The sequence below is a fragment of the Mesoplodon bidens genome (genome assembly GCF_964165515.1).
Source record: "Mesoplodon bidens genome assembly, chromosome: 15".
Taxonomy (NCBI): Eukaryota; Metazoa; Chordata; class Mammalia; order Artiodactyla; family Ziphiidae; genus Mesoplodon; species Mesoplodon bidens.
The window spans coordinates 23982841-24086961 of NC_138171.1; the positions used below are offsets into that span (position 1 = coordinate 23982841).

Consider the following 104121-nt stretch of genomic DNA (forward strand, 5'->3'; position numbering starts at 1 on the left):
CTCCTCTGCTAATCCCAAGCTAGCCAATGATTTTGAAGAAAAATCACACAGAAATAGACTGATGCCATTAAAATTTTTGCTCTTAAGTGTATAAGAATATTCATGGAAACATTGATCATAAGAACAACAACAAAAAGAAACAAACTATATGCCATATATATCATATGATAGAACAGCTGTTAAAAGGAAATGAACTGGATCTATATAAAGCAGCATATATAGAATTTTAAAAAGAAACTAGTAAAAAGAAGAAAGCTGCAAAATAAAACAAAACTATGCTGTCAATTAAGTTTAAAAAAAAAAGGAAAAAAAAGAAAACCCACACCAACCAGAAAGACATATTTTCTAAGGGAACATGTGTATGTATGTGAAAGCATTAAAAAAGATCTGAACGGAAATTCAATTTTAGAGAGGGTGGAAGGTTGGGATTCAAGGTGATGGTAAAAAGGGACTTTAGCTTTATCTGTAACATGCTAATTTTTAGAAAATACAGTGTAATCATAAATCACTTTTTAATTTAAAATTAATCAATAAATTAAAATTTATAAAGTGGAGAGTTACCAGCTTCAACTAGATTCTCCATATTTCACTGGCCCCTTTTTCTTTCATTCTCTGTTAAACTTTAAACTTTCTCCTTCTTCTAAACTATAATCTCATACCATCTGCCTTCCTCTGAGTAGAAAAACTTTCCTGCCAAGTTAACAGAGAAAATAGAAGCCATCAGAAAGGAAATTAAATATCAATCTTCTCAATCTTTTCTCTTGTCCCCAACATCTTAGTTCATCATTTCTTGTGTGAATTATTTACTTGGTCTTAAATTTGCACAGTTTTTGTATCACATTTGCTTCTTGAATCTGATTAACAAGAATATTGCTCTTATCCCTCCCTTTTTTTTATAGATAGGTAGTTAAAATAAATAAATTTATTTATTTATTTTTGGCTGCATTGGGTCTTCATTGCTGCCCGCGGGCTTTCTCCAGTTGCAGCAAGCGGGGGCTACTCTTCGTTGTGGTGCGCGGCCTTCTTGTTGCTGTGGCTTCTCTTGTTGAGGAGCACGGGCTCTAGGCTCTCAGGCTTCAGTAGTTGCGGCACGCAGGCTCCGTAGTTGTGGCTTGCGGGCTCTAGAGCACAGGCTCAGTAGCTGTAGGAGGGGAAGTGCCCCCCCCTTTTAAAATCAATTTATTTATTTATATTTGGCTGCATTGGGTCTTTGTTGCTGTGCGCGGGCTTTCTCTAGTTGCGGCGAGCGGGGACTACGAGCGGGGACTACTCTTCGTTGCGGTGCGCGGGCTTCTCATTGCAGTGGCTTCTCTTGTTGCAGAGCATGGTCTCTAGGTGCGCAGGCTTCAGTAGTTGTGGCTCACGGGTCCTAGAGCGCAGGCTCAGTACTTGTGGCGCACGGGCTTAGTTGCTCCGTGGCATGTGGGATCTTCCCGGACCAGGGATCGAACCCATGTTCCCTGCATTGGCAGGCGGATTCTTAACCACTGCGCCACCAGGGAAGCCGGGAAATCCTCTTTTTTAATATGTGATGCCACTTGTCCTAACTTATGTGTGGGAGCGCTACACCACTGTTTTCAATACCAAACACATAAGCTGTCCATTTGAATGCAAAGCATCTAAAGGATAGTTTCTAAAGTGTAGTTTCCTTCCCATGTTGTTGTTGTTATTATTATTATTATTTTTTGCGTACGCGGGCCTCTCACCACTGTGGCCTCTCCCGTCGCGGAGCACCGGCTCTGGACGCGCAGGCTCAGCGGCCATGGCTCACGGGCCCATGCTGCTCCGCGGCATGTGGGATCCTCCCGGACTAGGGCGCGAACCCGTGTCCCCCGCATCGGTAGGCGGACTCTCAACCACTGCGCCACCAGGGAAGCCCTATTATTATTATTTTTAATTTGGTTGCGCTGGGTCTTAGTTGCTGCAGGCGGGCTCCTTAGTTGTGGCATGTGAACTCTTAGTTGCGGCATGCATGTGGGATCTAGTTCCCTGACCAGGGATCAAACCTGGGCACCCTGCATTGGGAGGGCAGGGTCCTATCCACTGTGCCACCAGGGAAGTCCCCGCGTGTTATTCTCTAGTTTGGCTCTTTGTTGCTCCCTTCATAGCACTTACCACAACTTTTAACTATTTTATTTTTTTCATCGGCTTACTAGAATTTTGTGACACAGCACCTCCAGCCTCCCCACCCCCCACCCCCAGGTCTATGAGCTCCAGGAAGCCAGTATCCACACCTGTCTTGTGTCCAGCACATAGTGACCATTCAGTGGGACTATGTTGACTGAATGAAAGGGAAGGGAGTCCTTCAGCACCCTGCCCTTCTGCTCCCAGTCACCCCAGGAGCACTGACACCTTCTCTCCTCTACTGTTCTTGGGATATGATGAATGCAAGAGGTCTTCTAGCCAAGGCCATTGTCTCCCAACCTCCTGTGGAAACTCTTTGCGTCCTTGATTCTTTCTTCTGTATCTTCATCTTTATAATAATTTCCTATCAATACTCAAAGATGCTCCCAGTCACAACTCACCAACCAGAAACCCCTAAAGTTCCTTCTTCAGGTCTCAGGTCAGCATGTGACCACCCTCTTCCCCTGAATTTCAGAACTCAGCCATGCCCTGTGTTCCTCCTCCTACTCTTTCTCAGGCTCGTTTTAGAGAGTCCTTTTTTCTTCCAGAAATTGGCTGGGTTGGGTCTTCATTGCTGTGTGCGGGCTTTCTCTAGTTGCGGCGAGCAGGGGCTGCTCTTCATTGCAGTGCATGGGCTTTGCATTGCAGTGGCTTCTCTTGTTGCGGAGCACAGGCTCTAGGTGCGTGGGCTCAGTAGTTATGGCTCGCAGGCTCAGTAGTTGTGGCGCACGGGCTTAGTTGCTTCGCGGCATGTGGGATCTTCCAGGACCAGGGCTTGAACTTGCGTCCCCTGCATTGGCAGGTGGGTTCTTAACCACTGCCACCACCAGGAAAGTCCCTTAGGGAGTCCTGAAGTGCTAGGATTCTCCCAGGATTCTGTTCTTTTCAACCATCGGTGAAAAGGGGGGAATCCTCGTGGGGGCCAGAGTCTGGGAAAGAGGGACTCCGACAAGGTGGTGCTGAAGAGTGAGGCTGGGTGAGGTGGGTTAATGAAAGAGCTATGAAAAGCCCGAGGCAGAGGTCAAAGAGGACAGGTGTTGCGATGACTTGAACCTCTGTGACGTGTCTGGCGGAGACTAGAGAGAGCGGGAGGTGCGCGCGCGTCCCGACCGTCCGGCCGCGCCCCAGGCCCTGCCTCCTCGCGCGCATTGGTGAAAGCGCGCGCTCGTGTGCGCAGAGACCTCTGTGCGCCTGCGCCGCCGTTGCCGGGTATCCGCCCGCGAAAAGACAACCTAGTGGAGGGGTGGTGGCAGCGGGGACGCCGGAAGGCCACCTTTCACCCGGAAATGGTTGTCGAGAAAGATGGCGTTGCTGGTGCGAGTCCTTGTGAGTGAAGGAGTAATTTTGTGCTGTCGCCCACTGGGCCTCCGGGTTGGAGTCGGAGAGGGCGGGGCGGGAGCAACTGGACGGAAGTGCAGGAGCGGAGCCTGTGCGGTAGCGAGGCTGCGCGGCCGCATCTCTGCGGGGAAACTGAGGCAGCTTCCCACCTCCCCCGACCCTCGGTTTGGCTGTGGCTTCCCCCTCTTTGGAGAAGGCGTGAGACTGACGTCAGATATAAATTTGACGAAGCTTGCTTTTCCTTGGTCACCACCTGTGACTCCTTCCCCTCAGGGAGAGAGGCAGCGCGTGGGGCACTGATTGTAGTTTCGGGAGACCCGGCTTCTAGTTCCTGTTCTGTCACTAACGCTCAGGGTGACCTTGGGCAAGTCGCTTTTGGGCTTCAGAGTCCCCATGGACAAAGCGAGGACGTAAATCTGCAGGTCTTTGGGATTCTGAGGTTCTTTGGGTTTGTTTCAGAGATCAGTAGATCAATTATTAACTGTGTAGTTAAGTGGAATACTCTTATAAGCTATTAGAGTGAAAGCTGCACGAGAACTGGGGTCATATCTGTCGTTTTCACTCCGCCTAGCACAGTGTCTCGCACATCATAGGTGTTCAATAAAGATTTGTTGAAGGAATGAAATAAGTGATGAAGAACTACTCGACTAATTAACAGCCATATGGGAAGCTGCTGCACCTCTTGTGATTCAGTCCTGAACTTCTAGCCGACTCTGACTTATAGAAATTAAAGAGAACAAGGGTTATTAGGAGGATACAGAGCTTGGGTCCTAATCATGGAGGGATAGTAGAGTTTATAATTTTTTTTTTTTTTTTTTTTTTTTTTTGCGGTATGCGGGCCTCTCACTGTTGTGGCCTCCCCCGTTGCGGAGCACAGGCTCCGGACGCGCAGGCTCAGCGGCCATGGCTCACGGGCCCAGCCGCTCCGCGGCATGTGGGATCCTCCCGGACCAGGGCACGAACCCGTGTCCCCTGCATCGGCAGGCGGACGCTCAACCACTGCGCCACCAGGGAAGCCCGAGTTTATAATTTTATCAAGTCTTTCAAAAACTGGGTCAAGGAGATTGTTTTTCATAGCAGACACTGTGTATTCCTGCCTCTAGCTTTCTTTTGAGTTCTGATATTAGAAATATTTGTGTCTAATCTTTTTATATGTGGCATACACGGCCTGTGATTTTACTTCTTGTATTCCTTGTCAGCCTAGCAAAGTGCAGTGCCCTCTATTGTTGTGTAGTAAAAGTTTTTTTGAAGAGTAGCTCCTGTAACCTACAGAAAGTCACTTGATGAAGTAATTGTTGATGCCAGGGCAGGAACTGATTCAGATCTGAGGACTGCTGAGGAAATGGCAACTAGGATGTCCTAAGTGGGTTTTTTTGGCCATGGTGCTCGGCTTGTGGGATCTTAGTTCCCTGGCCAGGAATCGAACCCAGGCCCCTGGCAGTGGAAGCGCAGAGTCCTAACCACTGGACCACCAGGGAATTCCATCCTAAGTGTTTCGTTTTTTAAAAAAATATTTATTTATTTTTATTATTATTATTTTTTTTGGCTGTGTTGGGTCTTAGTTGCGGTGCGCAGGCTTCTCTCTAGTTGCGGCTCGCATACTCAGTAGCTGTGGCGCATGGGCTTAGTTGCCCTGCTGCGTGTGGGAACTTAGTTCCTCGACCAGGAATTGAACCTGTGTCCCCTGCATTGGAAGGTAGATTCTTAACCACTGGACCACCAGGGAAGTCCCCCTCCTAGATGTTTTTTTTTTTTAATTTATGTATTTATTTTTGGCTGCGTTGGGTCTTTGTTGCTGCGTGCGGGCTTTCTCTAGTTGTGAGCGGGGGCTACTCTTCGTTGTGATGCACAGGCTTGTTACTACAGTGGCTTCTCTTGTTGCTGAGCACAGGCTCTAGGCGCTCGCGCTTCAGTAGTTGTGGCACGTGGGCTCAGTAGTTGTGGCTCATGGGCTCTAGAGCACAGGCTCTGTAGTTGTGGTGCACAGGCTTAGTTGCTCTGCGGCATGTGGGATCTTCCCAGACCAGGGATCGAACCCATGTCCCCTGCATTGGCAGGCAGATTCTTAACCACTGTGCTACCAGGCAAGTCCCATACTAGGTGTTTTTATGATAGATATTTGCGGGGGGAAAGATGAGAATTTTATTGGGCTGTAGATCTGAAATGAATACCTTGACTTGTCTTGGAAGTTAATGGCTGCCCCAGCTGAGCATGCCGCTGAGCATGTGGATGGTTACAGGATCATTTCTTCTTAGTTGGTAGCATCCAGTGAAACCACCTTTCTAACTGCCTTCTATTAGTTGAATCTTTTTCTACCCCCCATTTATCCCTTTCTATTCATCTTTTTAGGTAAAAAGCAAGATTAGTTGAGGAAAGTCACTTTCACTTAATACTGTATACTGTAATTCTTTGAAGTCTTCTTATCATATGTTGTAATGTGTGACAAAGCAACAGAAACTCCCTTAGGACTAGAGAGTTACAGTAAACATGAAAGTAGCAGATATTTATTGATCACCTATGCTGAAGAGGCATTAGGGTTAGGCACTGTGAGGCATTCACAAATACAGGAAAATGCACCTGTCTAGGTGTCGTAAGAGCCTTGTTTGAAAGCTTGGCCCCATTACTTACTATGGGTATAGCCTTGAGCAAATCACCTAACTTCTCTGAGCCTCAGATTTTCTTAAGGGTAAGTTTGATAGGGTTGATCAGAGAATCAGTTGATACAATTGACATTTTAAATGCTTTTTTTCCCTTCCTTTTAATTCAGCGACTATTTTGAGTGTTTACTGCATTCTAGGAACTCTCCAAGGGACTGAGGATGAAAAACATAGAACTTATTCTCATGCTTATAATCTAATAGCAGAGACAGAAAAGAAAACTACTGATAACAATTCTTGAAATGCTGTGATAGAAGTCTTACCTAGGTGCTATGGTAGCAGAGTAGAAAGGCACCTAACCCAGCCTGAGGACAAACATTTAGATACTTAAACTAAATGAGGGAGCATTAGATGGGGAATAGGGGAAAGGAAATAGAGGAGAAGCATTAGCTTATGCCACTATGCTAGACGACAAAGGCGCTCTAAGTAAATCTCTCTGGCTGGACTCAGGGGCACTTGTGGAGAAGTGGCAGTAGAGGAGACATTGCCTTGCATGTCATAGTTAGGGGCTGGAGATTTATCTTGAGGCAGAGGGCAGCCATTGAAGTATTTTAAACGAAGGGAAGATTTATTTTTAAAGGTTTTTTTGATGCATTTACTCTTGTTTTTTTTCTTATTTAAATTTTTTAAATTGAGGAATAATTGATGTACAGTAAATCACACTTATTTAATTGTATAATTTGATAAGTTTTGACACAAGTATACACCCGAAAAGTCATAATCATAATAAAAATAAGGAACATATCAGTCACTCCCCAAAATTTCTTTGCGCCCTTTTGCAATCCTTGTATTGCTCTCCCTGCTTCCAGCCACCATTGATCAGGGGAACACTTTGTTCCTTCTCTCATTTTTAAATTGAAATTAAAAATTTTTAATTTGAAAGTATAAAAAAGTTAAAAAAAAGTCAACATAGTGAACAAAAAACAGATTTTTGTTTTAATAGATCCCTGTAACAGGAGTGGATGTAACAGATGGATCAGTCAGAGAGGGCTGAGATTAGAGTCCCCAAGGCCAGTCAGAAACTAAAGTAATCCTGGAAGAAGTGATGAAGGCGTGTACTAAGTGGGAGATGGACAGCGTGGTTAAAGAAGAAGGGATGGTTGCAAGAGGTATTGAGGAAATAGTCTACAGAGCTTGATGAGAGATTAGATGTTAAGGATGAGGAAGAAGGAAGAGTCTAACAGCTTGTCCCAGGTCAGCCTAGGATGACTGAGTTAATAGTGTTCTTCAATGAGAAAATCTAGCTGGAGTTTTTGGGGTTTTTTTGTTTGTTTGGTGTTTTGTTGTTGTTGTTGTTGGTTTTTGTTTTTGCAGCTGGATATTTGGTGTTCAGGAGAGAGAGCTGAAATATAAGTTGTAGTTGAAACAAAAATGTTGAGATTTCTCGAGGAATAACATTGATAGGTAACATTTATAGGGCACTTACCTTGTGGTAAGCACTCTTAAATACTTTATATGTGTGAACTTGCTAAATCCTTACGACAGCCCTTTGAAGAGGTAGGCACTATTATTCCCCCATTTTGCAGACAAGAAAATTGAACCACCGAGAAGTAGTATTCCTGAAACATTCTCATTAGTCTCCCCTTACTTTTTCCTCTTTCTGTCTTTTTGACCAGTTTTTACCCTTCTCCAAGGATGGGTTTGGGAAGGAGGAGTAAACTGAAACACTGCTATTGCTGAGTAGATCTAGCAGAGGAACTAGACATTTGAGCAGTGCGCTGGGACTTTTTTATGGTTTTATGAGCTGTTTTGACATTGGTAATAATTTTTACTTTTCTTTGATAGTAGTATAAATTGCAGAAAGCCACACTGGATTTAAAAAAAAAATTGTAGTAGAATACGCGTAACATAATTTACCATTTCAACCAATTTTAAGTGTACAGTTCAGTGGTATTAAGTACATTCACATTGTTGTGCTGCCATCACCACCATCATCCAAAGAACTCTTTTCATCTTCAAAAACTGAAACTCTGTACCTATGAAAAGATGAATCCCTATGCCCCACTCTACCCAGCCCTGGGCAACCACCATTCTTTCTGTCTTTATGATTTTGACTACTCTAGGTACCTCATATAAGTGGAATCATACAGTGTTTGTTCTTTTGTGTCTGGCTTATTTCACTTAACATAATGTCCTCAAAGTTCATCCATGTTGTAGTATGACAGAATTTCCTTTTTTTAAGGCTGAATAATATTCTGTTGTATGCATATACTACATTTCATTTATCCATTCATCTGTTGATGGGCACTTTGGTTGCTTCCACCTTTTGGCTATTGCCAAATAGTGCTGCCATGAACATGGGTGTACAAATATTTGTTCTAGTCCCTATTGTTACTTCTTTTGGGTATGTGCTCAGAAGTAGAATTGTTGGATCATATTGTAATTCTATGTTTAATTTTTTGAGCAATCACCATTCTGTTTTCCATAGCAGGTGCACCATTTTACATTTCTACCAGCAAAGCACAAGGGTTTCAATTTCTCCACATCTTCTCCAACACTTATTTTCTTTCTTTTTTTTTTTTTTATAGTGGCCATCCTAATGGGTGTGAGAGGATAATCTCATTGTAGTTTTTTTTTTTTAAGATTTTTTTGACGTGGACCATTTTTAAAGTCTTTTTTAAAGATTAATTAATTAATTTATTTTTGGCTGCATTGGGTCTACATTGCTGTGCACAGGCTTTTCTCTAGTTGCAGTGAGCAGGGGCTACTCTTTGTTGCGGTGTGTGGGCTTCTCATTTTGGTGGCTTCTCTTGTTGCAGAGCATGGGCTCTAGGCATGTGGGCTTCAGTAGTTGTGGCATGTGGGCTCAGTAGTTGTGGCGCATGGGCTTAGTTGCTCTGTGGCATGTGGGATGTGGGATCTTCCCAGACCAGGGATCAAACCCGTGTCCCCTGCCTTGGCAGACGGATTCTCAACCACTGTGCCCCCAGGGAAGTCCCATCTGCAAGTATTTTTTCACATATTTTTTCTGTTCCTTATTTCTCTCCTCTCTGTCTGAGACTCCCATTATACATATGTTGGTATGTTTGATGGTGTAGATACGTTTGCTGGTAGGCCTCTGAGACTCCATTAAATTTTCTTCATTTTTTTTTTCTTTCTGTTCATTGGGCTGGATAATCTCAGTTGATCTATCTTCAAGGTCACTGATTCTTTCTTTTGCTCAAATCTGCTGTTAAAGTTCTCTAGTGAAATGTTAATTTTATTTATTGTTCTTTTCTTTTAAAAAACATTTTTAAAAAAATATTTATTTATTTGCTTGCACTGGGTCTTAGTTGTGGCAGATGGGCTCCTTAGTTGCAGCTCGCAGGCTCCTTAGTTGTGGCTTACTGGCTCCTTAGTTGCGGCCTGGGGGCTCCTCAGTTGTGGCATGTGTACTCTTGCAGCATGCATGTGGGATCTCGTTCTCTGACCAAGGATCAAACCCAGGCCCCCTGCATTGGGAGTACAGAGTCCTATCCACTGCACCACCAGGGAAGTCCCTTATTGTTCTTTTCAACTCCAGAATTTTTGTTTGGCTTTTTGTAAATTTCTTTCTTTATTGATATTGTTTATTTGGTGAGATACCATTCTCATACTTTGCTTTAGTTCTTTAGTCATGGTTTCCTTTAGATCTTAAAATTTTTAAATAGCTGGTTCAAAGTCTTTGTCTGGTTTGTCTAATGTCTGGGCTTCCTCAGGGACAGTTTCTATTGATTTTTAAATTTTCCCGTGTATTGACCATGCTTTTTTTGTTTTTTTACATGTTTCATAAGTTTTTGTTGAAAACTAAACATTTTAAATAATATAATGTGGCACCTCTGGAAATCAGGACTTTCTTTTCCCAGAGTTTATTGTTATTTTTCTGTTTAGTGACTTTTCTGAATTAATTCTGTAAAGTCTGTATTCTTTGTCCTGTGGTCTCTGCCCAGTTAGCTTAGTGGTCAAGTAATGATTGGATGGAGATTTCCTTAAATGCCTGGAACCAGTGAGTCTCTCAGTATTTGTTGAGGGGCTCTGTGTGCATTTTGGAACATGCCTTCATCCTTCTGCCAGTCTTTTGACAGTTCTGCCTTAACCTTCACTTCCTGCTTGCGAAGCACCTCAAGGTCAACCAGAGATGAGAGCTTAGAGCAGTCTCAGGTCTTTCCTGTTCTGGGCATGTGCACAAACCTGTGCATCTGCATGGCCTTCAGATTCCCAGGAGTATGTCAGAGCTTTTCAAGGTCCCTATGCATATCTCATTCCTCTGATTTTCCTTTTAAACTTTTTGGTTAGCCTATTGTTTTCCCCAAGTATTATCCACTGCCTCAGGCAGCCACAAAGTTAAACAATTGCCTCTATTTGTTTTCCCCTAAGGCTCCTGGGGAGCTCCTGGGGCAAATGGTTTTCATACTGGAGGAGTTCCAAGAAGGATGGAGTCTTCCAAGGAACTGCTAGACAGATCAAATAATTCCAGACCTTTGTGAATAAGGTTTGAGGAGCTTCAACCCCATTCAGGAGTCAACTTTTCTCCAGAGAAGACTAGTTCCTTTCAGTGAATACTACTATTTAGAAACCAAGTTTGGGTGCTACATGTTGTCATTGCAACTGGGGTGTCATTGCTTCCAGGCCCTATCAGTACAGGAGTAGGAAGTATATGTATGTGTATACATATACATAAACACACATATGTTGATTTCTTTATTTATCTCTGTATATTAAAAACTTATACCAGTTACTCTAAATCCATCCCAATAGCACAGGGTTTATTCTATCCTTTTGCCTTTTCATATTTGTTAACTCCTTTCTCTGATAGAAACCTGATCCCTCATCCTTAATATATTTACTGATTTGCTCAAATCCTTCCTGTATTTGTGAATTTACATACTTGCTAAAATTTATTTGTAACCTGAATCAATACTCGTGGTGCTTTTGCAGTCACTTGTGGACATGTGCAGAGGGGTGAAAAATTTGAACTGCAACATGCATATTCCTGGATGAGGTGATACTCTGACTTCTTGTTTCAGCTGTTATTGCTGTAAACAAGTATCCTTCTCATGGTCTATTTAGTGTCATGGTTTTTGCATTTTTGTGCTTTTGTTGGTGAGTTCCCTGTTTAAAATGGCCCCCAGGTGTAGTGCTGAAGTGCTGTCTAGTGCTGCTAAGTGCAAAAAGGCTGTGATGTTTCTTGTGGAGAAAATTTGTGTGTTAGATAAGTTTTGTTCAGGAGTGAGTTAGTGCTATTGGCTGTGAGTTCAGTGTTAATGAATCAACAACATATTAAATACGGTGTCTTTAAACAGAAACACACAAAACAAGGTCATGTATTGTCTGGTTGATGAAAATGTTGTGACCAGAGGCTTGCAGGAACCTAACCCTGTATTTTTCCCCTAGGAGCAATGGTTCAGTGTTTGCTAACTTAGTGTTTGTGGTCACTTTGTAAAACATAACTATGGGGAATAGGAGAATTGACTACCTGTAAAGCCTTTTCCAGCTCATGGGTGAGCAAAGGAAAATACTATGTATCTTAAAAACCACATGAAGAAAGAGTCTGGTCAGTGGACTGATTAAAGTGTAGTCACAAAAAGAGCTGGTCTGTGAGAATATTTTGAAATACGATGTAAAATCACCTGCAAATCACAATAAGCACAGGAAATACAAACATAAAACTTATCTTTAAAATTTTGGTTGAAGTGTTGATGAGGCAAAAGGACGATAAAACCAGTTCCCACTGAGTAATGGTGTTTATACTATCCTAAGTTAAAGCAATGTGGTTTTTTTTGTTTGTTTGTTTGGTTGGTTGGTTTTTTTTTTGCGGTACGCAGGCCTCTCACTGGCCTCTCTCATTGCGGAGCACAGACTCCGGATGCGCAGGCTCAGCGGCCATGGCTCACGGGCCCAGCCGCTCCGCAGCATGTGGGATCCTCCCGGACCGGGGCACGAACCCGTGTCCCCTGCATCGGCAGGCAGATTCTCAAGCACTGTGCCACCAGGGAAGCCCTAAAGCAATGATTTTAACCACTGGAATTTTTTTCTGAACTTGGGAGAACTGAGGTTTGCTAATTGTTATAGACCTAATGTATTAGTACCTGTAAGAGGATGGTAAGTACTTCCACAGATTTATTGATATATATTTATAAATGAAGTATTGGGAGAGGTGGAAAGGAAAAAGGACTTAGTAGAATCAGTAGAACCAGAACCTGGAGTCTAGGTTGCAGCAAATGAGCTCATGCTTTGGGTAGGAGAGAAGAAGAGAGTCCCAGCGGAACTCCAAGGGGATTAGCTTGTGTGGAGATGAGCAGTAATTCTCAAACCAGAGAGTATGAGTCAGGTTTTGGAACTGCTGAGTGGAGAATGCAAGGCAGAGTATGTAAGTATATTGATGGGTCGGAGTCCAGTTGGTAAAGATCAGGTGTTTAAGTTTGACTACAGAGACACTTGGAGGCACTGCAAGCTTTTGAGAAAGGGAATTCCGGGTTCAAAGCAGTATTTTAAGAAAATGGTTCTTGCTGTTGTGACAGTTTGCTGGGGAAAGAGGAGTTTACTTACATAATTCAGTAACAGTTGTTAATAGCAATAGTGAAGCCTTTGTGTGTGTGTTTTACTGTTATTGGAGTGCTTTTACAGGTGGTCCTTGGGACGCTCCTGTGAGGTAGCTTTTATTATCCCCCCTTTTAGGTAAGGGAAAATGGAGGTCCAGAGTTTTGAGTAACTAGTTCAGGGTCACACAGCTATTTAATGGTAGGCTTGCGATTCAGATACCCTTTCTGCTACACCTCAGTTTCCATTAAGGATTTCGACAAAGAATTGTTGTAGGATTGGAGAAGGAAAGAAAACAGCAGCTGATTACTACTTTCTTCTAATAAGAAGTGATTTAAAGTATTGGCATGAGACCAAGTAGAGTCAGATGTTACAGAGAAAATTTTTATTGACATTGGAAAAAATATGATGAAATTCTTCAGAAAATCTTCCAAAAGTTTGCATTGTTCCTACTTGTAATTTCCTCCTACCTTACCCCCACCCCCCGCCCCCCCCCCCGCCACCTCCTGCTTTGGGCCTGAATCTGATGAAGTTTCATCTTAGCACGTATTTACATTTTTAGGAAAGGAACATCTGACATGGAATGATTCTGGTAAATGTGTCAGCTGTTAGTAAACAAGAAGCCAGTAATTGTATCTCATTTGAAAACAATCCCAACAGGTCAAACCTCAGCTGAAATAAAATCCTATTTTTAAGCTTTACTTTTAATTTGAAACATAAGTTGCTGTGAGTAGCCTATTAGAAACAGTTACACAATTTTAGAAAGCATCTCTAGGTTTAAAATTCTAATACCTTTCTCCCCCTTACCCCTGGCCCTTCCTGCCTAGTCATGAGGAAATGGAGATTCAGATTCAACTTAATATTTATTGAGTTGGACACACTGCAAAGGACATTTTTTTTTCCTTAAAATCCTGAGAGGTAGGGATTTTTATTTATTTTATGGAAGAGGCAACAAAGGCTCATAGCTCACTGACAAGGGAGCCAAGAGTCAAATCAGTGCTTTCTGATTCCAAGTACAGGACTCTTCCCATAGTATTATGCTGTATTTTAATTGGTTCAAGACCAGGTCATAGAGTGGTAGAGCTAGAAGGGACTTTGGGGGATATTTCCTCTACCCTTTCATCCCATTAATGAGCATGGATCCATGGATCCATGGATTCTGGATTCAAATCTTAACCCCGCTATTTATTAACCATGTGACCTTGGGAAGTCGCTTATCCATACTTCCATTTCTTTATCCATATACGTGGGATAATGACAATATACCTAAGTCATTGGGTGGCGATTATGAGGTTTAAATGAGTTCATATATGTAAAGTACCTGAAAAATACCTGGCACCTAGTAAGTGCTTATAAGTATTACTAATATTTGTTAAGAGAAAACTGAGTATCATAAAGGTGTAATTACTTCTAAAGATTATATTAAAGTAGCTGAGTTTAAACTAGGATCCGGATCTTTGACTCCTACTATTGTAGTTGATGCTTGGCAAAGTGTTTTCAGACAGTTTGGTATATCCAGTCCTCCTTATGGCCCTATAAGGTCTACAGGCCAAGTGAAAGAAACCCTTCGGTCTCCCAGAGTTGGTTTCTAGAATAGAGATTTCCAGTGCTGTGTACGTGAATGCCATTTATACAGTGGGTTGTATTTCAGGTTCATAAAGTAAAGCAGGCTTCTCATTTAGCAAGGTAGAGCTCTTCCTTTCTCCAGCCTAACCTTTCACTTTAGTCCAGAGAACTTTTTGAGGTCAGTTAATGCCAGAGGGAAAAATTGGACCTCAGTCATAGCTCTAACAGCCACTTAATCTCCCTTTGTCTTGGAAATCAAATTGCCCAAGTGTGTTTTCCCACCCTAAAAATTTCAGCCCTAGTTTCTTCATCCTTTTGGGGTTAATGGTAATCCTGGCACTGTTCACTGTAAAGGGATTTTATGAAGAGCTTATAAATTAGTGTTTATGAAAAGGAATTGCAAACTCTGATTTAAATGATAAGCTAACTGTAAAATGCCTGAAGTAGGTTTATTTTGTTACTTTCCTGAGAGGGAGCTCATGTCCTCCAGTTTGGGTCAGCTATTACCAGAATTCATCTAGTCCGTGGCAGGCAGGGGTACATTTTATCCTTGGAGAGATGAGCATGGGGAGGCTTGGTCCTAGTCCAGTTTTGGAAATTCTCCTTTCATGTGCCTTGTTCTGGCAGGATTTCTAGACTTAGGTACACTCTTTGCCTTCTACACATGGAGTCTGATACAGATTCCTGACAGACTATTTTTTTCTTTCTCTAGAGGAACCGGATTAGCATTTCCCAGTGGGTTCCAGTATGCAGCCGATTGCTTCTTGTGTCTCATACACAGGGACAGTGGGGCAGGGCTCTGTCTGGTACTTCCCAGGTAAGATTTGTTATTCCTTTGCTTGGTATGAAAAAACCTTAGTGTTTATGTGCAAATGTCATGTATTTATAGATTAGCCAACCAAATTGTGTGATGGAAAAACCTCATGAGACCACTTCTGGGTCTCTGTGGTGCCAGCTCAGGACTGATTCCTACTGTATGGTGTCTAGGGCGTTGCTTCCAAATACCCCAGCAGTGGAACTTAGCCTAGGATACCATGCTACAGTCTGATGATTTTTACTGTTGGGAGTGTTTCCAGATATTCATCTCTGAGTTAACTTTTCTTCAGTTTTCTTTTTGTAGCCACTTTGTGCCGCTTATATTTGGGGTAAGAAATGTTTCTTTATTTTTTTCCTTTTTGTGAACATAAAAATCCAAGGAACAATTATTTCAGGCCTTAGTTTACCACAGATCACATGATTCTTTATAATGTAGTTTACTTTGGACCCTCCTTTAGAGTTTTTTCTCCTGATGTTTGTTAATTGTACAAATAATTTAGTGATAAAGGAAATAAAAATCACCCATGACTTCAAACCTGAAAACATCTGCTGGTTCTTTTCCAGTCCTTAAGTATGTATGTGTGTACTAATTTTTTCCCTAAGTACCTTAACAAATATCCACAGAATTTTATGTTCTGGTGCTTTTTCACTTATTAGAGCAGACATTATTCACGTTGTTAGATAGATTTCATAATTCATTTTTTAAATGGCTACATGTTATTTATTTAACCTTTGTTTATATTAAAATTATTTATAGATTTTTTGTAGACTTTAATGTGGTTACCATTTTATTGTTATATAGTATTTCTTATTTTTAATTATTTATTAAAAATAAACTTTTAGGAGGGTGTAACCCTAGGTCAAAGGGTATAAGCAGTTTTCCTCTCCAAAAAGTTGTTTTAATTTTTACTGCCACCAGCAAGTTTATGTAACTAGTTTTTCATCATTACTTCCCCTAGATTGGGTGTTTTTAAAAATTTAAACTAATTGGGTAGAAAATGTTACCTTGTTTTGCATTTCTTTTTTTTTTTTTTTTTGCGCGGTGCACGGGCCTCTCACTGTTGTGGCCTCTTCTGCTGCGGAGCACAGGCTCCGGACGCGCAGGCTCAGCGGCCGTGGCTCACGGGTCTAGCCGCTCCGCGGCATGTGGGATCTTCCCGGACCGCGGCACGAACCCGTGTCCCCCGCATCGGCAGGCGGACTCTCAACCACTGCGCCACCAGGGAAGCCCTTGCCTTACATTTCTTTATCAGGGTTAAACATTTTTCTGTTTATCAGTTATATTCTGGTTTGTAAAAATTACATACTTATATCATTTCTCTGTTTATCTACTGGGAATTTATTTTCATTACCAATTTATATAAATTCCTTTTGTAGCCATTCACTTTCTTTTTCATATTTAATGCAATGAAAAATTATTTTTGATGTATAATTATATATTATATAATTTAAATAAATAAATAAAATATATTAAAATACTTCAAATATAGAGTAATTCCCTCCAGCTAGCGTATAAGCCTTGCCCTTCTGAGGACATGTCTTATTTTTTACCTGTATTTCCTGGGCTTCTCGCTAAGTCTGGCACAGAGAAGGCACTAAATGTATGTTGAATGAATGAAGAATATGCTTGTGCAGAAGAGGCATCTACTTTGGGTAGTCATGTAGCTGTTTCTTTTCAGAGTTGGGCTAGGTTCTATTTTTATTTTTATTTTTGTGTACTGGAAAACTTTAGTAGAATTTATCCTATAGTTCTAAATCATTTGTAAATAATGTGTGCAGAGATGGTGGAAGGAGGAACTCATTATATCAGTCTCTGACTTGTGCCTCATTCTTTGAATCAATAAACCCAATAAAATTTATTGGGTACCTAATATATACCAGCTACTATATTAGGCTCTGGGATGGCATTATAGTGAAGCATCCATGTAAATAACTTAAAATTGTTTATCTCATGCTGACAGGATGTAATTTTAGCCAGGGTAAATAAACTGGACATTTTGTCATATTGACGTTACCTCACAGGTACATTCTCCCATCTTTGAGTTCTCCTGGTTGGAAAACCCTGCCTCAGAATGACATCCTTAGGTACATATCCGACAGGGAGGCAGATTTGGCTTAGAATGAGGAAGAACTTTGTGTTAACTAGAATTGTGGTGTAATGGGATGTGTTGGCTGTATTTTGACAAAGTAAATTTACTTTTACTGGAAGTATTCAAGCAATGATTGGAAGGCTATGTTAGGGGCTTGACGTAAAAGTATCCTCCATTGGATGAGTGGTAGTATCAGATGATCTCTAAAGTAATGTCCAATGCTGTAATCCTATTATCATTTTCAAAAGGTTAGGGACATTGGACTCTAATCTGTCTTTTCTAAGTAACCTCTTGAAGTTCTGTCATACTTTGATGAGTCTACTTAAAAAGTTTTTTTTAACTTTTGAAATAATTTAAACTTACAAAAAAGTTATAAAAATGGTAGTGTTCCCTTATACCCTTCATCTAGCTTCCTCTGATGTTAGCATCTTATATGACCATAGTGCAGTTATTGAAACCAGGAAGTGAACATTGATGTGATACTATTAACTAATCTATACACCTTATTCCAATTTTACTTTTTTACCCCATTAATGTCCTTTTTTTGGTCTCTCAATTGGGGTTCGTCTAATATTTTCTTAAAATTAGATTGAGGCTATGCATTTTTGGCAAAAGTGATATTGTTTCCTTCTCAGTGGGTCATATCAGCGGATACATGATGCCAGTTATTACTGGTGATGTTAACTTTGATGACTTGGTTATTAAATTGGTGTCTGTCAGCTTCCTCTACTATAAAGTACTATTTTCCCCTTTGTAATTAGTAGGTGTCTTGTGAGAAGATACTTTGAGATTATGCAAATATCCTGTTTCTCATCATACTTTCTTTTTTTGAAGTTTTTAAAATAATTTTTATTGAAATATAGTTGATTTACAATGTTGTGGGGTTTTTTTTTTTGTTTTTTTTGGCTGCATTGGGTCTTCGTGGTGCATGGGCTTCTCATTTTGGTGGCTTCTCTTGTTGTGGCTCACAGGCTCTAGAGCCCAGGCTCAGTAGTTGTGGCTCACAGGCTTAGTTGCTCCGCAGCATGTGGGATCTTCCCAGACCAGGGATCGAACCCATGTCCCCTGCATTGGCAGGCGGATTCTTAACCACTGTGCCACTAGGGAAGCCCCAGGAGGTGGAGTTTTGATAAAAACTTTTATTTCAACTATTTTTTCCCTTTTTTGCATAAATCTAAAAATGTTCCAAAACTTCCAAGATCTTATAAGATAGTGACTGAAAGGATCAATCAGTGATGTTCATTTTAAAGGATTAATAAAAGGTCCAAGAACTACAGAAGATGAAGCAGCCTAAGCTGAATGATTTATTACAACAACTTGTAAATGTTTGTGTAAAATGTCTTATAAGGGTTTATTGTTGGGTCCGTGGGCACCCAGGGGTGAGGGGTGGGAGCAGGATTTCTTTCTTTTTTTAAGGCTGTATAATATTCCATTTTATCTATCTATCCATCTATCTATCTGTATCTATCTATCTATATCTATATCTGTGCCACATTTTCTTTATCCATTCTTCTGTCAGTGGGCATTTGGGTTACTGCCATATCTTGGCTATTGTGAATAATGCTGCAGTGAACATAAGTGTGCAAGCATCTCTCCAAGATCCTGCTTTGAATTTTTTTGGATCTATACCCAGAAGTGAGATTGTGGTATCATATGGCAATTCTATTTATGGTTCTTGACTGCAACAGTCATTACTATGGTGTTTGCTTGATGGTCATTTTCTAATTCCATCATTGCCTACTACATTTCTTGATTGGAATTCTACTGTAAGGAAGAGCTGTTACTTCCTCTCCATTTATTTATTTATTCAGTTATTTTGTTTGTATCAGTATGAACTAATGGATATTTATTCTGTGAGTTATAATGCATTATTCTCATTATTTTGTTGATCAGATTGTTCCATGTTTGGCTGTTGAGAGCTCCTTCAAGTTCCTTTCTACGTGCCTTCATTTTTTGAACACTTCCTTGTTTCTTGGCACCACAAGATGTTTCAGGTTCATGTTGTATTTTCTTTGCTCTAGCCCTAGAGTTAACAGTTTCCCCCTGGGAGCCCTGGTTCCTTTTATTGGAGAATGATATTTGGAATATTTAGAAATTAAGATCTGGGTGCTAAGTGTACATGAGCCAGTGTTGTTGAACTCTACACAGGTTTTTGAAATCAGTTAGATACAGGGGAAAGAAGATAGCTCTGAATACATGTTCTACCCGTTAATGAACTTTACTTCTTTGAGCCTTAGGGTTCTTATTTCTAAAACGGGAAAAAATAGTATCAACTTTTCAAGGTTGTTATGAGATAACATAAGTAAAACAGCAAGCGTACAGGTGCTGGGCATATGGGAGATCTTCAGTAAATTGTAACTGCTATTTTTGTTGCTATTTATATTCATGCTACTTGGGTAAATTTTCTCCTCACCTTGTAAATTGAAACTTAAGAAAAAAAATTTTTTTAATCCTAAAACTACCTTAAGCAAGTTGCACCCTCTCCCTGTGTCTTAGTTTCCTCATCTGTGAAAGGAAAAGGTTGGACTTAGAAGATCTCTGAGATTCCTTCCAGCTCAAGTGTTGTTATTCTAAGTTACTCCTTAGTTCTTCAGTTGCTTTTTCTCCAAGCTAAACAGCTTCAATTTATTTTAACCTTTCCACTAGGACCTTTTATTCATCTCTTTGATCATTCCTGTGGTTCTTTTCTGGACCTTCTCCAGATTGTCCTTCTATTTGGAAAAAAAAAAAAAACCCACCTAGTTTTTATTGAGTGCCTACTCCATGCCCAGAATGGTGTTGAGCAATGGGACAGAAAATAGAAGAAGTATAAGATAGACTGTCTCCTGGTGGAGCTTACAGCTTTGTTAAAAAGACCAGATACATATAGTGTTGAAGAATTGCTTGAGTCCTGCCCTCCTTTTTCCTTTCCTTTCCTTTCCCTTTTTCTTTCTTTCTTTCTTTTCTTTCTTTCTTTCTTCCCTTTTCTTTTCCTTCCTTCCTTCCTTCCTTCCTTCCTTCTCTCTCTCTCTGTTTCTCTCTCTCTCTCTCTTTCTGCCTCTCTCTCTCTCCCCCTCTCTCCCTCTCTCTATCAGGGAGGTCTTTTCATTTTTAGAACCTTTTAGGAAGCAAAAAATAAAAGCAAAATCTTAACATGTCTTTTTAAAAAAATAATAAATTTATTTATTTATTTTCGGCTGTGTTGGGTCTTCATTGCTGCTCACGGGCTTTTCTCTAGTTGTGGCGAGCGGGGGCTGCTCTTTGTTGCGGCACGCGGGCTTCTCATTGCAGTGGCTTCTCTTGTTGTGGAGCATGGGCTCTAGGAGCACAGGCTTCAGTAGTTGTGGCATGTGGGCTCAGTGGTTGTGGCTTGTGGACTCTAGAGTGCAGGCTCACTAGTTGTGGCATGTGGGCTTAGTTGCTCTGTGGCATTCGGGATCTTCCCGGACCAGGGCTTGAACCCATGTCACCTGCATTAGCAGGCGGATTCTTAACCACTGCGCCACCAGGGAAGCCCAAGGGAACCTTCTTGTACTGTTGGTGGGAATGTAAATTGATAACAGCCACTATGGAGAACAGTATGGAGGTTCCTTAAAAAACTAAAAATAGAGCTACTGTACAACCCAGCAATCCCACTACTGGGCATATACCCAGAGAAAACCATAATTCCAAAAGACACATGTACCCCAATGTTCATTGCAGCACTATTTACCATAGCCAGGATATGGAAGCAACCTAAATGTCCATCAACAGAGGAATGGATAAAGAAGATGTGCTATATATATACAACAGCATATTAGCCATAAAAAGGAACGAATTTGGGTCATTTGTAGAGACGTGGGTGAACCTAGAGACTGTCATACAGAGTGAAGTAAGAAAGAGAAAAGCAAATATCATATATTAACGCATGTATGTGGAATCTAGAAAAATGGTGTAGATGATCTTATTTGCAAAACAAACAGAGACACAGACGTAGAGAACAAACGTATGGACACCAAGGGGGAAGGGGGGTGGGGTGAATTGGGAGATTGGGACTGACATATATACACTATTGATACTATATATAAAATAGATAACTAATGAGAACCTACTGTGTATCTCAGGGAACTCTACTCAGTGCTCTGTGGTTACCTAAATGGGAAGGAAATCCCAAAATGAGGGGATATATGTACATGTATAGCTGACTCACTTTGCCATAGAGTAGAAACTAACACGACATTGTAAAGCAACTATATGCCAATAAAAATTAATTTAAAAAAAAAGAAAGAAGTACACAGTATTTAAATGGTCAGTACTCATCTTCATTATCATCATTGTATAGTATTCATGAAACTATACAAGTTGAAAGACAACTTTCTAAAAGACTTTCTGTAAGACATTCACTCTAGTGTTCCAAGCTGTTAGAACAGGGCTTTGACATACAGTAGGCACTTAATAAATATCTGTGGCTTGATAGAATGAATAAACCAGTCAATCAACTATATGCAATTTTATAGTGCTATGTATTAGTTAGAACATAATTAAATAAATTTTGCTTTTATTTTTGATTTTTTGTTGTTTTTTTTTGTTTCCATTCTTTTTTTTTTTTTTTGCGGTACGCGGGCCTCTCACTGTTGTGGCCTCTCCCATTGCGGAGCACAGGGTCCGGACGCACAGGCTCAGCGGCCATGGCTCACGGGCCCAGCCGCTCCGCGGCATGTGGGATCTTCCCAGACCGGGCCACGAACCCGTGTCCCCTGCATCGGCAGGCGGACTCTCAACCACTGCACCACCAGGGAAGCCCCCTCCATTCTTTTTTTTAAACAACAAAGATAAACTTATAATTTCATACATAAATGCAGATTGCATACTATACATCATTTATTCACTTAACAAATGTAACTTGGAGGTAGTTTCATATCTGTACATCTAAAACTCATTTAAGAAATGCTACATCATATTCCATTGCATGGACACATCATACATATTGAAACAGATCTCAGTAAATGAACATTTAAGTGGTTTCCAATGATTTGCTGTTATAAACAATGCACTTTTCACATATGTATGATTATACGTGTAAGACTGAGTATCTAGGAGTGCGTACGGTTGCTGGGTTAATGGATACATGAATTTAAAATTTAAAAAAATTTTTATTTTATATTGGAGTATAGCTGGTTAACAATGTTATGTTAGTTTCAGGTATATAGCAAAGTGATTCAGTTATACATATACATGTATCTGTTCTTTTTCAAGTTCTTTTCCCATTCAGGTTATTACAGAATATTAAGCAGAGTACCCTGTGCTATACAGTAGGTCCTTGTTGGTTATCTGTTTTAAATACAGCAGTGTGTATATGTCAATCCCAACCTCTCAATCTATTCCTCCCCGCTCCTGCCCACTTCTTTTTTTTTTTTTTTACATTTCACTGAAAACTTTTTATTAGCCTTTTGGATAGAAACGGGAATTTATTTGCCAGGAAGGATGATCCCATCATACTTCTGCTGGAACCAGTGCATGGCCTCCTTTTGCTGATTCTGTGTTTGGCCCCAATGCAGCCTGTCCTGCGCTTCTTGTCTGCAATGCTGAAACCTGGCCTACCCAGCACCACATAGAAGTCCAGGCCGTAGATACCAATGCTTGGGTCATATTTGATCCCCAGATCGATGTGTTCTTGGATCCCAAAGCCAAAGTTTCCAGTGTCTGAGAAGTTATTTTTTCTTAACTCATACTCTTGCACCTTCAGACCTTTCTCCAGGATTTCTTCTGCCTTGGCCCCACAGACTGTGCAATGGACAGCAAATTTTTCATTTGTTCTGATGCCAAAGGATCTGACGGTGTATCGAGCTTTGGAGAACACAGGGGTCTGGCCTGTGAGCTGCTCCAGCACGTTGGCTGCCCAGGTCAGCCTGTCTCCACTCTCCCCCACGCAGATGTTGAGGCGGAGCTTGCGGATGCGAAGTTCCCGCATGGGGTTCTCCTTCTCCCCTTGGTCCTGCGCCATGACGGGAAACAGGAAGAGCCTGCCCACTTCTTAAGACTTATCCGTGATCTTTTTTCTGATGACTCCAGATCTTTTCTCACTAAATTTCTGTTGTTTATTGAAGTATAATAAAAATATAAAAAAGATATGTCGTTAAGTGTACGGCTCAATGAATTATCCCAAAGTGAACATAACCAGCACCCAGAGCAAGAAATAGAACCCCAGAAGCTCCTTGATCCCCTTTTAGTCACTATCCCTAGCCAAGGTTAAAACCACAGTCTTCACTTCGAACATCAGAGAGTAGTTTTGCCTTTTAAACATACGGCATGTATTCTCTTGTGTTTGTCTGCTTTCATTCAACTTTGTTTTAGAAATTCACCTTTGTTACTCTTTGAAGTAATAGTTTACTCATTCTCATTGTTGTATAGTATTTTATTTTATGACTGTACCACAATTCATGCATCCATTTATTTATTTAAATTTATTTTAATAAAAGTTATTTATTTAACTTTTATTGGAGTATAGTTGCTTTACAATGTTGTGTTAGTTTCTACTGTACAGCAAAGTGAATCAGCTATACGTATACATATATCCCCTCTTTTTTGGATTTCCTTCCTATTTAGGTCACCACAGAGCACTGAGTAGAGTTCCCTGGCTATACAGTAGGTTCTCATTAGTTATCTTTTGTTTGTTTGTTTGTTTTTTTGCTATACGCGGGCCTCTCCCGTTGCGGAGCCCAGGCTCCGGACGCGCAGGCCCAGCGGCCATGGCTCACGGGCCTAGCCGCTCCGCGGCATGTGGGATCTTTCCGGACCGGGGCACGAACCCGTGTCCCCTGCATCGGCAGGCGGACTCTCAACCACTGCACCACCAGGGGAGCCCTAGTTATCTATTTTATGCACAGTATCAGTAGTGTGTATGTGTCAATCTCAATCTCCCAATTCATCCCCCCCCCCGCTTGGTGTCCATACGTTTGTTCTCTACGTCTGTCTCTTATTTCTGTTTTGCATATAAGATCATCTGTATACCATTTTTCTAGATTCCACATATATGCATTAATATCTGATTTGTTTTTCTCTTTATGACCTACTTCACTCTATATGACATTTATTTATTGATGGATATTTAGATTGCTTCCAGTTGGGCTTTTATTGATAGTGCTTTTATGAACATTCTTGTACATGTTTTTTTGTGAATATATGTACACATTTCTGTTGGGATGTATACTTAGGAATGAAATTGTTGAATCTTACAGAATGTGTATACATTCAGCTTCATAGATACTGCCAAATAATTTTCCAAAGCGATTGTACCATTTTACACTCCCATCAGCAGAGTATGAGAGTTCTAGTTGCTCTGTATCCTTTCTAGTGCTTTGTATATGTGTGTGTGTGTGTGTGTGTGTGTGTGTGTGTGTGTTTGGTGGGTGGTCTTTAAACATTTTTTTTTTTAAATGGAGGTTGCCCATTCTTTTTTTTTTTTAATTAATGAATTAATTTATTTTTGGCTGTGTTGGGTCTTCGTTTCTGTGCGAGGGCTTTCTCTAGTTGCAGCGAGCGGGGGCCACTCTTCATCGCGGTGCGCGGGCCTCTCACTATCGCAGCCTCTCTTGTTGAGGAGCACAGGCTCCAGACGCGCAGGCTCAGTAGTTGTGGCGCACGGGTTTAGTTGCTCCGCGGCATGTGGGATCTTCCCAGACCAGAGCTCGAACCCGTGTCTCCTGCATTGGCAGGCAGATTCTCAACCACTGTGCCGCCAGGGAAGCCCTAAACATTTTTAAATGTGATATTTGGTTCTCTTTCTTGTGTAGTGAGTTTTCTTTCTCTTCTCCACAACATTATGAGCTCCATAGGATAGTAATTGTTTTATCTTAAAAAACTGGCACAAGGGCTGGCATATTGTGGGTATTTAATAAAGGTTCGATAAATGAAACATGTATGCATGGCATGTGTATGGATAAGAACTAGAAGGATATAATAAGAAATAACCATACAGGTGGTTGGGTTTGTTCATTCAACAAATGTTTGAGGGTTTCCTGTATATAATACACTGTACTTGATTCTGGTACTACACCTAGTTCCTACCCTCATGGATATTTTTGGTGTTGGTGATAGAAAATAAGTGTGTGTAGTAAATGTATAATTGTACATTGTAATGAGTACTATGAGTAAAGTGAACAGGGTACTGCTATGATAGAGAATAATGGGATGATAAGAAACTATTTTAGATAAAGTGGTCAGAAAAGGCCTCTTTGAAAACGTGACATTTGAGTATTTTGGGGTATTTTTTCTCTTTCACAGAAAGTTACTTGATATCTTTTTGGTTTAAACAGAGGAAAAATTAATGTTTTTAAAGGTCAAGGGAATCTTTTGGGGGGGCAAGGACAAGAATGGGTAATACAAAAAAGTAAATGTGTGTATTTATAGATATGTTTAGGTATGGGGTACCTAGATGTTGTCCTTGGTGCTAGATACCTAGGTACTTTGGTAGTTCAATATCGTGTTCAGTGTTACCCATAAATAGTGGTAGGACAGCAGTTGGTGAGACAGTCACAGAAGGAATCCATTGGTTACTCCTGGAGCTATAGGGGAAGAAAAAGATCATGACATACACCTTGCCCAAAGCACAGCCTGTTGAAACTGCTGTTAGTTGTGTTCTTTGAGCCTGTTTAAGTGCTTCATTTTCTAGTGGACCATTACACTGATATATGTGATGTAATGGGAGGTGTTCTGTGTTTAGTCTCTGTGTTACAGAGCCTGCTTGATACCTGTGAATTAAAGCGTAAGTGTTCTTGGGACTGACCAGAAGAATCCTGACTAATCTTTTAATATCCTTGTTTGGAAAGAAAAGTAAATAGTAACTCTGCACATTTAGAAATTCTATTTTTTTCCTTCATTAGGATTAAAGAAAAAATCATTTTCATTTCATGTGTCCTATCTCTTGGAATAAGCCAGAATTGAACTCTCCTGCTGCTCCTTCCCCACCCCTTTATATTGTAAAGGAAATATAACATTACTGAGAGTTTGGAAACTAGATTCTTAAACTCTTCCATAATTCTACCAGCATAGCAAAATAACTCTTTCATTTCTGTGTGTTCCTTTTTAGACTTGCCCCTGTGCATTCATGTGTTTACCTATAATTTTATACATATTACAAGTGTGTTTTCATGTTGCTAAAAATAATAATCTCTAATGTAAACTGTGGACTTTAGGTGATAATGTGTCAGTGTAGGTTCATCCATTGTAACAAATGTACCACTCTGTTGGGGGATGTTGATAGTGGAGGATGTTGTGGATGTGTGGGAGGGGGTATGTGGGAGCAGTCTGTACTTTCTGCTCATTTTTGGTGTGAACCTAAAACTGCTTTTAAAAATAAAGCCTATTAAAAATCTGATTATCTGATTTCCCATTGAGTGACTGTACCTTAATTTAATTAACCACCTCCTTTCTTATTGGCCTTATTCCCCAGTTTTCACTCTTGTGAACAATGCTACAATGAGGATCTCTTGCATATTGTTTTTTTCCTTAGGAATTTATTTTCAAAACTATGTTTACTCGTCTTGATTATAATAATACCAACCTGGTAGGATTGTGGTGAGGATTACATAAGGTAATATATGTAAGGCAAATACATAGTGCCTGGCATATAATTTTAACTAATGGCTGTTATATTCCCAAAGTGCTTTCAAATGCAGTGTGAACATTGGAGGAAGACAGTTCTGATCTGAACAACAATGATGTTGATAACGATGGTGATGATGAAAACTTTTACTGTTTATTGAGTACCTATTTTGTGAAAGGTACTTTATGTTCTTTTACTTATTCAGATATTCAGCAGATGTTTATTGAGCATGTAGTAGGCAACATTAGGAATTGAGTTAAGCAAGGCTAGAAAGATTCTGTATTTTTTACTTTGAAGCATCTCTGATCACATTAACCCTCTAAGTGAATGCTCAGTGTTGCTTACCTGTGTTTGTTTTTTGTTTTTTGTTTTTTTTAAATCCCCCAGTGGCCCCAGATGAGCCAGGCCCTAGCATGTGGTGGATCAGTAGTAGACATTCAGCTAAGTAGGAAGTATCATACCACAAATAAGGTGAGACTTACAAGTTCTTTCTATGTCTATAGCATGCTTTCACACAAGTGTTCTTACTTGAAGTTCAGCAAAATTGTTAGCTGGATGAGGCAAGAAATTTTATCAAATGCAGAAGGTGAGGCTCAGGGAAGTAAAGTGACTTGCCCAAGGTCACAAGGATGGGAAGAGACAGATCAACTGAATATTGGAACCTAAGGTGTCTGATCCCATGTCCTATATTTCTTCCATTGTACTCTCTTGCTTGGAAAACACTTTAGAGAAAAAGTGTCGTAGATTTTTTTATATGTTAAAAATAAAGTAATATTTAACTTACGGAGAATTTCTTATTGGATGTATAGCCTGCCTTCATTTAGAGAGGCTTAGCATTAGAATAGGTTTTTCTTTGAATTTATTTGCAGATTACAAAACTTATATCTCCTATAGTCATTAATAAAAAATACAAGAGTTTAAAAACATTTATTCAGTGCATGCTTTGATTGATTATGACTTTGAATGACTTTTGACTGCTGTCAGACAGTATTTTTCTTTCCTTTTCCCATAATGTCAATAAACATAGAACATGTTTCTCAGAATTGTTCTTTGGGAGGTGGGGGTCAAGATTTCTTTTTTAAAGTACTCTTTTCCGTAGAACTTTTATTCTGATGCCCCAGATCTATCATTTCCTAGACATGGGTTCTTAGACATATGGTCAGTGAGGTGGGTATGTCTGCTCTGGAATTTAGAGGACACCTATTAGGGTTCCAGATGTGTTTGTACTGAGTGATAAGGTACCCAGAAAAATGAGAATTAAAAATTCTAGGTAAAAAAAAAAATCTAAGCAATAAAAAATGCCCTTAGACCCTAGTGAGAAATAAAAGCATTCTTTTAAAAAAACTTCTTTGCAACTAATTTTGGTTTCCTTCTTTTTGAATAAATAGCTTTCTTCTACCAAGGATTCCCCACAGCCTGTTGAGGAGAAGGTTGGTGCCTTCACAAAGATAATAGAAGCCATGGGATTCACAGGACCTTTGAAATACAGTAAATGGGTAAAGTCTTTTAAGTTTTTTTCATTTTTCTTCTTGAGCTTTGTGCTTTCTGCTCTTCACAGAAGAATTTTTTAAAGCTTCTGCTTTGCTTTTTGTGAAATGCTTATATTATTTTGAGAGCTTCAAAATATGTTGTTGTCCCCTTGCCCCCCGTTCCACGTCAGGTCTATACAGCATGTGGGGCTGAAATGGTCCCTCAACTCCCTTAACCTTGCTTAGAAGTATCTCAGTAGCAGGCAATCCAATAACACTGGTCTTTCCAGGTCTTTGCTACATGTTATGCCATATAGATGAATTCTAAGAAGTTAGATGGGCCAAATGTTCTGATGGGCACTGCTGTTAAGGAAACGCTCTCTGTGATTCATAAGTGATTTCCCCTAGGTCATTGTAGTGACTTCCTTTAAAATTTTACTAATAAGCATTTTTTAAATTAATCAATTCTATGATTTATTGTAATTCATATTATGAGGGCTGTTTGCTAACTGTGTCATTCCTAATCAGGACTTAGCCTAGCATGTTATCTGTTTTTGTTGTTGTTGTTGTTGTTGTTGTTGTGGTACGCGGGCCTCTCACTGTTGTGGCCTCTCCCGTTGCGGAGCACAGGCTCCGGACGCGCAGGCTCAGCGGCCATGGCTCACGGGCCCAGCTGCTCCGCGGCACGTGGGATCTTCCTGGACCAGGGCACGAACCCGTGTCTCCTGCATCGGCAGGCGGACTCTCAACCACTGCGCCACCAGGGAAGCCCATGTTACCTGTTTTATGGTACTTGCTATAAATCAATGAATGTCCTCTCTACATGAGGTGCTACTGCCCCTGGACTTTTATAGCAATGCCTCTAACCAATTAAAATAATAAAACACAAGTCATTGGGTTTTTCTCAGCCCAGTTATCTCTTAGTACTACAGTTTCTCTCTACAGTTATGGCAAAAGTACCTTTTAATACTTTTCAAGGTTGCTAGAATGTTGGATAAGCCTAATCAGCCATAAGTTATATATTAAAGCAAACCAACACAAAGCAGTAGGGAAGACTTTTCTAGAAAACATCATAACTTTGCCCAAAATGACTAAATTATTCCAGTTACACCATTTTAACAAGTTGGAGTAAAATTAGAATTTCAGTTTTATTGTGGACTTTACTTTTAGTTTCTTCTTATAATATCTGGCTCTCTTCCTAACATTTCTCACTGTAGCAAATATAGGCTTCTCTCTATAATCTCCGTTTTACATAAATTGAACGGTGATTCCACAAGCATTTTGTTTGTAAGGGGCTTTGAAAAGTATAGAAGATAATACACACATAACTAGGTTATAATGATGTCCTTGAGACCCTAAGGTTATGAAGTGTCTTCTTAATCATTAATGAAATATTAGTTATGCTCATTAAAGTTATCTTTTTTTACATCATAATTCTTTGACAAATGATAATCACTGGTATATTTGGTAATATTATTAACCAGGATCTTTTTCTGTATGAAAAAAATATTTGCGATAATATATTTGGATTGAAAAACTTAAAATATGTGTTTTGTTTGAAAGTAAGAAATTAAAAGAAAAGGGAAATGAGAGCAGAAAGAAAGAAAGGAAAGAGAAAAAATTTACTGTTTTATTCATTTCTTGATGGTTGAGTTCCACTCGGTTGCTTCCATATGCTTTGTCTCGTCCGTATTTTTATGATTCCAGGGGGAAAGTTGGCTACCATTTGGAGGATTACTAAATCATTAGGAAAATTTCTTCACTGTTTAAGTTAGTCTCTGATTTTTCTTGGTTCCCTTGTGACCTCAACTAAGTCCCTAATATTTGCATTTAAAAACTCTTTTGTGATGTGGCAATGTCTACTTCCTGTAACCTTCATTTTTTAAATTTGTAACATCAAAACATCAAAGTATGACATTCTAGTATATTTTGGGTGGGAAGATGTAGGTATAATTTTTCGTATTGAAAGATTGAGAGCCCTTTTCAGCAAATGTTGACTCAGAAATCTATGGCAGACACGTGTATTGGGTTGCACTGGCAAGAATCTTTGAATTTTGTGTCTTCTCATGTCTTTCATTAGGGAGTAAAATGTCTGCTTGTCTCTGCATCAGCAGTATCAGCCAGCTTTCCTCCATCTTTTTATGTAATGTTTTCATGCATAGTTCCATTTTTCTTCTAGATCCATATTTAGGAATTTAAATGTGGCTTTCCCTTACCTCTTCGATTATCCTGAAATAACCATTCTTTTTCATTATCTTTATGGAGCAATATCAGATAAGATAAGGATAACATTTAACAGATTGAGCCACATGTCATTGAATAGGCAGTTTTCAGATTAGCATTAAGCCAAAAAGTTATTCCTGTTCTGAAGGACACTGACAAACTGGAATGCATTCAGAAGTGGGCAGTGAGCCTTGTGAAGGCTTCAGAAACTGTTGAATGCAGAGTGGTTGAAGGAAATAGGGATACTTTGCCTGGAAAAGAGAAGACATAATGGTTCTTCTCAGGTGTTTGAGGGGCAAATGTAAAAAAAAAAAATGGAGACTTAATCTGAGGTATTCCAGTGTGCAGATAATGTTTACTGAATGTTACATGAAGCAGATTTATGTTCAGTATAACAAAACTTTAGCAAGAATTGTCCTCCAGTGGGATAGGTAGCCTCACAAGATCATTGGACTTGTTTGAACAGGGGCCTGGATAGTTGACCGTGAATCAAGAATGCTGTAGAAGGAATTCCAGTACAGAATAGAAAGTTCAAGTGACTTCAAAGCCCCTTCCAACTCTCACACAGTTGTTTTAGTGTAGGCCTTTTACTAGATTCGTTTTTTATCTTGTAGCTTGGTACAAAATGCATCAGTTAGTGGGAGAGCTGATTCTCATTTCCTAAACCTGTCTTAGGTGCTTGTGTTTTAGTCAAGTAGACTGATGAAGTCTTCCAAAGTTAGAATGAAGTCATCTGAGGACCAGAACAATTTGTATTGACTGGATGGAAATTTAGTCCACCTACTTCTTTAACTTATATTAGTGCATGAATCTTGAAGAGGCTCTTCCCCCGAGTTGTTATTTCCAGTCCCTGTGTGATGGTCTTAAGGGACTTGCTTTAGAGATTTGTCCAGGAAAATGGCTCACCCAAGTATAAAGGTTTGGTCTCGCTGCAGGAAAAGTGAGGAACTATAAAATGCTCCTGATTGCTGCAGTATGAGCACTGTATAAATACACTGGCCAATCTGGTGAGGTCTTCATTATTTGTAATGAATGCTTGCTTCATGAACATGTTGTGGGGAAAAACCTCTTTCTCATGGAACGATTTGGGCCTTGGAGGCAAGTGTGCCTTTCCTTAGGCAGAGTGATTAATTATGAACCAGAAGACTATATATGAGAATCAGAAGGAAACTGCCGAGTTAAAAAAAAAAATCAAGACATAGGCCATTAGGAATTTTACTTAAAATTATAAATGTATTGATAGTTGAACTAGGCCTTAAGTTCCATGAAAAGAGTTTTTAACTGCTTTGTTTACTGCTGTATTCCTAGTGTCCAAATCAGTTTTAGGCACTGAGTTCGGTGCTCAATAACTTATTTGTTGACTGAAACAAAAGTTTATAGATGTCCTAAACTCTCTGTTTCAAGGATAGGAATAGGCCTGTCAAGGCCAAAGCATTAGGATAACGATATCATTAGGATATCATTAGTTTGGTGATGGTACAAACCAGTGCTTTCCAAAATGTGTTCTATGTCAAATACTTCGCAGAACCTCAGGTGTTAAAAAGTTAAACATGCTTCTTTTTTAGACTGCTGATATGGTGAATTGCACTTATTGATTTGTGAATGTTGAATCAACTTGGCATTTCTGGGATAAATCCCAGTTGATCATGATATGATCTCCTTTTAAAATACTGATGTTAGTATTTTGTTAAGGAGTTTTGGATCTATGCTTATGAAGGCTATGGTTTTGTAGTTTTGTTTTCTTCTGATGACTGGTTTTGACACCAGGGTAATGTTGGCTCATAGAATGAGCTGGGAAGTGTTCTTTCCTCTTTTTTTCTGGAAGAGTTTGTGTAGATTTGGTATCATTTCTTTAGATATTCAATAGATTTCTCTAGTGATGCCATTAAGCCTGGAGTTTTCTTTGGGGAAAGGTTTTTAGCCACAAATCCAATTTTTAAAATGGAGATAAGACTATTCATGTTATTTATTTATTCTAGTGAGCTTTGGTAGTTTGCATCTTTCAATGAATTTGTCCATTTCATCTGAGTAATCACATTTATTGGCCTAAAGTTGTTCAAAATATTCCCTTATTATCCTATTAATATCTTTAGGATATGTAGTGATGTTCCTCTCCTCTCTGATTCCTGATGTTGGTAATTTGTATCTTCTCTGTTTTTCCTTCTTTCCCCCCCTAGATCAGTTCTACTAAATTTTTGTCAATTTTACTGATATTTTCAGAGAACCAGCTTTGGCCTCTTTTGATTTTCTGTGTTATTTTTCTGTCTTCAATTTCATTGATTTCTGCTCTTATCTTTATATATAATTCTTTCTGATTGCTTTTAGGTTTAATTTGCTCTTTCTTTTTTAGTGTCTCACCATTTGTTTAAATGTGGACTTCCAATGCTGATTTACTGCCCATATAAGTATATCTGATTTCCATTTGTTATATGTTCTGTTCTGTTTTCCCCCATATGAACTTTAGACTAAAATCATTGAAAACTTAACATTAGCAAATGAAAAAATCTTAATTGCAATCAAAGACATAATACTTTAATTTATTATAGGTATTTCTGCCCATCAGAAACTGAAATATAAATATTATGTAGTATTGGATATAGTATATCCTTGGTGACTTTGAACCTTAATAACAAGACAGCTTTGCTAAAATTCTAGATTGGTTTTTCTTCAGTTGCTATGCAATTCTCTTTGCATATACTTTTTTTGTGTGTGTGTGGTACGCGGGCCTCTCACCGTTGTGGCCTCTCCCGTTGCGGAGCACAGGCTCCGGACGCGCAGGCTCAGCGGCCATGGCTCACGGGCCCAGCCGCTCCGCGGCACGTGGGATCTTCCCAGACCGGGCCACGAACCCGTGTACCCTGCATCGGCAGGCGGACTCTCAACCACTGCGCCACCCGGGAAGACCAGCATATACATATTTTTTAGTCTGTGTATATTTGAGTAATTTTCTCTGTCATTTTAAGGAAAAATAAGCTTCTACGAGCCTTTTGTTGATGGACTAATTTAATTGTATCCTTAAGGAAATATTTTGAAAGCCCTTAGAAATTCTTCTTCTTTTAGCACTGAGTTGGTCTTCAGACCTACAGTTCAACCCTTACAAGAATTTATTTTTCATTTTTAGGTTTTTGTGAAGGCATAATGTACATACAGTAAAATATACAAATCTTAAGTATACAGCTCAGTGAATAAATTAAAATCACCACCCAGATCAAGATTCTAAGAGAATTCTTAGTGCTTTGGGGAATAGTAAAATGTTGATCCTTTTACTATATTTTACATTCATTAGAAACTCTTATTTATAAACATAGTATTCTGTTAATCAGCAAACTATAAAACTAGGGAAAACATAAAAAAAAATGACCCCCTCCCTTCAGGGAAAAAAAAGACTTACAGAATAGTTAATAGGGGGCTTCCCTGGTGGTGCAGTGGTTGAGAATCTGCCTGCTAATGCAGGGGACATGGGTTCGAGCCCTGGTCTGGGAAGATCCCACATGCCGTGGAGCAGCTAGGCCCGTGAGCCACAACTACTGAGCCTGCGTGTCTGGAGCCTGTGCTCCGCAACAAGAGAGTCCGCGATAGTGAGAGGCCCGTGCACCGCGATGAAGAGTGGCCCCCGCTTGCCACAACTAGAGAAAGCCCTCGCACAGAAATGAAGACCCAACACAGCAAAATAAATTAAAAAAAAAAAGGGATGCCTTGTGTTACTTCGGGCACTCAAAAGTAAAAAAAGGGGATAGTCCTAGTTAAAAAAAAAAAAAAAAAGAATAGTTAATAGGGCTTCTGAGGAAAGATCAAAGGATGGAGGGTTTTGTTTGTTTGATTTTGGTCAGGAGAATGGGTAATTTTTTTAATATAAAGGGTTTCAGATTATAAAGAATTAATGTGGATGGTTCTGAATGGTGGTTTAGAGGCTGAAACGTGGTAAAATGGGTTTGAATTAAAGGAGAGAGTTTGTCTAAATATTGGAAAAACCTTTTTGACATTTTGATGCCAAAATCGTAAAATTGTGTGAGGTCTGTGAATGGTTAGAGACAGGTTTGGACCCATCCTTCTAGTTGAAAAAAATATAAGATTCTGGTCATTCACTTGGTCATGTCTTGAGTTTGGTTTTATTTTCTTTGTCTAGAAGATTAAGATTGCGGCCCTGCGCATGTATACTAGCTGTGTGGAGAAAACTGACTTCGAGGAATTCTTTCAAAGTAAGTTACTATTTTTGATAGTTGTGAAAAGGAAATGAATCTACTTTTCATTTTTATGATTGTGTCTTGGTAGGATCGGTTTTTTTTTTTTTAAGTTACTAGTAAGACAGTTTTTCCTGAACAAAATGTATAATAAAAGCTGCTTATTTTTCTCTTTTAATAGAATAAACAAAGGCCAAAAGAACCCTATAAATAAGACATTTTAACAAGTTTGAAAAAAGCCCTAAAAATTTGTCCAGTACTTTGACATCATCATTCCCTCTTGTCCATACATCCATCTTTTTACATAAGAGTACTCAGAGTAAACACATCCTGTTTTATGTTCTGGATGTTTTACTCAGTATTTTTGACATGAACTTCTGCCCAATCATTCCTCTTTTATTTCTAGTTTATAATTGTTTTAGTTAACCCTGGAATATGCCTCATGATTTTTCTTCTTTCTGTAGAAGGACTGTTGAGTCAAAAGGCACATATAATTTTATTTTTATCCCATTGATAAATTCTTTCCAAAAGTGTTTTACTGGTTTAGATCATCATCACTAGCAGTTGATTATATCAATACAGTATTCGTTTTGTTAATGTAAACTGATGTAGTTATAAACAAGTCATTTAAAGCAGATACTTATAAAGTCATTGGGAAAGTTTAAGCTGTTTCCAGTTCCACAGATTTTGGAAGGAAATGTGTTCTGTGCACATCTGTGCACATCTGTGGTAATAGTCATTATCCTCAAAGCAACAAACACTTAACTAAATATACTTGATGTTTTTCATGGACAGCCAATAATTATATATAATTATGTTAACAGCAATGAAGAAAGAGATGAAGTTTTGATTATTTAATAACTTTTGTTTTTTTTTTTTAATTAAATGCAAGTTTTGTCGATTTTACTATTTCAGCAGATTGGTACAATATTTCATTGGAAACTTAAAATACCATGCTGAGTTGTAATCCTAATTTGGTATCCACCTTCCATTTCTTATTTACTCATAGTCAGGAAAGAAAACTTTCCTCCTTCTTTTTTAATCTCTAACAATTTCTTACTTTAGGAGAAATTAGTCTGAAAGGAGAAATATTCTTTCTCTACCTGATGAAGAGACTATTAATATTAGAAGCTGGATTTTTCTTAAGTGGTTTCTTGAATCCATGTGCTCAAGTATTTTTCATCAGATCTTTTTAAAACCTCATCCTACACATCTATTTAATATTAAATAACTCATAAACTTATTATAATTATTTTGAAAGGGTGTTTACTAGCTATCTTTGTTTAGCTAATCCTCATTATTGAAGATTCTTGAATAATGAGACTCTTATTACATATTTATGTAACATATTCATGCTTCAGTTTATAATCTGTTATAAACTACTTATAAAAATAAAAGTTTATTAAAATTATTAACTATTATATTTTAATAATTCACACTTACATGGTATGCGTTTACTTTTGTCTCATTTAGGAATTACAAAACGTTGTGAGACCGGAAGGGCTTGTATTCTTATTTTCATTTTTCTTTTGTTTTCAGAAACAATTGAAACTTATAAAAAGGCTAAGTGATTTGCCCAAGGTTGCTTAGTCAAGCCTTGATCCTGTGTCATCTGGCTTAAAATCCAGGAATTTTTCTACTATAACATATTGCCTGTGAATGAAAATAACTGCAAAATAGAAATTGTAATCCATTTTAATATTTTTGTGTTTTATAATTTTTTGTATTTTACAGTTTTTTTTTTTACCTTTTACTTTTTAAAAATTTTATTTATTTTTATTTTTGGCTGCATTGTGTCTTCGTTGCTGTGCACGGGCTTTCTGTAGCTGCGGCGAGTGGGGGCTTCGTTGCGGCGTGCAGGCTTCTCATTGTGGTGGCTTCTCTTGTTGTGGAGCACGGGCTCTAGGCGTGCGGGCTTCAGTATTTGTGGCACGCAGGCTCAGTAGTTGTGGCACGCAAGCTCTGGAGCGCAGGCTCAGTAGTTGTGGCACACGGGCTTAGTTGCTCCGTGGCATGTGGGATCTTCCCGGACCAGGGCTCGAACCTGTGTCCCCTGCATTGGCAGGCGGATTCTTAACCACTGCGCCGCCAGGGAAGCCCTATTTTATAGTTTTTAAATGAGACCTACCTCTGTGAGATGTTCTGTTAGTACTGTGAACTGATGTTTATGTATGTTAGAGTGTGTACATCTCAGTGAGCTTTGTCTTAGCTTTGCCCTTTGAAGTAGTTATCTGATGTCACATTTTTCAGTGACACCACTCTTAGTTCAGGTTTTCTAAGACTCACTTTGAGAATTACCTTTTAGACCTATATCATGTTCCTTTGTATTATGCTCCATTGTGGTCCATCTTTGTCATTTGTGGTTAGATTAAATTTCAGAATCAAGCCAAAGTGGTTCCAAACTGTGGCCAGTGAATAAAAAAGGGAGCAAATCTGAAAAGTACCATTTAGAGGCAGATAAAGAATATCTATAAAATAATGAGACTGACTTTCTTGCATCTTGGATTCTAAAGAGTAGGTCAGACAGGTTTGGGGTAAAAGAAGAGAATGTGTATAGATATATTGCTTTCTAAGATTACATCTTTAAAGTGGCTATTGCTCCCTTGGATTTTTGGTATTTTAGGGCTTGACTTTTAGAGTCCTGAGAATTCAGTAGCTTTTTAAAAGGATAGAGAGTCCCAGGTAGCTGGTCAGTGTCATTCTCACTCCTCCAACAAAAGTGAGACCAGTTATAGTTCATGAAGATTGAGTTCTTTACTCAGTAAACAATATGCCTATCAGCCTCTTGGACAGGCCCTCACCAAATGCCAAAGTTATAGATACTCTGTCATCTCAGAGCCAAAGTGTTCAGACGTCTTGATCCAGAGACCTAGATATTGGGGATTCTGACTGGTGAGATACCTTAAGAGCCAACTCTTGTTTCCAAGATGTTCTGATGATGTCATTGTGGCATAAATGAGTGTACCCTCTGTGAGCAGGCAGTGTTTGCTAACTGGTCTTTTGGAGATCATTTCAGTTATAAAGAGCACTTAGGGGCAGAGGCGTCCAGCCAGTCAATAAAGCTTGTGTTTAATACCACACTGTTGTCTGCAGACTGCTTTGTTTTTAGCCCTTAAAAGAGTTCATACCTTGGAGAGGAGGCTCCTTAGTGAGTAAATTTTGAGTTAATGAAATTGAGGTTCTACCTTTACCTCTTTCTGCTACTAATACTCAGCTATCAAATATATCAATTTTGTGTAAGTGTATGATAAATATATTTTTTAAAACTTGAAGAAAAAAAAAGATTGAGGTTCATCATTTTATTGATACAGTCTTAAATAGTGAGTTTTTTCAAAGATAATTTAAACCCTAGTGTTTAAACAGTTCACTAAAAAACAATAGTGAATATTTATTGAGTACCTATTAAATACTAACTACTTTGTTAAACGTCCTACAGGCCTTATCTCGTTTAATCCTCACAAGAATCCTGTAAGGTAGGTTCTCTTGTTTTCCCATTTTTACAGAGAAGAAAACTGAGGCACTGAGAGGTAAAGTAACTTTACCCAGAGTCATAATCCAAGTAAGAGGTAGAGTTAAGGTTTTGAATCAGGATATCTGACCCTAGTGTCTGCGTTAAACAAACAACTATGTTAATACTGCTGCCCCATAATAGTAATGAATTATTTAATTTTATCCAACTCGATGTTGAGGAGGAAAGTACCTAGCCTCAGAAAATAGTGCACTGAGTGTGTACTGGAGCAAGAGTGTGATCATGGCAAGACCCTATAGCAGGTTTTAACTTTGAAGTGTTTAAAGACATTTCATGAAGCTAAAGAGTCTGCTGTGTTGTTGAGTTGCTCACAGTCAAACTTTCAGCGGTCTTGTTTTTTAGGGCTTTACCCCGTGGGTTTCTGTTCTGACCCCAGTGGGTACAGGGAGTCAATCATATGCCAGCTCTTTTCCCATCCTCAGCCCTGAGCTGACCCCCAGAGGGAAAATGGTGACCCAAGTCCAGTTGCTGGCCTGTCTGTCTGTCTGTGCTTTCCAGCCGAAGAACTGATTCCCTCTTTGAGAAAATTGGAAAGGCTCCTGGAGGCTGCTGAGAAGCTTTGATGTAGAGGTAGCAACTGAACAGATTGTCCTTTAGAAGCAGCCAAATTTCATTTTCCAGATTGAAAGACAGACTTCCAAGAAAACTTTTCTTTTTAATGTTTTGTTCTAGCATCCAAAAAAGACCCAACTTTAGATCCAGGCTTGAGAGTTTCTCATGGCTATTCTTGTTCTAGGTGGAGGGTGGTTGGCCCACTCTCAGATGGCATGTGTCTTAATAGCTGAATGGCTAGCCAGGCCAGCCTTCACCTCCCTCCTGCTGGGCTCCAAGAGGAAGTCCACTTGACAGCTGCTGGGCACCTCCCAGTAAGCTCACCAGAGTATTTTGGTGTCAGTTTGTGACAGACCTGGACTGAAATCCCAGCCCAGCCACTAGCTTGTTAATATTGTGGCTGCCTGCAAGTTGCTTAGCCTTTTCGATCCCGGTTTCCTTATCTCTAGAATGAGGTTTATAAAGCCTTCCTTCAGGGTTAAAGTGAGGATTAAGTGAGATAATGTATTGACATGACTAACGGTGGACCTGACAGGAAGTATGGACCCTTAGTGAATGTTAGTTTCTGATACTAGTATTAGAGAGGCAGTTAGCGATTAAGCCAACAGTGTATGGAATCAAGAAGATCTGAATTTGATCCCAGATGTCTCATTTCATAGCTGTGTGACCTTGGGCAATTGTCATGATCTCTCTAAGTCAGTTTTCTCACCTGTCAAATGCAGATAATATCAATACCCACCTCTTAGGAATGTTAGGAGGAGTCATTGAGCTAATGCTTGTAAGATACCTATTATTTCTGAAACATAGTAAGCATACAATGAATTACAGCTCTTTATTATTATTGGCGTTGTTAGTGTACCTCACAGGGGTCCTCTCTGTGTTTTCTATCTTAGTGTCCCCTATTTATTATCATTTAGTACATTGTATACTTTGTTTGCTGAAAGGCAGAAGATACTACTTCCTTCTTGAGTCATTACTCCAAAGGACAGATTCTACTCTAAGGGCCCAAGTTTCCCACTGATTCTCTTTTTTATTTATTTATTTATATAAATTTATTTGTTTTATTTATTTATTTTTGGCTGCGTTGGGTTTTCATTGCTGCACGTGGGCTATCTCTAGTTGCGGCGAGCGGGGGCTACTCTTCATTGTGGTGCGTGGGCTTCTCATTGCGGTGGCTTCTCTTGTTGTGGAGCACGGGCTCTAGGCTCGCAGGCTTCAGTAGTTGCGGCACGTGGGCTCAGTAGTTGTGGCTCGCGGGCTCTAAAGTGCAGGCTCAGTAGTTGTGGTGCACGGGCTTAGTTGCTCCGTGGTATGTGGGATCTTCCCGGACCAGGGCTCAAACCCATGTCCCCTGCATTGGCAGGCGGATTCCTAACCACTGCACCACCAGGGAAGCCCTCTCTTTTTTCTTTATCCTCTTGCTCCAGCTTTTCTCCCTGCGTGTAATAAGGAGGGCATGTTCTGTGGGGGCCCCTCATCCAGCCAGAGGCATTTCTTAGAGATCTGAGAATTGGGAGGCTTGGATGTCTAAGCCCTGAGCTGATTTTTGGTTTCTTAAACCAAGGAGAAGCTCTACCAGGTTTGTCATTCCTGGGGGTGATGAACAACCTTTCGTTAGATATTATCAGCTTTCTTATTCAACTGTAGCTCCCTGGAGTCCTGCTCCTTTCTTCTGATCATTTATTTTGGTTGAATCATTTGGCATACCCATTGGGTCACCTTAGAGAAAGAAAACAGGAAAGGGAGATGGACAAGAAGAGCTTATATTTCTCAGCAGGGCTCAAGTGAAAAAAAGGCTCTAGTTAAGTGGGGTAGGTAAGGTGGTGTCTGCCTAGCTTTCCGGAAGAATTGGAGACCGGGGGGGGGGGAAAATAACATTGAATCAGAGTTGGAAGGAATTATAAAGATCGTCCAGGCCACATTATACAAAGTGAGAAAACTGAGGCTCAGAGAAGAGAAGTGACTTTCTCAAGTCCACACAGCAAGGTGGTAACGGGGCTGTAACTAGAAGCCTGTTTGTCTGACTGCATTCCATGCTCTATCAACCCATGGGCTTGCCTTGTGGTTCCATTGGCCTTCTCTATGATAGCATAATCAGAGAGCACTGTGACTACCATATATTTTAGTTGAACAAATTCCTACCGATATTTCAAATATAGTCCATATTCCTCTTCTAAACCTTCACATGTTTATACTTTATTGTTATTTTCTAGGGTGTCAGATGCCTGATACATTCAATTCATGGTTTCTTATAACTCTACTTCATGTCTGGTAAGTGAGCAATTTAAGTGAAGTCACCAAATGTATTTTTTTTTTTTTAAAAACACTGCTGACTTGTTAAGGTATAGCCTTCAGCAGGGCTGATTATATGAAATCGCAGTTGTTCAGGCATTAAAAGCTGTTCCTTTCATTTTAATAACTGGTGTCTTATAGCACATTTTTAAATTAAAGGTCAGAGCATAATCCCAGAAAGAAACTAATATTTGTATTGTAGGATTTTCTCAGAGAACACCTAACCCAGTGAACAATGCTATCAGTATCTGTAAGAGACCCTATGAGCTTGGGTGGAAAGTTCTTTCCCTTTGCTGTTTTAGGAAAGTTCACATTTACGTAAAAGTGGTTTGAATTGTGAGCATCGTGGTCATTTTCATTGCTGGTCATCAGAAACCTATAACAAATTATAGCACTGACATTTACGCCTGTACCTCTAAAATGTGCATACAGGTTAGATTCATGCCAGGTTTGTTGCATGTAAAAATATTTAACACCTTAAACAGTATATTTTTTCTTCAGCTGCAAATTAAGTAGCCAAAAAAATCAATTTTTCATCTAATGTTACACAGTATTAAAGGTCAGAAGGATATAGGAGAGACGCTGAAGTGGGGGCTGGGGACTATTTATTGAACTGCCAGATCTTGGGAAAGTAAATTCTGGAGAACTAAGTTTACTACTTTGACCGTAGTGAGTATCTGAGGAACGTGGGGAATGGTTGCCCTGTTAAAAGGACCCTTGTTTGAGACTGCCTTCAGCTGAGCTTTGCATCACAGGACTGACTACTATATAAAGACTTGTTGGTTTTGATCACCTCTGAAATATTTCTTCTGAACTCATATAGTCAGTGAGATTGGCTAAGGGGCCTAAGGTGGCAGTTCATGTTGTTTTTTCCTAAGCCGGTAGTTTGTTGAGTGTACACTGTGTCCTGGGCAGTCAGTAAGCTATGTCAGGAAGCTCACAGTCTAGTGAGGGAGACAAGACATATATAATAGTCAGTTATAAATTGGACTGGCTAAGTTCTATAATAAATCTGAGTAAGTAGCGCCTGTAGGATCACAGAGGAAGCTGCAACTATCAGAACCCTTGAAATGTGTCATGTCTTTTAGTCAGGCAGCTAAGAAGGCCAACCACCTTCTGTCTGAATGGTGAAGGTTAGGAAAAGGTTCAGGGAGGGCAGCTGGATGTACTGAGAGGAAAACTACTTTTTCAAGAGGAGAGGACTGCAGAGGTGGCCCTGTGGAATTACTGACTGGAAAGGTGGGAGGGTTGAGAGGAGGCTAGGCTGTTCCCAGAGGAGCTCAAAGATAATATTAAGAGTCAGAATGAAAGACTCTTTATTGCCCAATAGCCAGAGGTATCAGAGTGTTAGAGGGAGTGGATGGCAAAATAAAAAATATAATCCTTGTGACCACATCCTAAGGTCAATACCTGACTACTAGCAGCTGGGAGAACCTTGAAACTACTTGTAGTTCTTCCCAGTTAGCCACCATTTCCAAATGTGCCTGCTGAGCCTTCCTTGCTGAGGTTGGTTTAATTTCTCAGAGGAGTAGGGAGTACCACCACCAGTTAAGTAGGGGGAGGGAGGCCTGTCTATGCTTGGTGTCCCCTCCATCCTTCCTCCTTGGTTCTCATGATCTGCGGGTGGGATGAATCAGCAAACTCTTATTGTGTTAAGGACTGGGGGGCACTGGAGAGTAGGATATGACATGGTGTGCACCTTCAAGAAACTTAGTCGAGTGGAAAACAGGCACAGTACAATTGCCTGTAATGGATGACAGTGAAAGCAGTGCTGTGCCCAAGGCATAAGCAGATACTATGGAAGGACAAGGAGGTGTGACTAAATCCAAATTTGGTGGATGAGGGAGTATGTATTGGATAAAGAGTTGCTCTGTGGTAGAGGTGACATTTGAGATGTACCATGAAGGGTGAGTAGAATTTCTGTCAGAGAAAAGGAGGGCATTTGAGTTGAGGGAATTATTAGGAGCAAAACATAGAACATGTACAAGAACATGGAGTATTTGAGGGCAGCCAAGTTGTCTGAAGCACTCAGGGCTGGTTTGTGGAGGAATGTAGTGGAAAGGGTCACCAGAAGGTTACTTTAGTGTCCAGTTGTGCTATGATCCTCCAAGAAGAATTGGGGAAACTCTCTTCTAGGGGATAGGATTCTTAGAGGGAATAAGGGATCCACCCCAAGTCTGCAGAAAAGCTATGCTCTTCTAAGTCCTGTTTTCTTAGCCCGAAGCTCCAGGAGTGTAACTGAGGGATCACCAAATCCAGTATTACAGGGCTCAGTGGACTTGCTAGGGATGCGCAGGGTTGAAATACCTCCTGTGGGTGGTAGTGTGAGGGAGAGGTGGGGAGGCTTAGAAAGCAGTCATAAAAATAGAATCCCCCCACCCCGTGAAACAAAACCCCCCCCCCACAAAACTAGAATACCCTGGCAGTGGACTTTACAGAAAGCTTGCTTAGGTTCCCAAGGGCGATGCCTCCTTGTTGGCTCTCAGAATAGAGACAGGATTTCTCATATCCTGTTAGTTCTCTAGAAGAGGTGTTGATGTTTCCCTTATCCTGTCTGCTTTCTCTGGTTCCCAAGTTTTTATGTGTATTGGGATTTAGGACTGGGACCCCTCCAGTTCCTAGAAGGCCCTTATCAGTTGTGTATTCTTGTGAGCTTGCAGCTTCGGTGACTATGTGTCCTTTGTCTTTGCTGAACAAGATTAGTATTCACCATGGCTACTGAAAAAATGCTGAGAGGTTGCTGAGAGAAAAATGCTGGGGTTTCCAGCATTCCCATGTGGACTTGATAAAAGCCAGCCTCCTCCTTTGTTCCCTGTCTGGGACAGTGGCATTGTGATCCATTCAGGTACCCACACCAGAAACCTGGGAAGCCTCCTTGACTTTTCCCTCACTCCCTTCATCTGGTCAGGCACCAGTTTCACCATCTGAAACTTTTTTGACCATGACCCGTAGTAACAAGTGCATTTTACCTTGCAATCCAGAACACACACATATATCTGACACAAAAGTTTTATAAAACTTATCCTTACAATGTCAGATGATCTCTGATATTTTCTACTCCATTTGAATTCATTTAAGACAGAAATTCAAGATGTCACCCACTAAATTGATTTCACTGGGTTACAAGTAACGGTACCTGAAAACTGGTGTTTGGCCTCCAGCTTCCCTCTTCCTGTGGTGCCATTGGTCTTCTCAATACAAATTGGATTAGTACACACACACACACTCTCTCTCCTTAATATTCTCCATTGTTCTCAGGATAAAGTATGTTTCCTAGCATGGCATTCATATCCCACCAAATATGCCACCTTTACCACTCTCGTCTGGTGCCGTTCTAGGTACCACTACCACCATCACTCCCTCTCCTGCAAGAAAAAATTAAACTATGTAATAGCAATTTCAGGTCTTCTGCACAAAGCTTTCTTCTGCCTAGAAAGTCCTTCTCCTTCCTCTCCATCTGACAAACTCCTATTTTTTGTTCAATATCCAACTCAGATATCTGCTTTGAAGCCTTCCCTTCCCTCTGAAGGCAGAGTTAGTTCCTCTTCCGAGTTCCTTTAATATTTTGGATACCTCTCTTATAGCACTCATCACATAACATTTTTATATTTTATTGTGTATGTATCAATCTTCCTTGTGGATGGTGAATTTATTGAGGCCAAGAATTATATTTATTTTCCTTTTGGAGAGATATGAAAATGAGGTATTTCTTCGGCTCAGTAAATGTTGATTAAATAATTTATGGCCTCAGGTCTGACTTGGCTCCTATGGCAGTTGGAGGGTTCGGGGCCACTGCCTGTTAGTGGCAAAAGCTCTGCGCCTACTTAAGTTTCCGTGGGGGGTGAGATGTATGTAGGTAGAATTTATGTTGGTGTTCTAAGTATTAATAGATTTGCAGAGACCCCCATTTTAAAATTTGTCATGGAACACTAGTACGTTATAGATGCAGAAATTAATTTTAGAAAATGGAATGGAACAAATAAAATTAGAATATGCCTATGATGGAGGTAGAGTGGAGAGGAAAATGCAGTTTATATTTTTAAAAATTATTTTAAAGTCAGGTATATCATAAATATAATAACTACTGGGTCCCTTACAGTACTATTTTAAAAATTATTTACTTATATTATCTCACACATTCTTATAACTGCTTTATTCCTGTTTACATGAGAGATCAAAGACTGAGAGCCGTCAGAGAGCTTGGCCACAGAGCTAGTTAGCGCATGGTAGAGAGGAAATTCCAGTATGGGTCTGGCTAACTTCGAGTTGCTTTAAGTTGCTTTCCTCATTGGTAACTAAAACTACTGAAGTATCGAATTAAATAATTATTTATTAATATGAATAATATTTAATATTAGTAATACTATTTATTACTTAGTTAAGTACCTGCTTATTCGTAAACATAAATCCATAAAATTACAGCATTTGTTTTCTAATTGAACCTACGGTATGCAGCAGATTTGTTCCCTGCCCTCATAAGGCTGAGGGTATTGGAGAGAAACCTGAAAGAAATCATTAATAAAATACAACTGGGATGGGTGCTGTGAGAGTAAGTGACAGGGCTCTGTGGGGGAAGAGGGATATATAACTTAGTTGAGGGGGTGTGGCTCACTCAGGGAGGGTTTCACTGAAGAGATGACATTTAAACTGACCCCTGAATAATGAGTAGAAGTTAGCAAGTCAAAGAGTGGATGAAAAAGCATTGCAGGCAGTGGGACCTCATGGTTTTCCATCTTTTTACCAGCAGAGCCCTTTTTACAGATGAACTTTTATGCTCAGCCACAGTGTATGAATAGATAAAAGGATTGCCAGTTGGGTTGAAGAAGTGGGAATGACCTGCTCACTTTGGGTCTTCCCAACACGCCCACTGGTAAGGGACCCTTACGTAGCTCCCTGGAAACTCAGAGCACAGTTTAAAAACCGCAGATCTAGTCCAGCTCCCTCATTTTACAAACGGGGAGATGATCTTGGCAATTTTAAAGGATTTTTCACAGGCCTCTCTATCAGTAATGGAGGATCCGAGACTCAAATCCAAAACTGACTCTGCGAACTGCTCCTTCTGCAACACTTTGCTTCCTGCGTGTGTGTCCCCTTTCGGTGGTTGTGGGATGGGAGTCTGTGGCCCTGAATTTGAACTGCATACCACCGACCAGCAACTGTATGAAACTGTGTTTCTGAGCACTCACTGTCTGTGTCCCAGGAGAGGCAACAAGTAAACCTGAAAATAGTACAGGGTGCCAAGGGCCGTGTTTGATAAGCAGACATACAGATCTTATGGAGCACAGGGAAGGGAAGCAGCCTGGGGATAGTCAGAGAAAGCAGTTGCATCGGCCCTCTGGGGTCTAGAACTAGAGGACATGGGGTCTTGAGGAGTTATTAGGAGAGGAAGAATTAATTGTAAACTACTTTTTAAGATGTCCCAAGTGAGAAAGAAAGATGAGAGGATGATCACTCGAGGGAGAAACAGGATGGAGGGGGGAAGCATTTTGTTATTTGTTCTTTGTTTTAAGATGGGGAAACACTGGAACATTTTTATAAGCCTAAGGGAAGAAGCCTCTGGGAACGAAGAGAAAGAAGTAAAGTATGGAGGTGGAAGGGGTTGGAAAACAGACTGGGTCCAGTCTCAGTCCAGCCAGAGAACTGCCCTGGCAGACACTCCTGGCCTTTTCAAGAGGGCTCTTTAACACCACCACAGCAGTTCTGATGTAGCTGTAGGGCTTTCGAGCTCATGCTGGATTCCAGCAGCTCCAGACCTGTTGTATATGGTGAGCCCGGGCCATGTGCACATCCTCTCTCTGCCTCCTCCAGCCAGAGTCGCTCTGTTTAAACACACACACACACGTAGCTTTTTTTCCCGAACCAAAGGCCTGTGCAGCATCATTTTACCAACATTGCACAACCTAAGAGCACTGGTACCTGCTCCCCAGGAGCTTGTTCGTTATATTGGATCTGACAGGCAGGCCACAGGCCAGGTGTAGCTCTTGGAGGAGGCTCTCTGTCAGGTGAGATGGCTTAAGGAAGTGCCTTGCCCCACTTGTCCGTCTGCCCACAGACTGTCCTGTGGCCCCCATGCTCCCCACATAAAGGGTAGGCTTGGTGGGGAGGGAGTTTAGGAAACCAGGTGGATATAGCCATGCACACAGCCCCAGGAAAGGGTCAGCGTGCCAGCTCACAAATAAATAAACTCATTCATTAGCACACTGCTGAGACTTGAGTGTGGCCATGTCAGCTCTGCTTTCTTGGCCCCAGCCGGTGGCGGAGTAAGGGAAACAAGCTACGTGAAAGTCCCTTTGGGATTCCTTCATAGCAGCCAGAGTGACAAACCTGCGCAAGTGCCCACTAGTCTTCACTGAATTCAAAATCAGATCCTCTCTGAGTGGCTTATAAACTACCATGAGGGAGAAACAAGGCCAAAACACAACTGGCATTGTCAGAAGGCCCAAGCAGAGCAAGTGAGACAGGATGCTGAGAGCTGCCAGGACATGGCAGGAGGTCAGAGTCAGGAATAACAAGAATTCTTCCCTCCCAGATTTAGGCAGAGAGGAGGAAAGCGTGGCTAGGAAACTCTCCTTCCTTTGAACTCTGCAGGCAGTGCTGTGGTCTTCCTCCGAGTCTGACCTAGCAGGAAGAGGCCCTTGGAGCTGTGCTGTCACGGGATGGGGGAGCAGTCAATACTGACACTGCCCTGGGAGGCACTGTGGCTTGAGGGAGAGAGGGGAGCCCAGGCTTCACTCCAGCTCCCCTCTCCTTCACTGAGCAACCTCTAGGTACTTAACCTCCTCAGAGTGTCCGTTTTCTTTCCTGTGAAATGGGGACAGTTATACTTAGATGGTGATGTACATTGAAAGAGATGGTGAATGAAAATGCATCTTACAGTGACAAGTCTCATATTAGAGGACTTAATAGAGGGTAATAATCATTATTACTATTTGCCATCAGGCAAAATTTAAATCTTAGTTAGCCCTTTAGATTTTGAGACTCCTAGTAAATGAGTCTTTCTTCCCTTTCCCCCTGTCTTTTAGATATTAGAGAACCATCAGACTACGGTTTGAACACTCCGCTTTTTCTTTACTTTGCTAACTGGGTTATTTGCTTTCCTTATATGTAAAAGAGATCAGTATTATTTATGAGGCTCTGGAATCACTGAGAGACAAGGATAGTACTGTGAAGCTCAAAACCTCAATAATAAATTGTGGGTTAAGAACATCATCAAACGCGGGAGGGGCAACTGGAATTGCTCCTAAACAGAGAGCAGTTTATGCATAGATTAAGTCTATACTCGGAGTAGGTACTAAGGAGATACTTGTTAAATGAATGATTAAATTAATTATTTAATACAAGAATTTTAAAATTACTAGATTGTCTCTTTCTAAAAAGACTAAAAAATAGACTTTATTTTTTAGAGCAGTTTTAGCTTTGACTGGAATATTGTCTCTTCTAAAGTTTCTTTTGCATTCTTAAGGGCAATTTTTATTATGTTTTAGCATTGAAGTCTCCCCTCTCCCCCTTCCTCTTCCCCCCCAGAACAGCTCTGAAATTATGAAGTTTAATCAGTAGCAAAATGTAATTTGACCCCTCAACATTTAATTTAAGCATTTATTATGAGGAAGGCATCCATGATGTAAATTGAAGTAAAGCTGTCCTGATCTTTTATTTAAACCTAGTATTCTCAATTGTGGAATAGTTTACTTAATGACTCAAATATTATTGTATGGTCAGAGCCTGTGACACGTGTTGGCTTTATTTTGTAGTGGGTACCAGGACCATCAAATCTTTTTTGTTTACCATTTTGAACTTGTTTTACTCATTTTCTTTTCACCTTCCAACATACTTTAACCTATTCTGGATCATTCAGGAGGTCCTGATAACTCTTTTTCTTAAAAAAAAAAAATTATTTATTTATTTATTTGGCTGTGCTGGGTCTTAGTTGCTGCATGCCGGATCTAGTTCCCTGACCAGGGATCGAACCCAGGCCCCATGCATTCGGAGCACAGAGTCTTAACCACTGGACCACCAGGGAAGTCCCGGTTCTGATAACTCTCAACTGTATTTTGCCAGGCTGCCTTCTTTGAGTTGTACTCGTAGCTGTAGCCTCCATGTTGAACTGCTGTTGTGTTTGTGTTAAATACATTTTTAGGTCCTTTCCTTTTAGTCTGCCAGCAGTAACTTTTTGCTGTTGTAGGTGTGTTTGCCTCAGGTTAGCCAGTCTTTTCCCTTCTGATATTTTATTTCTAATATGATGCTAGTTTTGAAACTTAAATTATTGCCCTTGTGAGGATTACATGAAAAACGAAGTAACTGGATTCTGGAAGGTTCGTTCTAGTCATTAAAGAGGCAGAAAAACAGTCTAACTCTGGGATCAGATTATCAGGGTTCAGATCTCAGCTTTGACACTTAACAAGTTTTGAAACTCTGGGCACGTTACTTCTGTAAGACTCAGTTTCCTCAACTATAAGGTGGGGACAGTAAGAATACCAGCCTCCTATAGTTGTTGTAAGGATTAAATGAAATAATGTATCTGAATCACTTAGCACAGTGCCTGGCACATAGTTGTGTTAGCTGTTAATTACAGCACTTGTCCATTTTTGCTATTAAAGGGTTTTTTTTTGCTTTCTCCCTATTTCTTAGTCTTATTAGAATAGGAAAAAATTGCCAGATAAGCTGAATTCAGCCTGGATCAGATATTACCCTTAACAACTGCTAAATAAATTACTACAACTCTATTATCCTAAAAAGGGTTTCACTGGGTGACTGTAGTATCTGTGGATGAAACACAGAGTTGGAGTTGAGATTTCTTCACCACCATCCTTCTGTAACAGATTGTTTTTTCAACGTAAGAAAAGTGTGTGTAGAATGCTACCATTGTGGAAAATGGGGAGAAAAGGGAAGCTACTATTTATGTAAAAAGAGTACATATACACTAAGCTGGTATATATATAGATTACATGTGGAAGGTTTCCTAAGAAGCTGCTAACTGTGGTTGCCTTAGGGAGAGGAACCTGGTGATTGGGAGATGTGGGTGGGAAGGGGACTTAACATTTTTTTTTAACATGTGCATGTATTATCTATTCAAAATATTTACTAAACAGAGAAAGGAGTAGATTGAACTTGTAGGCTTCAAGGTTAGGTACCCTAAGAATTGACCTTCAGCTTGATCTGGACATTCCAGGCAGCTGACTTTCTAAGATGTGGGCCCCAGCCTTCAGCTGTGCTTTTTCCTTGAAGAGGACAAACACAAAAGTTCTTCACAACAAGATGACTTTTCTGTCCTTAACTACCTAGAGAATTTGATTCACAAATTCAGGACAAAAATAAGTTGAGCCTTTAGTTAGCTGAGTTTGGTGATGATGGATGAACGGACAGCCCTGTGGCTCAGAATCTTATTTTCCCAGTAGAACTCATGGTTATCTTCAGTACACTTCCTGTTGATGAGAAGACTGATTGTTTTGATTTTATAACTTTAACTATGTGAGATGAAATTTACTGTAGAACTTTATATTTGATAGTGTTTTCAAATTGTCATCAATTGTCTACTGAACTAATTAAGTACGGTGCTTTAGGAATAATTAGAATTTGCCCTTCTTTCATTTATCAGGCTTGAATCTATATTTTTTAAACTCTTAGTATCAGCAAAATTAGGTGCAGGTTGCAGCACACTTTGCTGTTGCATTTCTCTCAAAAGGTAGATGCACACTTAATGTAAATTTCTGGATCAGACAATTGTGAATACCATAGATCTACTGAAGTAAATATTCACCAAATTTGTCATTTTTCAGCCTTGGAAAGAAAGGGTTTCCAGCTGGGAAGAAAGAAAGGGTTAACTTCTGAGAGACTTATCTGTTCTTAAAGCCAAGGTCTTATTACACCCCTAATCTTATTACACCCCTTCTTCCTGAAAAACATTCAGTGGCTCTCCTTTGTCTACTGAGTGAAGTCCAGACTTCTCAGCATGACATTTAAAAGCCCTTCATGACCTTTCTGGCATATTTTTCTGTTTCCTATACTTCCCTTCCACAAAATCTAGGTATTGTCCCTGTCCGTGTGCTGAGCTTTCCATGGCCCTGTCTTTGCTCATAATGTTCCATCTGCTGGAAATTCTCTTTATCTTTTACCTGTCCAACTGCAACTCACCTTTCCAAGCCCCAGGTACAATGTTTCGTTTTCCATGAAGCTTTCCCTGATCCCACTCAGCCAAGAGCAATCCTCTCAAACTCCATTGCACTTTGTGTTCCTCTCGGGACACTTACTGCATTCTCTCTTAGAGCTCTTGTCTCCCCTAAGGAGACTAACTGCTCCTTGGAAGCTGGGCTCTTGTTAACCATCACTCTAATCTCCACACAGTAGGAACTCAATTTATGTCCATTGAGTGAATTAAGTGTCAGTCAACATCTTGAAAGTATCTTCAATTCGCTTTACCTTTTCAACCCAGATAACCATTTGACTGTAAGGGCTATAAAACAAACTGCTCTGAAACAAAAAACACTTCACTCCATGTTGATATAGTTAGTAAGTTTATGGTCTGAGAAAATCTGTGCCTTTTAAACCTCAGAGGGCAGGTGTATTAACAAACTACAGAATTTTCATATAAATGAAGAATTCCATTACCTCACTATTGCTGTTGATGAATTGGCCTCTGACGACACTTAAGCATCAAAACACACAGCGTCTTTTCAGGTGGAGAGGCTAACTTTGGTTAACTTTAAGAAAAATGTTATGAAAAAGGACTGTTGAACTTTCCCCAGTTTGTTTCTGCCTTGGAATATGCTCTATATCATATAAAGTGGCCAAGTCTTTTTCCATGACCTGTTTTTATTGTCACAAAGTGTTATTTCTTAGGCACTAACTGGGTTCAGAGGTTACAAATTTAGAATCACAGCATCAGCAAATCCCGAGGTTGGAAGGGACTTTAGAGATCGTGTAGTCAGCCTTCCGTCAGATAGATAGCCGAGCTGCAAATTCTCTACTTTTTGAGGTCATCCATTACATTATTCAAATCTTCAGAAACTCCCCTATTAGAAAGTTTTTACTTTCAGCATTCAATGTTGAGTAGTTTTTCTCCCTCTGTGACCCACCCATTAGTTCTGATTCTACCTTTTGGATAAACAGTCTAATCACCTTTCTGCAATATTTAAGGCAATTGTCCTGTTTTTCTCCAGGTTAAATATCTTCTGATCTTACAACTGTTCCTCTTGTCTCTTAAAATATAATGTTCAAAACTGTCGACAGTATTCCAAGTAGAGTCTGACGTGTGCTGAATAGAACAAAAATCTCACTTTGTACATGAAGATACTATATTTGCATTACTGTTTCTAAAATCACATTAATTTGGGGGGCAACCATATCATCTTCTTGACTCCCCTTCAGTGTATACTGTCAACGTAAGCCTGGAAGGCTTTTTCACACATAGGTGGGCATGACTCACCAATCCTGTACCTCTACAGCTGTTCTTTTAGACCCAAGTGCAGGACCTTAGATTTATCCCTGTTAGATTTAGCCCATTGAAACAGTCTGTTGAAGTATTTTTGGTTCATGGTTGGGTCATCCAACATATTTGTCTTCCTGCCCAGCTTCTTGCAATCTACAAATTTGATAAGTATGTTTTCTTTTCTCCATCTTAGTCATTAACAGAGATGTTGAGGCAGGCCAGGCTGGAGTCATTCCATTAGACCTTACTATTGCTTGTAGATTTAAATGGGCAGGATTAATTGTGTATGGAGATAGAATTGTCGGTTTAGACTGAATACTCCATAATTATAATAGGAGTTGTCTTTTAGGTGAGTAGTCCTATTGTAGCTGCTCAATAACTATTTAACAAGAGATAATAGAAATACGTATGGTCATAAGAATGAGATTAGGAGCTATCTTGGAAAGTTGGTGACCCTGTTTATATTCTTATATTCTTATGTAAGGTCTTAAGCAGAGAGCATTCTGGACTGATTAGAGGCAGTGTGGTATAGGGGAAAGAGCCCTAAACTTGGCCCTGAGATGTTTTATTCATTTATTTATTCAGAAAATATGTATTGAGTGCATACTATACTTAAGCCCTAGATATACAATGATTTAAAAAACCCCAAAAAAACCCAGACTTGATGTCTGCCTTCAATGGAACTTACATTCTAGTGGGGGAAACAATTTGATAATTATACAGATGGAATCATAATACTTTCTGTCATCTATATTCTGGACGGGTTCTATCCAACAGGAATATAATGCAAGTCACACATTTAAAAGTTGCTAGTAGCTCCATTTAAAAAAGTGAAAAGAAAAAAATGAAACTAATTTTAATAATAGGTTTTCTTTAAGTCAATATACCTGATAATATTTCAACATGTAAGCAATGTAAAAAATTTGAGATATTTATATTCTTTTTTCCTGAACTAGATCTTTGACATCTTAAACTTATACCACATCTCAGTCTGAACTAGCCATATTTAAGGTGTTCAGTAGCCACATGTAGCTAGTGGCGTCCATATGGGACAGCTCAGTACTATACCCACCTTTATAGACTGCTCTGTGGTGTTGGGCAAATCATTTTCCTTCTTTAGAACTCCTGTTTTCATCAGTAAAATGAAGGATTCAGACTTACCTTTAAACAACTAAAAGCGGTCCCTTTCATGTTTGAGGGAGCCTTCTGAGGTGCTCTAAATAATCTGTGTCTTGATGTGAGTGGTACTTACATGGGTGTATATTATATGTAAAAATTCATCAAGCTGTACACTTAAGATTTATGTACTTTTCAGTATCTATGTTATAGCTCAATAAAAGATTTTTTTAATCACTTCTAGTTTTTTGATTCTGTGCCCTTTGATAAAGTCACTCAGATGAGCTGACCTTCAGTGGAAATGAGTGATGTGAAAAATGCAAACAGCCATTGACTCTTTATGTCTTCTTCCCACCCAGGATGTGTCTAGTCCGAATGAAGCAGGAAGGCCGGAGTGGGAAATACATGTGTCGTATCATAGTTCATTTTATGTGGGAGGATGTTGAGCAGCGTGGCAGAATCATGGGGGTAAGTGAGTGCTATCAGATTCTGGTCCTGGAAAACTCCAATGAGGGATTGCCTCACTTGAGTTGAAGTTTTATCTGTTCTAGAATGGCCTGATGTCAAGTGGTAATTCACCTAGAGTCACTTCTGCCTCTATGAAGACTGGCATGCTACAGACACTTTATTTATGTACTTGCACACATTATCATGGTTTGTCAGTGTGAGTACATCCTATGTACAGAGATGGGATTATTAAGTCCAAATCATGGTGATAGGAGGGATGGATTTGGTGAACAGATAAAATCAAATAATAATAATCCGGTTTTGGGACACTTTCTTTGCCTTTAATACCAGTTCAGAGTGTCAGTTCACAATTAGTTTGGATGGAAAGACCCTGGCATGGGGCCTGCACTGTGCTCAAGAACTTAAAAACAAGCTTCTTGATCACTGACAACCTAGAATACTTTGGCAAGGTATCTACTGAAAAGGTACATTAGTATATTTAATAACCTGAGAAAGGAGAATATGTAGTATGTGTATAACAATATGATGACAATAGAAAACCAAAACCAAAACATTAGGATACAATTGGTTATATAAATAGTAATCTCTTCCTTTGTGTATATTGTGTATTTTGTGTATCTAGACCGTGTTTTAGTAGATTGTAGTTCCTTGTTTTTTCCCATATCATTGTCTCCTAGCTTGGGAGCATCTAAAGCCAAACCATCAGACAGGGTCACAAAATGGGTTAATTTGGTTTCTTTCATTACAGCACAAAGTTCTGTGGTTTTGTGTGTATATATTTTATCATATATGATATCATCCTCTATACACTTAAATGCAACTTTTTTTTTTAGTCAACAATATATCTTGGAGATCTTTCCATGCTGCATGGGAATTAAGTGGGAGATCTCCCATGTCTTACTTTTATCTACTATAATTATTTTCACACACTTCCTATGTTATTGTCTGATGGTATGTGCTCACTCTATGTGTGAAATTATAGTCTTTGAGACTAAATCATGGAAATGATCGTTGCCTACTGAGAATCTGGATTGAGGGTATTTTCAGATTCTCATGACTTTGGAGGAAATGCGTGTATAGAAAGCACAGTAGACATGGGTTCATCTTTAGATAGCTTCACTGACATTTACGTGCCTTTCTCTGGGACAGCAGACCATTAGCATTTCTGTTCATCCTAAGAAGATGATACCATATTTCAAAGTTTTAGCTGCTGTCATCATCATCTTCGTCATCATAATCATTATAATTATCTGTTTTGGAGTCAATATTCACCTGTCTTTGTAATTACACTCTTTGCTTCCTTCTTCATTTTTCTCACTGTCATACCTTACTGCTGTTTAGCTGCCCAGAGTGGGACCAGCAGCCTTTAAGCTATTCATCCCGCTGAGTGTTCCACATGCCCTCAAGTACTTACTACCCAACTCTGTGGCAGCTCACAGTGGATATACAGTAGTGCTGGCAGTCTCAAATCATCCCATTTAATGATGACCAGTGATACCCCCTGGCCAGCCAAAGCCTCGGCTGACTGCCATGCAGTTACACAGTAGTTCTTCTATGAGTTAGTCTGTTTTCTTATCACTGTTGATTAAACTCTGCTGGAAGTGGGACCACTAGAGCCAGGTGGACCACAGCTGTCCCCAACCTGAATAGCTTAATGAGTCATAGGTTGCCAATTCCTGGAGCACAGGAACCTTTTACTCTACCCCACCTCCACCCCCACCCCCAGATGGATTTCCTTTGGGACCTACATATATATATCTCCATCACAAGGTTCAGCAATTTGAACCTTCTCCCATGTTACTTTATAATGTCCCTTCTACTTGACTGTATGCTTTATAAAGGCAGGAAACCTGTCTTATCCAGTTTTTTGTTTATACAGTAAACATTGGATAAATAAATACTTGTTGAATGAATGAATAAATTGAACTTCAGCTTCTGAAATTCTGTTTTAAAGCCAACTTATTTGTCAGATAGATCATACTCGGTTTATTAGTCTCTGGTCCAGGTGTACGTCAATGCAGTCCTGCAGGAATTAGCCTTTCTTTTTTATTTCTCCCATTTTATCCAACCATTTTTTTCTATCTCAGTTGTTCTACATAAGATGCTGTCCTATGGAGAAGTGTGTTAGACCACCATTTCTCAAACTTTAATGAGCCTACAGTTCACCTGGGGATCTTGTTAAAATACAAATTCTGATTCAGTAGGTTTTCGGTGAGGCCAGAGAGTCTACATTTCTAAAAAGCTTTGGGTGATGCCAAGTCCACTGGTGGGACTGGGTGGGGGAGGGGCAACCACACGTTGAATAGCAGGGTTTCAGATGATCCATAATGCTCCCCAAGTATAGACTCTTAAATTTGTCTTCATGAACAGAAATGCCAAGCCCAAGTTTAGTTACAAAGACTATAAATAAAAGATGATTTAAAGATAATAGAGGGACTTCCCTGGTGGCGCAGTGGTTAAGAATCTGCCTGCCAATGCAGGGGACACGGGTTCAATCCCTGATCTGGGAAGACCCCATATGCCGCGGAGCAACTAAGCTGGTGCGCCACAACTTCTGAGCCCGCGTGCCTAGAGCCTGTGCTCCGCGAGCAACAAGAGAAGCCACCACAGTGAGAAGCCCGTGCACCGCAACGAAGAGTAGCCTCCACTCGCCGCAACTAGAGAAACCCCGCACGCAGCAATGAAGACCCAACACAGCCAATAAATAAATAAATGAATAAATTTATAAAAAATAATAGAGATTTCAAAGAGTTGGGGAATTAATATTATTACGTTTCTGTTATAACTGATTTGCTCCTCCCTTTCCAACCTCATGCTATAAACAGACACCCTTTATATAGGCAAGAAAATTATATATTAGCCACTTCTAAGTTGTGAGTGTGACTGTGTGTGTTTAGAGGGGACCTCAGTCTTTGGCGTTTGTACAACCTAAAGAAATGAGAAGGTTAGGCTGGAGAAGAATGGCATGTGGCTGGAGAAAAGTAGCAGCCAGAGGGAGCCAGTCTGGCCTGGTTCTGACCCTGGCTGGCAAGTCTTTTCTCTTCCCCTTGCTTCAGTTTCTTGGTTAAAAAAAAAAAAAACTTGGGGGGGTGGGTGGCTACACGATTTCCAAGTTGCTTTTCAGCTTTGAAAACCTATGATGTGAAGGTGGTAATTTGCAAATCTATTTCTGTGTTATTTGGCATCTTTAAGAAAACTCATATAAAAAGTAGAATTTATAAGACTGATCAATGTAGTGGTGATTTTTCTTATGCCAAAGAATTCTTAGAGGCCATTACTTTACTTGAGTGGATTTGTGTGGGGAAGATTGAGAATGCGAATTAATGACACATTAGAAATTTGGATCAAGAAATCCTTTGAAATCAGAGTTCCAGTCTTATTTGGTGAGAAGATTTTCACTTTCCAAAAACTTGCTTTTTACCAGCTTTTTAGGAGCCCAACTATTGTGAAAAATATGGCAGCCTCATATATCTTCAGTGAAGCTGGTATAAAAAGTAAGTGTTAAATTTGAGGTTACAAAAACCACATCAATAATTTAGAGTGTTCTGACTTAAAAAGAAAACATTATTTGGGATTTAAACATATAAGTTAGCTGTGGAAATAAAGTTCATTATATCACCTCATCTGGTCTTGTTTTATTTCATTAACTGGTTCTTAAAAACCTTTGTGAGCTGAGTTGCAGCTGAAGAGGTTGGAGACCATTTTTCCTTGGGCCCTTGCCTCACTCCTGAGTGTTGGTAAGAGTAGAGAACTAAGACTTGCCACAGCTGTAAAAACAGACAGCGCCTTTGGCCTCAGCACTTTCTCCTGGTGCAGGCAGATTTCAGATGTAAATTTCACTTTCTACCTCTCCTACTAATGAAGTAAGTTTTCTTTTGCTGGGTTTGCAGCCAGGTGTGTCCAGTCTTGTGGCTAACTGGAGCGCTTTACTTAATTTTTCCATTTGTGACATTTCAACCAAACTTAAAAAACAAACATAAAAATTAGCTCAAGGCAGTGGCTCAAAGTGTTAATGGTAACCTTAGGCTGGCTAAACGACTTCCTTTCAGTTCTGCCCTGCCAGACATCTCCACCTTGTGGCTTACTATAAGCAGGTTTAAGCTTTCCAAACTGTGGAGACAAGGTAGGAGTGGGTGGGGATGGGCTTTAGTTAAGAAATTGCAAGTTTATCTCTGTCAGTGGTCCCTGGCATGACGGTTGGCTTCAGCAGGATGTCAGGTGATTTCTTGCTCGCTGCTTTTCTGAATAAGGATGAACCTCCTGTCAGCTCATGGTCTCCTGCTCTCTCTATAGCAGAGCTGCTTGATGGAATGGTGCAGAGGGCCTGGAAAGAGGTGGAGGAGCTGTGGGCTGAATTGGACTCCTTTGTAAAATTCTACTTTGCTTTTCAGAACTAGCATTTTGCTTTGTGAAGTCCTCTGATCATACTCCAGACTACCTTTCCAAACTCATTTCCCCAACTCTTCTTGAACCTTAGATATGAGAAACCTCTACGCATGTGTCTGGTACATAGGAAGCACTTGGTGAACATCACATTCCATCTTTGCCTCACATACTTTTCACTGCAGCCAAGCTGAATGTCTTGCTCTTCCTGTCTTGTGTCTTTTCTCATGTGGTACATATACCTAGATTGCCCTAACATGCCAGCCCCAATTCCTTCATGTCCCTCCACTTCAAATTGGAAGCCAATCCCGGTTTCCCCTAGCTGTTAGTACCTTAATAATTTATCTTCACCCTTCTTCTGGCTTTTACTGTTTCTATTTTGCATCAGTGTCATTCATGTATTGACTGCCTTCTGGGTGAATTCCTGAGGGGCAGGATCACATGCATCCCTCTTTGTATTCTCCAAAGTGCCAATCATTGCTCCTTGGCTGAATGTGTGCCCAGTAAATATCTGATGAAAGGAGATGGTTCTGGAAGCCCACTATAAGTGGTGGAAAAAGTAGGGTGAGGAGGTATACTTTTTATTCTGAGGATATTTGTTTGCTCATTAGTCTTTTTTTTTTTTGCGGTACGCGGGCCTCTCCCGTTGCGGAGCACAGGCTCCAGACGCGCAGGCTCAGCAGCCATGGCTCACGGGCCCAGCCGCTCCGCGGCATGTGGGATCTTCCCAGACCGGGGCACGAACCCGTGTCCCCTGCATCGGCAGGCAGACTCTCAACCACTGCGCCACCAGGGAAGCCCTGCTCATTAGCCTTAAATATTGGAAGAAAAATGAGAAGTTGTCTCCACTCTCAATTTTTCTTTTTCTTTGTCCATGATTTCTCATCTTCTAGTGGAATTATTTGATTAAAAAGAAACAATTTGTAAATAAGGTACTTTATATTTCTAAACCAGAAAAGCTTTAAATCTATAAAAGGTAGTAGAAATAAGAATTACATGTACTTTAGTTTTTCTGGAAATTTCCTTCCAGACCTCTAATTCCATTCCCATCTCTTCCTTCCCCCCACAAAAATCTTCAATCAAACTCCTTTGTTTTACCATGAGGTAAAAATTTTGCTATACTTTGCATCTCTAGGTCAGAGTTAAAACTCACTGCCAAAGGTATTGTTTTAAAAGGCAAGGACCACTTTAAGGGTATAGTTTTTGTGGCCAGTAATAGGAATGGTGGAGTGTAAATACAGAGCAATCCCATGGGCTCGAAGCTTGTAAAGTAAGAATACATGTTTGTTTTCCAATAGCAATCGTTCTTTTGAACATTTTTTAAATGTCCTAAGCTGTTGGAGTGGATACTTATTTATTAGGGGAGAGAAGACTAAATTCTTAGAAGGCAGAGCAATTCCATTTTGGAATTGGCCCATGAATTTGAGCCAGCTGAAGATGTACCTCTAATAGATGCATTCCTTTCTCTACACAAGTTTCTTACCCTCAGGCCTTAAGAGGTAGCAAGAGTGCATGGAGTGTATGCTTTAGGTGGTTTTCTAACTGACTGCATGCCTGGGTGCATACAACCAGAACGCCAGTCTGATGGCTCAGGTCATGTGACCTTCTGAGTGGCGTACTGGATTCACTCCACTTCAGGGAGTGTCCCTAAAAGAGAAGTTATAAACGTTTCTGTATTTGAAATTAAATAAAGCGTGAAACTGCTGTCTATGCACATGGTCATTTATCTCTCTCATGGCCATTTTTACGTTCAGTTATAGATTGTGAGTTTCCTGAGGTCTAATTCTTACTTGTTTGTCTTTGTATTCCTATGGTGCCTCAGTGGAGCTTTGTGTTTAGTAGGTATTCAGTAAATGTTTCTTGACTGAATAAATAAGTGAATTTCATCCACTTTTTTATCTTCAGTTTACCTCCTGGAATTTCTGTAGGAGAAACAGTGACCTAATTCCATTTTGCAAAGCCCTGGCTGACTCAGTGCATGACACAGTCCTGCCTTACCCTAATACCTTCTTAAGTACTCCTCATGCTAAGTACTCCCAGTTCAGCTCATCACTGCAGAGCTGTTTACCTCTCCAATGCATCACATTTCTTTTGCCTCCAATCTCTCTGGGTGCCCGGTTCCATTTGGTATGTTTTGTATCATAGTTAGAATACTGCTTAGAGCTGTGTGCATCGGGCACAGCTAAAGCCATTTTCCACACCTCTCTTTCAGGGATCTCTAATGCTACTCCTAGATAAATCTCACTCAGGAGATGGGATAAAGAGCTCCACGAACCTGTTCTTCCTGTGTTTCCTGTCTCACATCTAAGGTCATCACCACCAGTCCAGCCCCCCAAGCTAGAATTCTTAGAACGTCCTCAACTCCTGCCTCATCCTCTTCATCCAGTTGTCTCGTCACTTTTCTGCCCAAAATATCTCTGGATTTTATCCTCTCCTCTGTTCCATTGCTTCCTGTCAGTTCCTCATCATCTGTCCTTTATTGGACATGGCCTCCTAACTAGTTCCTGGACTTTCCCCCTCTAGTGAACCTGGCACCATATAAGCTGCCAGAGGTGTTCTTTCTAAATCCCACATCTGATCATATCCCTCCTCTGTCTAGAAATCTCTGAGGGACAGAATTCAAACTTCTTAGCAATGGCATAAAGAACCCTTCGCAGTTATATCGGAGAACCTTCTTGGTTGTAATACAACAACCTTTTGTTGTATTAATCTTACACCTTAAAAAAAAAGTAAGTTTGAAGCTTTTCAAAGTGAAAAATTGGGGGAGAGGCCTTCACATTCTGGCCCCATCCCACCTTTCTAGTCTAATTTCCAGCAAACTTCTCCTACATGCAAATGTTCATGCTTGAGCGTGTGCACACACACACTCTAACACATGTTCCCCTCATGCCTCGTTTTCACTGGTGCTATCATATTCCATGTTCCTTTATGCTTCTGAGCCTTCTTTCATGCAGTTCCCTCTGTGGGAAGTGGTCTTAACCCTGTCTCCTCTGCTCATGGCACTGTAAGACACAGCTGGATAGTACCTCTTCCAAGGAGCCTTTCCCAGCACCCCCCAGTAATATTAGTATATTTGGCCACTCCCTTGTCTGTATTCCTCCAGCACTTTGCACAAACTTCTGAGATAGGACTTACCATGCTGTACTGTAATTACGGGTTTGTGTAGGTCACACCCATTAGATGGGATAAGGATCCTAGGATCCCTAGTGCCTAACACAGAGTGCCTACCCCTCAGATACTTGTTGGGTGTATGTATATGCTTCTATTATTATTATTTTTTACATCTTTATTGGAGTATGATTGCTTTACAATCATGTGTTAGTTGCTGCTTTATAACAAAGTGAATCAGTTATACATATACATATGTTCCCATATCTCTTCCCTCTTGCGTCTCCCTCCCTCCCACCCTCCCTATCCCACCCCTCTAGGTGGTCACAAAGCACCGAGCTGATCTCCCTGTGCTATGCGGCTGCTTCCCACTAGCTATCTATTTTACGTTTGGTAGTGTATTTATGTCTATGCCTCTCTCTCGCTTTGTCACAGCTTACCCTTCCCCCTCCCCATATCCTCAAGTCCATTCTCTAGTAGGTCTGTGTCTTTATTCCTGTCTTACACCTAGGTTCTTCATGACATTTTTTTTCTTAAATTCCATATATATGTGTTAGCATACGGTATTTGTCTTTCTCTTTCTGACTTACTTCACTCTGTAGGACAGACTCTAGGTCTATGCACCTCATTACAAATAGCTCAATTTCGTTTCTTTTTATGGCTGAGTAATATTCCATTGCACATATGTGCCACATCTTTCAAAAAGAGTCATGTACCAGAATGTTCATTGCAGCTCTATTTACAATAGCCCAGAGATGGAAACAACCTAATTGTCCATCATCGGATGAATGGATAAAGATGTGCTTCTATTATTAATGTCTGGCCAGCACTATCTCCCAAATACTGACTTAATGATCTCTTATGGCACCTGGATTCAATTTCTCTGACCCATTCCCCCACCTCCCCCCAAAAGTTTCATTTTTCTCTCTCTGACCTGCCTCATGGATTCCCTGGCTCTCTTATCATTTATACTTTTAATCCACTTTATAGGATAGATGAACCTTAGAACATTAGACTGGGAGCCTCAGAGATTCTCTGGGTCTGAAGGTGCTCAGGTGTGTGTATTTTGAAAAACTTCCCCAGAAGATTTCTGATGCCCATCTCAGGTTAAGGACTATAGATTTTTTCCCACCCTCTCACTTCTGTGGTGAGGAAATGGAGTCCCAGAGAAGTTAATTGATTTGCCCAAGGTCATGCAGCTAGAAAACAGCAAAATGAGGACCAAAAACTAGGGTATGCTGATTCCCAGTCCAGTGTCTGCTTTACTGTACGACGATACCTCTGGGGGTGAGGGGGAAGTGGAAATCAACTTCATGGCAGGTTCCTTCTCCCCTGTCTTGTTACCAAAGACTTCCAAAGACCAAGAGGACAGCTTTTCTTGAATCTAGAGGTGTTCCATTTCTTCAGTGCAGTCCCAAGCCTGAGTCCCCTTTATTCAGAATTTCTAACCCAATGTGGCAGAGGTTTCCTACTCAACAGGACAGATAGAGATTAAGGGGGAAAAAAAGACAGATGAGAATGCTAACAATGTTCTGAATTTGTTTCTTTTTCCAGCATTTAGAGTCTGAATATCTCCACATCATCTGAATTCGCCTTAGTTGATTTTACAATTATTTTTCAGAGACTCCTCGGTTGTGTTTTTTTTAGGAGTAGAGGGACACCGAGACTGAACCCTGTGCTCGGAGAGGCTGGGCTGGGAGGCTAACAAAGGTGGTATTATACTGTGCAAAGCCAATAAATGTATTCAGGAGACACCTAGATGTGTTTCTAGAGGAGGGCATTAGGGGGAGGGGTCTGGTGAAAAGGCAGAAGGGTGGGATTAAGATAAATTAAAATGGGGCCAGCACGTTGGATAAGGGGACAGCCTCCTCCTGTTCCCACCATTGCTTAAGGTTTTTCATTCTGCCTCGTTCAAAAGTTAAAAGCAGTCTTGACCATATAACCTCATACCCTCCTGTCCCCCACGGGGAAAAGAACTTAGTTTAAAGGCTATTTCAGCCTGATACAGCTGTGTTTATTACTGGAGTGCTCCATCTATGGGATGTTCCTGGAGAATCTCAGACTTACAACCGGAAAAGAACCTTGAAATAATCTAATCCAGAGATTCTCAAAGTGGTCCCCACACCAGCAGCTTCAACATCACTTAGGAACTTGCCGAATGAGAAACTCTGGAGGTGAGGCCCAGCAATCTGTATTTTAACAAACCCTCCAGTTTGAGGGCCACTGCTCTAGCCTGATCCTGTCATTTAAGTGATGGAGAAACTGGCTCTGGGAGAGCTGAGTAAGCTTACGTTAGAAACCAACCGAAGAACAGAACTCGGGTTCCCTGATGGCCAGCTCCTACTGCTCTCCCTGCTAAGAGGAGCAAGGTCTGGCATGGACTAGTGACGTGAAAGTTGAGGATTGCAGCATAATACAGAAACAGAGGTCAGCAATACTAATAGCTAACAATCACTGAGCACTTTCTTTTTGCTGTGCACTTTATAAGCACCATTTCAGTTTTATGTTTTACAGAAATCTTACCTGTGAAATCCTATCCTCATTTTACCGATGGAGAAACTAAGGATCAGAGAAGTTAGTATATTAGTTTCCTATAGCTGCTGTAACAACTTACCCCAGACTTGGTGACTTAAAACAATAGAACTTTATTCTCATACTTCTGGAGGCTAGAAATCACTTTCAGTAGGCTGAAATCAAGATGTTAACAGGGCCATGGTCGAGGGAGGAATCTGTTATTTGCCCCTAAAGCTAGAAAGCTTTAGGTGGCTGCTGGCATTCCTTGGCTTGTGGCCACATCAATCTCTGCCTCTGTGGGCACATTGCATTCTCCTCTTCTATCTGGGTCTAAGCACCCTCTTCCTCCCTCTTACAAGGGTGCATGTGATTACAATTAGGGCCCACCTGGAAATCCAGGATAATCTTCCCATCTGAAGATCCTTAATCTAATCACAGCTGTAAAGTCCTTTTTTGCTACATAAGGTAACATTCACAGGTTCCAGGAATTAGGATGTAGATATCTTTTGGGAGACCGTTAATTAGCCTACCAGTTAGGTAACTGAACCAGACTTACACAGTAAATATGAGAGCCTGGATTGGAACCCAAACTTGCCAGACTCTAGAGCCCATGTTCTTAATCACTACTCTGTACTGCCTGAAAAGGTCGTTGCTAAAAACGTGGTTCTAACATTAGCATTAAGATTTTAAAAGTGTTTACCTCTTCCCCAAACTTGCATTATATTACTGTCATATAACTCAGAACCTGTGAGTCCTGAAGCATCTCTGGTCCTGACTCCTTCAGTTAAATTACTAGAAGGAAGAGATTGTATTTTTTTTTCCATTAAAAAAAATGGTGATATAATTCATATACCATAAAATTCAGCATTTTGAATGTGCTTTTCTAGTAAATGCACAATGTTATGCAACCATCTCCACTATCTAATTCTGGGACATTTTCATCACCTCAGAAAGAAAGCCCATGGCCGTTAGCAGTCATTCCCCATTCCCCTTTCCCCCAGCCCTTGGTAACCACTACTCTACTTTCTGTCTCTTATGGATATACCTATTCTGGGCATTGCATATAAATGGAATCACATAATATGTGGTCTTTTGTGTCTGGTTTCTTTTACTTAGCATAATGTTTTCAAGGTTCATCCATGTTGTAGCATGTTTCAGTACTTCATTACTTTTTATGGATAATCTATTGTATGGATATACCCCATTTTATTATCCATTCATCAGTTGATTGACATTTGGGCTGTTTCCATTTTTGGTTTTTTTTGAATAATGCTGCTGTGAACATTCATGTACAAGTTTTTATCTGAACATATGTTTTCAGTTCTCTTGGGTATATACCTAAGAGTGGAATTGCTGGCTGGGTCATATGGTATGCTATGTTTAGCTTTTTGAGCAACTCAGATAATTGTATTTTATATAAAGTTATTTGAATTCCTAGTGTGACATCCATTGTTCATTTGTTTATAATGAAATAACATTCTCATATTTTGTAGTCTTAATCATATTTCTCATCTTATTGCCAAATAAATATTTATACCTGCAATTTTTGACAGTAAAGAGAAAGGATGGTGTGGTATAATGGAAGGAGTTCTGGCCAGCCTGGCCACTCTCTGGGTGAGCTTGAGTAAGTCAAATCACCTCACCTCTCCGGGGAGGAGAGCTTGATGATTTCTAAATTCTCTTCCAGACTTAACATTTGCAACTCTGTGAAAGTCTGAAAAGCTAGCCTTGTGTTAAATCCCAGAGCTTGTGTTCTATTTTTTTAGCAGTTAATCATTCTCTGTCTGATTTCTGTTCCCAGACACAAACAAGGTTTTACCCATCTATCCAGCCATTTTATTGTGGTCTGCTAGTTTCCAGGTACTCTGCTAGGCACTGGAGACACAAAGATGACAAAGATATGGTCCCTGACTCCCCAGTCTAGCAGGAGAAGACAAACATATAAACAGGTAATTATAATAGTAAGAGATTATGATATTTAAAAATTGCTCTGCCCAGAAGAAAAGCTTGGGGTAGATGACATTTGGTTTGTATCTTTTTGGATAGGTGTTTGCTAGACAGGAACATTCTGGGCAGAGGAATGGCGTGGGTAAAGGCAGTGTTCTGTGAGAGGACAAGAGCATGTTTGCCTTTGTTTGGTGGCTTTTTTCCTCTTTCTCCTGCAGCGGTGAAAACAGACTGTCCAGACTAGCTCCATTTTGAGATCCTTCTGTGTGTCCAGTATTCACAGACTCATCGACTCAAAGGTCTGCAAAATAACACATTTTGTCAAAGTCCTGGCCACCTATAGGTCTTCTTCCCTGTTTTTTAAGGGCACTTCAGACTCAGTTTCTGAGTCAGAGGATTCACTGAATGGCTAAAGAGCCTTGATCAAGATTTGGGTTTTCTCCATAGTAGCAGCTTAGTTTGGGCTCTTGAAAATGCCCTTTTGTCCCCCTAAGGGTTTTAGTTACATAAAAATACTAGGAACATGAAATTCTACAATATGATCAGCACAGCACAAACTAAATTTCTAACCTTTGACTAGAAACATATATGGAAGGCTTTGTGTTTTAAACTGCCCCCTTCCCAGCCTCCTAGGCTTCATGAGAGGTCATTGTACAGCTCTTTCCATGGTCCCTGTTCTCTTCCTTTTTACTGGAGGGCAAAACTAGGGCAGAGAAATAATTTTTATTCACTTCTGAAAGGTTACAGTAATAAAGAAACTCTTGTTAACATCAGAGAACGTTGCAGCCAAGAGTTTTCACAGTCTGGCATTGTTTATTTTACATGTAATTTGGAACCTTCTGCACTCTTAAAATATTGGCACAAAAATGTTTTAACTGTTGAAGTGCCTCATTGCATGCAGTGGTGGTGTGGTGTGAGAGAGGCATCAGGGCTCTGGAGAGCGGCTTGCCCTGGTCCTTGGAAAGAGAAATGGGGTAAGCGTATGTGTATGTGTGCAGATACACATTCGCTTGTGTATGTATGAGTCTCTCTGCACTGAGAATTAAGAACTTTCTCTGCCCTGATGAACTTCTGTGCTTCCCTTGATTTAACAATGAGAATGATGTAACATTCCTGCTTTCCTATTGCCATGGCTGCCAGAAAGTATAGAGCTTCCCTTATTTGGGTATTTGATATAATTATTCATTATCCCCTTTCTCTCACACACACTTTATTAACACTTTTCTTTTACTTTTATCCATCAAAGGATTTTTGTTGTTGTCTTGTTAGGTCGAAATTAAGATTTGAAAACAATTGCAGAAGGATCACACGTGTTAAATGGGAAGACTGCTAGGCTGGCGACTGGGCTTCCTTAGTTCCAGGCCCAACTTTCCTTCCAGAGTTTGGAGGACCTTCTCCTTCTGCCATCTCTTTCTTGTCCTGGAGCCTTAATATAGAGCTATATATTAACCTGACCCTTGCTAAGACCCAGGGATACCCCAGGGCTGACTATGCACTCTAACCTGTCTGGTCTGGGGACAGTAGCCTGTTGCCCCATAAGCTCTTCTTCCTCCAAATCTGGCACTTTATTCCTTAGCCTCCAAAATGGAGCCTTAGCAAACAGAGGCAGAGGTTACCCCCACCAGGTGAGCTCTGCAGAGCTATCTCCAGGCCAGGCCCTTCTCTAGGGACCTCCAGCAGGGGGCTCCTTCCCTTGCAGGAGTTCCACTCCAGCTCTGAGAAAAGGATGCTCTGCTGGTATGTATACCATGACCACCATGCCCTGCTCCCACAGGCTGTAGACTTTCTGTCACAGCCAGCCAGGGGATCCCACACCCTCTGGCCTGGATCCACTTTCAGTGCCCACCAACAGAAGATGAAGTGCTCAGGACCTTGCAGTCTTTCTTTGCTCAGAGAGATCTCTGTTCCCTTTTGGAAGGCCCTTGCCTTTGGCTTCTTGACCCACAAGAGCGGTCCCTGTGGTGGAGGATCCGGATGTGTACATGCATATGCAGTTTGGGGCTGAGGAGACAGGCCTTTCCCCAACAACCTAGTGAGGGCCCATGTGTCCTGCTCTTCACCTCTAAGGTATGGGTACTTTGTGCTAAACTCTCCAAAGACCGTTTTCGCAAGCAGTTACCTCCCATCACATGGGCTTTGGAGCCAGACAGACCTGGGTGCTAATCCCTGCTTTGCCATAGTGCGGCCTTGAGACCCTGGGCAAGTCTCTTTACCTCGCATTTCTTTCTCTATAAGCCACACATAGTCTGACTTAAATAATATGATGGTAGTGAAGACTTAGCACAGTACTTTTGGCACATTTTAGTGCCACTTGGTAAAATAAGGCACTGTATTTGGACCTTTTCTACAACACCTAGCATAGGCTGCCTTATTTCAAAAGGATTTGTGTACACATCTGTCATGCCCCACTGGATTCTGACTCGCTGGAGGATGGAGATCATATCTTTCATCTTTGTATCACCCGTTTGCCTGGCTTGGGTCATGCGCATAGCGGGCCCTCAGTCGATGTTAGCTGAACCTGTTAGGATAACTCGGACAGATAGGGCAGGCGTGAATGTTTTAGTTTCTCCATCTGAACCTGGGGAAATAGTAACCCCTTATTTTGGAGCCTTTGAGGACAATTTAAAACGATACGTGTGAAGTGTTTGGAGTCCTTTGAAGGGAAGGTACTGGGGAAATTAATGGTGTTTTTGCTGTTCTTAGGAAAGCCTTTGTGGTTCCCAGCGAATAAATTACTTGTAGTGAGTTTTCTAACACCTCCTACTCTGCTCTGTTCACTGAGGCTTTTTTAAAAAAATAAAATAACTGCTGTAGTGCTTCTTTGCTCTGACTTATAAAGAGATATAATTTTGGTTTTGGACTTTTGACCCCTTTCTGCTCCCAGGAGAGAAATTTCTGTCGGAATAATAAAAGGTGTAAACTGTGTGTGTTGCCCCTTTTCTGGGCCTTGGGTAGTTCAGCTGCTGGGGTTAAGAATCAACGGGCTTGTGGTTTGTACCTGGTTATGGGGCAAGTAGGAGACGATTCCCATTAAGCACTCCATGGCATTCTCAGTGTCTCCCACACTACTTCTTTTCATCCCTGTCCTATGCCCTTTTGCTAAAATTCTTCAAATTTCACATGAACTCTATTTTCTTTGGTATTTTGAGCATACTTGTTTATGGCTATACCTCTTCTCTTTCAAAGACAGAAGATGTTTATCATCTGCTGTGCTTTAGGTCCCCAGCTGAGTTGCCTGGCAAAGAGGATCCTCCCTCTAGAGGAAACAGGATGAGGAAGTTGAAAAACCACTCACTAGTCTTAGAGCTGGAAGAGCAGGGAATTAAAACTTGGTCCTACCATTAATCAGCAGGTTCAGATGAAGAACCTGGACCAGGGTGTTTCTAAGGGCCCCTTTCAGCTCAGACAAAAATCTGTGAGATAAGAATTTTCCAACCCTGGGGAGAATTTACAAGAGTGAACAGTAGTTTGCCACACTTCCCACTTTTTCTCCAAGCCTCTCTTGCCCTGTAGCCCTGGATGACTGTCCCTGTCCCTAATATCCTCAGCTCAAAGGCCCATGAGAGACTAGAGTGGTTTGGGGACAGATGTGGGTTCAAACATGCTAGAGTAGTCTGGTTTGAAGCAGTGGGTAGATGTGGATGTCAGAAGAATCCCACTTGGTGACGACCCCCAGGGACTGTGTAAAGGAAGTCCACACTGCTCTGGCTGGTGGCCGGAAGCCTCAGTCAGGGCTAGCCCTAGCTGATCAGATTTGCAAAGCAGTCAGTGTTTATATTTTGTGCTGCTTCAGTGGCTGGCAATCTAGAAGCTTGACAGCCACAAGGATAATCCTAATTCAGCCTTTTCCAATTGAGGACACTAAATCCTGGCAAGGAAAGTGGCTTGTTCAGTGTCACATATTAGTAGCAGGGCAGAGATTAAAACTCACTGCTGGTTCATTTTGTTGCTCTTTTCAGTACATCATCCTATCACCTTTGCCATCATCCTGCCACCTTTGCCATTCCCTAGAGCTACCATATACACCTTCCATTTTGTCTTCCTCTCTTACAGACCTCTTTTGGTCCTTTTAAGGTCAGTGTTCCTGTGTCTAGTGCAGTGCTTCCTACATAATAGGCCTTTATCAGATGTTAGTGAATGAGTGAGTGAACTCACAGTCTTTTCCTAACTCATTAGAATCAGCCCCCTATTGCTACCTTTCCTGATAAACTGACGGCTAAATTGTTGATGGATGTTAATAGGATAATGTTTTAATGGTCCCTGATAACATTTGCATTTGAATGGGGGGCTTCTTGTAACTAGTGTCCTTGGAAGGAGGAGTGATTGCAGTAGCACTGGGGAGCTCTTGGGGTCAGGGAGGATTGATGGTGCCCCCACTCCATGTCCTTCCACAGAGTAGGCAGCTGTCTGCTCTTTTCCCCTGTGGGTTTAACCTGGCACTGGGCACTACCAGAGGGCAATGGTTCTCCTAAGATCAGGATACCTATGTGAAAAAAAGTTCTGGAAGCCAAGATGTCAGACCCAGGATACATTACAGCTGTACATTGATTGCAGCTGCCCTGGATGTGCTGTGAGTATTTCTGGATCCATTGGTGAGAGAGCTGCAACACTCCTTTTCCCGATCATTTCCCTAAACGCTGGCTGAATGATGCCGTGGGGTTGGTTAGAGCTGAAAGGGCCTAGCTGGAAAGCAAGCACTTCTTTTTCCATGTCAATTGCCATCTATTTAGCTGATCTTTTCTGAGTGTCAGCCATACGTGTCGTGAACGTGACATCTCTGATGCTCAAAGGAGCGGGAAGAACTACAAGGAGCCCTTCATTAAAACAACCACTCTCAGGACTTCAGTTGTCTTACGCTCAGAGCAGGTCCTGACCTCTCACCTGAACTCACCGTAGGCTACTTCACTGGTCCCCCTGCCTCTCGACTCTTCATCTCAGTTCCATCCTGCAAATCATTTAACAGCCTGGCTCATCTTCCTGAACACAACTCATGTCAAGTACTCATCACACAGAAACCCACAACGGCTGCCCAGTGCCGGCTAGGTGTGTGCCATCCCCCTTAACCTGTCCTCAAGGCTCCTTGTGGTTCACCATCATTTTCTCTTCTGCCTGCCCCCCTTTTCTTCCAGTCTCTGCCTGTCCATAGTCTACTGTCTCCTCTTGAAATCTTCCCTAACTCATCCAGATTTACATTTGTGTGTTATCCTACCAGTGTGATTATAAATTTCTCAAGTGCAAGAATCATGGGGCGTCCCTGAGTTAACCTCCTTAGGGCCCAGCACAGAGCAAGGCACATTGTAAGTACACAGGAAATGCTGCTTGATTTGATTTAAGAAGTAATTTTGTTGCATTGCAAGGGACTCCAAGGGGAATGAAGCCCTTGAAGTAAATGAAGTAAAGATAATCCTTTCAAAAGTTGAAACATTGTATTGAGACATCTGTGCTGGGTAAATCTGTGCTGAATAATATTTTTTCTTGATTAATTTTCCTCAACTATTGCCTTGACCCTTTCTTATCTAGCGTGGCAGTGCAGAGCAGAGTGATACATATGGAGGCATGGGGTTTCCCATTTTCCTTTCCTGCAGCCCCCAGATGCCCTGTACCATCATGAAGGGTTCACTCAGCGCCTGCTATGTGCTGGGGACACAGATGGGACCTTGTGGCCTTGTCCTTCAGGAATTTGTAGTAAAGCTTCCATCAAACATCCCTGGTTCTGTCCTTGAGTCATTTCCCTACCTTCACGTCGGTGCTTGCCAACTGTTAGCAGCAGCAGGCTCCCACCCTATCCCGACATCTGTACACCAGACACAGGCCCTTCCAATCTTAGGGACCTTGAATGACAGGGTTAGGGTAATAACACTAAATTACTATTTAGCATCCTATATATTTTATTTTGCTTATTGTGACCCTTCCTCCCTCCCTAGATTGTAAGCTCTAGGAGTTCAGGAATTATCTCTCATTTATTGCTATAGCCTCAACTCCCAGAGCAGTGCTTGGTGCATGGTTAGCACGCATATTGATTTGTTGAATGATGAAGGCATTACTGAATTCTTTTTTTCCTCGAGGTGCAGCAGCATTATTAATTTGTATGGCGCTGTTAAGGATTGTTTTCACTCATTTATTCCAGGAACGTTTCGGTCTCTCACTACGTGCTAATCCCTAAATGCTGCTGGTAGAGCGTATGCCATAGAGAAATGATCTTACAGGGTTTACAATCTGGTCTTTGCCGAGAAGAGAAATGAAGTTGAATCTTTAATAGATTAAGTTCCAAACTAAATAGATGAACAAGGAAGATAGAGTTCACCTGGTTTTTGTTTCATTTTGTTTTGTTTTAGGTGCAGACTTCCTAGAGAAGCTGGCCCAGAGCAGGGTTGAGAGTGGTGGCAGGATGGCACAGGGAACTAGGCAGCCCCCAGGTGCTGAAGGGAGGGACGGAGACTGCCAGGCTCTTGTGTCAGGTGACGGAGTGGGTCAGGTTTCTCACCTCCCTTCCAAGGCAGTGTCACGGTGTTTGAGAGCACGTGGGCACTGAAGCCAGACTGTTTGGGCTCAGGTCCCACCCCAGCTGTGTGACCCTGGGCAAAGTCTTAACCTCTGTGCCTCAGTTTTCTGTCTGTAAAATAGGGATAGCTATGTTACCTACCTCACCTTACAGCTTTGTAGAGAATAAATGAGCTATCATGTGTGAGACTCTCTGAATAGTACCTGCGACAGAGATAGGTGTTTGCTGTATAAACTTTACTACATATTGTTAAGCATTTTTATCTCATGTGATAATGTAAAAAGAAAAAAGCAAGGCAGTTTTGCATAGTTTGAATGGAAAAACTGAGACTCAGAGATCTGTCTTCTAGAGTCACAAGATGGGGAAATGGAGCTGCTTGGGCCCAGAATTTGCTTAGATTTCAGAGTATTTCTTAGGCTGGAGTGGGATTTGAATACAGATCACTAGAGAGAGCATCTCTTTAACAGATACAGCATTCCAGCAGCAGTTTTCTTTTTCCTTTATAAAATTCTTACCCTTTGGGCTTCCCTGGTGGTGCAGTGGTTAAGAATCTGCCTTCCAATACAAGGGACACGGGTTCGAGCCCTGATCCGGGGAGAACCCACATGCCACGGAGCAACTAAGCCTGTGCACCACAACTACTGAGCCTGTACTCTAGAGCCCACGAGCCACAACTACTGAATCCTGTGTGCCTAGAGCCCGTGCTCTGCAACAAGAGAAGCCACCGCAGTGAGAAGCCCGCGCACTGCAATGAAGAGTAGCCCCCGCTCACTGCAACTAGAGAAGGCCCGTGCGCAGCAGTGAAGACCCAACACAGCCAAAAATTAATAAATAAATTATGTTTTTTGAAAAATGCTTACCCTTTTAAGAACATTGTACAGAAAAAAGAGGACAAAAAAGGATTACCCTATAGAGATAGGGTTACTCTCAGAGCTCATAAGGCCAAGCGTCCATTCCGTTTTCAGGGGGTATTTGGACGTTACTCCTTGCCTCACCCTTGGCTTCCTCATTACTTGAGCAGGAGTGATCATATCACTCCTACCCAGAATCCAGGCTCAGCCATTCCCAGGATACTTCTACAAGATTCTATAAACTATCAGCTGAATGACAATTCTGTTTGAGTCGTAAAAGAATGTTGGACTAGGAGTCAGAATACCTTGTTTCTGTAAACATCTAGAGCATTTATGAGCTGAGTGATAATTAGGTGAGTCATCTGACCTTTCTGAGCCTTTGTTTCCTCACCTCTACAGCAGGGAACAGCTTCTTTCTCAGATTACCACAGAGTCAGTATTTTGGAAATTGTATGGTGCTGAACAGTAAGCAGTAAGGAAACAACAGTAAAAGACAAGCATTCTGTGATCCATACAGAACAATGGAAATATCCACTTTATTGTTCGGGGCTATAGATTTTTGTCTGGCCTCCTCTGCCCAGCTGGAGTCACCAGTTAACATGTGTGATTCAGTTAATTAGGGTTTCCCATCTCTTTTGCTCCCTATTACTGCAGAGAAGGAGAATTCAGGTCTGTTTGATAAAAGGGCTTCCAATCTCAAGGTCGGGAAGGGGCTAGATTTTGGATTGTCTAAGAAAATGTTGCTGTCCAGGTAACATGATGTCTGTCTTAAAATCGCTGAGTGGGAAAGGACTCTGGCTGGGGCCTGTGAGCTCAGTGTTGCCTCTAGATCCTCTAGGTTGTTTAGATCCTCAGCACCCAGGAAAAGTGACAGTGCCCAGGCTCCATTCACAAAGAACTCTCAAACTTGTTAATTATCCATTTTCAGCTGTTTGGTTATATGTCTGTGCATTTGAGATAGCCAGCATTGATGAGGAGCAAGCATCCTCTAGTTCTCCACTGTCCGCAGTCTGCCTAAACTTAATAGAAAATCATTAAAAAAGCAAAGTTGTGCCTGCAGCTTTTCTGCACTTATAAATACAGTCATGAGGTCCAGGGTGCAATTGGGAGCCTGCAAGTGTCTCTGGAAACCTAAGTGTGTCAGCATCTTCTTGCTGACAGAAATCAGACCTCATGGCTGCAGGTAGAACGCAGAGGACCCAGAGGAATGACAGCCACTGACACGTGGTGAACAAATTACTAGGAAAGGGGCTCAGGCTCCTAGGCCCTGGTGTGCTATACTGCTGCTCTGCTGGAGACGCCTGCGGGCTCAAGCTAAATACACATCTTGCTCATATTACATCTTGTCCAAGTAAGATTTTCCATTACCACAACATAGGAGACATCGAGGGCACCGTGATTGCTAAAACCCTACAAGACTGGTTGTCTACACTTAGCGCTGCCAGGGTCAGAAAGTCATCAGCCTATGATTGCGTATAACTGTTGCATTCTTTTTTTCAGCTGGCATTCAGTGAAGTCTGATTAGGTGTGAGTCATGGCCTCACCTTCTCCACATTCACTTCATAATCAAATCCTGTTGATCTTGCTGGACTTTTTCCTCTTTATTCCTTTCGCCACTTACATTAATTCAGTTTCTTACCAACTCTCACCTGAGTCATTGCAGCAGCCTCCTCTGGGATTCCTGCCTCCGATCCTTCCCCCAGCTTTATGGTTTGTACTTGCTGGGTTACTTTTCTTTTCTTCCCCTTATTTATTTATTTATTTGCTGCGCTGGGTCTTCGTTGCTGCGCTCGGGCTTTCTCTAGTTGTGGCAAGCAGAGACTACTCTTCGTTGTGGTGCGCAGGCTTCTCATTGCGGTGGCTTCTCTTGTTGCAGAGCACGGGCTCTAGGTGCGCGGGCTTCAGTAGTTGCAGCACGAGGGCTCAGTAGTTGCAGTGCATGGGCTCAGTAGTTGTGGCTCGCAGGCTCCAGAGCACAGGCTCAGTAGTTGTGGCTCATGGGCTTAGTTGCTCTGCAGCATGTGGGATACTCCCGGACCAGGAATTGAACCTGTGTCCCCTGCGTTGGCAGGCAGATTCTTAACCACTGGACCACCAGGGACGTCCCGGGTTACTTTTCAAAAACAAATCTATCCAATAGCACAGGGAACTATATTCAATATCTTGTAATAATATATAATGGAAAAGAATCTGAAAAAGAATATATATAGTTAATTATCCATATATATATATTCAGTAATATATATATTACTGAATCACTTTTGCTGTACACCTGAAACTAACACAGCTTCGTAAATCAACTATACTTCAGTGAAATAACAGTAACAACAAATCTATCTGTGCAGCTTCCCTGTGCTAAGAACTCTTCTTTGTCTTTCCTTCATGTGGCATTCAGGGCCATTTACAGTCAAACGTAAACTGCCTTTCCAGCTCTACCTTCTGCTTCGTCCCATCATGAGCTCTTTGTTACAGATTTTCCTCTGAGGATGCTGTAGTTGTTCCCCTCTCTGTGGCTTTACACATACTATTTTTTCTGTCTAAAAAGTACAAATCCCTGTCATCCTTTAATAGCCAATATAATAAATGTTACCTCATCTCTGAAGCCTTTGAGCCCCCAGACTCACCACTGCCATTTTTTACATACAGTATGTTGTTACAATCATTTGTATGTCACTTCATATGAGATTACAAACTTCTTGAGAACAGGTTCTGTGTTTTATTCATCTTTTATGCCCAGCATGTACCACAATGCCTAGAATATGGTAGGCACTCAATATATATTTATCAAATGTGTGCAAGGCAATGTAGAATTCTGCACCCAGACAGCTTATGGTCTAGCAAGGAACGTAAATTACTTCATGACACTACTGCTCAAAATCGAGAAGTATCCTGAGAGGCTTTAATATATACATACACATGGTTAAGTTGCAGACTGAAATACTTGTGTGGGAAGAACGTTTGTAATTGGAATTATCTTTTATTGTGGCGAAATATATATAACATAATATTTATCATTTTAGCCATTATAAGTATACAATTCAGTGGCATTAGATATAGTCACAATGTTGTGTAACCGTCACCACTGTCTATCATAGGATTTTTTTTTTTTTGGTCGCACCCCGTGGCATTAATAAGTTAGACTGTTTTCACTTTCCAAATCTTGTATTTAATGACAGAAAACCAAATCCTGATCAAAACTTTCATGCATTGGCACTTGTTTGCAGGGCGTAAATCCTTTCTTAAACTTGGAAATATCAGCAGAAAAGCACTTCTTAGTTTCCTAATTATTCTTCCATAGTACTTGTTATAGAGCAGGCAGGGATCAAAGGTTTGTTCATGTTTGATCTGTTCACATCAGAGAGTTAGTTGGCTATTATCTTGTTAGAGTGACTAATGAGAGAGGAAAACTCAATTGCCCACTTTGTGTTTTCTTACCCTGGCAATCATGAAGTTCCTTCTCTTTTCAGTCATAAAGTCTCCTTTTTACTTGAAACTGCTTGTGTATGTATTTTGGGTTCTTTGTTTGTTTGTTTTTTAATTTTTATTTTTTTTTGGCTGCACCATGCGGCATGTGGGATCTTAGTTCCCTGACCAGGGATTGAACCTAGGCCCTCCGCAGTGAGAGCGTGGAGTCCTAACCACTGGACCACGAGGGAATTCCCTTGTGTATGTATTTTGCCTCCAAATCTAGAACTCTATGGATGGTAGTAGTGGAACTAGAAGTGGTCTTGAAACTTTTTTCAGTGGAAGAGATTGCTTTGAGAGAGGTGTGGAGTTTCAGAGGCCATGTGAAAATAGACTAAAAGGACAGGAGTTGAACCTCTTCTGGCTAGAGCGGAGTTGTGTTTGAAAACCATGAAAACAGTAGCAGCACGTATACAAAGTTGCTCAACCCCTTCCCAAATCCTTGTATTCAGGGAGCTTTCTTAAAATTTGTAAAAGGTACGTGGGCATCAATAATACAAGAGGTAATTATGACAGGAAATATTATATCGATTCATTCTACAGACATGTGCTGAGCAGTGTGCCATCTTTGCTCTCAAGGAGCTCACGCTCTAATACAGTGGGGGAGGGGCAACCTGTAAACAGATTATTAAAATAATACAGTGCATCTTCCTGGTGGAAATATTAAAAAAACATGTGAAGGAAAAAGCAGTAAGCTTTGGGGAGCTTGAAAGACTTCACAGAAAACGGAGTGATTCCTTTTCTATAAAATGACAGTAACACCCCCTTTTTAGGATTATTGTGAAAATTAAAGAGATAACACATATAAAGTTTTTAATATAGTTTCTGGCACATGGTAGACATTCAACAAATGTTAATTGTTAGCTAATGTTATTATTATGGAGAGGTTTTATTGAGTTGATGAATGACAGTATATCCATTGATGGCAAGCAACAGAGACTGCAGCTAATTTAAGCAAACAAAGGAGTTCATTGGGGGCTAACTAAAGCTCACAGAATGGAAAGGAGAGTTTAACAGCAGGCCTCAGGAAGGAAAGGTACAAGGAAGCTCAGGGATCCTAGTATTAGTAATAGGAATTTAGTAATCTCTTTGGGATGATCCAGTTTTAGCTGTCTTTTATCTTTGGATGTTTCTACTCAGAAATGAGTCTCATTAGACTAGCTTGGACTCTGGGCCCCTCTCTGTGATGAGGGGACATGGTTCTAGGATCAGCAGCCTACTGACTCATATGGAGTTGGAGAGGAGTAGGAGGGCTCTAAGGAAGGGATGCTGAGAGAGTGAGTGATTTTCACCTTAGACAACATCAAAATACTTCCAAGATCTACTGATCCATTGAGGCTGATGATGTAAGCAACCAGGCCAACCCATGGAACGGCCTCTGGGTGTTTCTGTTGGCCATAGAATCGACTGTCCTGGCTTGTGACCAGTGCCAACCCAATGTGATCATTCCAATCTGACATTCTTCATTGAAATTCCTCTGGTTTCTTCGTGTTTATTCTTAAGTACTGTAGCTAAAACAAAGACTCTTGACCATTACAATAATAGAGGAAGGAAAACTTTCTGAGCTTTGTATATTGCATTTCTTTGGATGTATTCCATTATGATTACCTTTTCACATTTCTCAGCTCATGATCAGGGATTTGCTCTAGGTCTTAATTATGACCACATAGTCAGACCCTTCCCTCATCCTGTTACTTATTTATTTATTTTGGCCTAGACATGCTACTGTGCATCTGACCTTGTTGAATCTCATCTCAGTTTCTAGGACGATTTTTCAACACTTCAGGGTCGTTTCCATTTTACTTAATTAGCAGTTTTTGCTTATGTGATTCTCCATTTCTGATATGACTCATCAGAAGCAGTAAGGTGTGACAGTGTAGAGGAGACACTAGATTTAGGTACCAGCTGAGATAAAAATTCCAGCACTGCTAGCACACAGGCAGGGTGTGACTTTGGGGCAAGTTACTCAGCATGTTTGAGCTTCTGTTTCCTTGTGTATAGAATTGGGACAACAGTGCATGAGCCTTGTCCTGTGGGATACAATCAAAAACTTCGGAAATCAGAGTAGATTAGAGCTATCTCCCTCAGCTGTATGTCTTGGCGTGGAAGAAAATGAACTTGGCGTGATAGTTTGATCTTCCCAGGACCTTAATGTACCTCATCAGCTTCTTTTCAAGGTGATTACAGGCTTACTGGTATGTTTGAATGCCTTATTAAGAGGGTAAATGACTGTAATTTCCAAGGACAGCCATCTCTTGCTTTGCTGTTTTCCAAGCCTGAGGAAAAGGCTCCTGTGCTTTGTAACCATTTAGAAATTAAGGTTGAGAAAATAACAACCATGTACCTTGTTTTTCAGGACCGTATCAAGCTATGCAGATCTTGAATATTCAGATCCCAAGCAATAAAATTGAGACTTTCAAAACACATAAATAAATAAATAATAAGGAAGAGTAAGTATTTTAAAAGGCATTTCAATGTAGCAAGCCTCTCTGGTGCATTAGAAGTTTGAAGTGATTTATTAAAATGAGATGTAAGGATTATCTCATGCCTTGTTTAGGTTGGCTTTTCATCACAGCTGGAACATGCTATACTCATATGTTCACATCATTTTCTAAAAAAAGGAAAAGAAATTGTCCATCTTTTCACATTTTATTATTTTTCCTTTTCTTTCTTCTTGGTATTAACACAGTTTTCTCTGGACCTGCCAAATGCACACGCACGCACGCACACAGAGAGTTTTATTTGTTGTATTTTGTGATCATTGCTGAAAGAGCCTCAGTAGATCTTTTAGTCATAATGCGAGTGGGTTACATGCACACATGTGTATTTGGTCTCTCCATGTGCCCTTCTCTCTTTCTATCGACTTTCACCCGTTTCTGTGTATTTCATATAATATTGCACAGTGAGCTCATTTCTAACATTAAATTTAAATAGACTGGCTGGGGCTTCCCTGATGGTGCAGTGGTTGAGAGTCCGCCTGCCGATGCAGGGGACACGGGTTCGTGCCCCGGTCCGGGAAGATCCCACACGCCGCGGAGCGGCTGGGCCCGTGAGCCATGGCCGTTGAGCCTGCGCTTCCGGAGCCTGTGCTCCGCAATGGGAGAGGCCACAACAGTGAGAGGCCCGCGTACCGCAAAAAAAAAAAAAAAAAAAAAAAATAGACTGGCTGATGTTCAGTGCACACTAGTTTATTGCCATTCGGTGACTGTAGCCCGTGGTGTTGACATTGCAAAGTGTTGCTGATGTCATTACTAACCCCTAGAAAGACAACTAAAACCTGACCTGCTATCTTTTGTGCTGCATTGTAGCCTTATGGTGAATTTGATATATTCCTTATGCTTCAGTCAGCAACTCTAGGCACGCTTTATCATTCACTCATTGCAGCAGATCCTTATTAGCCTGCTACTGTTAGCAGCTTTGCCTCAGTAGCCTTAAAGTTTATTCTTATCTTCATTCTCATCAGTTCTTGTGTTACCCATACCAACCTTCTTCCATTCTCCCCTCCTACACCATAATTATACTTTTTTCCCTCCAGTTTACCCAGGAGTGGGGCTTAGCTTATGCTAGAAATGTATGACGTATTAGTAATTGGCCACTGATCACCCATCTCGTAGCCCATCTCTAGCTACCATTGTGATCGGGAGTATCTGCGTTGTGTTTACCCAAGACCATAGTAGCATTCACCCAGCCTCTACAGGTAACCTGAGGTATAGGGCATACGAAAGGGCAGCCACATTATTTATGGTGTTTGTTCCAACATAGATAAGCAATGGAATTGAACTGCTCTGTATTCTAGTCTTGACCCACTATTTCCTAGCTGTATAACCTTAACCTTCCCAAACACCAGTTTCCTCTTCTCTAAAGTGGGGACAGTAATAACACCTATCTCAGAGAGTCACTGGGAAGGATTAAGTGAGCTCATATGTATAAAGCTCTTAGCGTAGTTCTTGGCACATGGTAAACAGTGAATTATGGGAACTGTTGCTGAGACACTTTTGTAGACTGGGAAGAGAGGAGGCTTTTCAGAAGATATAATTTGTAAGTTATGTCTTAGAGGATAAGAAGGAGTTAGCATCCCAGTGGATAAAGAAGGGAGAGGGATTCCTGGCAGCAGTGTGCCTGAGAGCTATAAGAGAGCATGACATGTTTGTGGAAATTGCACATAGTTTACTCTGACTGAGGGTGAGATAAAAGTGGGGAGGTGGGAGGAGGTGAGGCAGGAAAGATGACCAAGAACAGATCACGAAAAACCTTACAGAGCTCACAGAGGAGTTTAAACTTGATCCTCCTTCAGACCCTCCGTCCACATAATCTGGTTCCTCTGTTAAGCAGTCACATAAATGTCTTTAAGAGCAGCAACAGGGAAAAGGGGAAAGAGGGCAGTGAATTGGCCTCAAATGAACTGGCATCTCTTTAAAGCAAATATTCTTCCTTGAGAATACTACATTGGTTAAACATGTGCCTTGCAAGATTCATTATTGCTTTACTTGTGTTCCCCGTTGGTTGTCTCATTCATTAATCTACTGATTAGTAACCCTGAACTCTTGTATGCCCCCCTCCCTGACCATTTTTGCATTCCCTTTTTAATATACTGTGCTGTTCCCCCTGGGATGTAAACTCCAGGACCTGTCCCTGGCCTGCTCATGTTTGTTTTCTTTGCCCCTTGTGCCTGCCTCTGCTATAACATCTGTAGTATGTGTTAAGTAATCCTTAAGGTAACATTTTTATTATGTCATAAAAAGTGCATGGCAAATATATTGTAACTTGTGGACTTTGTTTAAAAATGAACGGATAATTTATTGAGTGTGCCACATGGGCCTTGCTCCCCTCCCCATTACAGCCGAGACTTGCTGCTCGTTTAGCCTCGCCTCCTATTGAGTGCTCCCACCCTGTGACATGCTAGGAAAGCAGACCCATGGTTGGCTAGAAATGACATCATAGTTTATGTACTCAATAAAAATTTAATTAAGTCATTACAGGAATTGCAGTCATCATTTAACCCTCTGATTTCTTCTGTTTAGTTTAGTATTAAACATTCAGTAATACCAGTCACCAAATCCTGATGGCTTATAAATATCTGCATGAATTTTAATAGCTTAAATAAATGGGAAAATATGAGTAACTGGTATAAAAGGAACCTTTTCCTTGTGGTGGTGCTACATGTACGGGTTTGGTTTTGTTTTGTTTTGAATAGATTTTTAAAATTTTATTTATTTATTTATGGCTGCGTTGGGTCTTTGTTGCTGTGCATGGGCTTTCTCTAGTTGCGGTGAGCGGGGGCTACTCTTCGTTGCGGTGCGAGGGCCTCTCATTGCGATGGCTTCTCTTGTTGCGGAGCACAGGCTCTAGGCACGCAGGCTTCAGTAGTTGTGGCACACGGGCTCAGTAGTTGTGGTTTGCGGGCTCTAGAGCACAGGCTCAGTAGTTGTGGCGCATGGGCTTAGTTGCTCTGCGGCATGTGGGATCTTCCTGGACCAGGGCTCGAACCCGTGTCCCCTGCGTTGGCAGGCGTACTCTTAACCACTGCACCACCAGGGAAGCCCCTTATGTATGGGTTTTTATTAAAAAGCAAAGCATTATGGAAAGGATAAGAGTTTAATCAGAGAACAACCCAATGCTAACCGGGGAGAGTTTCTCATCCGGTTTGTCCATCTATGTATTCATGGGCAGGGTGCTCCGTATGGAGTTATCTGGCAGTGAGGACACAGAACCTGCACACCAGCAAACAAAAGCTTAAGTGAGGGAATAAGGTCCCAACAGAGATTCACCAGAGGGAATATCCAGCTCCCCTTGGCTGCTGGGCTGGCTAGAAGGGCCCTTCAGGGCGAGTCCAGTAGTTTAGGAAGCTGCTCTCACCCTCACCTGTTGCCTACAGATCATGTGTCTGCACTGATGGAGCTTCCACCCTCTTCCAGGAAGGGTCCTTTTCATGATCTAATCCAGCCTGGGTGATGATATCTGAAAACCATTTCTAGCTGTGGCAGCTTGCCATCTCTCAGCTAGAGGTGAGGGGGAGAGGCAGCTTATAGGTCACTGGAGTTAGAATATAGGACCAGGAGGCAGAGGATCCTGGCTAATAAGGAATTCTACTCCTGCTCTCCATTCTTTCTGGGCAGTAGCCAGCCAGAATGCAGGTGCATCCCAAGAGGAGAAAGTATGTTTGTATGTAAATGAGCCTTGTTGGAAAGCTGGAATTGAAATTTGCAGATTAATGTGTTGGTGATCTCTGGAAATGCCCTGCAGATGGTGAAATAGGGAAAGCATTCGTCCAGAAACCAGGTTCTTGTGACCTGCAGAACAAGTCCCTTCTCCTTTTGGGTCTCAGTTTACCATTTCCTCAAAGGGATGAGCTAGGTGATATCTGAGGGCCCTTCCAGCTCTAAAGCTTACTGGCTTGATGCAACACATAAGCCAGCTCTGCTGAGCAGGTTCAGTGAATGCTTACCTCTGAGAGATGCTGCATTTGTGCTTGACTTCTCTGACATTGTCCTTTTGTGGCTCTGGTTCTTCTTGCACAGTTAGGAGAACGACTAGTATGGGAGTAGGGAGAGCCCCAAGATGGGCATCAACAGATCTGGGTTGTAGTCCCATCCTCTCATTACAGAAGGTATTAACTCTAGCTCTGGCTTGTTCCTTGACTCTTCTTTTACCTTAGCCCATTCTGAAAGATGGTGCAGTAAAAAGTTTGGCAGTTCTGAAATTTCAGAAACATGGAAGGTACTCAGCAGTAAAAAAAAAAAAAAAAGGAAACAAACAAAAGGATATTATTGGATAGAACACACTATGTGTGGTACTCAGGCCTTGTGAGGATTCAGTCATCAGCATGCCAGTCTTAAACCCTGCTCTGACCAGGCCCTGGCCTAGGTGTCAGGGGTGCTGAGATTCATCAGACGGAGTTTCTTATGACCTTTGAGCAGCTCACAGACTAGTGGGAGAGGCAGGTACAAAAGCAAGTCTAAACTGTGTTGTGCCCCCAGGAGAAGTGTAGACAGAAAGCTCTGGGAACACAGAGGATGGATGGCTATTTTGGCCTAGGGTGAAGGTGGGGTGGGAAAGGTCATGGATTTCATAAACAGCTGCATCCAATCTCACATTTTCCAGTCTTGAGCTTCACAGTTCTCTTTCCCTTTTTGAAAATTGTCCACGACTATAAAGTATTGGAGCTGGTTGTAGTTTTATATAAACAAACCCGAAGGTATTACTCATAATTCCTTGCACTTGCAGAGCACTTTGCAGCTTACCAAGGCGTTCAGTGTACCTTGGGGAGTGAATGAATGAAGGAGTGAATGAAGTGCATGCTAATTCATTTGCTCTACAAACCAGCTCTCTGTATAGGGCATTGAAAAGACAAGGACAGGGCTTCCCTGGTGGCGCAGTGGTTGAGAGTCCGCCTGCCGATGCGGGAGACACAGGTTCGTGCCCCGGTCCGGGAAGATCCCACATGCCGCGGAGCGGCTGGGCCCGTGAGCCATGGCCACTGAGCCTGCGCGTCCGGAGCCTGTGCTCCGCAACGGGAGAGGCCACAACAGTGAGAGGCCCACGTACCGCAAAAAAAAAAAAAAAAAAAAAAAAAAAAGAAAGAAAAGACAAGGACATAGACTCAGAGTGGTTACTTGACTTGCCCAAGATCACGTCCTATGTATACAGCAGAATTATGACTTGAACCCAGTTTTCTGACTAAATCCAGATCCTTTCACTACTCCTTTCTGCCCTCCTTCAGAGACCAGTTATGAACCACAGGATGAAATCATTCAGTATTTGATTTATTATCCAAAGTAAAATTATCTTCCTGCAGGCAGGAACCTGATGGAATGTCAGGCACATGGACTTTGGATTCAGACTGACCTGGAGGATTTATCACTAATTTGCTGTGGGATCTACAGCAAGTCACTTCACCTGTCTGAGTCTCAGTTTTCTGTGTCTATAAACACATGACTATAGTGTATCTGCCTCTCTGAGCCCCGGTGACAGTTAGAGGAGATGATGTCCATAAAGCATCTGGCCCATAACAGGTGCTCAGTAAATGGAGGAAATGATGGTGGGCAATGGTCATGGTTGTTAAGCACAAATCTTATTCTCCATGTAAAGTTCCAGATGACTTCGGGGTGTTTCTAAAACTTGTCAGTTTATATAGTCAACGAGTCCTTTCTATGTATTACACATTACACCAGGCTTTCTGCTGGGATCCCAGAGAGGAATGAAATACGGTACCCTTTCCTTTCGCATATTCCTGGAGGTCAGAGCTTTATCCTATTGAAGAGATTCCATGAACTGCACTCTAGGTTCTGAAGGCTCACTGGCTATTCTCTGAGAGGAGTTCTGCCTGAGTCTCCACGGTCTCACTGGCATTGCATTTCTAAAACAGTCCATTCACATGAACAGTCTTACTTCTTCAGCCCGTCTTATTCTCCCCTCCTGTCCACAGCCTCAGGGGCCCACCTTTCTCCTCAGCATCTCACTCACAGCCCTGCCTCTCTTCCTCCTCTTCCCACCTCTGACCACTTCCTCCTTTTGTCCTTTCACTACAACAAGCTCCTTTGAGTAACCCTTAAGACATTTCCTAACCTGGTCCCAACCTACCTTTCCAGTGTTCCTGCCCATTCATCCTCCCTGGCACTCCCCGTTTTCTTTCCTGCCCCTGCACTTTGTACAGCTTATTCCCTGTGTCTAGAATGTCCTCTTTCCTCCCCCCAACCCTCTCTTGTCAGACCCCTCCTCCTCTGAGGTCCACTTAAACATTACCTCCTAGAGAGTTCTTCCCAGCCCCACCAAGTGGAGACCATTGTACTAACATGTATTTATCACTCACCACCTTTGGGATAGAATTTGAGGCAGTGCATTGCAGTGTGATTATTGTCTACATGTCTGTTTTTACTAGACCGTGTGCTCCTCCCGTCAAGAAGCGTTTCTTTTAATTTGTGTTCATAGTATCTAGCACAAAGCCCGACGCGTAGCTGGGGCTCAGTTCATAAAACTGAGTTACTGCTTTGTATAATTTGGGACCAGCATCTAAAAGAAGCTGTCAAATTGGGGAGAATCCTGACAGATCAGGGAAATGGGGATGGACTGGCAGTTTGACCTGTTAGGGGCCCTCTTTCTCTGTTCTGCTAAGTTAAGAGCATACTTTTTGGTTTTTTCCTTTCTTTTATACTTTTGTTTTTGCCATTTTGTTTCCGTAGGTTAATTCGTATATCCTGAAGAAGAACATGATGCTTATGACAAATAATTTCTATGTGGCAATCTTGGGATATGATGAGGTAAGCTTATTTACCAAGCCTTAGGCAGAACAATGGCCTCCCCCAACAAAGGCATTTGATGAGAGCCTCTGAGAGAAGCTTCAGGGGCCACCATCACTGCCTGCCATTATGGCTTAGTATTTTACTGTTTCCTCACCTTCACTGACTCAGCAACTAGAATGAGTGTGCCCAGCAGTTTGCCTAGCACTTGAGAGAGAAAGCACTATGCAATATGGTCAGAGCATTTACTGAGTGCCTGTGGAGTGCTGGATGGAGGGACAAAGGCAAATCAGTCACAGTCTCAACCCCAGATGCGTTCAGAGAGAGGAAGACATGCACACATCAACATCACGGTCAAATCACACACTTTTTTGGGGGTTTAATTATAAAAGCAATACATACTCATTTAAAAAATTCATAAAACTGTGCATAAATGGTTGAAATAAAAAATAAAAGGGCCCTTTCCTCTCCTGCCCAATTCTCTGTCCCAGAGGAAAACTTTGTTAATAGTTTATTGGGTGTCCTTACAAGTGTTACCTGTGCATACACAAGCACCTATGTATTTATTTTCTTCATGCAAATGTAAGTTACACTGCATATACTGCTATTCTGCAACTTGCTTTTTTCACTGAGCAATATATCTTGGGTATCCTTCTACATGAGAACATTTAGATCTATCTCATTCTTGATTGTTAAATTTACATAACATAAAGTTTACCATTTTTAAGTGTACATTTTAGTGGCATTAAGTACATTCACATTGTTGAGCATCTCCAGGACTTTTCCTGATCTTCCCAAATTGAAACTCTGTACCCGTTAAACACTATTCTCCTATTCTCTCCCCCACCCAGCCCCTGGGAACCACTCTTCTGCTTTCTGTCTCTATGGTTTTGACTACTCTAAGTACCTCATATAAGTGGAGTCATACAGTTTTTGTTCTTTTCTGATTGGCTTATTTCACTTAGCATAATGTCTTCAAGATTCATCCATGCTGTAGCATCTCTCTCATCTTTTTCTCCTCAACTATTATAGAAATTTCAGACACGTGGAAAAGGCAAAAGAATGGTGTAATGAACCTGTATGCATACCACCAGGATTCATCATACCTCCTCTTTTTAACAAACCATGTGCTTTTATATTCATTTTGTGGTTACCTTCAGATTTAATGCAAGCATCACCCCTTCTGGGACACAGGCCCAAGAACTTCCCCCAGGCTCAACGCCTTCTGCCCTTCCTGGGCTCCACAGCACTTGCTGCATTAGCACTAACTGTCACCCCACTGGGTGAGGATTTCTCCTGTGTAGTTGCAGTGTCTACTCTGTATTTCTGTTGCCTGGCATGGTGCTTGGCACATGGCAGGTGAAGAGTGAAGAAGGGAAGAAATGCATAAAGGATGAAAGTAAGAAACTAGAGTTCGGGCTGGAGGAAATGTTATCAGCCTGAAGATAATAACTAAAGCCAGGACATGAGCTTACAAAAACATGAAGTTAAATGATTTGCTTAGGGTCATAGGACTAGTTAAAATGGAGGTTTCCCAATTCCCCGTCTACTAAATATCCTCAGTTATAAGAGAGCAATTAAGTCTGCATACATCATTAATTCAATATGAGCTTTGTGGGGTGGGAATTGAGAAACACTGCTTAAATCTATGCATCAGTTGTTAAATTAGATACATTCTGATGGCAGAAACCTTACAGTATATAAAAGAATGAGGCTTAGAATTGAAGAAATATAATTTTCTTTCTCTTAGCATTTGTTTGCGGTCTTCGTTGCAGATGGCTCCGTTGTTTCCTTTCACCCACATCAATAACGATGTTCTGTCCCCCCATCCCAAATCCATCTTGGCAGAGCCATCTTAGAAACACGCTTGAGTGCAAGAGTCACCTGGGGTGCTTTTAAAATCTAATTATTGAGAACTGCACTAAGTATTCCCATTCAGTGGGAGTGGGGCCTGGTGTTTCAACAAGCACACCAGGTGACTTTTCAGAGTGGGAAAGTTTGGGAAATAGACTAATTACCTGGGACACTTTAGAAATACCATTATTTGGGCCCTGTCCCTCAGAAGTTCTGGATTTAACTGTAGGTGGGCATCTGTAGTTGTAAAGGTTCCCCAAGTAATTTAAAGGTGTAATTCTGGAACCGTTTTTCTTATACTTTAGTGTGCATGCAGATCGTCTGGAGTCCTAGGTAAAATTCAGATTCCGACCCAGCAGGTCTGAGGTGAGGCCTGCGATTCTGCGTGGCCCACGAGCTGTAGGGGACGTGCAGCCATTCTGCAGGCCACACCGGGAGTCACAAGGCTCTAGAGCTTCTAGAGCTGTGCTTTCCGGTACTAGCCACACGTGGCTGTTTTGATTTAAATTCATTAAAATTGAAAATGCAGTTCTTCAGTCACGCTGGTTACATTTCAAGTGCTCAGTACTTGTATGTGGCTAGTAGTGGCTACTGTGTTGGGCAGTGCAGCTGTAGATTGTTTCCATCATCACAGAAAGTTCGATTGGACAGTGCTCTTCTACAGCACCCTTTTCCTAGAATCTTGCTTGGATTGTGCCCCAACGCTGAACACGTTTGGAACCTTCCTGTTTTCTACTACATTAGGTCCAAATTCCTCCATGGAACTTCCAGGCCTTCTGTGAACTGTCCCCATTTGTGACATGTCCTGTCCACCGTTATCTCCCATGGCCCTCCAGTGTGTAGCCTTCTTTCTGAGTGAGACCATTTGCCTCACTGCTCCACAGATATGCCGTGTCTGATTGAGGCTGTCCTGGACAACCAGGTGTGGGGGGCAGTAGCTGAGGCTGTCAGCTTTGAACCTGAGGATTTCAGGGTCTCGCACTTTGTAGGCATTCTCTCTGTAAATGTTCAGTGAACTAATATTATTCTTTCTTGCTTAGAATGTCCTGTAGCTCTCCAAAGAGTCTCCATTCTTGAGGCCACCTTCTCCACAGAGCTTTCCCTGACCTCTCTAGGTCTGTGTTTTTTCACCCTGAATTTCAGTATCCATCCATCCATTTAACATTTAACAGGTATTTATTAAGTGCCTACCATGTATGATGCACTGGGGATATGCTGGTAAATAAAACAAACATGGTCTGATTCTTTCCTACCAGAGCTTATCTCTTAATGGAGAGACAGGCGGTAAATAAGTAAACAAGCAAATAAATATCTAATTACAAATAGAGCACAGTGATAGAGAATAACGGGGTGGGTGTACTTAGTGTGGACTGGGAAGGTCTCTGAGGAGTTTTCATAGAAGCTAAGACTGAAGATTGAGGAACCAACCATGTCTTGACTATTCCTCAGTCTCCTGCACAGATGAGCATTTGTTCATTCTCCAGGATTTAATTCTGTGCTGCTGTTTGATGTGCTCTAGCTTTGTCCCTTCAACTAGATTGCAAGCTGCTTGTGAGCTATGACTGTATCACTGTGACTTCTGCGTTCTTACCACCGTGCTAAGCACGTAGTGGTGTCCGATCGGCCCTCGCTGAGTGAGGCTCCACCACTTTAAACTCTTAACTATAACCAGGGTCCTCCAGGGCCAGGACAGTCCCTTTGGCTGCCTCTTGGTTACTCTAGACCTAGGTGTCTCAGTTTCCTGAAGGATGCTTTTTTTATATCGTGAGGGAAAACAAGTAGGCATCCCCGTTGATTGTGGGAAAATTGCTATGCAAACTAATTTTTGCCTCCCAGGCACCCCTTTTTCTTTCCCGCTTCCTCTCTCAGACCAGTTGGTTTTCACTGACTTACTAGACGTGTGGTGGAAAGAAGGCAGAAGTTGGGTTCGTTGGTTTATTCAGCCATTTGTGTTGCTCTCCCGCTCTGTGCCAGGTACCACATCCCGACTAGAGCCAGTCAGCATCATCCCTTGACCTCACCAGTGCATTCTGGTTCCAAATCTACCACCAATTAGCTAGAGAAGCTCTAAGCCTCAGCGTACTTACCTTTCCAGTGAGGGTAATAGCATCTCTTCTTCCTGGCATACCTCACCATCAGAGCCAGGTGTGTGAAGGAGCTTTGACAGTCTGGAACAGTCAGGTGGCTATCATTGTTAATCTGAGTTGTGAGTCATCCTTTTCCTCCTGACTGATTATGGACTTGGCCCTTCCCAGCCATCTCACCCATCGCCAAGGCTGCCTGTTTGCGGCAGGCCGTGGCTCCCGGGGCTTTTGCTGTCCTGTGCTCTGGGCTCATTTTCTAAGTCCTTATAACACTCGCTCCCACTCGTGTTCCCTCCCGTGTAGCCTATGTGAGTCGCTGCCAGCAGCACTGTGGCATGTGCCCAGGGCACTTCAGACACAGGCGGGCTGTTGTGTTAGCAGATAGCTTGGAGAACAGTGATGTGCCTGAGCTTGTCCTTGGCTTCTGTCCCCATCTGCCGGAAGAAGCTGGTTTTCCCGACTCAGCCATTGTGCCAGGACAGTCTCTTGGAATTGTAGGGGTGTTTAGCAGGGGGCATTTGGGACAGGTGGACGGTTTTTCCACCAAACTGTCAGTACCCCATACTGGACATGGCCCTTCCTGGCAGCAGCCCTAAAGCCAGACCTCATGTACTGCAGTGCCTCGGGGGCCAGACCACAGCGTGACATCGAATAAGTGATCCTGGCTCTTTGTGTAATGATTTATCACTTACAGAGCCTTTCATGGCTATTGTCTCTTAATTCTCACAACTCTGTGGGATAGGTTTGATTTTGCTTGTTTAGGTTGTGAGAAACTGAGGCTCAGGAAGGGCTAGTGGCTTTCCAAAGGCCACATAGCTGTCAAGTGACAGAGCTGCCATTTGAACTCAGGTGGTCCGATCCGCAGATATCACTGTTGTTTCAACTATATTCACAGCTGCATGCCCAAACAAGCTCCTAATCTTTGTACCTAACATATTACACTTAACAAAACACCCATACGTTATCTCTTATAATTCAAAGGTGCTGTAAGTAGGGCAGGCATTTTAGTCTCTGTTTAATAGATGAGAAGGTCAAGAGACAGCTTTAATAAATTGCCCACCGTCTCTGAGCTTGGTACTGGCAGGGCCAGGACTTGATCTTGTCTCCTAACTGACTTCCAAGCCCCAGTCAGCACTTTGTCTGGTTCCGTACACTACCTTGGCACCTGGACAGAGCAACTTCTCAGGGCCTTTCCCTTTAGTCACCCTTGCCCAGGAAGCAAGACCCTCCTCTCTCCCTCCTCAGAGCTCCAAGTTAGAAAATGGCCCTAGTCCAGGATGAAGGCCTCTTTGATATTTGGGCTTCCCTACAGAGCTCTCTCTCCTCTGTGTCGGGACAGCCGACGTTAGGCACACACAGGCTCTGAGCACTCCCCTGGGGCCCATGGCAGTCCTGCCGAGCAGCCTGTTCCTCTGCTTAGGGAGAGGCTGGCCAGCCATAGCCAGCCCAGAGCTGGGTGACAGTGAGGCCAAGGTCCCTGGCTCTCATCGCTAAAGAGCTAGCTGCCTTGCAGATGTGTGTCCTTGGACCAGGGGAGAAGATGCAACCTACACTCACCTCTGTTCTTGGGAAGAAATAAATACTCACAGTACTCCATGCCCATTCCTTGTGGATGGCAGTGGACCCACTGCTGCTCCCATCTCTCTTCTCTTCCTCTCAGGTGTTGCCTGGGCCTGGGCGGGCTGTAGAGGGAGTTGTGGCCTAGGAGGGTCCATCAGACATGTGCCCCATCTCTGTATCAACCTTATTAGCCAGTCACTTGGCCCCTCTGGGTCCCATGTTCTTCGCCTGTATAAAATGAAGGGGTCAGACCAGATGCTCTCTGAAGACCCCTTCCAAACTCTACCAAGTAGCTGTCCCATTTCTCTCTCATGGTATCTGTAAGGTCCCTCTGAGCTGATTTTGTGTTGCTAGCGTGTTCACAGTATCCCCAGCTTTTGTATCCTGGCTCTGCCATATGCCCCAGAAGAACAGTTGTGCTGTGTATTCTAGGGGGTCCTTTCAGATGATCGTGGGCTGGCTGCTGCCCTCTGGAGAACCTTCTTCAACCAGAAATGTGAAGACCCTCGACAACTTGAATTGTTGGTGGAGTATGTGAGGAAACAGGTGAGCAGTCCTTCCCCTCCCCTCCAGAGCCTCCTGGACAACAGGTCCTTCCTGAGGTCTGTGGATGCTGGACTTTCAGAGGATCATGAGAGGTTGAGTTCCCAGAGTCCAGTCTGAGGGAATTCTGACCAGATCATGTCAGCAGTGGGCACCGATCAAGAAAGAACACCTTCTGTGGATCCAGCCATGAGCCAGGTCAGGGGTCAGGGAGTAGGAATAGAAGAATAAAGGGCACCGAGAAGTCTGCTGCTTTTATAAACCTGTTGTCTTTCATTCACTGCACATTCGACTGTCTGCTGTGTGTGCAGTGCCTTACTGATCCTGGGCACACACAGTCCTCCTGTAAGATAGCAGCACGGGGTGCAGTGAAGCTCCCTTTAGGTACCCACTTTGAGCCCCAGGATTCATGTTTCCAACTCCTGGCTTCCAACAGGATTGGGCTCCAGGCAGCATTCCACAACATCCTGTAAGCCTGTTCCCACTGGGTGCTTTGCTATCTGTCGTCAAGCAGAGTCCCCCTGCTTCATTCCTCACCCCTCTGGCTGCCCAGGGCTCCCTGACACCAAAGCTTCCAAGAGAAAGCTCCAGGGTGAGGACTGCTTAACTACATAGTCTTCCTCGAGCCCAGGAAGAATTCACTCCTGTTCTCTCTGCCCCCGGATCCTGTATTGATGGGAAATCCATACATTATAGATAAGAGAGAGCTGAGTGGCAGGGAAGAGGCACATGTAGGCTTTCCCAGGGTCTCCCAGTGAGTCAGGCTGTGCAGCTGGTCTAGAGCCCCCAGCTGGGTGATTCATGCAGCCACTAGAGGCCTCAGCTGCTCCAGACCGCTCACCAGCTCAGGCTGTCCCATGAGTCACACCTTTGCTTCACGGGCCTGGCCCCTGGAGCCAAAGGGGCCTCACCTCACAATTATTCTCTTATTCACTTGTGTCCACGGCCTTCAAGCCTCCAACAGCCAGGAGAGGGAAGGCCAGGCTCTGGCTCCAAGGAGAAGACAGGTCCAGCAGGCCCAGCTGGTTGATTACTGGAAAACTACATACTAAGGCTCTTCAGGGGGTAGAGAACCCCAGAAGCCAGGACTGCTGTTTGACCATTCTTCAAATCTGCCAGATCTGGGAAGAAGGCACTGTGACCAGAGGACCCCACCCACAGAGAGTTCTGAGACTCACACTGTTGACTGGACTCGCCCTCAGACAGGAGTAGCAATTGGCAAAGCAAATGCTATGTTTTCTGAGAGACCAGCCCAACTTTTCCATCTACCGCGGTGGGCTTGTGCCAGGGGCCACAACAAGGGCACAGCTGGGACCTCTCCGAGGGCCCTGAAGGAAGGGGCTGCCACACCAATAAGAAGGCCCAGATTGCCCCAGTGAGAGGCAGGCACTAGAAAACAGTGATGGAGCTCTTAGGGAAGCAGCGAGCTCTGATGGGGACCCAGTTCTGTCAGCAAACCTTTTGAGCACCTATTCTACCAGCCTCTCTGTTGAGAAAGCAGGAATTAGTAAGACCCAGTCCTGCCCTCTAGGATCCAGCTCATGATTTGGCAAGGAAGCCAGTCAGGCACAAGGCTAACCCTGGGATAAGTCAGTCTGCAATGTATACAGGCAGGAGCAGAGTCTATGAAAGGCTAAAGAAAGGAGGGACTAAGTCTGACCGAGTGGATCGGGGAAGGCCAGGAGGCTAGCTAGTCCTGGGCCATGATGCCAGTTGGTCTGGTAGATGGCCTGAGACCCATTCAGAGATCTTGCTGAGATTTTCAACTCAGGAGATGGGCATAGTGGTGGCATTAGGGACAGAAATGGAGTAATTGGAAAGAGGAGTGGCTTTTAGGTGAGATAACAGGTCAGTTGATCTCCTTGCACTGGAGACATGTGGAAATCCAGACCTGAGGTGTGTGTGAGAGACTGGGGGTGAGTGCGAGGGTCTGCAGCCTAAAAACAAAGCAGTGGGAGTGAAGGAATTCTTGGAAGAGGAAGTCGATGCAAGGCCTAAGATGAGGCCTTTGGACTCCTGCCACCTCTCCTTTCCCCCCAGTTGCCTTCTCACCCTCAAATGGAGCCTCATCTTTCTGAATCCAGTGCTGACTCCTGCTCTGATCCAGCTCTCGCCCTAGAGTTTGCCTGTGCAGTTGAAAGCACTTGTCCTTGTTCATCTCCTTACCAGCAGGAGCCTGGCAATCCTCCCAGAGGTGGCCTTTGTCGCCTAAGACTTGCCACTCGTTAGAGCACCTGCCTCTTGCAAAACTGCCTGACCACGCCTCCCTGCAGCTGCTCCTGTTCTCCATCACAGGTGTCCCCTCTCTGCATTGTTCAGGGGGATAAACTCCCTCAGTCATCCTAGAGGGGTGAAGCTGGGGTGCACGAACCATGGGGTCAGGGCCCACTAGAGGACAGTAGAAGCATACACTTTTTTTTTTTTTGAGTTCCAGGGACTAGCAGTGTCCTTCATCCTGTGGGGTACACGTTACTATTGTGGGCCCCTTCCTCAGACAAGGGAACTTAAATCTCCGAGAAGGGAATTGGCTCACCTTGGGTAACATCGCTACCCTGAATGGACAATCAGACACACAGTTCTTCTGGTCCACAAAGTCAGGGCTTGTGTGTCAGACATTTGTCCATTCAGAGGCACAATGGGGAATTCCCTAAAGCCTGAGAAAGCTTCCTTAGTGACTTGTTTCTTTGAACCCCCGTAAATGAAATAATCCAGGAGATCAGAGACCACTACCCGCGTCCCCCCTACCCCTGCCCCAGGCTTGGGAGCTGGGATGGTCGGAAGCCCCTCATGCCCCCGCCCCGTTCTCTCCTTTGGGAGGCTGGTTCCTTGTGCCATCTCACGTCTGTCCTGCCCTTGTCCCTTTCCTGTTTCCTGTTCTCCTGATTGCAGATACAGTACCTGGACTCCATGAACGGTGAGGATCTGCTTCTGACAGGGGAGGTGAGCTGGCGCCCTCTAGTGGAGGAGAATCCTAAGAGCATCCTGAAGCCCCATTCCCCAACTTACAATGACGAGGGTCTTTGATGGGCTGGTCCCTCCAAACAGCTGGCCAACTATCTCTGAGGAACTGCCAGAAGAGTGTGGGCTGTTTGGCCCAGGATCCTGCAGGAAGTGGCCTGAACTGACCTTTGAATAGCATCTGTCAAACACCTGGCCCCATTTGTGTTGATTTTCCTCTTAGTACACCCAGGAGTCTGATTGGGTGGGGTACGGTGCTGGGAGAACCCTTAGCCCTTCTAAGGTGTCCTCTCCCTCAAGAGAAGCCCTGAGCCAAGAGCTCCCCTACCCACTCCCCAGGTCCCCTCTAGGAAACATGCAATTGACAGCTTTTCCCAAAGGCCACAGAAGGGAATGGGGGTAGGTTAATAGAAAGGGGACACCCCCTCCCCCCGAAGGGCCCACTGTGGCCTAGGAGCAGTTTGTAATGCTTCTGAGTCAAGACGGGTAACCACGCTCTGTCCTCCGGCGTTGAGCCGTGGGGTTGAGTTGGCCATTAAAAGAAACAGAGACTTCTCTCTGCCATGGCTCTTTATTCCTGGGTCTTTTAGAAACTTACCTGGGATGGTGGATGCCACGAGCTGAGGAGCACTGCCCAGCTCAGTTAGAGACAGGGAGGCGGAGAGGCTCAGGGGGGTCTCTGCTGCTGCTTCTGCCTCCAGCTCATGGAGATGTCACTGTTCTGGCCAAGGTACAGCCTTCCAGGCCATGACCTTGGGGACCCAGGAGGCCTCTATGGCCAGGGGGCTTGTCACATCCTGAGTCATTTGGGAAGAGGCCTCAAGGGAAAGGTCCCTTTGTCACACACTCCCATTGAACTGGGTGAGGAACATGCTGCCTTTTCCTCTCTTGGCTCCCCCTTACACGAGGTACTGGGGAGAAGGGGAGAAGAGGACACACTCCTCCTGGCTTCGTTGCTCCGCCCCAGGACCCAGCCCCGTGCCCAGCCTTCCACCCCCTTCCCAACTCCAGGGGCATGTGCTGCAGAGCCACCTTGGTCTGAGCACTTGAGGACCAGTCCCCTCCTCCCTCTGAGTGTGGGTCATCTCGGGGGGAATTTTCTTTAAATTGAAGAAAGGGGGCGGAGAACCATATCGCCCCTCCCCCATCAAACTTCCTTCATTTAACTTGCTATAAAATGAGTCATAAAGAAACTCTATAAGGGTGAGGTATATCTCACTTCTGTGAAAACATTACAAATCAAACCACCTTCTCTGAGTTTATTTAAGATGCTTTTGTTGCACACGGAGCTCTAGAGTGAAGCCTCCTGTGTGTGTGAGATAATAACACCTTGTAACTCATTACAGCTGGGCACTATTTACATAAACCAGAGCTGGGCCAGGCAGGAATTTGCTGATTAATTTATTTTTAATGGAGTGAAGTATACCATGCACCAAAATAAACTTTACGGTGTGTACCTAACTGCTCCTGGAATGGATGGAAAAATTAATGGAACAGATTTGGCTCTCAACTCTACACATTAATTTATATATAAAAGTTATTTGAGCCTTAACCCATTTGCTGCCCAGGGCAGCTCCCCAGCCACAGATCGCAGCCTGCAGCACCAGTTCAGCTACCGGGCTTGCTTTAGAATCATGGCATCTCAGATTGGAAGGACCGTTAGCGGTCATTTAGTCCAGCCCTGGTCCGGAACTTGACGCCCCTTCTCAACATCCCAGTTGCCTATGTTCATACGGGCCCTATATGAATACCTACAGCAGCAGACAGCCCCCACCTGCAGAGCCAAGTCCTGTCTCCATAAGAAGAGTAATCACCAAACACTGCAACGTATGACACGCAGCCATGTTTCAAAGAGCCAGTTGATCTGTCATGTCTGTGATGTCCCAGACAAAGCCCTCACTTCCTGGCCGTAGGCATCTTTCACTGACTACACCCGCCCCCCCAAAATAAAATCCAGGCTCCTTGGAAGCTGCAAGGCTCTTCTTAGTTTGATCCTTGTTTGTCTTTTTGAGTCTCTAACCCCTTTCTTTTCTGAGCAACTGAACCATTTTGGGGTTACCTGAGGAGACTACCCTGTATGTTTTCTCTGCCTGGAATCCTGTCCGCTCTTCTGACTAAAGAAATTCCACATGTCCCCTAATACCACCCTCTCCTGTTCACCCCAGGCAGTATTCTCCAGAGGAACTATTTTTTACATACCCACCCTCCATCCTGCACTTGTGAGCACCTTCAGAGTGGGCATTGGTATTTGGATCAGTCGCCTTTGTTTTTCCAGCATCCAGCAGCATGGCTGGACCTTAGTAGGCATCAGTGTAAGCTTTGATAAATGAAAGAAGGAATGAATGACTAAACCACCAATCATTATCTATACAAGCCCAACAAAAAGCCCCTTTCTGGACCATTCTCTCAGTCTGTGCTACAGTTCAGCTTATTTTAATAATTCAGTACGAAGTACCTCCTTTGGCCTTCAAGTAGGAACGAAAGCCAGATGTTCCTTCTATAGCTAAACGTTTTTCTATTGCAAATTGTTATTATACAGAACAAGTGAAAGATGTTTTCTTTGCTCTCAGGGAGATTGCTCTCTAGGAATAATTTTGTCCTTTATTTGTACTCTGTATACGTCCAGAAAGGATCACAGCCAATTAAGAGACACAGGTGTAAAAACTGCAAAACGATTGAAACAAAGTTTAAGAGATAAGATGCAAGCATTGGTAGGTTAGAAAACTTAGCCCGCTAATAACCAACTTTCACGTGACTTTTTCAGCAATTTATAAAGTGTGATCTCAGGTGTGCATTGTCTCGCAGCAGTTCTGTAAAATAGGTACTGTTCTCCTGATTCTTATCCCCTTTACACAAGAGACGAGACGGGACTACAGCTCAGAGAGGCCTGGAAGATGAACCAGGGTGAGAAGGGGCCTAGAGTGCCCAGCCTTCATCTTCAGCCCTGGGGCCCTTGCTCTCTCCCCACCCCACATTGCTTCCCGCAGGTCAGTGAGGAAATGTGCAACTGAGTATAAAACCTTGCTCTGAGCTCCCTGGAAGCCAAAGGCAGAAATGAGACAGGCTGAAGGTTATGTACTTCCCATTGTCACATGAAAGGAATTATACTTATTCATCAGAAGAAACAAATGTTTTCCTTACTCTTCTGAGAATATATTATAGGGTTTGAAAATGAGAAACACTGAAAAATGTTGCGAATAGTACCCCTAAGATTTCAGATTTGCCTAAAATTTTAAAAATTGCAAGGTTTGCTTTCTTACACCAAGCTGAGATTAAAGCGCAGGCCACACTTCAGCCAGTGTTTTTTGTGTTTCTGTTCTGCGCCAGACGCTGCTTGGTGTTTTCAGTTAGTATCTCATTTAATCCTCAGTGACAGTTCTGTGAGGTAAGTGTTATTTATAAGTTCATGTTACTGCTGAGGGGGACTGAAGCTCAGGGAAGCCCAGATTTACCTTGCATGCAGACTCAGGTGGTTCTGACACCCAAGTCCAATGCTTTTAGTTCTAGAAAAGGAGCACTAGATGGGGAAAGGGTCAGTTGTGCTACATTAAAAAGGAAAACGAAAACTAAAGCAGTATTCCAGCCACGTGGGCTTCTGTGGGCGCATACACATACAGGAAAAGTCAGAACACGGGAGTTCAGGTTCAAGGTTAAGAAAAGCCTTCGAGGAGTTGGAGCATAAAGGATGGGCAAGGTTTAGGTAGGTGGAAAGAAAAACAGGAAGTGAGGATCCGCGGCTCGGAGCAGGAAACTTCAGACTCAAGTGGAGCAGCCGAGTCGGTTGCCAGGGAAGAAAAGGTTGCCGAGATCCAGATGGGGCCACGGCTCAGGGAAGCCTGGGTAACGCTGCCTCTGGCAGGGACCGTGACCTGATGGGAGTGCAGGTGCACAGCGGCGTGCAGGGTGGATGGGCGCAGTCAGGAAGGATTCTAGCCATCTAGGCTTGAAGGCCTGGGAGCGATTGTAGAAATTCAGAGGAAGTTCAAACCCCAGGGGCGTTGCAGGGAATAAAATCGTCCTATGAGATAGGGCAGGGATTATTGCCCCCATGATGCACTAGGGAAGCAGGTCCACTGAGGAGAAACCACTTACCGGTGCAAGAAACCACTTACATAGCGAAGCTGACCAGTCTCATGTCTTCAAGCCCCACCCCACTGCTTTGGTGCATGTTGGTTGTGTCTGTATGGGGAGCTGGTCTGACGGAAGATGCATCAGGGAGGGCAAGGGCATAGGGCAGGCCTGGACCTTGGGGGATGATGAGGACCTCGGGGCCAAGGACTTTGGCCCTGTCTTCGGTATAGAAGGGACACCTGAAGTCATGAAACTGGATGAGTTCCCAGAGACGAAATGTGGAGGGTAGAAAAGGGAGTGGGGTGGGCGTGGGAGAAAGTATCCACCGGGATTGGGGACGGGGTTAGGAAGAGATTAGGAGCCAGCGTAGAGGCGGAATCAGGAGTAAAAGCCAGGCGTGGGCGGTGTGGGTGGAGCCTTCCAGGAGGAGGAGGCTCTTAAGGCCGTGTGCTGTAGAGCGTAGGGCCGGGGGTAAGTGGGTGGAGCTTAAGGGACTTCCAAGAACAAGACTTTTTTTTTTTTCTTTTTGCGGTATGCGGGCCTCTCGCTGTTGTGGCCTCTCCCATTGCGGAGCACAGGCTCCGGACGCAGGCTCAGCGGCCATGGCTCACGGGCCCAGCCGCTCCGCGGCATGTGAGATCTTCCCGGACCGGGGCACGAACCCGTGTCCCCTGCATCGGCAGGCGGACTCTCACCCACTGCGCCACCAGGGAAGCCCCAAGAACAAGACTTTTGAGAGCAGGTTATGGCAACAGTTGTGGTATCTTGGGAGGTGCCTAGATGAGAAGGAACGGAGAAGAATCGGGCAGGAGATAGGAGAGCAGGTGTTTTCAGCACAGGAAAGAACTGAAGATGTGCATGGAGGTGGGGAGGAGTCTGATTTTGTGTAAAGCAATGAGTGGAGTAGGAAGCGTCCCTCAAACGTGAGGAATTAGGGTTAGATCCCTCTGGAAGTGGAAGCCTGGTCTGGGGAACAAGGGCCTGGCTTTGGAGGGGAGGAGGGAAGCCTTTCCTGAGACCAGAGCTTGGAGGGCAGGTGGGGGGCAAGTGATTTCTGAGGTGAGGGCCCAGAGGGAAGGGAGCGCACACTGGTCTCCATGCCCGGGGAACCTAGAGTTTATCAGCGCTTGGGGTGAGGTGGGGAAGGAAGGGGAGTGGGCAGTCTGTGGGCCGAGAACACGACAGTCCCAAAGTGAGCCCTTCCCGTGGGAGCAGCCCTTTACCTGCTACCCTGGCTCTGCCCCCTTCAGCCTTCTCCCACTGCATCCCACTGTGCCCTGACCTCTGACACCATGGACTTGGCCTTAGGGAGGATAGGCCAGACCTCAGGCCCCTGGCCATGATCTTCTACCCGTTCACTCTGCCCTGGTGATAACCACCCCTCACAAGTGTTCTGTGGCTTCCAGGGGACTTCCCTCAAGCCATGCTGCTGAGCCCAGGGCCCAGACCCTGCCCAGGTCAAGGTCCTCCATCCCTCTGATGAGGTGCGAAAAGGTCCCGGAGAGCCTGGCCTGGGATTTCTGGGAAGGGAAGCTTCAAGCACTGACCTGTAACGTCAAAAAGTGATAGAACACAATGTGAGCACTAGAAGGGACTTGGAGACCTCCAGCCTCTTGCTCTACAGATGGGAGGCTGAGGCCTTGAGAGGCTCACTCAAGTTTTCACAGTCGGGAACCAGAATCACTGACCAGTGCTGGCTTGCTTCTTCCCTCTTTTTCTCTCTCCCTGTGGCCAGAAACAGTTCCTTCACCTCCCAGTCACCATCTGAAAAGAGCCTACAACAGGGCTGTACTCTAATTGGGTGTGGAGGGTGGAACATGGTTCCTCTAAGCTTCCAGAATGGCTCATGAGCTCTAAACCACAAGCAATTGATTTATACCTCGGCTTATTCTGTGGCTTATAATTATTTCTGAGTCTGCCTTCCCCACTAAACTGAGTTCCTCCAGGGCACAGACTAAGTCTTACTCATCTTTGGGACCACAGTGCTGGCCTACAGTAAGCATTAAATATACATTGGGTGGACTGCATGGGCAGAGGGAGAGGGGATGGGGAGGGAGACGTGGCTGGATCAGTAATGTGGGGGGCTTAAGAGATCAATGGCTAATATATCTTCTTCCCCTCCCAAGTCCAGAATGAATTGAAAAATAAGAGACAGACACATGGACATCAAAATGGGGGCTTTACCAGTATTTCTGATAAAGCGGATTGGAGAATGTAGCTTTTGCTTTTGGGCCAAATGGACTTAATAATATCCTCCCCCAAATAAACATGCACCCCCCCCGCCCCCAAAAAAGGGGCAGACCTGTCTTCCTGGCAGTGACAGAACCTCCCGTGGAGTTTTACAGTGTAGATCAATGGAGAATATGCTACTTCTGCCTACAGCAGAACCGAGAGAGAGAGAGAGAGAGAGAGAGAGAGAGAGAGAGAGAGAGAGAGAGAGAGAAACCCAGAAATACTTGAGCTCAGCTCCTTCCCTAAGCCACTAATCAGCCAAGCCATTCCCCTCCTCTGGGGAGGATGCAGCCTGTGAGGATTTAGGGAGTGGTCCTCTCACCCTTCTCCTCCAGGAGAGTGGAGGGGGAATTCTCTCCCCTTATGGAAACATGGGGAGTGGGGACAGGTCTCCCACTGTGGGATGGGTTACGGTGGACGGATGGGTAGAGGGGGTGGAGGGAAGGACGTGGGGGAAAGGGTGAGACCCCATCGTCAAGTGTTACAGTGTCGACCCAGACACAGTCACCTTTCCAAAGCAGATGCCAAAATCCTTATTCCTGTGATCGCACTTGCCCAGTGCTCATCTGTGTATGCGGAGTGGAGAGAGGACCTTGACTCCTGTGAGCTGGGATGAGAGGCCAAATCTCAGAGCCACACTCCACTGACATGGCCCAGGGCCATGTTCACCTTCAGGGCTGGCCTTTGGTCTGGAGGGGCCGGAGACGGACCTGAAGGAGCTTCCGTGGTGCTGCTTCGTTTGCCGTCAGGCCTTCACTGAGCCCCTGCCCCTTCATGGCTGGAAAAGCTCTAAATTCAGCATGTACTGAGCTCCTCGTCCTCTCCGTCAGGCACTTGACACAGAATAGTCCATTTATTCCTCACAACAAGCTGGTGAAGGAGATGGTGTTGGTCCCATTTTACAGATTACGCCACTGTGACTCAGAGTTGTGATTGTTTGGCTTACCCATTAAGTGCCAGAGCCAGTGTGGCCTCCTGAAGGCTTGTGTGGTGCTCAAGAACAGCAAACCTCACCATCTGGGTTGTTTCTGGGACTCCTGCTTTGGGCCACTCTGCCCCCGGGGGCCTGCTTCCTAAGTTATTCTAAAATACTGCTCGATGGATCTTGCCAACCTCTGGGCTTCAGCAAGGCCCTCTTCAGGGTGTGGCTCCAGACGGCCTTTCCGGCAGCCCTTTCCCTGCACTGCTGCTCCCAATACCTTCAGTAGGCAGGCCCCCGCCCCTCTAGTCCTCCAGCCTGGAACGCCCAGCCCTCCACCCTGCATGTCTCAAAATCTTTCTCATCCCTTAATACCCAGCTCGAGCCAGTCTCTGGGAATCCTCACGACTTGTCCCTGTGTCAGCCTCTTCGGTCACTTTGCCTTGATTCAAGGGATTTAGGCACACTCTGGCGCCCCTACTAGCCCTGGCTGCTCCTCACAGGAATCTTGTCTCCCCTGACCCAGAGGTGCCACGGTAAAGGGGTAAAGGTGTGTGGCAGTGTTGGCATCAGAGCAGCCTGCAACTGAAGGGCTGTAGCCCAGCCTCTGCTCCCACCAGCCCCACATGACATTCACCTGCCCAGGTGCCACTCAGCTTCTAAGAGAGAACAGACAAGGCTAAATGGCCCCTAGGATAGCAGAATGATGCCAGGCAGGCGCCTGACACACCCCCTGGACAGGAAAATACTTTTCTTCCTCTTAATAACAGTTATTAAGGGGCCTGTGCCCGACCCACTGCATCCAGGGTCTGGGCTTAGCTATCTGTATGGCTCTTGTCACCCTGGGTCCCCACCCCTAGGCTCAGTCCCAAGGCTAGGATATACTTGTCTGCCCTCCCATTGCCCTTTACCCACTCAGCCCCTAGGACGGGTGGACAGTCCTGCAGCCCTGGGGGATTTCGTTTGATTTATACGCTTTTATTATCAGGGTATCTGGGATCCCTTGGAGCCCTTTTTAACTCAGTCTTCCCATCCTTGCCCCTCTCAGTTGAGCTCCCTTGTACAAACACTTAGTACCACAGTCCAATGTTAGGGTCAAAGACCACCCTTGCCGGCCAGACATTCATGCACACAGATATGCACCCAGACACATACACGAGAACATACACAGATGCACATGCAAGTAAATATACACTGATGTGCAGCTAGATACTTAAAGACAGCCAAGCAGACACACAAACATCACAAATAGACAGTATGTAATGTACACACATGCCCAGGTATATAGTTATGCATAGGTATAGTGTACAGGCATACCTCATTTTATTGTACTTCACTGTACAGTGCTTTGCAGATACTGCATTTTTTTTTTTTTACCAACTGGAGGTTTATAGCAACCCTGAGTTCTCAGATGATGGCTAGCATTTTTTAGCAATAAAGTATTTTTTAATTATGATATGTACATTGTTTTTTAAGACATAATTCTATTGCACACTTAATAGACTACAGTCTAGTGTAAACATAACTTCTGTATGCACTGGGAAACCAAAAAAATTGTGTGATTCATTTTATTGAGATATCAATATTTGCTTTATTGCGGTGGTCTGGAACTGAACCCATAATATCTCTGAGGTGTTCCTGTATATGTCGAGTTGAGCCACGTGGAATTGTCAATATTCAGTGGTTTTTTTACTTAACAAGATGGAATCTAATACAAATGTGGGCATGGAGGGAAATATTAAAAAATACAGAGCCAAATGTGTACACCCATGTTCAAGCAGTATTATTCACAATAGCCAAAAGGTGGAAACAGTCCAAGTGTCTATCAGTGGGTGAATGGATAAACAATGTGGTATATACACACAATGGAATATTATTCAGCCTTAAAAAGGAAGGAAATCCTGTCACATGCTTCAACATGAGTGAACCTTTATGCTAGGTGAAATATGCCAGTCACAAAAAGACAAAAACTGTATGATTCCACTTAC

General features: G+C 42.5%; 1 protein-coding gene and 1 pseudogene across 3 annotated transcripts; one reads left to right on the forward strand and one right to left on the reverse strand.

Annotated features, from left to right (window-relative positions):
- The first annotated feature begins 3328 nt into the window (after positions 1-3328).
- Positions 3329-98205, forward strand: UQCC1 (ubiquinol-cytochrome c reductase complex assembly factor 1). 2 transcript variants are annotated; one of them, XM_081256275.1, is made up of 10 exons: positions 3330-3450; positions 14896-15000; positions 27039-27122; positions 28040-28147; positions 34470-34542; positions 40819-40876; positions 53798-53906; positions 85856-85933; positions 91843-91956; positions 94843-98205. In XM_081256275.1, the coding sequence occupies exons 1-10, from the start codon at positions 3427-3429 to the stop codon at positions 94975-94977; spliced, it is 888 nt and encodes a 295-aa protein (XP_081112401.1). In that variant the 5' UTR covers positions 3330-3426; the 3' UTR covers positions 94978-98205. The 2 variants fall into 2 exon arrangements, with proteins under 2 accessions (XP_081112402.1, XP_081112401.1); XM_081256276.1 differs by lacking the exon at positions 14896-15000 and having other exon boundaries at positions 3329-3450.
- Positions 22450-23088, reverse strand: LOC308628908 (large ribosomal subunit protein uL5-like; annotated as a pseudogene). Its single transcript has one exon. The product of its transcript is annotated as a large ribosomal subunit protein uL5-like (transcript).
- Positions 98206-104121: the final 5916 nt, after the last annotated feature.

Coding starts and splice junctions, on each gene's coding strand:
- UQCC1 (XM_081256275.1), top strand. CDS start 3,427: ATGGCGTTGCTGGTGCGAGTCCTT. Junction 15,001..27,038: donor CTCTGTCTGGTACTTCCCAG/GTAAGATTTGTT, acceptor TAAATCCCCCAG/TGGCCCCAGATGAGCCAGGC. Junction 27,123..28,039: donor AGTATCATACCACAAATAAG/GTGAGACTTACA, acceptor TTGAATAAATAG/CTTTCTTCTACCAAGGATTC.